This window comes from Oncorhynchus masou, chromosome 15, assembly GCF_036934945.1.
Source record: "Oncorhynchus masou masou isolate Uvic2021 chromosome 15, UVic_Omas_1.1, whole genome shotgun sequence".
In the NCBI taxonomy this organism is placed as follows: Eukaryota; Metazoa; Chordata; class Actinopteri; order Salmoniformes; family Salmonidae; genus Oncorhynchus; species Oncorhynchus masou.
Window position 1 is genome coordinate 39108034 of NC_088226.1, and position 144179 is coordinate 39252212.

At 44.1% G+C, this 144179-nt stretch overlaps 1 protein-coding gene across 1 annotated transcript; it reads right to left on the reverse strand.

Annotated features, from left to right (window-relative positions):
* Positions 1–12784: 12784 nt before the first annotated feature.
* LOC135556850 (rho GTPase-activating protein 39-like) lies at positions 12785–63180 on the reverse strand (the record flags this gene model as incomplete). The annotated part of the gene is made up of 15 exons (XM_064990280.1): positions 12785–14393; positions 15820–15989; positions 32554–32645; positions 32872–33071; positions 36403–36476; positions 40642–40743; positions 44818–44958; positions 45164–45236; positions 45509–45535; positions 45819–46004; positions 47066–47230; positions 50087–50845; positions 51028–51297; positions 51590–51965; positions 62741–63180. Coding segments are annotated over 15 exons (3270 nt in total), but the record flags the coding sequence as incomplete, so codon positions are not given.
* Between the last annotated feature and the right edge of the window lie 80999 nt (positions 63181–144179).

The window sequence follows — 144179 nt, forward strand, 5'->3', positions numbered from 1 at the left end:
TTGAGCTCACAGTACCCTGGGAAAACTCAGTAGATGAGGCTTATGAGCGAAAACATCTGCGCTATGCTGATCTAGCTGCCGAAGCACGGCATCATGGCTGGAACACAGAAGTCCGACCAGTGGAGGTGGGCTGCAGAGGTTTTGTGGCAACATCTACAACCAGACTGCTTAGAGACCTGGGAATTAAGGGCCAGAGCCAGCGTTCGGCAATCAAAGCTGTATCAGAGGCGGCAGAAGGCAGCAGTCAGTGGCTCTGGATGAAGAGGAAAGACCCCAGCTGGGCCCCGAAGTGAGAGGGCCAGGAGGTATGCGGTCAACAATGCTTGACTCAGGGAGGAGGACGCCCCTGCCATGCATAGTCCCATGGGATGTTGGCTATCAACAACAAGGCAACTCCTATGACTAATTGGGAATGGGACGCAAGCGTAGGATTGATCACCCTGTCGCTGGCCGCCTTTGGGGAGGGTGTATAGTGTGAAAGGCCGAAACACCCTAGGAACCAAAGGTACACTACTGACGATGCGCTCCCCAAATTTCACCACGTTCACTGTTTATTAACTCTTGGAAGTGCTTGCACAACGGATAGTAACATCTCATCCTGTGTTCTTGGAATCATATGTTACAACTCTTAGTTACGATTTGTTGTTTGTTTCGTTCTTTCTTTGTTGTTTTGTGCATTTCTAATAAATAATATGTGGAAACCGTATTGCGCTGCAGCTTGGAATTATTACGACGAATGTGACAGAATATCCCATCAAACCAGCACCGAGCAGTGTGCCCAAAGAGGAAAGGATTTCTGGACATGGGAAGAAGTGATGGGGAGATGCGAAACCCTTCCTTGGCGACAGACAGAAGGAGATAATGGAGGACATTGACGATGACAGGGTTCGCGGCTACAGAAAGCCCAAGGACAACCCCAAGTTTTTTGGTGGGGGCACATGGAGCTGGCGGCTGAGCAGAGGGAAGAGCCAGAGACTGTCAGGGGTGGCAATGGCGAAGTTGGGAGAGAGTGAGATGAGAGAGATGTTGTGCAAGTGTGTTCTGCTCAACATCCGACCAGAGAATCCGGTTAGCAGTCTGGTGCAACCTGTGCCGGTTCCACGCTTCTGGCCTCAAGTGCGCCTCTCCAGTCCGGTACGTCATGTGTCTCCTCCTCACACTCTCCCTGAAGTGCGTGTCCCCAGTCCCGTATGTCTTGTGCCTGTTGGGTTGACACACCTTTTGCCTAGGGACACTGGGAGAGATGAGCACAACACAGAAGAAAGTGCAGCAGGTTTAAACGATTCAGACTCCATCTGGACCCAGAGTGGTCTATGGCCAGTAGGATCAGTCTGCAGCCAGTATAGAAGGGCTCTGAAATATGCAGCCCAATAGTATGTCTGACATTTGGTAGAGCTAAACCCCCCAATGCTTTAGGCTTCTGTACATGTCTTCTACCAATCTGTGGTACCTTGCCATCCCAAATAAAATACATGAATGTTTGATCCAGTGAATTAAAAAAAGATTTTGGAATAAAAATGGGTCAACATTGAAATAAATATAAAAATATGGGCAACCCATTCATTTTAATGACCTTAATCCTTCCAATATGAGAAAGAGGTAGCGAATTCCAAAAAGTAAAAGATTGTTTCAAACTGTCTGCTAGAGCAACAATGTTTTCCTGAAACAAATTTGAATATTTCCTTGTCACTTTAACTCTAACCTCAGATTTACGGATCTGTCCTGCAAGGAGTTTACTGGCCTTGTCGCCTTGTTCATACACTCTGTATCGAGCTCGCAAGAGTAACTGTTCAGCTTGCCTGGTAGAAAGCTTGTCAAATTCAGATAGGAGTAGTTGGCGCTCTTTATGTCGATCAGAGGAAGGATCTGTAGCATACTTCTCATCCAATGTAGCTATGGCTTCGCTCAGGTCTCGAAGTCGCTGAGAGCGAGCTTTGTTTTGGTTGGCTGTATAAGAAATCATTTGGCCACGTATGTATGCTTTGAGAGACTCCCATATGGTAGAGCAGAACATACCTGGCGTTGAATTAATTTCTAGGAACAAGGTGATTTCAGAAGAAATTAAATTGACAAACTCCTTATCTGAGAGTAAAATGGGGTTAAGACGCCATTGATAACACATAGGAGGTCACTGGGGAAACTCTAGTTCAAGCACTAATGGTGATTGGTCCGAAATAACAATACTCTCGTAAGTACACCACTAAAGGTTAGGCAGATGTTTTTTGTCCAAAATTAAGTAGTCAATACTTGTTTGTTTGATGAACATGAGAATAAAAATAATACCGTCTATCTGTAGGGTGTAGGAAACGCCAAGCGTCACACATAGCATATTTTTTAAGAAAAGATTGAATAAGTAGGGCACATTTAGATGGGCCTGTAGTTCTTTGTGAGGAATTGTCAAGAACTAGGGACATTGTACAGTTGAACCCCCCCCCCCCCTCCTAAAATCAACAAATGGGAATCTAAATTGGGTATAGCAGATACAAAGGAAGAAATCAAACTTGTCATCCCAATTGGGAGCATGAACGCTAGCTGAAACAAGAGGGGTAGAAAACAGTTTACCGGTTACTATGACATATTGTCCCTTAGGATAAGCAATAATCTCAGAAGCTACAAAGGGAGTAGACTTATCAACCAAAATGGCAGGTGGTATGACATCTTGAACCAGATCCAACATGTGAGCAAGCTGATTCAGTCTCAGAGAGACAGAGCGAGGTCTCAGCGACTACAGGACAACAGCCAAGGATATTTGCGAGGGTATGGATGTAGAGGCCGTTCTACAACAAACAAAGTCTGAGGTCCACAAAACCGTCACTTTTCATACAAATCATGAGCCTTTGAGTGATGCCCTGAAGAAGCTTGAGGTGACTTTTTTCAATGCCGTTGTTGATGCTGCTGCAACAGATTTTCCACATTGGAAATTGCGGGAGAGAAGTTTGGAGTGCTGTCAACCTTCCAAAGTCTCTCAAATGAGGAGCTGACAGAACATTGTGAGGCCCTTAGTATGACACTGCACTCTAAAGAACACTCTGACTTGGATGGTAGAGAGCTGGCACAGGAACTGAAGAACCGTTGTTCCATTGAAGACCATGACCCTGCTTGAGCTGCTGATATTTATACACGAAAGGGAGCTCTCAGAAATGTGTCCAAATTTGTGGACTGCTCTCAGAATTTGTCTTACTCTTCCAGTGACCGTAGCTGGAGCAGTGATGATTTCATCAAATCCTAGCTAAGGTCCACCATGCCACAGGAACGCCTTAGTGGCCTTGCTGTCATCAGTATTAACCATGCAGTTGCTGGTCAGATTTCTCATGCTGATGTAATTGATGACTTTGCATCAAGGAAGGCAAGAAAGTTCAGGGTTTAGATGGCAGTTGTACAATTTAGTTTGTGTGTTTCTTGTTTGAAGTGCAACAGTGTAATAACACCATGGGACCTGCTTTGTCTTAATGTTCGTCTTTATCAAAAGCAAATGGTACCAGGGGAAGGAAAGCTGATCCTAGATCTGTAGCTACCTTTCCAAGGGGAAATGCACAGCTGCTAAATTATGTAAATTACAACTGCCTAAACAACAAGTGGAAAGAGAAAATTACCACCTGGACCACCAGTTTTATAATAATCTATGCTCGAGACCAGTCTGACAGTTTTATAATAATCTATGCTCGAGACCAGTCTGGCAATGGAGAGGTGGTGAAAGCAGACAACTCAAGATTAGGGTGGCAAATTTCAGTAAACTTTCCCCCGAAGTCCCAGGTTTTCCAGAAATACCAGTTGGAAGATTAATGGGATAAGCAGGAAATCTAGAATCCCCCCCAACCACAATTGTTTTTTAAATAATGAGAAAGTGAGCAGAATTGTGCATCTCTAGACAGAATCATACAGCTGATTGTGGTTGGGGGGGATTCTGAGTGGCTCCACCTGTCCACCGACAGGCCCATAGAACTCGAGAGAGCTCACCGAGCACTGAGGCCCCCACCAGCAGCCAGACAACCACCGCGCCCAATCACCATATATTTCCTGAGATTCACCGACAAGGAATGAGTCTTACAGGCGGCGAAAATCAACACCATCACAGCGGGAAACGCCAAATTGACTTTACACCAGGACCTGTCAGCTGGAATACGCCGAAAGCGCCGAGAGTTTGATGAGGTGAAGAAATACTCCAATAACCGAGGCATCTTCAGGGGATTCAAATACCCAAACAAGCTCAGGATTCTTCACCAAGGAGCCCTGCGACACGTCAAAACTCCCAAAGAGGCAAAACGTTTTTTTGATAGACAATCCTGGTCAATGAGAAACGAACCAATGACAATATATATAGCCGATATCCAAAGACCCAACCGCCCTGCTAAATGTCATTATAGCCGTCCAATCTCTATTTATGTTCCTTTAGCTGAGAAGGATAGGCTCTATAGCCTAACCGAGGCCTACTAATGTTTCAGCCTACTTTTATTTCCCTTTTTTGTTGTTGATATTATTACTTGTGGTTCCCTATGTCCATTGGGGGTGGTATATGTAGGCTGGGCTATTGATTTGATTTTCTCCCTCTTTTAATGTGGTCTGGATGAGGGCTACGTTGTCATTTACTCAATTTACTCAATACGGGGCGGAAAGGAGGCATTTCTTTGGTGGGGAGAGGGCGGGGAGACGTTGTGCGTTGCTAACTGTTCCCGTTTATTTTGGAACACAGAATTGAGACTGAGCAGGGGGTAGTAGATCCAACGGGATGTGTCAAGTTGTTTGGGAACTCTGCTGGGGTGTTCATAAAATAACAATCTCTGAACACCATTTATTTTCCTTTTATGTGAACGCAGTTGTAACTATTATCCACTTTTACCCAGAGATGACTTGCACTAAAGTTTGATGATGATGACTAGTACCTTAAATCTATTGACATGGAAGTGCCATGGTCTAGGGCATGCAATAAAACAGAAAAAGATACTATGTGCTCTAAAAAAGAGACACACCTCTGTGATGCCGAACATGCCAAACTCCGCAGAGCTTGGGTGGGACAGGTGTATTTCTCATCTTTCAAATCAAACAGTAGAGGCACAGCCATACTTATTCATTAGAATGTTCCATTCATAATTGACAAAAACATATCTGATCCGGAGGGGAGATTTATTTTGATAACTGGGTCACTGTATTGTCAACCAATTACTATCTTAAGCATATACGCCCCTAACACAGATACCCCTGCTTTCATGTCAAATATTATAACCTTGTTCAATGAGCATTGTGTTTCCTTTGGCGTGGTGGCCGGAGATTTTAATTGTACCCTTAACCCAACCCTAGACAAATCATCTCAAGTCCCCACCACAAATCCTAGATCTGCAAAGATGTTGAACTCTCTTACCAAAGAGATGGGACTGATAGATATCTGAAGAGAGACTAATAGCTCATCTATGGACTATACATACTACTCTAATGTCCGTAACACCTACTCCCGTATAGATTACATTTTTATCCCAAAGGGTTTCGTAAATTCAGCCACGTGTACAATCGGACCCATAGCACTTTCAGATCACTCCTTTGTCCACCTCTGCTTTGACCTCTGCAAAAACACCCCGAGGTCAAAGAGCTGGAAATTCAACACCTCCATGCTATCAAATGAAGCGTTCCATACATTGGTAACTACATGGATAGACAACTACACACAAGACAACAAAGATTCTCCTGTTTCTCCGGCCACAATGTGGGACGCTGCTAAAGCCACACTAAGAGGTCATCTAATTGCATACGCTTCCTCTAAGAAAAAAGCAATGGAAGCACACAGGCTCGATCTTGAGAGGGAGCTGGACTGCTGTGAAAGAATACATAAACAATCCCTAGACAGCACCTCCTGGAGTCATCTTAAAGCAGCCAAAGCCAAACTAAATTTGGACTACATGAGTATAGCAATAGGCCCAGTAGATTGATTGCTTACCAATTTAAAAAAGAGCAGTCAGAGCGTACAATCATGGCTATCCGAACATTAGAGGACAAGGTCACATATGACCCAAAAAGATCAATTTAACATTTCATGAATTTTACTGCAAACTATATACCTCTGAGAGAACACATGGAGGCAGAACTCCATTCTTTCCTAGAGGGAATCTCACTACCTAAACTATCAGAGACCGACCAAGAAGATCTCAACTCCCCCTTCACTCCTGAGGAGATCCTGGAGGCAATTACCTCCATGCCACCTATTAAGTCCCCAGGCCCAGATGGATTCCCAGGGAGTTCTACAAAGCTTTTTGGCCCCAGCTCAGCCCTATCTTCTTGGCAATATTGGAGGATTTGTACAAAAACGTAGTTCTCCCAGACTCAATGCACACAGCTCGCATTACAGTGTTGCTCAAAAAAGACAAGGACCCTCTATCCTGCTCGTCCTTCCAGCCCATAAGCTTGTTGGATTTTGACTACAAAATAATTACCAAATTGCTCGCCAAAAGACTAAACTCTTCTTCCCAAAATAATAAAAGAGGACCAAACTGGATTTATTAGAGACAGATACTCTTCTGATAACATTCCGGCGAATGTTATTGATCAAGTAAACGCACAGAAGACCCCAGTTCTGCTGGCTTCACTGGATGCTGAGAAGGCGTTTGACTGCAATGACATGGAGCTTTCTGTTTTCAGTCTTAGAAAAGTTCAATATGGGCCCAAATTTTATTAAATGGATCAAATCACTATACTCTCATCCCAAATCCCATGGTGACTACTAACGGACTGAACTCTGACAGATTCCCTCTGGAACTGGGCACAAGACAAGGGTGCTCGCTGTCCCCCCTGCTCTACCTGTTGGGGGCGGAGCCTCTGGCAGAGCTGATAAGGAGCAATCCAAGTATTATGGGTGTTTCTGCAGGCGGCCTGCAGCACAAGATTTCGCTTTACGCGGATGATGTCTTGCTCTACATATCCAACCCTGAGAAATCCCTCCCTCTCATTTTTGGACACACTTGCTCAGTATGGCAAGTTTTCAGGTTATACGATTAATTTTAACAAATCCACTGTCTGCCATCTCAATATTACACTCACCAGCTCTATGAAGACACTATGTCCTTTCCAATGGAAAACACAGGGGTTTCAATACCTCGGGATCTTCATAACACCAGATCTGAATAGCCTTTTTAAGGAAAATTATCTCCCACTCCTGGGTCGAATCAAGAACAATCTCCAAACCTGGATCTCCCTCCCAGTTAGCTTAGTAGGAATAATTAATGTCATCCGTATGAACATCCTCCCTAGACTGAACTATTTATTTCAGATGCTCCCATGCTATCTCCGTTTCCTTTTTCAAAACAACTAACCAAGGCATCACCAAATTTATATGGGGCAAAAAAAAAACCTAAGATCAAGTTCTCCACTCTATTGAGACCTGAATCTTAGGGTGGTCTTGCCCTTCCCTCCCTTCAATTGTTCTACTGGTCTGCCCAAATCCGCAACATGCTAACATGGATCACAAACAGACAAGAGTCAACATGGATTCAGATAGAAGCCCAATCCTGTGGTTCATTGTCCCTAAGCTCAATTATATTCATTAATAACTTTAGTGAAGTGGGCAACAGAGCCAAAACCTTTGTGATTTACAGCACCCTACTAGCATGGAGGGACTGTAAGAAATACCTTGGCATTTCCTCCCAAATATGTTCTCACTCGCCTATAGTAGGCAACCCAGACTTGCCAAAAGCCCTGAGGGATGCCAACTTTAATCTTCGCCATACTCTAGGAATCAGGACCTTTTAAAACCAATTTAATCAGAAAACCACTACACTGAAATCCTTTCAAGAGCTCTGCAGTGATTTCAATGTGCCAAGATCCCATTTCTTTAAAATATCTTCAAATTATACATGTAATTTCCTCATTTACTTCCAAGAGGAGGTTTAGAACTCAGTTGAATGAAGTTGAAACCTTCTTGTCACAGCACAATCCATTAAAGGCAAAATATCTTATCTATAGACTCCTTTCTGAGAAAGGAGGCTCCTCCTTTACTCATTTGAAAATAATCTGGGAAAAGGACCTTGGTCTGACTATAAGTGATGAGTTATGGGCGGAGGTTTGCGACAGGGTATACTGCTCCTCTACTAATGTAAAAATGAAAGAATCTAATTACAAATTTTTGTACACATTTTATTACACTCCTTTGAGACTCCATATAATGAAAACAGACATGTCTCCTAACTGTAAAAGATGTATCTCTGAAAGTGGAACCTATATGCATGTATTTGGAGCTGTAGAGAGGTTGCCAGATTTTGGCAATCTATACATACTGCTGCACAGAAAATAATAGATGTACAGTATCTACCTTCTTAATGCCCAGCAGGACTTTGTTCTTGATCCTGACAGAGAAAATATGCGTATGACTATTACATACTTTTCTAAGAAATGTATTATTCTATTGTGGGCCTCTAATACCCCTCCTACATTTAAAATGTGGATTGACCAAATTGTTGACTTTCTCCCTCTTGAAAAGCTCACGTATGACCTCCACAAGAGACAGCTCAAGTTTGATAGACTCTGGTCTCCACTACTCAACTATATGTCAAATCAGACAGAGTGAATGGGGAGATGAGGGAAATGAGCAGATACGTGTGGTGTAAGGTGCTGTAAAATCCAAAAATGAATTATTTGCTCGTCGTCTCAGCGAAGGCTAGAAACAGCTAATAAGAACCTTGATAGTGCTGCTGCAAGTTTGTTTATTTTTTAATTGTTCTTTGTGTGCATGTACATGTGTGTAGGATATGTGTATGTAGGATATGTGTGTATGTATGTGTGTGTGTATGTGGGGCAAAAAAGTATTTAGTCAGCCACCAATTGTTCAAGTTCTCCCACTTAAAAAGATGAGAGAGGCCTGTAATTTTTATCATAGGTACACTTCAACTATGACAGACAAAATGAGAAAAAAATCCAGAAAATCACATTGTAGGATTTTTAATGAATTTATTTGCAAATTATGGTGGAAAATAAGTATTTGGTCACCTACAAACAAGCAAGATTTCTGGCTTTCACAGACCTGTAACTTCTTCTTTAAGTATTAATGGCACCTGTTTGAACTTGTTATTGTTATTAACTTGTTATCAGTATAAAAAACACCTGTCCACAACCTCAAACAGTCACACTCCAAACTCCACTATGGCCAAGACCAAAGAGCTGTCAAAGGACACCAGAAACAAAATTGTAGACCTGCACCAGGCTGGGAAGACTGAATCTGCAATAGGTAAACAGCTTGGTTTGAAGAAATCAACTGTGGGAGCAATTATTAGGAAATGGAAGACATACAAGACCACTGATAATCTCCCTCAATCTGGGGCTCCATGCAAGATTTCACCCCAGGGGGGGGGGTCAAAAATTATCACAAGAACGGTGAGCAAAAATCCCAGAACCACACGGAGGGACCAAGTGAATGACCTGCAGAGAGCTGGGACCAAAGTAACAAAGCCTACCATCAGTAACACACTACGCCGCCAGGGACTCAAATCCTGCAGTGCCAGACGTGTCCAGGCCCGTCTGAAGTTTGCTCGAGAACATTTGGATGATCCAGAAGAAGATAATTTGCAAATAAATTCATTAAAAATCCTACAATGTGATTTTTCTGGATTTTTTTCTCATTTTGGTCTGTCATAGTTGAAGTGTACCTATGATAACAATTACAGGCCTCTCATCTTTTTAAGTGGGAGAACTTGCACAATTGGTGGCTGACTAAATACTTTTTTGCCCCACTGTGTGTGTGTGTGTGTGTGTGTATATATACAAACAACTATTATTATTTATTTTTTAAGCCTGTCACATCTGTGAATGTGGAGTGTGTTTTGTTGGTTTTGAAAAACAAGAACTTAATAAAACTTTAAATTGAAAAAAAAGTGAAATGACAGAATAATAGTAGAGAGAGATTTATTTCAGCTATTATTTATTTCATCACATTCCCAGTGGATCAGAAGTTTACATACTCTCAATTAGTATTTGGTGGCATTGCATTTAAATTGTTTAACTTGGGCCAAACGTTTTGGGTAGCCTTCCACAAGCTTCCCACAATAAGTTGTGAAATAATCTTTCTGTAAGCATTATTTGGAAAAATGACTTGTGTCATGCACAAAGGAGATGTCCTAACCGACTTGCCAAAACTATAGCTTGTAAACAAGAGTGGTTGAAAAACGACTCCAACCTAAGTGTATGTAAACTTGCGACTTCAACTGTACATGCTGCATTGTTACATTGACATGGGAGTCAACTATAATGGATTGCCACTGTGTTAGTTAATAAAAGTCTCACACAAACCATGAATATTTCACATTTTAATTGTTTATTAAACAATGTCGATTTTTGTTTGAGTGACAGACATTAAAAGAGAAAAGAAAAGGTTGAGGAGCAGGGAGTAGGGGACGTTAGAGGAAGAAAAGGAGGAGGTGAGGAGCACAGAGTACATAGCAGCTGATTCCCACCTTACTTGTGATCAATATCAGTCATTTTAATTACATTAATAATGATAACAGTATGGACACAAACTGTAAGAACAACATATGTAGCAACAAATCAAAAACGAGAACCAACCAGTAATCATTGAAAACAAAGAGATTAAAAATCATCTCTTAAAGTGGAAACATTTATTTTTAACACTTCATGTTTATAAATCCTTTCTGTAAGTATTTTATGTTTATTTTTTTCATGTATTTTTCTTTTATTTACTTTGTTTTTAAAAGTGGTGACCCGAAGTTCTGCATGCTGATTGGTCAATTTTCTACTGCCATCCCTTACACAAACACATACACACACACATTTTTGTTCCGTCTTTCTGTCTCTGAGTAGTATTTTAGTGCCCCTTGGTAGTCTGTTGTTAACATGTGAGTGTATGCCCTCCTTTCCACTGTAGAAAATAGTTTTAAACATGTCAGTAAAAAATGTAGTATTGGCCAAAGTACCGAGTGAACAGTTATACTACTTACAGATTGTAATTCAGTCATTGTTGAGATGTAAATGAAGAGTACATCCAATTGGCGACAGATTTTCATGTGAATATTCAAAAATATGCATTTTCCTACCCGAGATGTGTTTCCATCAAACTGACCTGTTGCGGAAAAAAGTCTTAAGACGTAGTGCACATAAAAAAACAACTTTTGCGGTTAAACGACAATGTACCGAATAAATAATACAAGTTAAATGTGGTTATGTAAAAAAATAAATGGCGTTATATTGCGACTGTGCCCACTCTGGTCTTGGTACGTGCTCTCTAGCCAACAGCTGGCAGATACAGTGCACGTAGGATAGCCTATATGATGACATTATAATGGACAAAAGAGCGAGATTATTTTTAATATGTCAAAAGGCAGCCAAGTATCGACCATAATTTCTCTGGATTAAGACCCTCAATATTTATTGGAAAGGAGCATCAATCACTGCAGTATTATAGTGGGAAGACGACCAAACATATCATCACGTGACTCGAAGTTTGCTTCGATATGATGGTTGTTTGCGGTTTCCATCACGACTGTCGTGAAATGTTTTATCTGACATATACTTTACTCACTTAAAAAGGTTGGATAGAAACCTGGTTACTGATCCAGAGGGTGAAGGTTATTGCTCTGTCGGTCTCTCCTGTTCAATGAGCTCTCTGATGCAGGGCGAGTCACAACGAGCAGCTAGCTATCTTATACTTTTGGACTAGATCATGTCTCTGTCATAATCATCAGAACTATTTGCTCATTCAAAAGTGGTCAAACAACATGTATCCTGTATGTATTCGTTATCAAAGAGCATGTATCCTGTTCCTGTGTCAGATGATGCCAAGCTTTGTTTGATTAGAAATGGTCTAGGTCCCACTACAGTTCCACCCTGATAGAATGCACCCAGTCCTTGTGCAACCGAGGTAGGCCTACTTGGTAACCAGGTGTTGTAATGCTTGATGTCATTGATTTAAAGGACACACACACACTTTGTGTACCTACCAAAGGGCACCCTATTCCCTATATAATGCACTACTTTTGACGAGGTCCCACCAGGGCTCTGTCAAAAGTAGTGCACTATATAAGAAATAGGGTATCTTTTGGGATGCACATACTCATTTAAGAAAAACACTTGAATGAGTAGGTCTGTCCAGACTTTTGACTGGTACTGTACATGTTTTATTATTACCTTTATTTAACTTGGCAAGTCAGTTAAGAACAGATTCATATTTTCAATGACTGCCTAGGAACAGTGGGTTAACTGCCTTGTTCAGGGGCAGAATGACAAATTTGTACCTTTGTCGGGGATTTGAACTGGCAACCTTTCGGTTACTAGTCCAACGCTCTAACCACTAGGCTACCCCGCCGCCCCACATAGTGACATACACCCCTTTCTCCCCTCCCGTTCTTCCTCACTCATCCACTTTATCTCTTCAACATGTTGCTTGACCGCTATTTAACGCAGAAAAGATCCATCCACAGATACGCAACATCTGAGTGCGTGAGGGCTTCTAGTGAATGTTAGAGTACGAGAGTCCTTCTGCGAGAATGTGGACTTAATTAGGTTAAGGGTGGTGTGTGCGCGTGTGTAAACACAGATTGAACAGAACAAAAAAAAAACAGCAGGACTTAACTCTCAGACACACAGAGAGACACACCAACTCTACCCTTCAGAGAGCACATGAACATGTGATGTATATGCCCTATTGTATTGAAAACACAGACACAAGCACATACATGCCTACATGTCCACACTCATTCTCTCAAACATAAAGACGATGTGCATCCCAAAGGGCACCCTATTCCCTATATAGTGCACTACTTTTGACAAAAACTAGTGCACTATAAAGGGAATAGGGTGCAATGTGGGACACACACACACAGACAACGTGAATCCTAAAGTATATTGTCTAATAAGAAGGCATTGGGAAATATTGCTGAAATAAATACAAATAAATTAAATGATATAAAATAGTGGGCAAAAAACTTAACTCTGTTAAATACGACAAATCAATTAATAAAATAACATATTTTTAATCCATACCCAGTCAAATCAGCAACTAAAGAAAACTTTACAGGTCCAAAAGACAGGTCCAGTTTTTCTGACCGAGAGACCGACAGACAGACAGACAGAGGTGGACGGATCTCAATTTAGACATTCGGAAATCATATCAGTATGAGAGTATAGAGGTGTGCACCATCTTGAGGATGTGTTGTGGGGGTAGATGGTGAGGGGCTCTAGGGGTAGAGGTTGTGTGGTTGTCTGGGTGGTCAGAGGGGTGAGTGGGGCAGAAGGGCCTATGTACCAGGTGGATGGGCGATAAGGGCTGTAGGGTTGTCTATCACTTCTGGTTGCAACAGTCACAGTTGATTGGCAGTGCTGCGATGATCCCATCTAGCACCTGACCTGGATTCACCCCCCCCCACCGTCCCAAAAAATCTAAAGAACTTTATTGACATCAGTTGGTTGGTGACAACAGTGCAGATGGACTGACAGGCTTCATGGCAGCAGAGACAGGAGAGGAAGCGAGACATCTCACGCCCTCCTCTTTTCTGGTTCATTTAGTCAATGAACTAAACAGACCAGACTCAGCTGCTAATACATTGGTACCTATGAAAGAGTCATCCCTTAAGCAGACCGGAACTGTGACCATTTTTATCAAAGGTAAACAGCCTGAGTGGGACATCTTCATTTATCCACCTTCTTTGATGGCAGTTTGACTGCAGCTCTGGGTTTGGAGCTGATTTGTGGTCCGACACCCTGATTTCAGAAATTGTGTGTATGGATGTGTACTATACAAGTGAGTGTGTGTACACGTCAGTAAATGTACATGTGACAGTATGTCTATGTGAGTATGTGTAACCCTGTACATCAGTGTGTGTGAGACGCAAGTCCCTGTGTGTAGGGTGGGGGTAGAGGTTAGAGGTCAGGGGTCCGGGTCAGGCTGGGTTGGGGCTCCTTCGGGGATCATCCCGTCCTGTGTGAATGGATGGTTTTGGGGTCAGTAGTTGTAGTTTGGGGGCTATAGCAGGGTATATGGTGGGGCAGTTGGAGTTGGGAGGTATCCCAACTGGTCATCCCAATTGATGTTGGGGGGCTAGAACAGGGTCTGTGGGGCAGGTGGTGCCTTGGTGGATTTATGGGCACATTTGAAATTGGTGGCAACCCGTGTGGGTTTTTTTCAGGGTAGAGTAGTTGAAAAGTGGGGGGCTATAGCAGGGAGAGAGGTGCTCCGTGTCGTATGGTCGTTTTGGGGCACAGTTGAAGTTGGGGGGCTATAGCAGGCCATCCATAAAGCTGGTGTCGAGGCGCTGGATGAGCACGCGGATGAAGGACATCTCTTTACGCGTGTTCTCAAAGATGATGCGTGGGTCGTCTGACTGGCAGCGCAGGCAGTTGGGAGCCATCACCATGGCCAGGTTGTTCACATCCATCTTAGTTATCACCACGTTGGTAGGCTGGCCAAACACCTGGAGGGTTAGAGAGACCGAGAGAAAGAGAGAGATGATGATGGGTGTGTTTGAGCAGGTGTGTGTGTGTTACCTGCAGGAAGAGGGTGTGTATGAGTGTGTGAGCATGAGTGTGTAGAGAGGATGATGTACTATATGTAATTTTAAGATATTCAAAATAGGACACTACCCCGTTAACTGCTTTTCCAAAGATATCTACAGTGCCTTTGGAAAGTATTCAGACCCCTTGACTTTTCCACATTTTGTTACAGCCTTATTCTAAAATGTATTGAATTGTTTTTTCCCCTCATCAATTTACACACCATACCCCATAATGACAAAGCAAAAATAGGTTTGTAGATTTGTCAATAAAATAAAAAATAACATTTTTATATCACATTTACACAAGTAATCAGACCCTTTACTCAGTACTTTATTGAAGCACCTTTGGCAGTGATTAAAGCATTGAGTCTTCTTGGGTATGACGCTACAAGCTTGGCACACCTGTATTTAGGGAGTTTTCCCATTGTTCACTGCAGATCCTCTCAAGCTCTGTCAGGTTGAATAGGGAGAGTCGCTAAACAGCTATTTTCAGGTCTTTCCAAAGATGTTAGTTCAGGTTCAAGTTTGGGCTCTTGCTGGGCCACTCAAGGACATTCAGAGACTTGTCCCGAAGCCACACCTGCATTGTCTTGGCTGTGTGCTTAGGGTAGTTATCCTGTTGATGGTTAACCTTCGCCCCAGTCTGAGGTCCTGAGCGCTCTGGAGCAAGTTTTCATCAAGGATCTCTCTGTACTTTGCTCCGTTCATCTTTCCCTCGATCCTGACTAGTCTCCCAGTCCCTGCCGCGTTGTAGATGCTGCCACCACCATGCTTCACCGTAGAGATGGTGCCAGGTTTCCTCCAGGCGTGACGATTGGCATTCAGGCCAAAGAGTTCAATCTTGGTTTCATCAGACCAGAGAATCTTGTTTCTCATGGTCTGAGAGTATTTGGGTGCTTTTTGGTAAACTCCAACCGGGCTGTCATGTGCCTTTTTTACTGAGGAGTGGCTTCCATCAGGCCACTACCATAAAGGCCTGATTGTAAATAATGTAAATAAGGTATTTCTGTTTTTTATTTTTTAATAAACTTGCTAAATATTCTAATAACATGTTTTAGAATAATAATCCATTTTAGAATAAGGCTGTAACGTAACAAAATGTGGAAAAAGTCAAGGGGTCTGAATACTTTCTGAAGGCACCGTGCAGCTACAGTAGGTAGCTTTCTTTTTGCAGACAATCAACAGTAGCCACTAGCCATCCTATTGCTACTATGTTCACTATTGAAGGTTTACTTTTGTAAATCACTGTCCCTAAAATAAATAAGCTCAGGGAGTGGATTGATGAGAGCTTCTTTTTACACTGGACTTTTGTATGTACAGTATAGTGTGTGTGTGTGTGTGTTACCTGTAGAAAACGTATGAGGTAGCAGAGCACCAGTTTGTTGATGTGAGGCAGCGCCATGACAACGTTGACTGCAGCCTCAGGGTCATCATAGTGAGTGATACACTCCTCATAGAACTCATGAGGAATCAACGGCTCCTCCAACTCCCTGTACCACAACTTCAACAGAGATGCTGGGGGGAGAGAGAGAGGAAGAGAGAGGGGGTAGAATTGGAAAGAGAGAGACAGGGAAATTGGAACGAGAGAGAGACTGAAAAATAAGAGTCATTTGTTCGCTCTAGCAATCTCTACAGTGTAAGTCAATTTATACAAAATTCAATGAGAGTCCAATCAAGAGGCAGAAACAGTTGACTGGTCAGACACACAAACCCCTCTCCCTGGCCAGCACACACTGACACACATTCCTCAATCACCCAGAGTACAGACCAGAACAAAAGAACCCCATTACAGTTTGTGTGTGTGTGTGTGTGTGTGTGTGTGTGTGTGTGTGTGTGTGTGTGTCCCTCGACTTCTTGGCACTGACGGAAACATGGATCACCACAGACAACACTGCTACTCCTACTGCTCTCTCTTCGTCCGCCCACGTGTTCTCGCACACCCCGAGAGCTTCTGGTCAGCGGGGTGGTGGCACCGGGATCCTCATCTCTCCCAAGTGGTCATTCTCTCTTTCTCCCCTTACCCATCTGTCTATCGCCTCCTTTGAATTCCATGCTGTCACAATTACCAGCCCTTTCAAGCTTAACATCCTTATCATTTATCGCCCTCCAGGTTCCCTCGGAGAGTTCATCAATGAGCTTGATGCCTTGATAAGCTCCTTTCCTGAGGACGGCTCACCTCTCACAGTCCTGGGCGACTTTAACCTCCCCACGTCTACCTTTGACTCATTCCTCTCTGCCTCCTTCTTTCCACTCCTCTCCTCTTTTGACCTCACCCTCTCACCTTCCCCCCTACTCACAAGGCAGGCAATACGCTCGACCTCATCTTTACTAGATGCTGTTCTTCCACTAACCTCATTGCAACTCCCCTCCAAGTCTCCGACCACTACCTTGTATCCTTTTCCCTCTCGCTTTCATCCAACACTTCCCACACTGCCCCTACTCGGATGGTATCGCGCCGTCCCAACCTTCGCTCTCTCTCCCCCGCTACTCTCTCCTCTTCCATCCTATCATCTCTTCCCTCTGCTCATACCTTCTCCAACCTATCTCCTGATTCTGCCTCCTCAACCCTCCTCTCTTCCCTTTCTGCATCCTTTGACTCTCTATGTCCCCTATCCTCCAGGCCGGCTCGGTCCTCCCCTCCCCGCTCCGTGGCTCGACGACTCACTGCGAGCTCACAGAACAGTGCTCCGGGCAGCCGAGCGGAAATGGAGGAAAACTCGCCTCCCTGCGGACCTGGCATCCTTTCACTCCCTCCTCTCTACATTTTCCTCCTCTGTCTCTGCTGCTAAAGCCACTTTCTTCCACTCTAAATTCCAAGCATCTGCCTCTAACCCTAGGAAGCTCTTTGCCACCTTCTCCTCCCTCCTGAATCCTCCTCCCCCTCCCCCCCTCCTCCCTCTCTGCAGATGACTTCGTCAACCATTTTGAAAAGAAGGTCGACGACATCCGATCCTCGTTTGCTAAGTCAAACGACACCGCTGGTTCTGCTCACACTGCCCTACCCTGTGCTCTGACCTCTTTCTCCCCTCTCTCTCCAGATGAAATCTCGCTTCTTGTGACGGCCGGCCGCCCAACAACCTGCCCGCTTGACCCTATCCCCTCCTCTCTTCTCCAGACCATTTCCGGAGACCTTCTCCCTTACCTCACCTCGCTCATCAACTCATCCCTGACCGCTGGTTACGTCCCTTCCGTCTTCAAGAGAGCGAGAGTCGCACCCCTTCTGAAAAAACCTACACTCGATCCCTCCGATGTCAACAACTACAGACCAGTATCCCTTCTTTCTTTTCTCTCCAAAACTCTTGAACGTGCCGTCCTTGGCCAGCTCTCCCGCTATCTCTCTCAGAATGACCTTCTTGATCCAAATCAGTCAGGTTTCAAGACTAGTCATTCAACTGAGACTGCTCTTCTCTGTATCACGGAGGCGCTCCGCACTGCTAAAGCTAACTCTCTCTCCTCTGCTCTCATCCTTCTAGACCTATCGGCTGCCTTCGACACTGTGAACCATCAGATCCTCCTCTCCACCCTCTCCGAGTTGGGCATCTCCGGCGCGGCCCACGCTTGGATTGCGTCCTACCTGACAGGTCGCTCCTACCAGGTGGCGTGGCGAGAATCTGTCTCCTCGCCACGCGCTCTCACCACTGGTGTCCCCCAGGGCTCTGTTCTAGGCCCTCTCCTATTCTCGCTATACACCAAGTCACTTGGCTCTGTCATAACCTCACATGGTCTCTCCTATCATTGCTATGCAGACGACACACAATTAATCTTCTCCTTTCCCCCTTCTGATGACCAGGTGGCGAATCGCATCTCTGCATGTCTGGCAGACATATCAGTGTGGATGACGGATCACCACCTCAAGCTGAACCTCGGCAAGACGGAGCTGCTCTTCCTCCCGGGGAAGGACTGCCCGTTCCATGATCTCGCCATCACGGTTGACAACTCCATTGTTTCCTCCTCCCAGAGCGCTAAGAACCTTGGCGTGATCCTGGACAACACCCTGTCGTTCTCAACTAACATCAAGGCGGTGGCCCGTTCCTGTAGGTTCATGCTCTACAACATCCGCAGAGTACGACCCTGCCTCACACAGGAAGCGGCGCAGGTCCTAATCCAGGCACTTGTCATCTCCCGTCTGGATTACTGCAACTCGCTGTTGGCTGGGCTCCCTGCCTGTGCCATCAAACCCCTACAACTCATCCAGAACGCCGCAGCCCGTCTGGTGTTCAACCTTCCCAAGTTCTCTCACGTCACCCCGCTCCTCCGCTCTCTCCACTGGCTTCCAGTTGAAGCTCGCATCCGCTACAAGACCATGCTGCTTGCCTACGGAGCTGTGAGGGGAACGGCACCGCAGTACCTCCAGGCTCTGATCAGGCCCTACACCCAAACAAGGGCACTGCGTTCATCCACCTCTGGCCTGCTCGCCTCCCTACCACTGAGGAAGTACAGTTCCCGCTCAGCCCAGTCAAAACTGTTCGCTGCTCTGGCCCCCAATGGTGGAACAAACTCCCTCACGACGCCAGGACAGCGGAGTCAATCACCACCTTCCGGAGACACCTGAAACCCCACCTCTTCAAGGAATACCTAGGATAGGATAAGTAATCCTTCTCACCCCCCCTCCCCCTTAATGATTTAGATGCACTATTGTAAAGTGGCTGTTCCACTGGATGTCAGAAGGTGAATTCACCAATTTGTAAGTCGCTCTGGATAAGAGCGTCTGCTAAATGACTTAAATGTAAATGTAAATGTGTGTGTGTGTGTGTGTGTGTGCTTGTGTGTGTGTGTGTGTGTGCTTGTGTGAGAAAGAGAGACCCAGCTAAAAAGTATAGGGAGAGACATTTTCTGGGGGAAAAACATACGACATTAGAAAGTCCATTGACACAAACAACAAGTGTGCAGATAAAATAGGCAAAAAAACACACACATTTCTTCCCACAGGGCCGTGGGGTGAGACAGGGATGCAGCTTAAGCCCCACCCTCTTCAACATATATATCAATGAATTGGCACTAGAAAAGACTGCACCACCCGGCCTCACCCTACTAGAATCTGAAGTCAAATGTCTACTGTTTGCTGATGATCTGGTGCTTCTGTCACCAACCAAGGAGGGTCTACAGCAGCACCTATATATTCTGCACAGATTCTGCTAGACCTGGGCTCTGACAATAAATCTCAGTAAGACCAAAATAATGGTGTTCCAAAAAAGGTCCAGTCACCAGGACCACACATATAAATTCCATTGAGACATCGTTGGCCTAGAGCACACAAAAAACTATACATGCCTTGGCCTAAACATCAGCGCAACAGTTAACTTCCACAAAGCTGTGAACGATCTGAGAGACAAGGCAAGAAGGGCATTCTATGCCATCAAAAGGAACATCAAATTCAACATACCAATTAGGATCTAGCTAAAAATACTTGAATCAGTTACAGAACCCATTGCCCTTTATGGTTGTGAGGTCTGGTCTGGGGTCTGCTCACCAACCAAGAATTCACAAAATGGGACAAACACCAAATTGAGACTGCATGCAGAATTCTGAAAAAAAAGATCCTCTGTGTACAACGTAGAACACCAAATAATGCATGCAGAGCAGAATTAGCCCGATACCCGCTAAAATCCAGAAAAGAGCCGTTAAATTCTACAACCACCTAAAAGGAAGCGATTCCCAAAACTTCCATAAAGCCATCGCCTACAGAGAGATGAACCTGGAGAAGAGTCCCCTAAGCAAGCTGGTCCTGGGGCTCTGTTCACAAACACAAACACACCTCACAGAGCCCCAAGACAGCAACACAATTAGACCCAACCAAATCACGAGAAAACAAAAAGATAATTACTTGACAGATGGGAAAGAATTCACAAAAAAAACTGAGCAAACTAGAATGCTATTTGGCCCTAAACAGAGAGTACACAGTGGCAGAATACCTAACCACTGTGACTGACCCAAACTTAAGGAAAGCTTTGACTATGTACAGACTCAGTGAGCATAGCTTTGCTATTGAGAAAGGCCGCCGTAGGCAGACCTGGCTCTCAGGAGAAGACAGGCTATGTGCACGCTGCCCACAAAATGAGGTGGAAACTGAGCTGCACTTTCTAACCTCCTGCCCAATGTATGACCATATTAGAGACACATATTTCCCTCAGATTACACAGATCCACAAAGAATTCAAAAACAAACCCGATTTGATAAACTGGGTGAAATACGACAGAGTGCCATCACTACAGCAAGATTTGTGACCTGTTGCCACAAGAAAAGGTCAACTAGTGAAGAACAAACATCATTGTAAATACAACCCATATTTAGGCTAATGTATTTCCCTTTTGTACTTTAACCATTTGTACATCATTACAACACTGTATATAAACATAATGACATTTGTAATGTCTTTATTCTTTTGAAACTTCTGTATGTGTAATGTTTACTGTTAATTTTAATTGTTTATTTCACTTTTGTATATTATCTACCCCACTTGCTTTGGCAATGTTAACATATGTTTCCCATGCCAATAAAGCCCCTTGAATTGAAAATGTACATTTTGTAATGTTACCCGTACAGTGTGTCATGACTGGCCAGTTCGGGTCAGGTTCTCTCACTCCCGCAGAGGCGGAGAGGGATTTATTGGGGGGTGGGGTTTATGATACCTCACACCCATTGTAAATCTTAAAGCAGCAGACGAATCCTTTGTCCTCTCAGTGTGGAGGATTGAAATGTATGGTGGGTCTATGGAGAATCTACCTCAGAACGGTAACATGTAATAAATGGACTTTGGGACAATATATTTCATCAGACAAAATGACGGTAACAACGATAGAGGGAATATGAAATAAAATGTTATTAAAAGTTAAATTATGACATTATAACATTGTAACTTTGAAGAGTTTTCATAATATGTACATTACTTTTACATACTGTGTGTTGTGTAGAAAATATCCCAATCAAAGATGTTTTAGTAAAGATGAACTGTGAATTTATTTGTCTAAACTCGATCAGAGTAAAATCCATACCTTGCCTCGTAACTAGATACCCCCCCAGAGAACTTGCTATAAAGATGGAAACGCCCCTTTGTGACCCAGGGGTATTAAACATGTGAGTTAAGAATTTACATATCAGACTAAGTTGACCCCGCACTGCAGCCGAGGTCCACGACTATTCGTGACCCCAAAACGCAACACGAGGTTGAAGAAGACAAAGGAACCTCTTAACAATCAATGCAACGGTTGAGTAGCTGTATCTGTATCTAAGAAGGTCAATTCAAGCAGGACCATCTGGTTATTGTCTTCAAGGTGTGTCTACATTCCTTTCATTCCCACGCTGGAATTATTTGCAACATTTTTAAAACATATTTTTTTAACTGAAATATCACATTTACATAAGTATTCAGACCCTTTACACAGTACTTTGTTGAATCACCTTTGCCAGCGATTACAGCCCTGAGTCTTCTTGGGTACGACGCTACAAGCTTGGCACACATGTATTTGGGGAGTTTCTCCTATTCTTCTCTGCAGGTCCTCTCAAGCTTTGTCAGGTTGGATGGGGAGCGTCGCTGAACAGTTATTTTCAGGTCTCCTCAAATATGTTTGTTCAGGTTCAAGTCTGGGCTCTGGCTGGGCCACTCACGGGCATTCAGAGACTTGTCCCGAAGCCACTCTTGCATTGTCTTGGCTGTGTGCTTAGGGTAGTTGTCCTGTTGGAAGGTGAACCTTCGCCCCAGTCTCAGGTCCTGAGTGCTCTAGAGCAGGTTTTCATCAAGGATCAATCTGTACTTTGCTCCGTTCATCTTTCCCTCAATACTGACTAGTCTACCAGTCCCTGCTGCTGAAAAACATCCCCACAGCATGATGCTGCCACCACCATGCTTCACTGTAGGGATGGTACCAGGTTTCTTCCGGACATGACGCTTGGCATTCAGGCCAAAGACTTCAATCTTGATTTCATCAAACCAGAGAATCTTGTTTCCATGGTCTGAGGCCTTTAGGTGCCTTTTGGCAAACTCCAAGCGGCTGTCATGTAGGGCTGGGCTGTATACCGTATTTTACTACGTACCAGTATTTATGCATGGACTGGTTTGGGTTTTTACTTTACCTTTTTAACGGTATGTGATACTCTGTGTGTAATGTCCATTTTTATAGTTTACTTCTACTTGAGTCATCCCTCGCCGCTCTCTCTCTCTCCATGCCGCTTTCGACACAGACCTAGTCCCATCCCCTGTCACTCAAAGAGCTCCTTTGTTGTTCCTTGACCACGAGACACTTTGGTTCAGTCTGCATGGTCAATGCAGCACATGTAACAATGTTGATGACAACAATGTTGCTTTCACTTTGATCTTAATATCAATCCACAAGCGTTCTAGAATTACAATATCAGTTTGTGTTTCTTACATCTGCAAACAGCTAGTTTGTATTTTCTTAGCAAGTTATGTTAAATCGTGTTAGCCACTAATGCTAAACGCTAGTTATCTGCCTAGTAAACTGAGCCAGGGCAAACATAGCTAGCTAATACATCCTGATACCAGTACTGGTGGAGGCTTAAATCAGCATGTTGCTTGTGTAAAAGTATCTTCACCCAAGTGTTTTGATCTGAATCGCAACATTTAGAAAAAAATAAGGCCTAGTATTTTTTCCCATATCGTGGCAGTGTGGAAAGGATCTAAAATGAGTGCAGGAAATGCAGAAATTGATGGAAATGCAGGAAGTTGAATTGAAGAGTACAAAACAATCTGAATGGAGAACAACCCATTGAAATCATTTAAAATATATGTTGCAACCCTAGGGTCATACACTACTCATAAAGCAAATGTAGAACTTCTATTAATCAAAAACATGAAATACCATCATATGTTACCATGATATGTTATTTTGGCCATATCGCCCATCCCTACAGTCATGTGCCTTTTACTGAGGAGTGGCTTCCATTTGGCCACTCTACCATAAAGGCCTGATTGGTGAAGTGCTGCAGAGATGGTTGTCCTTCTAGAAGGTTCTCCCATCTCCACAGAGGAACTCTGGAGCTCTGTCAGAGAGACCATCGGGTTAACGGTCACCTCCCTGACCAAGGTCCTTCTCACCCAAATTGCCGGATCGTCAGCTGTAGGAAGAGTCTTGGTAGTTCCAAACTTTTTCCATTTAAGAATGATGGAGGTCACTGTGCTCTTTTTGGACCTTCAATGCTGCAGACACTTTTTCGTATCCTTCCCCAGATCTGTGCTTCGACACAATCCTGTCTTGATGCTTCACGGACAATTCCATTGACCTCATGGCTTGGATCTTGCTCTGGCATGCACCGTCAACTGTGGGACCTTATATAGACAGGTGTGTGCCTTTCCAAATCATGTCCAGTCAATTGAATTTACCACAGGTGGAGTCCAATCAAGTTGTAAAAACATCTCAAGGATGATCAATGGAAACAATGCACAAGAGCTCAATTTCAAGTCTCATAGCCCGCTCCGTGGCTCGACGACTCACTGCGAGCTCACAGAACAGTGCTCCGGGCAGCCGAGCGGAAATGGAGGAAAACTCGCCTCCCTGCGGACCTGGCATCCTTTCACTCCCTCCTCTCTATATTTTCCTCCTCTGTCTCTGCTGCTAAAGCCACTTTCTTCCACTCTAAATTCCAAGCATCTGCCTCTAACCCTAGGCAGCTCTTTGCCACCTTCTCCTCCCTCCTGAATCCTCCTCCCCCTCCCCCCCCTCCTCCCTCTCTGCAGATGACTTCGTCAACCATTTTGAAAAGAAGGTCGACGACATCCGATCCTCGTTTGCTAAGTCAAACGACACCGCTGGTTCTGCTCACACTGCCCTACCCTGTGCTCTGACCTCTTTCTCCCCTCTCTCTCCAGATGAAATCTCGCTTCTTGTGACGGCCGGCCGCCCAACAACCTGCCCGCTTGACCCTATCCCCTCCTCTCTTCTCCAGACCATTTCCGGAGACCTTCTCCCTTACCTCACCTCGCTCATCAACTCATCCCTGACCGCTGGCTACGTCCCTTCCGTCTTCAAGAGAGCGAGAGTTGCACCCCTTCTGGAAAAAACCTACACTCGATCCCTCCGATGTCAACAACTACAGACCAGTATCCCTTCTTTCTTTTCTCTCCAAAACTCTTGAACGTGCCGTCCTTGGCCAGCTCTCCCACTATCTCTCTCAGAATGACCTTCTTGATCCAAATCAGTCAGGTTTCAAGACTAGTCATTCAACTGAGACTGCTCTTCTCTGTATCACGGAGGCGCTCCGCACTGCTAAAGCTAACTCTCTCTCCTCTGCTCTCATCCTTCTAGACCTATCGGCTGCCTTCGACACTGTGAACCATCAGATCCTCCTCTCCACCCTCTCCGAGTTGGGCATCTCCGGCGCGGCCCACGCTTGGTTTGCGTCCTACCTGACAGGTCGCTCCTACCAGGTGGCGTGGCGAGAATCTGTCTCCTCGCCACGCGCTCTCACCACTGGTGTCCCCCAGGGCTCTGTTCTAGGCCCTCTCCTATTCTCGCTATACACCAAGTCACTTGGCTCTGTCATAACCTCACATGGTCTCTCCTATCATTGCTATGCAGACGACACACAATTAATCTTCTCCTTTCCCCCTTCTGATGACCAGGTGGCGAATCGCATCTCTGCATGTCTGGCAGACATATCAGTGTGGATGACGGATCACCACCTCAAGCTGAACCTCGGCAAGACGGAGCTGCTCTTCCTCCCGGGGAAGGACTGCCCGTTCCATGATCTCGCCATCACGGTTGACAACTCCATTGTTTCCTCCTCCCAGAGCGCTAAGAACCTTGGCGTGATCCTGGACAACACCCTGTCGTTCTCAACTAACATCAAGGCGGTGGCCCGTTCCTGTAGGTTCATGCTCTACAACATCCGCAGAGTACGCCCCTGCCTCACACAGGAAGCGGCGCAGGTCCTAATCCAGGCACTTGTCATCTCCCGTCTGGATTACTGCAACTCGCTGTTGGCTGGGCTCCCTGCCTGTGCCATCAAACCCCTTCAACTCATCCAGAACGCCGCAGCCCGTCTGGTGTTCAACCTTCCCAAGTTCTCTCACGTCACCCCGCTCCTCCGCTCTCTCCACTGGCTTCCAGTTGAAGCTCGCATCCGCTACAAGACCATGGTGCTTGCCTACGGAGCTGTGAGGGGAACGGCACCGCAGTACCTCCAGGCTCTGATCAGGCCCTACACCCAAACAAGGGCACTGCGTTCATCCACCTCTGGCCTGCTCGCCTCCCTACCACTGAGGAAGTACAGTTCCCGCTCAGCCCAGTCAAAACTGTTCGCTGCTCTGGCCCCCCAATGGTGGAACAAACTCCCTCACGACGCCAGGACAGCGGAGTCAATCACCACCTTCCGGAGACACCTTCCTCTTCAAGGAATACCTAGGATAGGATAAGTAATCCTTCTCACCCCCCCCCCCCTCCCCCTTAATGATTTAGATGCACTATTGTAAAGTGGCTGTTCCACTGGATGTCAGAAGGTGAATTCACCAATTTGTAAGTCGCTCTGGATAAGAGCGTCTGCTAAATTACTTAAATGTAAAATGTAAATGTCATAGCAAAGGGTCTGAATACTTACAGTTTAAGCCGGAAGTTTACATACACCTTAGCCAAATACATTTAAACTCAGTTTTTCACAATTCCTGACATTTAATCCTAGTAAAAATGCCCTGTCCTAGGTCAGTTAAGATCAGATTTATTTTAAGAATGTGAAATGTCAGAATAATAGGAGAGTGATTTATTTGAGATTTTATTTCTTTCATCACATTCCCAGTGGGTCAGAAGTTTATATGCACTCCATTAGTGTTTGGTAGCATTACCTTAAATTGTTTAACTTGGGTCAAACATTTCAGAAAGCCTTCCACAAGCTTCCCACAATAAGTTGGGTGAATTTTGGCCCATTCCTCCTGACAGAGCTGGTGTAACTGAGTCAGGTTTGTAGGCCTCCTCGCTCGCACACACTTTTTCAGTTCTGCCCACACATTTTCTATAGGATTGAGGTCAGGGCTTTATGATGGCCACTCCAATACCTTGACTTTGTTGTCCTTAAGCCATTTTGCCACAACTTGGAAGTATGCTTGGGGTCATTGTCCATTTGGAAGACCCATTTGCGACCAACCTGACTGATGTCTTGAGCTTCAATATATCCACATAATTTTCCACCCTCATGTTGCCATCTATTTTGTGAAGTGCACCAGTCCCTTCTGCAGCAAAGCAGCCCCACAACATGATGCTGCCACCCCCGTGCTTCACTGTTGGGATGATGTTCTTCTGCTTGCAAGCCTCCCCCTTTTTCCTCCAAACATAACGATGGTCATTATGGTCAAACAGTTCTATTTTTGTTTCATCAGACCAGAGGACATTTCTCCAAAAAGTACGATCTTTGTCCCCATGTGCAGTTGCAAACCACATTCTGTCTTTTTTATGGCGGTTTTGGAGCAGTGGCTTCTCCCTTGCTGAGTGGTCTTTCAGGTTATGTCGATATAGGACTCGTTTTACTGTGGATATAGATACTTCTGTATCTGTTTCCTCCAGCATCTGAGACAGAACACGTCTTCGTTCTGAGCGGTATGACGGCTGCGTGGTCCCATGGTGTTTATACTTGCATACTATTGTTTGTACAGATGAACGTGGTACCTTCAGGCATTTGGAAATTGCTCCAAAGGATGAACCAGACTTGAAATAATCTGTCTGTAAACAATTGTTGGAAAAATGACTTGTGTCATGCACAAAGTAGATGTCCTAACCAACTTGCCAAAACTATACTTTGTTAACAAGAAATTTGTGAAGTGGTTGAAAAACGAGTTTTAATGACTCCAACCTAAGTGTATGTAAACCTCCGACTTCAACTGTATGTAAATAAGGTATTTCAGTATTTATTTTTCAATAAATGTGCTACAATTTCTAAAAACCTGTTTTTGCTTTGTCATTATGGGGTATTGTGTGTAGATTGATCAGGGTAAAAAAACACGATTTAATCAATTTTGCGAATAAGATTAACGTAAAAAAATGTGGAAAAAGTTAAGGGGTCTGAATACTTTCAGGACGCACTGTATAATAGAAAATCCCTTCTGAGAATCTTTTTTTAGCATGTTTTGGTGTTAAAATTAGGAGAACATTTCAAACAGAACTTATCCAGAATGTGGTTACAATGTTCTCAGAATATACAACATTCTATGTTCTAGACGCGTTTCATGGAACGTTGCAAGAACATTCATGTGTTCAGTTTTCTGAAGGTTGAGATAATATTTCGTCAACGTTACACCAAACATAACACAGGAAATGGTTTCCATGTTCGAGAAATATAAAATGCTAATGTTCCAGACACGTTTCATGGGAAAGTTGCATGAACACAACTGTGTGTCAGTTGTCAGGACGTGTCGCCTGATGGTCCCAAAGAAACCTTCTCCCCCCCAAAAAAGAGGTTTCATTACACATCGCACCATGTTACTGTTTCCAAGAACATGATTGGTCAACCACTGATCCATTCACAGTGCTTGTCTGTTGGTAAGATTTAGGGGTACTCACACACACACAGTGCTTTTAACACAGTGTTTTCAACTTACACATTTGACACAAGATTACATTGTGCATGCTCGTTTATACAGTAATTATTTTTCAACATGCCGTCATCTGGGATTTGAACTCACAAACTCTCGGTTCATAGTATTCAGATCTTACTGCTACACCACCATGTCCGTGTTAGTTATCATTTAATCTGTCTATTCTCTCATTGAGTTCGGCAATTGAAGGGCTTTCTGTATCGTTGTCTAATTTTGGTGAGGGCATGTTAACCTGTTTTAATGATGCTCCTGAATATTTTCTTGAGTGTAATTTTAACAGAGCTGAGATTTATTTCAAAGTGCATTCACCCTATTGCTTACACCAATCAAATTGTTTCTGCTCTACACAAGTGCCTAGGGAAAAGGGGTTAGGGTTTCTTCCAGACAGGACCTAACTATACTGGCCCAATAAGCACATGCCCTCAATAACCCTTATTGGGATAGTGGTTAGGGTGTAAGTCACTGATGGCTTGGGTTCAAGACCCGCTAGGAGAGGCATCCTACTTTCACATTTTCAGCAATATAGGTTAACGTCACTATTTGGAAACAGTTACAACAGACCTATCTGATCTGATTAAAATGAGTTTCTCATTGAAAGATGGGAATCGGTAGAATTCTAGATAGCTGAGCATCACGTAGAACGAACATTTTTCTGAGAAGGAACTGCATCAGCTCTCATCATTGCATTTCTATCTGTAACATTCCTAACTTCCTAAAACTTACCCCAGGTGGTGGTGTTGCTTCTGAAAGAAACATACCCAGAACATGGTTTTCAAATTCTCAGAATATCAGAAAAGTGTACATTTACAGTAGCATGCTTGTACTTTCTAACATTTGACATTTCAGCGATGATGATGCCAGTTATACCAGAACAATACACAACACAGAGCTCCATCTCCAAGTTTTAATGTGGATAAATAAACCAATTGCAACAGAATAACTTGGGACCAATGTTGGAGGGTAATATATTACTTACAGTTGTATTACTTTTATGAGTAACAGAGTAATATAACGAGTTACTGTCTTCAAATATTTTAATGATTACAGTTACTTTTTCAAGAAACCCATACATTACTTTCAGAAGTATATCTATACTGTCGTTATATTGGCCTATATTTTTAAAGCCTTGTCTCACTCTAACGGAATTCAAGCTGTAGGCTAACTCATTTCCAAAAGGGGGGTTCGGAAAGCTGAAAATCAAAGAAAGATAGCAGCTGTGTTACCACGCTTAACCTTTTCATTGTGGAAATGCTCACATTATTTTGAGTTAATCGAGGAGAAAGAGAACAGCATTTTAGTCAAATGCAAACTCTGCAAAGGCCGCATTGATCTCCTTATCCAGATGCACCATATCAAACCTGAAAAAGCGTATGGAGGTCATGGATAAAGGCACAAAGCTGGTAGCCAAAGTTCCAGAAATGCGTGAAAGAGGAACTCTATACACATTATGGTAATAAACAAAGATAGAACAAATAATTTTTTATATAACGAAATGTTCATATAAACAATCAAAATATCTGATAAATGCAATTCAAAACAGCAATAATGAGCATTAACATATAAGAATGTGAGAGTAGGGTCACTCTCCTAGTGGGCCTCTCAACCTCGGCCACCTGCACCAATGACAAACGCCCTAACCACCGCACCAATAAGGGACATCTCCAGGGCGTGTGCTTATTGGGCCAGTATAGTTAGGTCCTGTCTAGAAGGAACCCTAACCCATTTTCCCTAGGCACTTGTGTAGATCTGAAACAACTTGATAGGTATAAGCAATAAGGTGAATGCACTTCGAAGTAAATCTCAGCTCTGTTGAAATTACACTCAAGGAAACATTTTATTGATCATAGTGACCCAGGAGTAACATTAAAACAGGTTAATATGCCCCACTAACATGAGACAACTATACAGAAAGCCCTCAAATCGCTGAAAACAATCAAATCAACGATGGGCGAATAATCAGATTGACTGATACCAGACAGGGAGATTGGAGTACAGTGAACCGAGAGGTTGTGAGTTCAAATCCCAAGTGAAGACATATTGAATAATACGTACTGTATAAATGAACATACACAATATAATCAGGTGTGTCAAATGTGTAAGCTGAAAACACTGTATGCTTAAAGCACTGTGTGTGTGAGCATCCCTAACCTTGCCAACAGACAAAGAGCTATGACTGGATCAGTGGTTCACCAATCAGGGCCTTAATTGTCTGGGCAACGTTATATGTAATGCATAATTATAAAACTTTTTTTTTTTTTACACATAAACGTTCCTCTGAAACGTGTCTAGAAATGTTTTGGGGTGGGACGTTGATGGAATATTGTCCTAACCGACAGAAAACTGGACACAATGTTTTTGCAACGTTCCCACGAAACGCGTTTAGAACATTCACCTCTTATGTTCTGAGAATATGGCAACAATGTTCTGTGTATGTTTGGTGGGACACGGATGGAATATCCTCCCAACCCACAGAAAACTGGACACGTGAATGTTCATGTGACGTTCCCATGAAACGCGTCTATGACATTAACATCTGAGAACATGGTAACCACGTTCTGGGTAAGTTCTATTTGACATTAAGGGAATAGTCTCTTGGAAACACTACTGGTGCATCGTGGGAACATTCCTATGAAAATGTTAGTTAATGACCTAATGAGACTCTTAACCCTTAATCCCTGGGAATTGGCCTAAATTGAAATGTTTGCTACAGAAGAAATATGCAAAGCATATCCATGGTAGCAATTGAAAGAGGAAGAGTTTGGGGAGAAGGGGACAATTATTAGACCAAATGTGTGTATACAACAGTTCACCGGACACAAGACTGAATCCGAATATTACACTGTTGATTTTATGTTTGCCTGTACTTTTTGCCACATTTGTCGATAACGAACACTGAAAATACTCCAGATACATTCAGTAACATGATAAGTCTATTCCTGGAAAATGTGAGGAAGGTGCAACATCAGACAAAAAAAAATGACAAGGGTTTGAGTGAGACGACTAACTGGTGTCTCCAAGTGGCCACACACCTCTCCAATGGGTGCAAACATCCTAAGCAATTTCAATGCACTTTTGTGACTCAAAGAAGAGCCTTCAACTGTAAGGTAGTTTTTGGAGGTCCCCGAGCTGTGCCGTTGAGGGACTAGGGCAAGCACACTTGTCGTTGTTTCAACACAACCTTGCATCCCCGCCATCACACAATTACTGTTGTTGTTTACCCAATCCAAAAATGGCCCATTATAAATCGCAATCTGGGTCAGGTGGTCACGATTTGAAAGCTTGTTCTATTGCCAACATGCCATGTTATAAAATACAATCTTACAGCGCTAGGCTTTCACAAGGCAATTCAGAGAAACGGACCGCAATTGTGTTGAGAATAGGATTGTGTCCTTTCAGGTGCGTGTGCCGCGGCAAGTCTCCTTCACAACAAACAAACATAGGCTCATTCTGTTCAGAACAACCCAGGGTATGACACCATGGGGCTGCAGGTAACCTAGTAGTTAGAGCGTTGGGTAAGTAACTGAAAGGTTGCTCGATCGAATCCCCGAGCTGACATGGTAAAAATCTGTCGTTCTGCCCCTGAACAAGGCAGTTAACACACTGTTCCTAGGCCGTCATTGCAAATAAGAATTTGTTCTGAACTGACTTACCTGGTAAAAAATAAATAAAAAAAGTCATCTTCTAACTGTATATCAAACATAGTGATCATAAACGTTGACACGGTATATGACATGAGTTTTATGATATGTACAGTGCACTTTTGGACTTAAGTGTGCTTGTATGACATCAAAGAGATATTTATTATAATGCTCAACGTCTCGTCTTTCAAAATACATCGACGTCATCTTAATTTACAGCATTTCCCTTCAATCGGACAACAAAACATTTGCAAAAGTTGCCCAATTATAGGGAGGGATGGGAGGCAACTTCTTGTCGTGCGCGGTGCTCAAGTTTGGAATGGCTGTCAGTCAAAACCCATACAGCGCTGTGAAGAGCAGAGCCAGAGGTCTGACGTCATGTATAGCATGTTACTGTACAGCCACTATGTTCCAATTTAGGTGCTTATTAGTGCCCAAATCTGCCCATTTCAACCCGTTTACGGGTATGAGTGTAAAGGGCTACGGGAACGTTCCTTAAAGCTCTGGGAACATTTGTTTTTGGAGAGAGCAAGTTTGTGTGTGTTCTTGTGTGAGAAAGAGAGTGTGTGTGTGTGTGTGTGTGTGTGGTTCGTCCAAGTGTCTCTGTGCTGGTAATAGAGTTATGACTAATGACCTAGTAAAGCACGAACTGGCCCTCTCCAACCTACAGCCAGGACTGTTCTCTTCCTTCTAGAAGGAATCTTTTTTGAAATGACTGTAGTTTTGCAGCAGGCACATTGCTCCCAGCATGCTTTGGTGTTGGGTCTATTAATACTCAGAGAGAATTAGAGCACTGCAGAGGGCCTGGGGCTAGTGGAGGGTAGGAGGGAGGGAAGAGGGAGTGTATACAGTGGGTGGATGGATCAGGACCTAGGATGTGTGTGTGGTGTGTGTGTGTGTGTGTTACCTGGGATGTGAGGGTCCTCCAGATCCGTGGGGATCTTCCATTGGTCCACCTGCAGCTTGAGGGCGTTGACCTCATCTATGTCACCTGGAACCCTGTGAGGTCAGGGGTCAGAGACACATTAGACTCCTCCTCCTCCTCACATATAAAAATCATTCCTCACAGCATGTCCATCCTTACCAATCCCTTTATCTCTTCCATTTATCGCTCTCCCTCTGTCTGGTCTCTGATGACTACCAGGACATTCACTGACAGGCGTGTCTACTACAACTAACCCCTCTTTCCCTCCCTCGTACTAGTGACTGAGAGTTTGGTACGGACCTGAAGATGCCCTCTGTTTGGTCTCCGTTGAGCCCCAGAACCTCCTCTGAGAGGCGTGTCTGGACCCAGGGCAGCTGGCTGTCGGGGTAACGCTCCTTCTGCAGTGACATCACATCCTCCAGGGAGGAGCCAAACATGGAGGGGCTGAATATGGCGTTCCTGGCATGTTTGATCTCCTCTAGACACGGCTTCTGCAACCCCTGGATAACAACACACACACACACACACACACACACACACACACACACACACACACACACACACACACACACACACACACACACACACACACACACACACAGGAACACACGCACTTGGTTGTTAGATAAGACACAACTACTATGTGCTTCTGCAACCCACGGATTACAATACACACAGACACACATGTTTATATAACTATATCTATACGGACAGTCAAGATTGAGACCCGAGTCTCTTTTTAAAGTGAGCCCCACGAACAACACACAACATTGCGCATCTATTTAGAAAATGACAAAATACATACACCACTCCAACAAAACAAGTTGCATTGTGTCATACCGTGTGGTAGAGGGATAATCAACGAGGGGATGTGCAGTTTCATGATAACATAACACAACTCTACAGCTCTCGAGGTGTGGCTAAAGCAACACATTACATATTTAGCAACCGTGCATTTACTGAAAAATACTGGTATGACCTTCATAAATGTATCTAAATTAATTATTGAGAGACCGAAAATAAGTATATATGAGAGAGAGAGAGCGTGAGAGAGAGAGCGTGAGAGAGAGAGAGATTCCCCCAACAGTTCATTGGATTTGCGTTAGGGCAGAATCAGTCCTATTAATCGCCTGGAAAAGGCTCTGCTCTGGGGTTAATACCATTCAAACACTGGGCCTCAGGCTATGGGATATGGTCAGGGTGTATGTGTGTATGAGTCCACCAAGTGACAAACTGTCTCTATTACCACCCTGTAGAGATTCTGGCACACTCTACATGCCTCACATACACAATGCCAACCACCAGTGCCCGCTAGCACAGACTGGCATCACCACATGTGATGGGAGATGGGAGCATTACGTTACCCACCACTATCAATCCATCCCTCGCTCTCTCCTCTTTCATTCTCTGTCTATTCGTCTTCCTCCCAATCAATTCCTCTCCACTGCTCCTTTGCTCTGTTCATCCCTCTTTCCCTTGTTCTCTCTCTTCATCTGTCTCTCCCTCGCCTATCCTTTCCTTCTGTTCAGACCTCTGTTTCTGCCTCTCCAGATAGATCTTTATGTAATACATGTATCACTAGCCACTTTAACTATGCCACTTTGTTTACATACTCATCTCATATGTATATACTGTACTCGATACCATCTACTGTATCTTGCCTATGCTGCTCTGTTCCATCACTCATTCATATATCTTTATGTACATATTCTTTATCCCCTTACACTTGTGTGTATAAGACAGTAGTTTTGGAATTGTTAGTTAGATTACTTGTTGGTTATTACTGCATTGTCGGAACGAGAAGCACAAGCATTTCGCTACACTCACATTAACATCTGCTAACCATGTGTATGTGACAAATAACATTTGATTTGATTTGATTTAGAGTTGTAGACAGCAGATGAGAGACAGCCTCACTGGCCCCCTCCTGTGGCCGGAGTAGGAACAGCACCATTTAATGACAGGAAGTAGAATTATTCCTCCATGATCTCACTCCTCAGGAGGATTTGGTGTTGGAACTTATATGATCGTCTTTCAGATAGAATAGGGGATCATGTCAGCTCTATTCATTATATTTCTAGGTTCCTAATATTGCACATGAATACACCTCATGATTATATGATTCTCTTTCCATTCGGAAAAACGGAGCTAGATGCTGGCTAGTAGTCTGATTTACACACGGATAGCAGATACTCTGATTTATTTTCCTGCAACATTTGATGCAATGCTGCTGGCTCTGATACTATACACCCACGGTGAAGTCTTTGGTACACAGATAGGCAGAGAGAGGAGGAACTAGGACATAGAGTTACTAGGGGGAAAAACTAGGACAATCAAAAGGTCAGACGTCAGTAAGTCACAGAAGAGATCGTCACTGGACAACAGTAGAGAGAGGCTGTTCTATTACAAATCATTTAAATCAATGGACTTGCCTGATAATGATTGGCACTGGTCAAAACAGACAGCTAACTGGGCTAGTATCGACTAGAACCGGTTTAGTGAGACAGTCAGTCAGATAGTGTTTTATAGGTCAGGGGAAGGATAGATGAACAACGGAATGGAATGTCCCCCTGGAGGCTGTTTCCATAACACCCAGACCCCCCCCCCCCATCACTTTCCGTACGCATGCCAACACACATGCGCACATACATACTCACTCACGCATATATACCCAAGCACACACAGACACACACGCACGCAACCTGTGAAGTCATGTGATCTGGTTTAACACTCAGAAGATACATCTGCCTGAAGGGCCCCTTTAATTGGTGGACAGGTTAAGAAATCAATATGAGCGTGTGTGTGTGTGTGTGTGTGTGTGTGTGTGTGTGTGTGTGTGTAAGGAGGGGGGGTGATAAAGTGAGACTGTATGTGTTTATTTGTCTGTGTGTGTGTGTTGTCCTAGCGTTCTCAGCAGTAATTCTGCTCCAGACATTACATTAATAATAAACTACATTATGTGCACCGCTTGCTGAAACAATAACTCAATTAAGACACACACACACACACACACACACACACACACACACACACACACACACACACACACACACACACACACACACACACACACACACACAGCTATAAGGAGATGATTCAAATGAGAGGCTAATGAAATAGAAACACAGGAAGTCCTCTGTCGCACAAACGGAAACAAAACAAAGGGTCACTAACGAGGTGCGTGATACATAATGATTCTATCTGGAGTTCAGCTTATCCCCTCAAGCATCTACTTATTGATTTCCTACTTAGAAGACAGAAGCTTAAAGCAATACAAGTCAGTGGTGACATAGCACTGCATGTTTCTGTAGGGCATCGTGTCCCATATTCCCAACCCAATCCCATCCTGATATGGGATTCTTAATCAGAGGGCGGTGGGCTATGCCGTGCGAGGAGGGGTGTGTGTATAGTGTGCCTCTGTCTGTGTATGCGTGTGTGAGTGTGTGTGTGTGTGGCGTGAGGAGGGGTGTTCATTAATTGGTGTGTGGTTGCCGCGGGGATAGTTAGTAGTTAGCGCACAGACCTCGTTGCACTCGATCTCTGTGCGCTCAGCTAACTTACAACTAACTAACCCCGGACTACAGCTAAAGGCGCACCTAGATGGAGTCCCGCCAGGTACAGACACAGCAGACAGACAGACATACCGGGAGAGGAAATTAGAAAGAAGGAAATTATTCTTCTTCATGAAGGATGGTAAAGGATGGTGGGTTGTGGGTCAGGCTGTAGTGCACTCACAAACACACACACACACACACACACAGAGGTTAGTTGTTAGATCATACTGTACTGAGTTGCAATGTACGAAGAGTAGCGGAAATAGAGCACTTATACCTTCTTAGCTCCGGTCAGAGCAGCCTTCTGCAGTTTACGGTAACAGTATTTGGCATAGCCGCTTATCGCCACTCCTGGAGAAAAACACACACACACACACACACACACACACACACACACACACACACACACACACACACACACACACACACACACACACACACACACACACACACACACACACACACACACACACAGGTTAGTTGTTAGATCATACAGTAATGAGTTGAAATTAACGAAGATTAGCGGACTCAAAGCACAGGTATAGCGAGGGAACAGAGAATACACACAGACGCATGTACACTGCATGACAAAAAGTATGTGGACACCTGCTCGTCGAACATCTCATTCCAAAATCATGGGCATTAATATGGAGTTGGTCCCCCCTCTGCTGCTATACCAGCCTCCACTCTTATGGGAAGGCTTTCCTCTAGATGTTGGGACATTGCTGTGGGGACTTTCTTCCATTCAGCCACAAGAGCATTAGTGAAGTTGGGCACTGATGAGGGGGCGATTAGGCCTGGCTCGCAGTCGGCGTTCCAACAGCCCCAGACCATTATTCCTCCTCCACCAAACTTTACAGTTTGGTGGAGGAGGACTATGTATTGGCATCCGCCAAACCCAGATTCGTCCGTCGAACTTCCAGATGGTGAAGCGTGATTCATTCCACTGCTCCAGATTTCAATGGCGGCCAGCTTTACACCCCTCCAGCCGACGCTTGGCATTGTGACATGGAAACCCTATTTCATGAAGCTCCCGACAAACAGTTCTTGTGCTGACGTTGCTTTCAGAGGCAGTTTGGAACTCGGTAGTGAGTGTTGCAACGCTTAGACATTTCCACTTCACAATAACAGCACTTACAGTTGACCAGGGCAGCTTTAGCAGGGCAGAAACATGATGAACTGACTTGTCGGAAAGGTGACATCCTATGAAAGCACCACATTGAACGTCACTGAGCTCTTCAGTAAGGCCATTCTTTGTCTGGGTAGATTGCATGGCTGTGTGCTTGATTTTATACACCCGTTTGCCCACGGTCATGGCTGAAATAGCCAAATCCACTCATTTGTATATGGGTGGCACAGGGTAGTTCTGCTGCCACTCAAGTTAATTACTGGAGGGTAACAGCTCAGTGGTCTAAATCTGGAAACACACCGACCATACAGCCTGAGGCCTAACCAGCCAGCATACTGTCCTTCTGACCCTATGTGACACACACATTGACACACTGTCCTTCTGACCCTATGTGACACACACATTGACACACTGTCCTTCTGACCCTATGTGACACACACATGGACACACTGTCCATCTGACCCTATGTGACACACACATTGACACACTGTCCTTCTGACCCTATGTGACACCCACATTGACACACTGTCCTTGTGACCCTATGTGACACCCACATTGACACACTGTCCTTCGGACCCTATGTGACACCCACATTGACACACTGTCCTTGTGACCCTATGTGACACCCACATTGACACACTGTCCTTCGGACCCTATGTGACACCCACATTGACACACTGTCCTTCGGACCCTATGTGACACCCACATTGACACACTGTCCTTCTGACCCTATGTGACACCCACATTGACACACTGTCCTTCTGACCCTATGTGACACCCACATTGACACACTGTCCTTGTGTCCCTATGTGACACACACGTTGACACACTGTCCTTCTGACCCTATGTGACACCCACAATGACACACTGTCCTTCTGACCCTATGTGACACCCACATTGACACACTGTCCTTCTGACCCTATGTGACACCCACATTGACACACTGTCCTTCTGACCCTATGTGACACCCACATTGACACACTGTCCTTCGGACCCTATGTGACACCCACATTGACACACTGTCCTTCTGACCCTATGTGACACCCACATTGAAACACTGTCCTTCTGACCCTATGTGACACCCACATTGACACACTGTCCTTCTGACCCTATGTGACACCCACATTGACACACTGTCCTTCTGACCCTATGTGACACCCACATTGAAACACTGTCCTTCTGACCCTATGTGACACCCACATTGACACACTGTCCTTGTGACCCTATGTGACACCCACATTGACACACTGTCCTTCGGACCCTATGTGACACCCACATTGACACACTGTCCTTCGGACCCTATGTGACACCCACATTGACACACTGTCCTTCTGACCCTATGTGACACCCACATTGACACACTGTCCTTCTGACCCTATGTGACACCCACATTGACACACTGTCCTTGTGTCCCTATGTGACACACACGTTGACACACTGTCCTTCTGACCCTATGTGACACCCACAATGACACACTGTCCTTCTGACCCTATGTGACACCCACATTGACACACTGTCCTTCTGACCCTATGTGACACCCACATTGACACACTGTCCTTCTGACCCTATGTGACACCCACATTGACACACTGTCCTTCGGACCCTATGTGACACCCACATTGACACACTGTCCTTCTGACCCTATGTGACACCCACATTGACACACTGTCCTTCTGACCCTATGTGACACCCACATTGACACACTGTCCTTCTGACCCTATGTGACACACACATTGACACACTGTCCTTCTGACCCTATGTGACACCCACATTGACACACTGTCCTTGTGACCCTATGTGACACACACGTTGACACACTGTCCTTGTGACCCTATGTGACACCCACATTGACACACTGTCCTTCGGTCCCTATGTGACACCCACATTGACACACTGTCCTTGTGACCCTATGTGACACCCACATTGACACACTGTCCTTCTGACCCTATGTGACACCCACATTGACACACTGTCCTTGTGACCCTATGTGACACCCACGTTGACACACTGTCCTTCTGACCCTATGTGACACCCACATTGACAAACTGTCCTTCTGACCCTATGTGACACCCACATTGACACACTGTCCTTCTGACCCTATGTGACACCCACGTTGACACACTGTCCTTCTGACCCTATGTGACACCCACGTTGACACACTGTCCTTCTGACCCTATGTGACACCCACATTGACACACTGTCCTTCTGACCCTATGTGACACCCACATTGACACACTGTCCTTCTGACCCTATGTGACACCCACATTGACACACTGTCTAACCATCATGTTCATACGTTCTACAAGCACATAAAAGCACCCTTTGACTCAGGTAACAGTCCTTAGTAGTTACCAGAGTTACCCGTCACTAAAAGACTGAACTGATGCTCAGGACTCTCCCCTCGTGGAATGAATGAGTAGACAGACACCCACAAGACAGTAGAATGATGTAAGACAGAGAAATGGTTTAGCAGACCACATGGACACGTAGAGGAAATACACAGTCACGAATGTGTGTGTGTGTTACCTGACACACACACACACACACACACACACACACACACACACACACACACACACACACACACACACACACACACACACACACACACACACACACACACACACACACACACACACACACATCAGATAGAGTTAGACAGTTGTCACAGTGGTACGGGAAAAATGCCCCAAATTGAAAAAGACATTGTGCAGACAACCACAGACAGAGTAGGTAGGTATACAGACAGAGAGAGAGACAGACAAAGAGAGAGAAAGACAGACAGACAGAGATTGACAGACAGACAGAGTAGGTAGATAGGTAGGTATACAGACAAAGAGAGAGACAGACAGACAGAAAAAGAGACAGACAGAGAGAGAGAGACGGACAGACAGAGAAACACAGACAGACAGGGGGTCGACAGCTATGAAATAGACACACAAAACGCTGAGGACCTAAGAAGATGGAGAGATACAGAGCTAGATCCTGAAGGTGAAGGATGGAGAGGAAGAGGAGGATTAAAGAGATGACATCAATGGAGATGAAGAGAGAGGAGAAGAGGACGATGAAGAGGATGGAGATGGGAAGGAGGAGGCGGTGGTAGCAGAAGTAGTAATCTGATGCAGACACAGGAAGAGTAGCCAGGGCCTGTGTGTGTGTGTGTGTGTGTGTGTGTGTGTGTGTGTGTGTGTGTGTGTGTGTGTGTGTGTGTGTGTGTGTGTGTGTGTGTGTGTGTGTGTGTGTGTGTGTGTGTGTGGGTGTCCGACTGTGTTGATGAATGAGATGTGATTAATGAGATGTGTGTGAGAGAGCGAGAAAGAGAGAGAGAGAGCAGCAGGCACAGGGAGAGCAGCTAACCAGTTGTAGGCAGTTTGACTCCTCCCCTACCCTCCGCTGGCCTCGCCTTCTCCCTCCCAGGGCGACGCCCACGCATCAGTCTGGCTCGCCTTTCCACCCGGCTCGCCAGCAGACCGCTGATGTGCCGAGCCACTGCAACAACACACACACATACACACTCACACACACCATAACCACAGCAACCGTCACTCACAACACACCCCCCAACACCTGGACCACAAACACTACCCTCACACATACAGCAAAACACATAGATTTACCATGGTAACGACCACACAGACTCCACTAACAAATACCATAGTCGAACTGCAAAACTACACACACACACACACACACACACACAATAGGCCACAAACCATTAAGACATGTCACATCAAGAAGACAACAACGAACATGCAAAAAGGCACATGACAAAACATGCAGACTCATGTGTACAATGTGTACATCATGAAGAACCACACAAATTCAGTAAGAACACAGACAGACAGACAGACAGACAGTGGGAGGAGAGGGAGCCTGACAGACAGACAGACAGACAGACAGACAGACAGACAGAGGGAGGAGAGGGAGCCTGAGAGACAGACAGACAGACAGACAGACAGACAGACAGACAGACAGACAGACAGACAGACAGACAGACAGTGGGAGGAGAGGGAGCCTGAGAGACAGACAGACAGAGGGAGGGAGGGAGGAGAGGGAGCCTGAGAGACAGACAGACAGACAGACAGACAGACAGACAGACAGACAGACAGACAGAGGGAGGGAGGGAGGGAGGAGAGGGAGCCTGAGAGACAGACAGACAGACAGACAGAGAGACAGAGGGAGGGAGGAGAGGGAGCCTGAGAGACAGACAGACAGACAGACAGACAGTGGGAGGAGAGGGAGCCTGAGAGTCAGACAGACAAACAGAGGGAGGGAGGGAGGAGAGGAAGCCTGAGAGACAGACAGACAGACAGACAGACAGACAGACAGACAGACAGACAGACAGACAGTGGGAGGAGAGGGAGCCTGAGAGACAGACAGACAGACAGACAGACAGACAGACAGAGGGAGGGAGCCTGAGAGACAGACAGACAGACAGACAGACAGACAGTGGGAGGAGAGGGAGCCTGAGAGACAGACAGGCAGACAGACAGACAGAGGGAGGGAGGAGAGGGAGCCTGAGAGAGAGACAGACAGACAGACAGACAGACAGACAGACAGACAGACAGAGGGAGGAGAGACAAACAGACAGACAGACAGAGGGAGCCTGAGAGACAGACAGACAGACAGACAGACAGTGGGAGGAGAGGGAGCCTGAGAGACAGACAGGCAGACAGGCAGACAGACAGACAGAGGGAGGGAGGAGAGGGAGCCTGAGAGACAGACAGACAGACAGACAGACAGAGGGAGGGAGGAGAGACAGACAGACAGACAGTGGGAGGAGAGGGAGCCTGAGAGACAGACAGACAGACAGACAGACAGACAGACAGACAGACAGACAGACAGAGGGAGGGAGGAGAGACAGACAGACAGACAGACAGACAGTGGGAGGAGAGGGAGCCTGAGAGACAGACAGACAGACAGACAGACAGACAGACAGACAGAGGGAGGGAGGAGAGACAGACAGACAGACAGTGGGAGGAGAGGGAGCCTGAGAGACAGACAGACAGACAGACAGACAGACAGAGGGAGGGAGGAGAGACAGACAGACAGACAGTGGGAGGAGAGGGAGCCTGAGAGACAGACAGACAGACAGACAGACAGAGGGAGGGAGGAGAGACAGACAGACAGACAGTGGGAGGAGAGGGAGCCTGAGAGACAAAGAAAAGAAAAGGAGAATAAAAAGGTGAATGCGGAATAGAGAAGGAATGGAGGTGAGGACTTTGAAAAGCTTTCAGAGAAGGATGAGAGGAAGAGGGATGAAAGGCAGAATTCATATCTGAAGGGCTTCAACGGAAGCCACAGAGCGAGGAGGGAGAGAAAGGGGGAAAAGTTGAGTAAGAGAAGAGCGAGAATAAACTGCAAATAGTTCAGTAACTGGCTAGTCTAGTGGAGGGAATTCAACTGTGGTATGCTGAGGCGAAAGGCTCCAATAACAACCAAATCAGTGGCCAGTCACCCAAGCCACACATACATCCCACACATGTACATTACAAACACAGAGCCTGGCATGATAGGGAGACTAGAGAGAGACACGGTCTCCAGATAACAGCACAGAGGATGCAGATACCTTGGTTGTGACCCCACTGTCCGAGGGTGTCTCAGGGGGAGATGGGATATTCAAATAACATATTTCCAATTCACACATGCGTATAATACACACTTGTAAATGAAATAGGACAATATACCCTGCCGGTCAAAAGTTTTATGACACCTACTCATTCAAGGGTTTTTCGTAATTTTACTATTTTCTACATGTAGAATAATAGTGAAGACATCAAAGCCATTAAACAACACACATGGAATTATGTAGTAACCAAAAAAGTGTTAAACAAATATATTTGAGATTCTTCAAAGTAGCCACCCTTTGCCTTGATGACAACTTTGCACACCCTTGGCATTCTCTCAACCAGCTTCACATGGAATGCTTTTCCAACATCTTGAAGGAGTTCCCACATATGCTGAGCACTTGTTGGCTGCTTTTCCTTCACTCTGTGGTCAAACTCATCCTAAACAATCTCAATTGGGTTGAGGTCAGGTGATTGTGGAGGCCAGGTCATCTCTTAGCACTTCATCACTCTCCTTCTAGGTCAAATAGCCCATACACAGCCTGGATGTGTGTTTTGGGGTCATTGTCCTGTTGAAAAACAAATGATAGCACAAACCAGATGGGATGGCGTATATCTGCAGAATGCTGTGATAGCCATGCTGGTTAAGTGTGCCTTGAATTCTAAATAAATCACAGATAGTGTCACCAGCAAAGCACCATCACACCTCCTTCTCCATGCTTCACGGTGGGAAATACACATGCGGAGATCATTCGTTCACCCACACCGCGTCTCACAAAGACACAGCGGTTGGAACCAAAAATCTCCAATTTGGACTCCAGACCAAAGGACATATTTCCACTGGTCTAATGTCCATTGCTCGTGTTTTTTGGCCCAAGCAAGTCTCTTCTTATTATTGGTGTCCTTTAGTCGTGGTTTCTTTACAGCAATTCGACCTTGAAGGACTGATTCATACAGTCTCCTCTGAACTCCGTGAAGCATTTATTTGGGCTGCAATTTCTGAGGCTGGTAGCTCTAATGAACTTATCCTATGCAGCAGATGTAACTATGGGTCTTCCTTTCCTGTGGCAGTCCTCATGAAAACCAGTTTCATAATAGCGCTCAATGGTTCTTGCGACTTCACTTGAAGAAACTTTCAAAGTCCTTGAAATGTTCCGGATTGACTGACCTTCATTTCTTAAAGCAATGATGGACTGTCGTTTCTCTTTGCTTATTTGAGCTGTTCTCGCCATAATATGGACTTTTACCAAATAGGTCTATCTTCTGTATACCACCCCTACCTTGTTACAACACAACTGATTGGCTCAAACGCATTAAGCAAAGAAATTCCACAAATTCACTTTTAAGAAAGCATACCTGTTAATTGAAATGCATTACAGGTGACTACCTCATGAAGCTGGTTAAGAGAATGCCAAGAGTGTGCAAAGCTGTCATCAAGGCAAAGGGTTGCTATTTGAAGAATAAATTATATTTTGATTTGTTTGACACTCTTTTGGTTACTACATGATTCCATATGCGTTGTTTCATAGACGTTTCATTGATGTCTTCACTATTACTCTACAATGTAGAAAATAGTCCAAATAAAGAAAAACTCTTGAATGAGTAGTTGTTCTAAAACCTTTGACCGGTAGTTTAAGTACCAAACAAATTATTATTATTATTATTAAAGATAACGGACAGCTTGGGAAGTCTAGTTGTGGAAACAGACCTCGCCCACAAAAGATAATTCGCATCCAATATTGCCCCTGACCACCGAAAAATAGTCTGTCATTTTCTATTCATTTCCCAACGATTGTACATGGTAAATTGCCACCTTCATGGATGCCCAGCAGGTGTTCCACAACGCACGGCCAAATGTCAGGTTGTCTGTCTGTGCCATTACAAGGTGATAGCCACAGTCAGCCAGCTACCGCGCACACGCATGTACGCAACCACAGGCATCTCCCACTCTCTCTCTCTCTCTCTCTCTCTCTCTCTCTCTCTCTCTCTCTCTCACCTTTAGTATCGTTGAGGGGGTCCATGTGTCTGTAGATGTATCCCTCCAAGTAGGAGTGGAAGCGTGGAGTTGGGGGGAAGAAGGCCAGACACACAGCCATGAGCTCCCAGCCCCTCTCCAGACTATCGTAGCGGAAGTTCTCTGTGAGAAGTAGTGGATGGGGTTACAGTTCATTTGATTAAAGGTTGACTTCAGGTAGACCGCATCAAGCCAGTGTCTAACAAATTCATCGCTTTGTTAATTATGTGTACAATAGTTCACACACTGTTAGTGTTATGCAGTGTGTGCACGTAGCTGTGTGTGTTTAGGTGTATAGCTGACTGTGTGTGTGAGTGAGTGTGTGTACCTGTGGTCTGACGACAGAGCTGGATGTAGAGCTCATCACGAAGACCCTGACTGCTCCAACCACGCACTGCCACCTGGGGAGAGAGGAGAGGGAGGGAGGGAGGGGGGGGGGGGCAAGTACGGAGAGGAGGGGGAAACTATTAGAGTCACATTTTGTTTCCTTGACGTGCAGAATTACAAAACCGAAGGTAAACTGCTAGCTTGATAGACATAAATGCATAAAATAACAGAGTGAAAAAGGAGAGGAGTGAGAAGCAACACAGTGAAGGTAGACACAAAGAGAGACATGAAAAAGCAGATACAAGGAGAGAACGAAGAGAGGGATAATAAAAGGGTCTGTGCAGACCTCCAGGGCGATGTTCAGTGGGCCAGTCTTGGCGTGAAAAAGAGAAAGACAGAGAGGGCGAGAGGGGGAAAAAGAGGGAAGATGAGGGGGGATGAAATTATTATTATTTTGATGCACAAATCAGAAACTGAAGACAAATTGAAGCTTAACAGCACATAAAATGACACATGGTTGCAGAAAGGAGAGACAGGGGCAGTGTCCAAAACGGCACCCTATTCCTTTTTAGCATTTTCCTTTTGACAAAGTAGTGCACTATATAGATAATAGGGTGCTATTTGGGATGTAGACATGACAGAGGGAGTCCGCAGACCTCCAGGGCGACAGTGAGTGGGTCAGTCTTGGCTCGGCGGTCTCCCATGTAGGTCTGGATTAGTTTAAAGATCTCCACCGCCTCCCGCTTCACCGCACGGTCTGACGTCACGATCATGGGCTTCCTGATTGGCTCACTGCTCCATGCCAGCATGTTGGCTATGGACACCTTGCGCCGGAACAGACCCTGGGAAAGGAGGGCGAGAGGAGGAGAGGAAGAGGAGGGGGAGAGGTAAGGGGAGGGGGAAGAGGGAGGAGGAGAACGAGGGAGGAGGAGTGATAGGTGAATATTTTTCTGTAGTTATACTAGAGCTTCTATAAATGTAGGGCTGGGCGATATGGACAAAATATTACATCACAATATTTGTATGACGGTATTTGATGTTTTTGAATAATAAATGTTCTAAATATGCTTTCTGAGTGGTTCATGACCCTAGGGTGGCAACACATCAATTATATGTGATTTCAATGGGGCTTTCTCCATTAATACTGTTCAATCCAACTCCAAATCAAAATCAGTTTCATCATTTTCATATATTTCTGCATTTCCTACACTTTAAATATGATTTCCACACTGTGCCACGCAGCATGATATTTTCATATACAGTATTTCTGCATTTCCTACAGTTTAATTATGATTTCCACACTGTGCCACGCAGCATGATACGGCCAAAACAATCTAGGCCTAGTTAATTGGTGAACTGTTGGAATTCTATAGTCTAATTCTATAGTTGGAATACAGTGAGCAGCACCTATAATGCATTGCTGTTTGACATGACGCATGAATTAGCCAGTGAGGAATTATTGACAGGGTAGAAACCAAAGTGTTGGTCAGTGTTTCCAGGTGACCCTAATTAGATGTTACATTACATGTTTTCTTACTTCATGTAGCTAGCCTCGTCCTACATCAGCACTGGTACCAGGCAGTATTAGCTAACTAGCGATTAGCATAGTTGCATATCACATATCACATTTAATAAACCAAACATTCAAATATCATTATAGAAGGGAAAGTAAAAACATAAACCGGTCCAGACATCAATATCGGTATATAGTAAAATATGGTATACCGACCAGCCCTACATAAATATGTTTGTGTGAGACAGTGAGTACTGGGTTTTACATGAGTGTTTGTCTGTTCCTGTAATGTAGAATGATTGTGTGTGTATGTCATGTATCAGTGTGTGTTTAGCTGTAAAGTTAAGAGTGTGTGTGTGTGTGTTTGGGTTTGTGTGTGTGTGCGTGTACCTGTGTGTGTTTGTTGAAGTGTTTGGAGGCCCAGTTCTCGATGTCGGTCTCCGAGGACGGCTTCCGCAGGGTGAATTCTGGGAAAACTCCACAGCTTGCGCTGGGCATCATGTTCCGAGCATTACGACTTGCCTCGAACTGAGCACAGGCTCCAAGATCCTCTGACTGAGAGAGAGCGAAAGAAAGAGAAATACTCCTTATTCAAACGCCTTCTTACCCGAGTACAAACATAATTAATTGAGAAAATTGACTACAAAGTATAAAGTTTTCTCCTATCACAAAGGATAATATTGGTCATAAAGGCAGTGTCGTCCAAAACAGAGATTTGTGAGACTTTTGTGTGACTGCATCCCAATGACAACGAAGGTTGGGTTTGTTTAAATCCTGCCCACATCTGGCACCACACAAATAATCATAAATTAGAATCATATCAAATGAAATGGAATTTTATTTGTCACATGCTTCGTAAACAACAGGTAAGACTAACAGTGAAATGCTTACTGACGGGGTCCTTTTCCAACATTGCAGAGTTAAAAAAAAATGATATATAAAAAAGTAGAGAAATAGTGACACGAGGAATAAATACACAGTGAATAACAATAACGAGTCAAATGAACGTAGCTGTATACAGGGACGACCAGTACCAAGTCGATGTGCAGGAGTACGAGGTCATTGAAGTAGCGACAGTGCCTTCAGTAAGTATTCATACCCCGTGACTCATTCCATATTTGTTGTGTTACAACCTGAATTGAAAATGGATTAAATAGATGTTTTTTCTTCACCCACCTACACACAATACCCAATAATGACCAATGAAAACATGGTTTTAGACATTTTACAAATGGATTGAAAATTAAACACATAAATATCTAATTTAACATAGGTATTCACACTCCACACTCCTCTTGGCAGCTATTACAGTCTTTCTGAGTAAGTCTGTAAGAGCTTTCCACACCTGGATTGTGCAACATTTGCATATTATTATTGTCAATATTCCTCAAGCTCGGTCAAATTGGTTGTTGATCATTGCTTGACAACCATTTTCAGGTCTTGTGATAAATTTCCAAGTAGATTTAAGTCAGAACTGTAACTTGGTCACTCAGGAACATTCACTGTCTTCCTGGTCAGCATCTCCAGTGTAGATTTGGCCTTGTGTTTTAGGTTGTTGACCTGCTGAAAAGTGAATTCATCTCCCAGTGTCTAGTGAAAAGCAGACTGAACCAGGGTTTCCTCTAGGATTTTGCCTGTCCTTAACTCCATTCTGTTTATTTTTTATCCTGAAAAACTACACAGTCCTTAAAGATTACAAGCATACCCATAACATGATGCTGCCACCACTATTGTGAAAATATGGAGAGTGGTACTCAGTAATGTGTTGTATTGGATTTGCCCCAAACATAACACTTTGTATTCAGGACAAAAAGTTAATTGCTTTGCAATTTTTTTTGTATTATTACTTTAGTGCCTTGTTTAAAAAGATGCATGTTTTGGAATATTTTCATTCCGTACAGGCTTCCTTCTTTTCACTCTATCAATTAGGTTAGTATTGTGGAGTAACTACTATGTTGCTGATCCATCCTCAGTTTTCTCCTATCACAGCCATTAAACTCTGTTTGAAACTGTTTGAAAGATACCATTCATGGTGATGGTGAAATGTTGAAATCCCTGAGCGGTTTCTTTCCTCCTCTGCAACTGAGTTAGGAAGGACACATGTATCTTTGTAATGACTGGGTGTATTGATATATCCATCCAAAGTGTAATGAATAACTTCACCATGCTCAAAGGGATATTCAATGTCTGTTTTGTTGTTATACCCATCTACCAATAGATGCCCTTTTTTTGCAAGGAATTGGGAAAATCTCCCTGGTCTTTGTGGTTGAATCTGTGCATGTGTGGGGTACAGAGAGGAGGTAGTCATTAAAAAAATCTGGTTAAACACTATATATATATATATTCATCTCTCTCTCTCTCTATATATATATATATTAATATCTCTCTCTCTATAAATATATATTAATCTCTCTCTATATATATATATATATTTTTTTCCATCTCACTCTCTCTCTCTCTTCAGTCATCGCTCTCGCCCTTTTAACGTTTTTCTTTCTTTCCCCCTGTTCTGAGTTTGAGTGCTGCTATCCTGTGTTCAGCGCAATTTCTTTCTTTGTAAGCACTTTCAGGCCTGCTATCTTCCACTACCCCCTGCGTCTCTCCCTCTCTCCAACTGCCTATTCCCCTCTCTCACTCTCACCCCTCTCTACTCTCCCTCTCCCTCTCTCCGATGGTTATGAGAGTGGCAGATTTCTCTTATGTGAGGGCAGTTTGCACCAAAAAAAGTGAGTGTGTGTGTTTGTGTGTGTTACAACAAGGGTGTGTGATGATAGATATAAGAGTGAGTGAGTGAGTGAGTGAGTGAGTGAGTGAGTGAGTGAGTGAGTGAGTGAGTGAGTGAGAGAGAGAGAGAGAGAGAGAGAGAAAGGATAATTGGAGGGAGGGAGGGCTGCATATGTGAAGCAGAATAAATCCTGGCTTGTAGTTTCCCACAGCCTCCCATCCCTCTCTAGCATGGCTCCGATCTCTCTTGACACCTTGATGCAGACCTGCTGTCGCTCGATCTCAGCAGCACAACGAAAAGGTGTTGGAGAATGTGGCATGGGTCTGTGTGTCTTTGTTTATGGCCTGGTGTGTCAATGTATTTATGTGCATGTGTTGGGCTGTGTGTGTGTGTCTGTGTGTGTGTGTTTGCCTGGTAGGTATGTGGTAGTAGCAGCAGTATTGCTATTACATAAATCCATCTGAGCTCTGGCTCTTCAAATAATTGTCTGATTCTGCACATTATCAAACATTCATGGACCTACGGCAGCCAGGGCATGTCTCTGTTACAGAGAAGATGAGCGAGAGCATGCAGTGAGGCCCCACACAGTCAAGTGTGCGCACACACACAAACCTACGGCGACATAGAATATAAATGCTAGAGTCGGCAGTGCAGTGATAGACTGTGTGTGTGTGTACTGCGTATACCTGTGAGGGGTGTAAGAAGGGCTCAGGCGAGGCCAGGTTGGTCTGTACAGACAGGCTCTTCTCCAGTAGTGCCCGAGGGAAGCCCAGTCTGTCGAAGGTGCTGCGTTTCCAGTGGTAATGCCCGTGGTGCCCGTCGCTCTGTGCCAACGCCTCGTCCTCACTAAACGCCCTCACCACCGGGCCTGGCAGGGGGAGGGGCACCGCACCGTCGCTCTCGTACCCGTCTTTAGACACACCTCCCTGGGCACAGCCACCAGCCGATCCCCCTCCTCCCGGGGCTGAGTCCCAACTGCTCCTCTGCTTCATCACCTGCTGGGCCTCCCACGCCAACCTGGCCTGGTTCATCACCGCCTCCGACAGCGTCCCCGACATTGGCCCTTCCTCCCGCTCCACCCCACCACCCCCTCCACAACTCCCCAGCTCCTGAGGCAGGGAGGGCTTCCGGGTCTTGCGTTTGCGGTTGCCACCGGGCGAGAAGCCCCCTCCTCCTGTAGACCCGGAGAGGGAGAGGGAGTGGTGCTGACTGGAGCTCCAGGACATGGAGTCCTCGTAGAGCAGCCTCTGGCCCCCGCCTTCGCCCCCCTCCCCACCCCCGTAGTCCAGCAGCAGCCGGGGGTCCCGGATCAGACTCTGGCTGTGTTGGAGGGTGTAGGATCCCCCGTAGGAGCCCCCATAACCCCCCGTGGAGGAAGGGGTGGCCGTGGAGGTCCCGTAGCGAAGGAGGCGGTCGGACGTCTTAAAACGCGGGCTGGAGGAGGACTGTAGGCGGAGGAAGAAGAAGAAGATGACTTTATTGTCCAATGTACACAAACATCCGACTGATGCCAGCAACTCTCCACTTACCATCACACTCCCAACCACACTTTTCCCTGTCAGACATGGGATTTGAACCAGCAACACTCCAGTTGCTGGTCCATCTCTCTAACCTTCGGACTACCTACCTGTTCCACATAGACCAGCTGTTTGACGTACTCCTTCCCTGCAGGGCTGTACTCCAGACTCTGTGTCTTCTCTGGGCACTTCTGTCTGGTCAGCACCAGCTGACCGTAGGGGGAGTGGCTCTGTTTGGGCGAGAGGTAGAGGGGCGTCCCCGAGGAGGGATTTCCCCGGGTGGGGGACTTCCCTGTGCCGTACAGCAAGGAGGAGGAGTCAGAGCCCAGGTGGCGCATCACATCTGTGGGAGGTTCCTCGTAGATGGGCGGGGGCTGGTACTATAATAATAATAATAATAATAACAATACATTTGTGTCCTACAGTCAAGGACAAGTTCAACTTATGTTAAAAAGTTCATTAACATAAAAGTGCACGTGAAGTCAAATCTTATTGTATTTAAATCGTTGGGCAAATGAATCAAAAGACCGGACGAAACAGGACAGACACATACTGATACAGGGAAAAGGCAGGTAGAACACAGTCAAATCACAAGACATAAACTAGCTGAAAGGTGCATTTGAAGGTGTTTTACGAATGTGTTTGCGTAACTGTGTTGCTGGAGCGTCCTACCTCCGAGGGGGGCTCCTCGTAGAGGGGGGGTTCATAGGCATAGCGGGGGGAAGAGGGTTGCGAGTCACCCGACGAGCGCCGGTGGGTCCCTGTTCCTCCGCCCCCTAGCTCCGCCCGTTTTAGGAAAGGCGACTGGTGGCGGTCAACATAGAGGATGGGAGAGCCGTCAGGGGCACCATCAGGGGGGGCAGAGCCTCCAGAGGATCGGCGGGTACGGGAGGCTGTGCCAGTGCCGGGTGCAGGGACTGGGGGGAGGGTGGGGGGGTCGCAGGGGGAGTAACCATTCCCCTGGTGAGAGAGGAAGCTGGGTTCTCTGTCTGTCACCTTGATCAGCATCCTCTCCTTAGTACCTGTGTTCCACCTGAATGGAGAGGTCCTGAGAGAGGGAAGGGAGGGGAGAGAGAGAGCGAGGGAGAGAGTAAGTTCATTATTCCATCTGGCAGCAGGGACAGAGCGACAAGGAGCTGGCAGGTGTGTTTCTGAAGTGACTGATGAGAAAGAGTGTTGTGTCAAAACGAAATCCTGACAAAGTTGTGACGCAGACACCCCACACAGTGAGGCAGCATTTCAGCATAGACGAGTTAGTGATTGGAACAGAACAGAACAGTCGGAGACAGGAGTGAAACCCCCTAGCCTGGTCGCAGATCTGCTTGTGCTCTCTTCCCCAACTCCTGTGGCGTGACAATGACCATGGGAGTTTGCAGGCCAGCAGAAAAAGATCCGGGAACCAGGGTGTGACACTGCTGCTCTGTACAGGTGAACTGGTGTTGTAGCCAGTCACACAGGAGACATGACTGCAACATCTGGACCTGCTGCTCAGGGGACTGGCGAGAAAGCTAATCGTGGTATTCTAATAGTATTGTTGAAGTGTATTGTTACGGGTTGTTGTAATGCGATATATGATAATAATACAATGTTTTACTGTCACATTCACCAGATAGGTGCAGTGAAATGTGTTGTTTTACAGGGTCAGCTATGGTAGTACGGCACCCCTGGAGCAATTTAGGTTTAAGTGCTGAAGAATGTTTTTGACCCAGCACTGAACCTTTTGATGGTCTAATATGAGTTACCATAATCACACAGTATATAACAAAACATACAATATATTGCACTAGGCAGTAGCAGCCACTGCAAGAAGCCCCTGGAGTGGCGCGGTGCCTGCTAGGATTGGTTGAGATTTCACAATGCAGTGGACCACTCATGTCCCTTGACCTCTCCCCCCAAACCTACAGCACCAGCGGTTATATGCCAACGTCATCACTCAGCAAAACGTCCGTCACTCAGTAAAGAGTCTGCAGCATAGTAGAAAATATGGACATTCGGAACTTCTTCCGAAAGAGTGGCAAAACAAGCGAACGGGTTGAGTTGGTTGAGGCAACAGTGAATGAGGTGGAGAGGGCAGAACAGCCATTAAGTCAAAGTGCAGCAGCGGCAGAGTTGGCTAATTAGCGAGTCTCCCTCAGCATAAGGGTTGGCTAATGCTAATAAACTAGCATTAGCGTTCAGTACCCTTAAACTAGTGGGTGTCCGTCAGAGTTAGTTAACAGTATATTTAGTGAATGGGCAAGCTAAGGATGTTGATATAGGTCATGATTTTAGGAAAAGTGTTTATTTCCCGCAAGTGTATTTGATGGGTTTTGATTCTGTAGCTGGCTAGCCACTTCGGTAGCTACTGGCTGGCTCGACCGAAGAGATGAGAGAACATTTTTCAGACTGAAGTACATATCTTCTCACAGTTACACATTGAAGCTGGACTGAAGCTGAACTTTACTACAACATTACATTTAACCCTGTTTAAAATTAGCAATGTTGAGGTGGTAGAACTGACAAAATCTTATAAACTATTCCATTCTACAGGTTAACATGCTTGGCTCGTGTCTGCCATTTGCATATAGGATATGTAACTATTTGAAAAAAATTGTCCGTTGTTAAATTTGTGAAATTATTTCATTGAGCTTTTACTTTTATTGCTCTTTTTATTCACTTTTTTTTTAACATACTTTTTCTATTGTTGTTGCATTGTCTGCAAAGTTAACCTGCAAGTAAGCATTTCATTACACTTGTGTACTCCATGTACTGTATATAATGTGTATATATACACACATCACAAAATTAAATTAATCATAGAGGTCTTATAACTTAGTACATTCTACGGATAATTTTTGGGGGCTCATGTCTCTTTATATTAATATAGCCTAGGGGTTATGCAGCTACTTATCTGTCATGTTATGCAGACAATTAATTGAATGTTTCTTTAGTTGAATTGCCCTCGTCGTGTCAGTAACTTTAAAGAGCGACTTCTCCTAAAAAACAACTTCTCGTTTAGAAAACAGCCTATTTGGCATCGACGTGAGTCAGAAACATTTATTCTACTGTCAAAATTGAGTACAAAGTGTAAACAGAATATTTTTGGTCATAAAGTCAGTCTCATCCAAAACTGAGTTTTGTGAGGCTTGTGGTCGTGACTGCATCACAACGTAAATGAAGATAGGGTTTATGTCATTCCTGCCCACATGTCCACAGCTGGCATTACACAAGTAATCATCAATTCGGAGTGCAGCTGCATGCGACCTGATCCTATTGCATGTGATACATTTGTGGTTGACTTTGGAAATCAATATGGGGCTATTTAGGGACCATCTGTAAATTACACAATGTACATGGGACTATATGTTCAAATTCAAATATCTCAAAATTTCAAAGACTTAAAAACCTCAAACCAAATATAAATTGCAGAAATGCATAGACAAATATTGAAAGCATTTAATGAGAAAACAAAAAGGTGTGCAAATATTGTCTCATTTACATTGTGTAATTTATTGAAGGTTCCTAACTTGCCCCGTAGATAGACTATCTAAAATCAGGTCGCACACCAGCTGACTGAAGCTAATTGGCTAAATAATTTGACTAACTCTTCCCACCTGCGAACACACAAGACACCCACATCAAACCAAACCCCGAAAACAACTACACATTTGAATTCAGGCAGGCCGCTAGCATTTATTAATGAACCATCCCTAAAACGAGGCCAAATCAGGAAGTGCCCTTTACAACTTACTAATGGCGTGTTGCACCTCTACCTTGCTACCATTCAGATGAGCCAGGGAGGAGGACAGATGAGAACAGCAGGCCAGTGGAGCACTTAGAACAGCAGCAGCCAGGGGCAAATGGTAGGGAAGAGGATGATTTAAGTGACCCAGACACAGGCTCAAAACAAATTCCGCTACCCCAGTATCCCCTTGACTGTTTTGGATTGCAAAACTAAAGACACACAAGAGAAGACACAGATACAGAAACAGAAGAGTAGATGATGGAGAGAAACACCAGACTAGACACAGAGACAGCAACAGAAGAATAGGATATGATGGAGAGAGACACCAGACTAGACACAGAGACAGAAACAGCAGAATAGGATATGATGGAGAGAGACACCAGAAGAATAGAACAGGCCATAACAGAAAAGGATAGATAAGGAGACATTAACAAACAAGAACCTGAGACAGCAACAGACAAGACACAGACGGCAACAGACAAGACCCAGTGAAAGTGACAGAAGAGGGTAGATGGAGGAGAACAGAGGTGGAATGAGCACACAGTAGACTGTATTACTTTAAGATGCTCTATAGATTCTAATTCATTTTATTTATTTGCACAAATTATAAGAGGTGAAATACAGACAGTGAAAAAGTTAAAACATGGTTTACGAAGAATTTCCAGGTGAAGAGGAAAAAGCCTGTGAAATTACTAGTAAAACAAGGGCAGGACGAGAGAGGAGGGTAGACAAGAGACAGCAACACAGCGTACTAAAATACAGCAACAGAAGAGGGCAGACAAGAAAGACAGCAACAAATGACACAGACAAAAGCGATGGAGAGAGGCACAGGAGGGGTGAGCATGCAATAGACCAACACTTAAATCTGCTCTATGGATTCTAATTACTGCCCAGTGTGTGGGTGTGTGGGTGTTAAGAGGGGTGTTTGGGTACTGTGGGATTTTTTAAAATCAGTTTGGCTCATTGGACAGGTCAGAGTCTATATGTTTGAAGTTGTTGAGTGTTTTTTTGGCAATACACTGTAGATGTATGTGTTCCAGAGTACAGAGTGTTCCAGAGTAAAGAGAACAACAGTAGCAACTAGAATTGAGTACAGGCAGTGTCTGCAGTGGCAGGTGGGAAGGTGCAAGTTTTCTGAAAAAGATCTAATGTCTCAATGTCCTAATCTCTCAATGTATATCTAAAAGTGCATCAAATTCATGAATTTAGCTGTTGAAATTCCTTCTTTTTTTGGCAGGGGGAGAATGTCCCCAAGACCCCCCTACTGGCTTTGAACGAAGCCCCCAATGTTTTCAAATCTTAGACGCCTCTCAAGGACACATCGATACATTTTTCACCTTGAGTGTTTTTCAGTAAACAGTCAACAGCAGAGAGAAACTGTGAGAGAAATATAAATGATGAGGAGAAAGGAGGAGAGAGATGGAGGAAGTGGAGGAGAAAAGCCAGAGACAGAGAGATGGAGGCGAGGATAAAGACAGAGAGAGAGAGAGTAGGGTGTGAAATTGATTGCAGCATTGGCCACCCTTGCCTTCAATAGTTCCATGCTCTGATGCCCAAGGCCACAGCTGAATGCTGGAGTGGCCAATGAGTGTGTGTGCGTGTGTGCGTGCGTGCGTGCGTGTGTGTGTGTGTGTGTGTGCGTGTGTGTGTGTGTGTGTGTGTGTGTGTGTGTGCGTGCGTTAAAGGGGGTAGGATTAAAGATGACAGTGTTGTGTGTGTTGGGCCGGACCATACTTTGCTCGGAAGCCATGTGAAACAACCACCTCTCTTCTCTCTCTGTCTTTTCCTCGCTCACACTCTCCACCTCTCCTCTATCATCTCCTGATCTCCCTCCTGGACACTCTGTCACTCCCAGTCACCTTGTCTGTCTTCTCTTTCCATGTCTCCTCCTCTTCAGCTCTTTAAATCTCCCCCCCCCCTCTCTCTCTAGAAAGCCACTACAAAGTGAACATTGTTCTCCTCTCCCCAGTCATAAATAATTCATAGACAATCGACCTTCAAAATCAATTTACACATTCTCTCCCCTCTCCCTTATCTTCCTGCTGAGGGACCAGGAGGCCTTTAGCAAGCACAAAAATGACAGGTTGCCCATTGCGTTTTCTATCGACACTGTGTGTGTGAGTGACTTCCACTCCTATCTGGAGGGTTACCTGGCTGGGTTTGTTGTTTTCATGTGTATTGACCGAGCATGGCTTTAGCCACTGTAATGATTTAATTAACACAATCACTCAATGTGTTCAACCAACCCATCACCAACCAACTATTATAATGAAGTCAAATCAAAGGGGAATTGAAGGCCAGCATCGTTTGATGGACATCTGGGAGGTAAGGGAGCCTGGCGGTTAAGAGCGTTGGGCCAGTAATCGAAAGGTCGCTGGTTTGAATACCTGAGCTGGCGAGGTGGGGAAAACATCTGCCGTTCTGCCCTTGAGCAAGGCAGTCGAACCTGAATAACATCTGCTCCCCGGGCACCGGTGACGTGGATGTCGATTAAGGTAGCCCCCCGCAGCTCTCTGATTCAGAGGGGTTGGGTTTAATGTGGAAGACACATTTTGGTTGAATGCATTCAGTTGTGCAATGGAGTAGGTATCCCCTTTCCTTTCCCATACTGTATGTACACACACAAAATCAAATCAAACCGAATACAACAGGTGTTACCGTGAAATGCTTACTTAAAAGCCCTTAAACAACAATGCAGTTTCAAGAAAATAGATTTAAAGAAAATATTTACTAAATAAAGTTTAAAAAAAGAAAAAGCAACACAATAAAATCAAATAACAATAATGATGCTATATATAGCAGCAGGTGTGTGTGCTTGTTTTTTCAAGTGAGGCCGGGGCAGGTTGATGTGACAGCTGCAGTCTGTCACTCCTCACTCCAGATGGCCTCCCATGCAAGCACACACATTCCCAGACACACATATACACACGCTTAGTATATACCATGCATTACGGATGTGTTCATCAATATGCATGACCTTCAGGAAGTTCGGGTTCTAATCGACTCAACTCCACTGAACTTCAACTCAAACTCCGCCGCAGCGAAACACCTCTCTGTCAGGCTGTCCCCATCTAATGGTAGTGAATGATACTCAAACAGTTTTTGCATATACAATCTGACAGACAAATGCACTAACATCCATGTGGCATTGGGTGATTTCTGAGAGGGGAGGGAGGAGGATAGTGCCAATACCCTTCAAAGTGTGGTTGAATAAAGAGAGTGCTTTATATTTAGGGTGCTGGCAACACACTGGAACATATACACACACACACACAGACACACACACACACTGACACAGCCAACCACCAACACACAATCACACACAAGTATGAATACGCACGCACGCACGCACGCACGCACGCACACACACACACACACACACACACACACACACACACACACACACACACACACACACACACACACACACACACACACACACACACACACACACACACTAGTCAACAGACAGTGACATAGTAGGGAATAGGATGGCTCAAGGATTTCAGTAAATTCAGACTCATCTTATTCTCCCTCAATCTTTTCCTCACCTCTCTCTCTCCACGGTTCTTAAATGGAATCATTGTATTTTTCTGTGGACCTCAAGGTCAATACCCACAATCCATCTGGAGGATGGCCGGTGTGACCGTGACAAACCAGTCTCGCTATTTAATGACCTGAAATCACAAAAACCCTCTAGAGGACAACTTGTACTGGACCACAGAGGCCAACATAGAGGGGATATACCGACATCAAATATGTTTGGTAATGGTGTGTGTGTGTGTGTGTGTGTGTGTGTGTGTGTGTGTGTGTGTGTGTGTGTGTGTGTGTGTGTGTGTGTGTGTGTGTGGAGAAGTGTCTTTTTCCAGCTCTGGCAGGGACAGGAGCATTGAACACATTTACAGGACACTGCGACCCCGGCCAAGCGTTTCCACCAATCACAGAAGACTGCAGCAGATTGCAGCTAATAAGCAAAAGACAGACTCGTTAGAGAGAGAACAATATGAATTGAATGAGAGGGGGAAGAGGAGGAGAGAGGAAAATTGAAGGTGAGTGAGAGAATGAGGAAATCTGAATGAGGAGGAGAAATGGGTCAATCAATAGAGAGGGAGGAGAGAGAGAGAGAAAGAGCAAGATAGAGAGATAAAAAAACGAGAGAGAGATGGGAAAAGAGAGAGCGACAGAGAACCTACAGGATTTGTCTTGGTGGTCAGGGCATAACATTTACTTCTTGGTCCACCAGCCACTGTGGCACGTAGATAAAAAAAAACTACCACCAACTCAAACTAAAAAAAATGGATGAGCATGTTTTGTAATGTTTTTAAAACATTAAATGTATTACTAGTAAGAAGTAACTAATGTGGTATATTGATAATACATTTTTTGGTGTCCCGATTCTTTTAACCAAAATATCACAGGTGTTCACCTGCACCTTTAAGGGCAGGAGGTTAAGGTGGAAGCATGACTCAAGTCATGTTTGTGAGATTGAGTTTGACTAGTAAAAGCGTTGTCTTCGCTTCCCTAGCAGTTGAAACTCAAACATAGAAAAACAACCTAGTTTGTGAACAAAACATTGTAAATAGCCCCAAAAAAACAGCACACAGACTCACCTCAGTAGACTTTTGTTTCAAGTAAATCAGATCATGCAACAAAACGGCCGAAATACTACTGCAGCATTTATATTACTAGAAATGTCATCATACTTGACTATTTTATTCACAAATGCAAGTGAAATGCTCGCATTGTGGAGCCCTGACCACCCGCCAACGTGGATGGTGAAAAAGACATCGTATACATGCCAATGCCGAAATCTACCCGCATTTGGCCGGTGGCGGGTGTTCATTTTAGGCCCCGGTTATGGTCATAGTTCTGTATACAACCTGTCTGCTCCTCCCTGTGGTCGAGTTCGAGTTAGGATTAGGATTGGGGTCAGGTACATTGTTCGTGTTTAGGGTTAGTGTTGTGGTTGTGTTAAGGGTTAGTGTTGTGGTTGTGTTTAGGGTTAGTGTTGTGGTTGTGTTTAGGGTTAGTGTTGTGTTTAGGGTTAGTGTTGTGGTTGTGTTAAGGGTTAGTGTTGTGGTTGTGTTAAGGGTTAGTGTTGTGGTTGTGTTTAGGGTTAGTGTTGTGGTTGTGTTAAGGGTTAGTGTTGTGGTTGTGTTAAGGGTTAGTGTTGTGGTTGTGTTAAGGGTTAGTGTTGTGGTTGTGTTAAGGGTTAGTGTTGTGGTTGTGTTAAGGGTGAGTGTTGTGGTTGTGTTTAGGGTTAGTGTTGTGGTTGTGTTTAGGGTTAGTGTTGTGGTTGTGTTTAGGGTTAGTGTTGTGGTTGTGTTTAGGGTTAGTGTTGTGGTGGTGTTTAGGGTTAGTGTTGTGGTTGTGTTTAGGGTTAGTGTTGTGGTTGTGGTTAGTGTTGTGGTTGTGTTTAGGGTTAGTGTTGTGGTTGTGTTTAGGGTTAGTGTTGTGGTTGTGTTTAGGGTTAGTGTTGTGGTTGTGTTTAGGGTTAATGTTGTGGTTGTGTTTAGGGTTAGTGTTGTGGTTGTGTTTAGGGTTAGTGTTGTGGTTGTGTTTAGGGTTAGTGTTGTGGTTGTGTTTAGGGTTAGTGTTGTGGTTGTGTTTAGGGTTAGTGTTGTGGTTGTGTTAAGGGTTAGTGTTGTGGTTGTGTTTAGGGTTAGTGTTGTGGTTGTGTTTAGGGTTAATGTTGTGGTTGTGTTTAGGGTTAGTGTTGTGGTTGTGTTAAGGGTTAGTGTTGTGGTTGTGTTTAGGGTTAGTGTTGTGGTTGTGTTTAGGGTTAGTGTTGTGGTTGTGTTTAGGGTTAGTGTTGTGGTTGTGTTTAGGGTTAGTGTTGTGGTTGTGTTTAGGGTTAGTGTTGTGGTTGTTGTGTTTAGGGTTAGTGTTGTGGTTGTGTTTAGGGTTAGTGTTGTGGTTGTGTTTAGGGTTAGTGTTGTGGTTGTGTTTAGGGTTAGTGTTGTGGTTGTGTTTAGGGTAAGTGTTGTGGTTGTGTTTAGGGTTAGTGTTGTGGTTGTGTTTAGGGTTAGTGTTGTGGTTGTGTTTAGGGTTAGTGTTGTGGTTGTGTTTAGGGTTAGTGTTGTCGTTGTGTTTAGGGTTAGTGTTGTGGTTGTGTTTAGGGTTAGTGTTGTGGTTGTGTTTAGGGTAAGTGTTGTGGTTGTGTTTAGGGTTAGTGTTGTGGTTGTGTTTAGGGTTAGTGTTGTGGTTGTGTTTAGGGTTAGTGTTGTGGTTGTGTTTAGGGTAAGTGTTGTGGTTGTGTTTAGGGTTAGTGTTGTGGTTGTGTTTAGGGTTAGTGTTGTGGTTGTGTTTAGGGTTAGTGTTGTGGTTGTGTTTAGGGTTAGTGTTGTGGTTGTGTTTAGGGTAAGTGTTGTGGTTGTGTTTAGGGTTAGTGTTGTGGTTGTGTTTAGGGTTAGTGTTGTGGTTGTGTTAAGGGTTAGTGTTGTGGTTGTGTTTAGGGTTAGTGTTGTGGTTGTGTTTAGGGTTAGTGTTGTGGTTGTGTTTAGGGTAAGTGTTGTGGTTGTGTTTAGGGTTAGTGTTGTGGTTGTGTTTAGGGTTAGTGTTGTGGTTGTGTTTAGGGTTAGTGTTGTGGTTGTGTTTAGGGTTAGTGTTGTGGTTGTGTTTAGGGTTAGTGTTGTGGTTGTGTTAAGGGTTAGTGTTGTGGTTGTGTTAAGGGTTAGTGTTGTGGTTGTGTTTAGGGTTAATGTTGTGGTTGTGTTTAGGGTTAGTGTTGTGGTTGTGTTTAGGGTTAATGTTGTGGTTGTGTTTAGGGTTAGTGTTGTGGTTGTGTTTAGGGTTAATGTTGTGGTTGTGTTAAGGGTTAGTGTTGTGGTTGTGTTTAGGGTTAATGTTGTGGTTGTGTTTAGGGTTAGTGTTGTGGTTGTGTTTAGGGTTAGTGTTGTGGTTGTGTTTAGGGTTAGTGTTGTGGTTGTGTTTAGGGTTAGTGTTGTGGTTGTGTTTAGGGTTAGTGTTGTGGTTGTGTTTAGGGTAAGTGTTGTGGTTGTGTTTAGGGTTAGTGTTGTGGTTGTGTTAAGGGTTAGTGTTGTGGTTGTGTTAAGGGTTAGTGTTGTGGTTGTGTTTAGGGTTAGTGTTGTGGTTGTGTTTAGGGTTAGTGTTGTGGTTGTGTTTAGGGTTAGTGTTGTGGTTGTGTTTAGGGTTAGTGTTGTGGTTGTGTTTAGGGTTAGTGTTGTGGTTGTGTTTAGGGTAAGTGTTGTGGTTGTGTTTAGGGTTAGTGTTGTGGTTGTGTTAAGGGTTAGTGTTGTGGTTGTGTTAAGGGTTAGTGTTGTGGTTGTGTTTAGGGTTAGTGTTGTGGTTGTGTTTAGGGTTAGTGTTGTGGTTGTGTTTAGGGTTAGTGTTGTGGTTGTGTTTAGGGTTAGTGTTGTGGTTGTGTTTAGGGTTAGTGTTGTGGTTGTGTTTAGGGTTAGTGTTGTGGTTGTGTTTAGGGTTAGTGTTGTGGTTGTGTTTAGGGTTAGTGTTGTGGTTGTGTTAAGGGTTAGTGTTGTGGTTGTGTTTAGGGTTAGTGTTGTGGTTGTGTTAAGGGTTAGTGTTGTGGTTGTGTTTAGGGTTAGTGTTGTGGTTGTGTTTAGGGTTAGTGTTGTGGTTGTGTTTAGGGTTAGTGTTGTGGTTGTGTTTAGGGTTAGTGTTGTGGTTGTGTTTAGGGTTAGTGTTGTGGTTGTGTTTAGGGTTAGTGTTGTGGTTGTGTTTAGGGTTAGTGTTGTGGTTGTGTTTAGGGTAAGTGTTGTGGTTGTGTTTAGAGTTAGTGTTGTGGTTGTGTTTAGGGTTAGTGTTGTGGTTGTGTTAAGGGTTAGTGTTGTGGTTGTGTTAAGGGTTAGTGTTGTGGTTGTGTTTAGGGTTAGTGTTGTGGTTGTGTTTAGGGTTAGTATTGTGGTTGTGTTTAGGGTTAGTGTTGTGGTTGTGTTTAGGGTTAGTGTTGTGGTTGTGTTTAGGGTTAGTGTTGATGTCAGTGTAGTGTGTATTTACCCGTCTGCCTCCTCGCCTGTTTTCTCCGATGCGTTCAGTTCCTGGTCTGGTGTGTGGTCAAATTAGGGTTGTGGTCATGTTCGTGTAGTTTATATTGTGTGGTGTGTGTGCTGTGTTTATACCTCTCTGCCTCCTCTCTGTTCCCCTGTTTCTCCAATGTGGTCAGGTCCTGGTCCAGTGAAGACGAGGTGCTCCCCTCTCTACTGACGGCACTGCTCCTCCCTGGACTGTTATCCGCTGACGTCCTCCCTCCTTTGTCACCCCCCATCCCGCCCGGGCAGGGCACGTCCGTGTGCTGCTTCAGTGTCTGTAGCTTGGCGAGGGGGATGATGTCACAGGCCTGTGGGCGGTGCCAGACGGTGCGTTGCGTGGAAGCGTTGTAGTAGTAGAAGCGGGAGGTGTTGGGGTCGAACAGCTCCCACCACTGGTTGTCCCCTGTCCTCTTGATACGCACCCCCTGAGGGGGGTCCCACACACACTCTCCGGTGAGGAGGTTGGCGTACATGCGCTCCCGCGTGCGCGGCTCGATGATCTCAACCCACTCCAACCTGCAGAGGGGGACAGAGGAGGGGGGTTACAATATAACTTTATTGTCCAATGTCTAATTGGAAAAGGACCCATTTCTGATGCTAGAGGCCATGAGACATTGTAGAATTAAAACAGGGCCTGGACTGAATCCTGTACGGTGGTAAAAATTGAACCGCTATGTAATATGGCATTAGGACATCATTGACCTGCTATATGCCTATACCAACCCCGTGTAAAGCTTATATGAGCCTCTTTGCAGAAATGACTTTTGGCTTCAGCGTATGAGCCTCTCTGCAGACATGACTTTTGGCTTCAGCGTATGAGCCTCTCTGCAGACATGACTTTTGGCTTCAGCGTATGAGCCTCTCTGCAGACATGACTTTTGGCTTCAGCGTATGAGCCTCTCTGCAGACATGACTTTTGGCTTCAGCGTATGAGCCTCTCTGCAGACATTACTTTTGGCTTCAGCATATGAGCCTCTCTGCAGACATGACTTTTGGCTTCAGCGTATGAGCCTCTCTGCAGACATGACTTTTGGCTTCAGCGTATGAGCCTCTCTGCAGACATGACTTTTGGCTTCAGCGTATGAGCCTCTCTGCAGGCATGACTTTTGGCTTCAGCGTATGAGCCTCTCTGCAGACATGACTTTTGGCTTCAGCGTATGAGCCTCTCTGCAGACATGACTTTTGGCTTCAGCGTATGAGCCTCTCTGCAGACATGACTTTTGGCTTCAGCGTATGAGCCTCTCTGCAGACATGACTTTTGGCTTCAGCGTATGAGCCTCTCTGCAGACATGACTTTTGGCTTCAGCGTATGAGCCTCTCTGCAGACATGACTTTTGGCTTCAGCGTATGAGCCTCTCTGCAGACGAGAGTCTGCCTGTTAGCGCTTCTCTCCTCTCCTGTGTATGCCAGCTGGGTCATGATGTGACAACAACCTGCACCACCCAGACCACACCGCGTAGCACACAGACAACGTGCTAATGGGCCCGGGCTGGGCACGGCCAACTGCTGCTGAGGGTGTCTGGGTGTGTGTGTGTGTGTGTGTGTGGGGGTTTGTATTTCTCAACTACAAAAGACACACGACCTCTCTTTCACACACCCTCTCTCTCACCTCTTATCTCTCTTGCTCTGTCAAACAGAGCATAATGTTTTGAATGTATGAAGCTAAAAGACAGGGCTGACCCCCCCCCCCCTCAGTATACTGCCTACCCAGGGTCTCATGCTGCTGTAGCTGTAGGAGTATGATGGATGAGACAGTCAATAAAAATATCACTCTGGGGGCCTCTACAGCCCTCGTCATCATTAAAATACACACAAACACACACACACACACACACACACGCGTACGCACTCCCTATCCCTACCATAGAGCCTGTGAGTACAGGAGAATGTGTGGGTGCTAGACTGCTCTAGTATCTCCAGCTCTCATCATCACATCACAGCATAAGTACCACTCCTCTCTGTGTTGTGAACCCAAACATCATAGCCTGTTGGGCGAGCACACTCAGCACACTACAACCCTGGTTAGGATCTGGACTTGGAGTAAAACATGTAATACTTGTATGGAACTAGTGTTATAGACAAAAAAGTCTATAACACTAGTAAACAAAAAAGTGTAGTAACAAATCAAAATCTATTTTAGATTTTAGATTCTTCAAAATAGCCACCTTTTGCCTTGATGACAGCTTTGCACACTCTTGGCATTCTCTCAACCAGCTTCATGAGGTAGTCACCTGGAATGTATTTTAATTAACAGATGTGTCTTGTTAAAAGTTTGATGTTTGATGATTCCAGAGAATTGAATGTTCATTTATCTACCATAAGCCACCTCCAATGTCATTTTAGAGAATTTGGTAATACTTCGAACCAGCCTCACAGCCACAGACCACGTGTAACCACGCCAGTCAAAGACTTCCGCATCCAGCTTCTTCACCTGCAGGATTGTCTGAGACCAGCCACCCGGACATCTGATTAAACTTTGGGTTTGCACAACTGAACAATTTCTGGACAAACTTTCAGAAACCGTCTCAGGGAAGCACATCTACGTGCTTGTCGTCCTCACCAGGGTCTTGACCTGACTGCAGTTTAGCATCGTAACCGACTTCAGTGGGCAAATGCTCACCTTTGATTGTCATTGGCATGCTGGAGAAGTGTACACTTCATGGATGAATCTTGGTTTCAATGGCAGACAGCATGTATGGCATCATATGAGTGAAGCAGTTTGCTGATGTCAACTTTGTGAACAGCGTGCCCCATGGTGGCGGTGGGGTTATGGTATGGGCAGACATAAGCTCCGGACAACAAACACAATTGTATTTAATGGATGGCAATTTGAATGCACAGCGATACCGTGACGAGATCCTGAGGCCCATTGTCTTTCCATTCATCCTCCTCTGTCACCCCATGTTTCAGCATGATAATTCCCGGCCCCATGTCTCAAGGATCTGTACACAATTCCTGGATGCTGAAAAAGTCCCAGTTCTTCCATGGCCTGCATGCTCACCAGACATGTCATCCATTGAGCATGTTTGGGATGCTCTGGATTGACGTGTACGACAGCGTGTTACAGTTCCCGCCAATATTCAGCAACTTCACACAGCCATTGAAGAGGAGTGGGACAACATCTCACAGGCCACAATCAACAGCCTGATCAACTCATGCAAAGGAGATGTGTCACACTGCATGAGGCAAATGGTGGTCACACCAGATACAGACTGGTTTTTCTGATCCACGCCCCTACCTTATTTTTTCCCAGTCATCTTGCATGTTGCCTTTTGTTCAGTGTTTTACATTTGAGTAATTTAGCAGACACTCTTATCCAGAGCGACTTACAGTTAGTGCATTCACCTTAAGGTAGCTATGTGAGACTATTTATGGTCAATATTATACTGCTGGCAGGTTAGCATGGTTTGGTAGAATTATCCTACCATTCCCAGCTGGAGGCTAAGTCCATTACAGCTTTCTGAGCCATGTCTGCACAGGGCAGCAGGTTAGACTCATAGCCATTCCCAGCAGTAGACTAGTCTATTTACCACCCTGCCCAGTCTGCAGCCTTGGAGTGTCAGAGAGTCAAGCTATCACAACACACACACACACACGCACGCACGCACGCACGCACGCACGCACGCACGCACACACACACACACACACACACACACACACACACACACACACACACACACACACACGCTGAGTAAATAAGCAACACACTCAAACATCTGTTGTATGTACGTGTTCGAGCATTAATTGGTACATACACGGATATCTGCACACATACACATGCTAGGCAGGAATGTCAGTCTGCAGCTGTCATACTCCCACAGGGAAGCCATTACTGGGAGAGCTCCCGAGATGAGTCCCACACATTCACACCTACACACACACCTCTGATAGCCAGGCTGATCCCTGACAGCTGTAGATCGTCAGTGGCATGCAGTAGGAATACAGTAGGAACATGACAGAGAGAGAGAGAGAGAGAGAGAGAGAGAGAGAGAGAGAAAGAGTGTGATATGGAAGAGGAGGAGAGGGAAAGATAGTGTGTGAGACGGGGAGAGAAAGAGGGTGGGGGTGGGAGAGATAGAGGGAGAGGAGGAGGTGAGACAGAGGAAGGAGGAGAAGATGGAAACAAAGAGAGAGAGAGAGAGAGAGAAGTGGTAAAGTATGCAATCTCATACCAATTTGTGCATAGTTAAACAATTCCATAGGCAGCTCGCACAGATAGTGTAGGTGAAACAGTGGGTGGGGAGGTTTTCCCCAAACCCAGCTAAAAGATGAAAGGGGATCACTGCTGTATCCCCTAACTATCTGTTAATCCATGTCGAATCTAATGCAATCAATGTGATTACAAAGGGAGGGTCATCCGTGACCACGGCCACGCTCTCATCCACTTTATAACATGGTGGGCCACGCCTAGCCAATCACAACCTGGATAAGCCCCCAGCATATTACATCCTGGACAAGACAGCCCCAGCCAATCACAGCCTGTATAGGACACGCCCAGAGTCACCCCTCAGCCAATCACAGGCTAAGTCAGTCTAGTCACTCCTCTCCTCTGTCTTTAAAGGCCAAATAGGATTCTGATCTCATACTGTAAATCATAAAACACATCTGTTCTCACATCTGCAAGACAGACACACAGGGAATGCCTGGCTGTGTGTGTGTGTGTGTGTGTGTGTGTGTGTGTATTTGTATTTGTATTTATTATGGATCCCCATTAGCTGCTGCCTTGGCTACTTTTCTTGGGGTCCAGCAAAATTAAGGCAGTTTATACAATTTTAAAAACATTACAATACATTCACAGATTTCACAACACACTGTGTGCCCTCAGGCCCCTACTCCACCACTACCACATATCTACAGTACAAAAATCCATGTGTGTGTGTGTGTGTGTGTGTGTGTGTGTGTGTATAGTGCATATGTTACTGTGTATGTGTATGCATGTGTCTGTGCCTATGTTTGTGTTGCTTCACAGTCTCTGCTGTTCCATAAGGTGTATTTTTATCTGTTTTCTTTAATCAAATTTTACTGCTTGCATCAGTTACTTGAAGTGGAATACAGTCCATGTAGTCATGGTTGTATGTAGTACTGTGCACCTTCCATAGTCTGTTCTGGACTTGGGGACTGTGAAGAGACCTCTTGTGTCATGTCTTGTGGGGTATGCATGGTTGTCCGAGCTGTGCGCCAGTAGTTCAAACAGACAGCTTGGTGCATTCAACATGCCAATACCTCTCATAAATACAAGCAGTGATGAAGTCAATCTCTCCTCCACTTTGAGCCAGGAAAGATTGACATGCATATGATTAATATTAGCTCTCTGTTTACATCCAAGGTCAGGTGCCCTTTTTGTGGCACCTGACCACACGACTGAACAGTAGTCCAGGTGCGACACAACTAGGGCTTTGTAGTTTGGTTTGTAGTTTTGCAACTCTTTCCCTATCCAAGATACAGTGTAAATTTGGTCCGATTACACTTGCTAAGGCTTCCACTAGATGTCAATAGCCTTGAGAACCTTGTTTGAGGCTTCTACTGTGAAGGAGGGGGGAATGAGAGCTGATTGAGTCAGGTGTCTGGCAGAGTGCCATGAGCTCATTCAGGCGTGCTCCCGTGAGAGGTAGCTGCATTCCATCGCATTTCTAAAGACAAATAAATTCTCCGGTTGAAACATTATTGAAGATTTATGTTAAAAACACCCTAAAGATTGATTCTATACATCGTTTGACATGTTTTTACAAACTGTAATGGAATTTTTTTTCTTTTCGGCTGGCCTGCGCATCGTGAATTTGGATTTGTGAACTCAAGGTGCGAACAAAAAGGAGGTATTTGGACATAAATTATGGACTTTATCGAACAAAACAAACATTTATTGTGGAACTGGGATTCCTGGGAGTGCATTCTGATGAAGATCATCAAAGGTAAGTGAATATTTATAATGCTATTTCTGACTTCTGTTGACTCCACAACATGGCGGATATCTGTATGGCTTGTTTTTGTGTCTGAGTGCCGTACTCGGATTATTGCACGGTGTGCTTTTTCGGTAAAGCTTTTTTTGAAATCTGACACAGAGGTTGGATTCAGGAAAAAGTTGTTTAGACAAAGTCGTTTAGAGTTTGGGATGCCTTCAGTGTAAAATGGCTTTAACAGTTAAGATATTTACAGCCGACAATTTTTTCTATAAAAAGCAAACAGATGATAAACTGTGAGCTGAGGACTGGAAAGTCAAACTGTTGACAAATATGTAAATGTTTCGCTGTGTGTGTGGGGGTGTGTCAATGTGTTAGTGTGTGTGTGTGTGTGTGTGTGTGTGTGTGTGTGTGTGTGTTGATGCCTGGATGCATTTCTCTGCCAGTCAGACTGACTCATCAGGTTAAGAGCTTTCTGCTGGCAAGAAAATAAACAGGTTTTCAAAGCTTCTACCACTCAAATCTAGACCCCTCTCTTATACAGGTAGACACAGCAAATAGGCCTGTTTGTACACTTTTCAAATGTGTGTGTGTGGTGTATGTGTGCTACCGGCATAGTTTTTCCCCTCAATTTCGAGTTTGGTTCTCTTTGGGTGTGGGGTACTGATTGGAAACATCCTCGTTGCAGGATGTGTTGCACCTGTTGTCCTCGTTAGTCTGAAGGCGTTTCACCTGTGCTAGCACAGCTGATATTTAAGAGCTGCTGGCCCATTGCTTCAGCTTGGAAAAAAGATGTTGGAAGAGCTATACCTCTGTTCAGAGCTTTTGCTTCAGGTTGTTGAACAACCTTTACCTTGGTGTTGTCCCCTGTTTCGGTTTGCTTCACTTTTATTTTTACTCCCTACTGTACCCACAAAATAAAATACTACAGTTGACTATAGAACGCTACAGTACGTACTATATTATTGTATAGTCAAATGTATACTGTAGAATACTGTAGAATACTATACTACACACTGTAGTATCCCCTGATCATGTGTAGTACTTACTATAGAATGTTGTAGTATCCTGTAGAATACTATAGTAAATACAACAGTAATATTTGCAAAGAAAACACTAGTAAATACTACAGTAATGTTAGGAAAAACACTACAGTCCACAAAATCACTACATCTTTTCACTTTAGTAAATAATACAGTATTTAATTTGCATATACCCTGCCCATTCCCATTCCCCATAAGTGAGAAACCTAAATGCCAAGTATAGGCCATATGTTGTGTTCCCTACAGGTTATAGAAAAGAACAGAAGATCCTGCCTGCCTACAGGTTAAGGAAATATGCTCTTTATGTACAAGATAATAAAACAGAAACACTACAGTAAATACTACAGTATACTACAATCTGCAACAACACTACATAAATTACTATAGTATATACTAGTTATTTTACTACTATAGTTAACTGTAAATAAATCAGTATACTACAGTAATAAATACTACTAAAGTACACAAATACACCACAGTGAGTACTACAGAAAAGTCTGCAAACACACAAAATTGAATACTATAGTATTTATAACATAGTAGATTTTTTCATGCGGGTATCCTAAATTGGTGTGTTTTTATTTTCATCCAGTGGGTGTCCATCTTTTAAGACCCAACTGAAGTTAATTGGCCAGCGCTCAGTAGGAGCCCATGGATGTGTTTCAGAACCCATTTTAAAACCCCACCTGTTTCGTTTTGGTTCATCAGTGACTCATTACTTCCCTTTTTCTGGTGAGCGACGATTTTTTGGTTTCTTATTGGGGAACGTAACAGTGTGCTCGTGTACTCTTCCATGCGAGGCTTCAAAGACTGAGGATCTTTGTGATGTGTGCTCTGTGTTGTGTTAGATCTCTGTCAGGCGCTCCAGATGCAGTGTGTGATATGAAACACGGTGCAGTCCTATTATTATTTCTTACTGGTGTGTGTGTGTGTGTGTGTGTGTGTGTGTGTGTGTGTGTGTGTGTGTGTGTGTGTGTGTGTGTGTGTGTGTGTGTGTGTGTGTGTGTGTGTGTGTGTGTGTGTGTGTGTGTGTGTGAATATGTGGGTTAAATCAAATAAAATGTTATTGGTCGCATACACATATTTAGCAAATGTTATTGCGGGTGTAGCGAAATGCTGGTGTCCCGAGCACCAATAGTGCATTCAAATCAAATAACACAACAATACACACAAATCTAAAAGTCAAAGAATGCAATTAGGAAAAATACAAATATTAGGACGAGCAATGTCGGAGTCTGATGTGTATATACACTGCTCAAAAAACTAAAGGGAACACTTAAACACCACAATGTAACTCCAAGTCAATCACACTTCTGTGAAATTAAACGGTCCACTTAGGAAGCAACACTGATTGACAATATATTTCACATGCTGTTGTGCAAATGGAATAGACAACAGGTGGAAATTATAGGCAATTAGCAAGACACCCCCAATAAAGGAGTGGTTCTGCAGGTGGTGACCACAGACCACTTCTCAGTTCCTATGCTTCCTGGCTGATGTTTAGGTCACTTTTGAATGCTGGCGGTGCTTTCACTCTAGTGGTAGCATGAGACGGAGTATACAACCCACACAAGTGGCTCAGGTAGTGCAGCTCATCCAGGATGACACATCAATGCGAGCTGTGGCAAGGTTTGAGGGGTCTGTCAGCTTTGTGTCCAGAGCATGGAGGCGCTACCAGGAGACAGGCCAGTACATCAGGAGACGTGGAGTAGGCCGTAGGAGGGCAACAACCCAGCAGCAGGACTGCTACCTCCGCCTTTGTGCAAGGAGGAGCAGGAGGAGCACTGCCAGACCTCCAGCAGGCCACAAATGTGCATGTGTCTGCTCAAATGGTCAGAAACAGGGACGCTGTTGATCTGTGGGGGTCGCTGTAGCAGCGGTGAGAGAGAGACAGCGGGTGCAAGTCGCACAGTCACTTGCTGAGTTTTTTTTTGTTAACACAGCGCAGCAAGTCTGAGCCCGGCCCAGCACAATCAAATCAATTGCAGTCGGACTCCCTTTAGTCATTTGTGTGTGTTAAATGTTTCATCAAAGGATCAAAGTATCAGACAAGCTCAGTGCATATAGTTGATTTGATTGAAACACATGTGTGTCTATATATGGAGACACACTGTGTCTATATATGGAAAAATACACATTTTAACATTTAGACCAATCGATTTGTCGAAAGAACAGATGACTCTTGGTCGACCAAGATTTCTTTTAGTCGGGGACAGCCCTAACTTCCAACTTACCTGACACCCTAGACCCAGTACAATTTGCATACTGCCCCAACAGATCCATGGACGACACAATGCTATTACACTGCACACTGCCCTATTCCACCTGGACAAGAGGTACACCAGCATAAGAATGCTGTTCATCGACTACAGCTCAGCCTTCAACACTATAGTGTCCTCCAAGCTTATCACTAAGCTCAGGGCCCTGGGCCTGAAACCCTCTCTGTGGAACTGGGTCTTACACTTCCTGACGGGCCGAACCCAGGGGGTGAAACTAGGCAACAACACCTATGGCACTCTGATCCTCAACACAGGGGCCCTACGAGGGTGTGTTCTCAGCTCCATCCTGTACTCCCTGTTCATCCAATACTGTGTGACCACGCACGTCTCCAACTCAAACATCAAGTTTGCTGACAACACAACAGTGGTAAGCCTGATTACAAACAATGATGAGACAGACTACAGAGAAGAGGTGAGGGCCCTGGCAGAGTGGTGACAGGAAAATAACCTCTCCCTCAATGTCAACAAAACGAAGGAGCTGATCGTGGACTACAGGAGACAGCAGAGAGAGCCCCCCATCCACATCGCCGGGCCGTAGTGGAGAGGGTGAGACGCTTCAATTTCATCACTGAGGACATGAAATAGTCCCTTCACACCGACAGCGTGGCGAAGAAGGCACAACAGTGCATCTTTAACCTCAGGAGGGTGAAGAAATTTGTCTTGGCAGCTAAAACCCTCACACATTTCTAGAGAAGCACCATCGAAAGCAACTGAAGGACTCTCCAGAGGGTAGTACGGTCAGCTCAACGCATCATCGGGGCCAAACTCCTTTCCCTCCAGGACATCTACAGCACCCAGTGTCACAGTAAAATCATCAAGGACCGTAGCCACCTAAGGACTTGCTTCGATTCAGACATAAGAGCATTAGTGAGGTCGGACACTGATGTTGGGCGATTAGGCCTGGCTCGCAAAACTGAACTTGGATCCACGATAACACTAAAACTGCCTGACCTTTCAGCCTATAAGTACTAGCTAGAACATTGCCGGGCGTCCCCTTCAGCATATGCATATCAACCCGCAAAGTGCACAAACATAAGCACCAACACCTAAATAATAGTGCCTAAACTATTGTAAAGAATGAATTGCATGAAGAAATATTTGTGGAAATATATAAATAAATAAAAAATCACAACAATAGTTATTTGTTTAGATAGAGATAAGGATAAGTTTTGTATAATTCTACAAAGACCTAGAAAAAAATCTTAGGCCAATAGCATATTTTTCTTTCACTTATAATAAAAACATTATAGATGTAGTCCATTTGATCAACTGTATTTGTAGCGTTGATTAGTAAGAGTTATAGTCATTAATAAAGTCAAGTTACAGATTCTTTCGACAAAATAGAAACAAAAAATATAATAACAATATAACCAGTCAGGTGCACAGGTGAAAAGATTTGCTGTATTCTTAAACAAAAGCAACAGTGCAACAATTGTAAAAGTTTCTAACAATTGTAGAATTTTCTAAATAAATTTTTGTGGAAATATATTCATGGCAAGATATAAAACAGTCATTTGTTGACTGTATCGGACACTGTATTGTGCCCCTATACACGTGTTTTTACACATGAATCAATCCCATCTTCTTTTTATGCTTCAGGTCCACAGTCAGCACACAGCGTTGGGGTTTTGTGCAGGCAAGCCCACAAACAAAATTGCTTGCACTGCACACAGTTTTCATGGGCCTTGTTTTGTGAGCACCTGCCGCAGGTGTCGCATAATCTCTGGGAAGAGGTTGCGTGGCATGGTCTCTCTGAAAAGGTCCACACCTATCAGACCAAAATAACTCCACATCCATGCTCTTACCGCCGTATGCCCCACAGACATACACGAGTGCAATAAATGCTTTGAGTTCATCCATAGACATGTCCCACATACTGTTTATTGTGCTGTGCGCATGAGCAACAGTACATTACTCTGATGTGCTACTACATCTGCATGCCACATAAACTCGTCACTCTTTTCTACCCAAACCGCGCCGTCCCTCCCAGACTCCTGTCTCATGGTGGCAGTTGGGCCTCACCGCCTCAGTTGGCTCTGTTCTGGGTTTTCTGCGGTGAGGCTCAGGCAGCGGAGACGGAGGCTCGAAGTCAACATTAGAATCAGATGAAGACTCTTCATCAGCAACGTCGATTTCAAGCTCAATATCCAATCCTCCACCCGACTCCAACTCGATCTAATTTCTTCAGCATTCGTTTGGTTCGGCTTGCTATTGTGAACACGTTCTATGTTACACCTCAGTGTCTGATTTGAGTCTCCGAGGGGAAATTATATACCCTGTTCAGCCTTTCATAATACAATAACTAGACCGCCCACAACACCCAAAATTCTTCATCATCGTTAAACTTTTGTTCTAAATTCAATCATTCAGATCAATCAAATTAAATCTCCTTCCTCATCATTCGGTTCATTGAAGTCACATGCACCATAATCAGTTTCTATTTGGTTTCTATCGCCAATTCATCCATTGATAACAGAATAGTACATTTTAAATTGTAATGTTATGATGTTACTAGTATTTGCGTAGTAGCCACAGCAATAGACGCGTGAGTGGTCATGTGCTGAATACGAGGACAGCACGGATATTCTTGGAAAATGCTACATTTGGAAATAGAGCTGCACCTCTTGAAGTCTGAGAGTTATTTGACAAAGTATCATAGAAACTGTAGAATATGCTCTTTCTGATACTACATAGGAATCAAAATGTTTTGCCGACATGACTCTGAAGGAGGATTTGATAAAGTGATGCTCCTTTCCCTGCAGCTGTCAAACACAAGATGCGCCCATCTCTTCATGTACAAACTGATAGGCCTAACATTGTCACATATTATTGTCAGGTTAATATTGTCTGTTATTATGTGTGAAATTAGTTTTGGTATAGTTTAGGTGTAGATTCGATGGGCCAGCTGTGAAAGCTGGCTGGCATCGTTTGTTTCCAGCTCATCAACTTGGATAGAGTCAAGGATATGTTTTGCATTATTCTAAAGGCCTACTGCAACACATAGTATGTTTCCCTTACAATACATTTGATTAGTAATAGAGTTACAGTAAATAAGATTCTTTTTACAAAGTCAAACGTAAAAGAGAACGTTGTCAAATTATAAACATGAGCGAAAACTAGCATAGTTCAGCTAACCAGTTAGTTTAGCCAGGGAAAACAGGGGAAAACGAGCTCGGCCTAGTGCGCATGTGCACACTAGGCTAATTCAGGAAACAGATTGGAGCTTTCATGCCTTGATATATATCAGGAGCTGGTGGCAAAAAGTTAGATTAAACAATTCAGAGACTGAAACGAATAAATCAGATTACTTATATTTAAAGAGAGCGAATCGCTGTACAATCCAAAAATCTGCTGTGACTGTCAGCGAAACAAAGCTTTAAACAAAGTTTGAGTTAACCCTGAATACAGAAAATGAAAATGAACTCATCCTCACCACTTTATTGGGATATGCATCGGCACGTAAGGAACTCATACTCTTGTATAAGCCTTATTCAGTGCTCAACCTTAACATATGTTGATAAAACAACAGCACAGATTAACCAGAATTACATTTACTCTCAGGGGTGGCCAAAAATAACTATTTGAAAGCTACGCCCCTAGTAAGCCACGACTCCAGTCTTCTGATCTTACCCAGGGGATAATAGTTCAATAACCCAGCATCAACAACCCAACTTAAAGAAAACAATGGGTTATTTGTGACTCAACTGGCTGGGTTAAAATAACCCATTGTGTGTTCTGTCCAATATTTACCCAAATTGGATTTTTAACCCAGCATTTTTTGGAGTGTACCGTCAAACTTAAATTATAGCCCAGGCATTTATTTGCATAAATCACTGAATACAACAAGCGCTTATTAAAGACATGCTTCTATTTGAACCAGGTGTTTATTTCCTTAATGGAAACAGCTTTTGCTCAGTTGCATAGTTCATGTTTTAATTCCAGCATTCACTTCCAGCATTTGAACCATTTTTTTTCATTTCCTGCATTAATGTGTTATTATTTACACCCTGTCACATTGTGTTTGTCTTAGTTTGCCTCATTAATAAAACATTTTAAAAAATCCTTGACAGAATAATTCTTCTCCTCTTTGACTGTGCATTTTTGGCAGTTCTTACTTCTGCCACTAGAGAGCGATCAGACGATTTCAAGGAGTCTGTCCTCACAAAGTTGTTGACGGTTTCTGTGCTTGCCAGTTAGCTAGCAATTCTCATCTGTTAGCAGCTAATGGTTAGCAGTATCTTACTGCTGATAAAATTGGATGATTGGCAAAATGATTTAGTCATTATTGAAAGAAATAATGACATTGTTTGACATTATACTGCATTGTTAGGAGCTAGTAACATAAGCATTTTGCTGCACGCGCTATAACACCTGCTTAGTGTATGCAACCAATAAACCTTTATTTGATTTGACACACACACTCTTAAAGGGGAGAACAATACGGGACTCAGAGATGAGTTCCACTTTCATACCAGGCTCTCTAGGATTACACACTGTAGGAACACACGTGTGTGTGTGTGTGTGTGTGTGTGTGTGTGTGTGTGTGATGTGTACTGCATGTGCGCATGGTCCCTTGCTGTAGTCTACGTTCAGAGACGGAGACTTATCACCCAGGAATCTATTGACCTCAGCCAAAACCCCAGTGGATTACTGTTACTGTACCACAGAGCTTGCACGCACTCTCACAATGGACATAGGGTGTGTGTGTGTGTGTGTGTTAGAGTCCTGCACAGGTCAGTTTTTGGGATGATGATAGGATCCCAAATTCACACAACCAGTAGGCCTAGGCTATAATAATTTTAAAAAATGTCACTTAAAACGCTGATAAACATTTATTTCTTCACATTATAAGGGCAGCAATGTGCACAAGGCAGTAGGCTACTTGCACATTTTTGTTCCATAATGCAATTAGGTTGTCAATAACGCTCTGCACATGCGAGCGGTTTCATGTGACAGAGATGAAAGTATCCATTCAACATTTTAAAGAGGGGAAATAGAAAGATAAAACAACTAGCATGGGTTGCTAATATGACTAGGATTTTGTCTTTGGCTACCCGATTAATGAAAAAAAGTTGATTTGAAAACCAATAGAACATGAGAGAAAGAGGCAACTGGATGCAATGTGGAAATCTTTATAAAACAATTGGCTCAATGATATGGTTGGATTTTGGTTATAGGCTACTAAGACGTGCATCATAATATGAAGTAAAACGTTCAGGTTTCAAACAATTAAGTATATGTTTTCAAAATGCATACTGCCTCCAGCTCATTTTAAAGTGGTGTGTGACATGATGAAACCTGCCTTCTGTTGCCTATAAACAGGGTTGCCAGGTTCACCGTTTTCCTGCTGAAAATGTATTGGTCGCGGGTGGCGGGTTATTGGGATACTTCTAAATTGCACCACGGCCGCCATGGCATTAATCTTTAAAAATATAAATACAGTACCAGTCAAAAGATTGGACACACCAACTCATTACAGGAGTTTTTATTTTGACTATTTTCTACATTGTAGAAGAATAGTGAAGACATCACGACGATGAAATAACACATATGGAATCATGCAGTAACCAAAAAAGTGCTAAACAAATCAAAATATATTTTATATTTGAGATTCTTCAAAGTAGCCACCCTTTGCCTTGATGAAATGTTTGTACACACTTGGCATTCTCAACCAGCTTCATGAGGTAGTCAAATGGAATGCATTTAAATTAACAGGTGTGCCTTGTTAAAAGTTCATTTGTGGAGTTCCTTTCCTTCTTAATGCATTTCAGTCAATCAGTTGTGTTGTGATAAGGTTGGGTGGTTTACAGAAGATAGCCCTATTTGGTAAAAGACAAAGTCCATATTATGGCAAAAACAGCTCAAATAAGCAAAGAGAAACGACAGTCCATCATTACTTTAAGACATAAAGGTCAGTCAATCCAGAAAATGTCAAGAACTTTGAAAGTTCAGTCGCAAAAACGATCAAGCGCTATGATGAAACTGGCTCTCGTGAGGACCGCCACAGTAAAAGAAGACCCAGAGTTACCTCTGCTGCAGAGGATAAGTTCAGTAGAGTTACCAGGCTCAGAAATGTCAGCTCAAATACATGCTTCACCGAGTTCAAGTAACAGATGCATCTCAACATCAACTGTTCAGGGGAGACAGGGTGAATCAGGGCTTCATGGTAGAATTGTTGCCAAGAAACCACTACTAAAGGACACCAATAAGAAGAAGAGACTTGCTTGGTCCAAGAAACACAAGCAATGGACATTAGACTGGTGGAAATCTGTCCTTTAGTCTGAATTTTTCCCAAGTCCAAATTTTTGACTTTTGGTTCCAACGGCTATGTCTTTGTGAACAGATGATCTACGCATGTGTGGAGAGTTCAATAAGGGCGATTTAACTTTTATCTTGTGACACATCCTTAAACTTGCAAGAATTATTATTTTGATGGAAAACAGTGTTGTTTTTTAGCCTACGTCGTTAAAAAGTATGTAAATATGCCTTCTTAATTCGCACGATAACATTATGGAAAAAGGGTTTTATGGATAAATGTGGCAACATTTTTTGGCTAGTATTCAGGCCTTGTGGGGGGAGGGGTTCCGAGGTCATTGAGCTGAACATTTTAGGTAGACCTGGCAACACTGCCTATAGATGGAATTGAATGGCGAATGGAAAGCGCACTTCAATTAGGCTACCAGTTGAGAAATACAAATATTAGCTCTTTTTAAATGCTAGCTATCAAAACTGTTTTTGTTTTTTTCCCCGTTTTCTCCCCAATTTCATGGTAGCCAATTCGGAGTTACAATCTTGTCTCATCGCTGAAACTCCGTACGGACTCTGGAGAGGCGAAGATCGGGAGTCGTGCGTCCTCCAAAACACGACCCCACCAAGCCACACTACTTGTTGACACAATGCCCACTTAACCCGGAAGCCAGCCGCACCAATGTGTCAGAGGAAACACTGTACACCTGGCGACCGTGTCAGTGTGCACTGCGCCCGGCCCGCCACAAGAGTCGCTAGTGCGGGATGGGACAAGGACATCCCTGCCGGCCAAACCCTCCCCTAACCCGGACAACGCTGGGCTAATTGTCCCACGGGTCTTCCGGTTGCGGCTGGCTGCGACAGAGCCTGGACTCAAACCCAGAACCTCTAGTGGTTGCAGTGCCTTAGACCACTGCGCCACTCGGGAGTTCCTCATCAAAACTGTTTTTAACAGACGATTGCATTTAGAATCGTGGCACAATGATTGGGCTCATTAAAGCACGTTTCACTAAAGCAGCAACACACAATCTGTTTGTGGAGCTGTAGTAACAGCTCTCACGCTGTCTGACAGACTTTCAGCTGAAACTAGACTCTGTGTCTGTATGCTGTGTGCGTGTGATGAACAAGATACATAACGACTAACGAAAATACAGACGCGGCAATTTAATTCCAATAAATTAGGCCTATGCAATTTAATCCACAGACCGATAAGCATCATCAGTCAAATGTATTTACACCGACTGGTATCTCCATCAATGACTAGGCCAAAAAGCCTTAGATCCCGTCACTATTGAAGGGTCTATAGCAGGGCTGTTCAATTCCAGTCCTGGAGAGCAGAAACTACCTGGTAGTTAATTGCACTCACCCCAAATAAAATGTTACGTGTCACGTGCTTCGTAAACCAACAGGTGTAGACTAAGAGGGAAATGCTTATGGGCTTGTCCCAACAATGTGAGTAAAATAGAGAGTAAAAAAGTTTACAAAAAATAAAATGATAGAAAAAGAATAACATGAGGAATGTACAACGAGTAACAATAACTTGGCTATATACACGGGGTACCAGTACCAAGTCAATGTGCAGGCGTATGAGCAATGTTCCCTGAGGCTGTACCCACTTTAAGTTCAACAGTGGCCAAGTAGGCTACTGTGGCTATTTGATCATATTGTAGGCATACCAGAGTATACACACACACACACACACACACAGACTGAAAATGTTGTTGTGTTGTTGATGCAAGAAACAACTTTACAAAATAAAATGCATTTGGATTCTCATACCATTATTACAGAGAAAGAATCAGACAAATTATGCTACCCTCCGCCTATTGGCTACTTAGCTTATTCGAGCTTGTCTCAAAATACAACACTGCCCCTTTAAGACAAAAATAAAGTTATTTACCTGACTTGCTTTTCAAAGGTGTCTAAGGATTTACATATTTTGTGCTCTTGTAGGAGGCAATCCCTCCCCCATTGCTGAGTACAAATGATCTATAACCGGGCTAATAACTCACAAACTAGCAAAGGAGATGAACAAAATGTGCCCACGTGGCTACATGCAGCTCTGGCTTTGATCTCAAAACAAGCGAATCTACTCACGACCGCAGCTGTAAACACAGTCCAGTTCAAAGTAAATGGCACAGATCCATATATGGCAATAGTCTATTTGCATATAGGCTTACTGCAGCACTGATTGCTGCACCAGTCGTGCACAATATAATGCTACTCCGATGCTGCCTACAACAACATCTCTTGCATAGTTTGTTTTGTTTCAGTATGTTGAATTGAAAGTGGGTAATCAAAATTTGATCACAATTGCCACGTTAAATGGAAATGTTGATAGTGTTAACAAACAGGGGAAACTCTAGAGAGTTGAGTGAAGGTCAATCTCGTGCTTCTCTCCATGGGCTGATATTTCACCTGCACTCTGCACAGCAGTCCTGGGGAGCTGGAAGGCAGTCTCTGGCTATTGCGCTCAACTTTGAACAACATTGGGTATGAGGTAATGGAGGTAGAAATGTATAGGTAAGGATAAAGTGACCTGACATGTTTCGGCCCTCCGGGAACGACATTAACCAGTTCTACTTTATAGGGTGGTGATGTGTTAGATTGTGCTCCCCTGGCTATGTGGTGAACTATAATGGGCCTGGCTGCTGTTCTCATTCGCACTGAATACAACAGGTGTAGACATTACCATGAAATGCTTACTTACAAGCCCTTAACCAACGATGCAGTTCAAGAAATAGAGTTAAGAAAATATTTACGAAATAAACTTAAGTATAAAATACAATAAAAAGTAACACAATAAAATAACAATAACAAGGCTATATACAGGAGGTACCGGTACCAAGTCAATGTGCGGGGATACAGGTTAGTCCAGGTCATTCGTACCCGTGTGTTAAATGGAGATGTGTGTGTGTGTCTGTGTGTGTGTGTCTGTAGCATCGCTCCCGGACAAGCTAAACACCTTCTTCGTCTGCTTCGAGGAAATCAAAGTCATGCCGCTGATGCTCACGAGGACTGTGTGCTCTCGTTCTCTGTTGCCAATGTAAGTCATTTAAGCGTGCTACCCCTCGCAAGGCTGCTGGCCCAGGCGGTATCCCAAGAAGCGTCCTCAGAGTATGTGCAGACCAGCTGGCTGGAATTTTTACGGACATATTTAATCTCTCCCTATCCCTGTCTGTTGTCCCCACTTGCTTCAAGATGTTCGCTATTGTTCCTGTACCCAGGAAAACAAAAGTAACTTCACTAAATGTCTGCCGCCCTGTAGCACTCACTTCTGTCATCGTGAAGTGCTTTGAGAGGCCAGTTAAGGACCATAACGCCTCCATCTTACCCAACAACCTAGACCCACTACAATTGGCATATCGCCCAAACAGATCCACGGATGACGCAATCGCCGCTGCTCTGCACACTGCCCTATCCCACCTGAACAAGATGAATACCGATGTAAGAATGCTGTTCGTTGACTACATCTCAGCCTTCAATTCCATAGTGTCCTCTGAGCTCATCACTAAGCTTAGGGCCTTGGGTCTGATGCCCCTTCCTGTGCAACTGGGTCTTACACTTCGTGACAGGCTGATCCCAGGTGGTGAAGGTAGGCAACAGCCCCATACGCCACGCTGAACCTCAACACGGGGGTGAGAGCCCTGTCAGAGTGGTGCCAGGAAAATAATAAAGCAAAGGAGCTACACCGTGGACTACAGGAGACAGCAGAGAGAGCACACCCCCATCCACATTGACAGGGCCAAAGTGGAGAGGGTGAAAAGTTTCAAGTTCCTTAGTGTGCATGTCACTGACAACCTGAAATGATCCCTTCACACAGACAGTGTGGTAAAGAAGGAGCAACAGTGCCTTTTCAACCGCAGGAGGATGAAGAAATATGTCTTGGCCCCTCACAAACTTCTACAGATGCACCACCGAGAGCATCCTGTCGGGGCTGTATCACCGTCTGGTACGGCAAATGCAACTTCCGGGAACCGCAAGGCTCTCCAGAGGGTGGTGCGGTCTGCCCACTTGGGGCACACTGCCTGCCCTCCAGGTCATCTACAGCACCCAATGGCACAGGGAGGCCAAGAAGATGACCAAGGACCTCAGCCACCTAAGCCACGGTCTGTTCACCCTGCTACCATCTAGATGACAGTACAGGAGCATTGAAGCTGGGACGAAGAGACTGATAAACAGCTTCTATCTCCAGGCCATCAGATCAAATCAAATCAAATGTATTTATATAGCCCTTCGTACATCAGCTGATATCTCAAAGTACTGTACAGAAACCCAGCCTAAAACCCCAAACAGCAAGCAATGCAGGTGTAGAAGCACGGTGGCTAGGAAAAACTCCCTAGAAAGGCCAAAACCTAGGAAGAAACCTAGAGAGGAACCAGGCTATGAGGGGTGGCCAGTCCTCTTCTGGCTGTGTCGGGTGGAGATTATAACAGAACATGGCCAAGATGTTCAAATGTTCATAAATGACCAGCATGGTCAAATAATAATAAGGCAGACTGTTAAACAGTCCCGACTATCCGGGCCTCCACCCAGTACACTACCCTGAACCTTACTAACTGTCCTACCACCTGCTACTCTACCCTGCACCATAGAGACTGCTGCACTATGTACATTGAGTCATTGAACACTGGTCACTTCAATAAATGTTTACATACTGCTTTACCCACTTTATATACTGTGTTCTAGTCATGGCTCATCCTATATAAAACATTTTTGGGGGGGGGAGGTTGTGTGTGTGTGTATCGTTTTTTTCCTTCTTCTTGCTAGGTATTAACGCACTGTTATGAGCTAGAAAAACAAGATTTTGCTACACCTGCGATAACATCAGCAGATCTGTGTACGCGACCAACAAACTTGAGAAGATTTAACCCCCCTAGAGTCAATATCCGCGCCCCCGTGAAAATCGAATTGGCAAAAGATATATTTTTTTTTTCATGGGCTGCATCTTAATCTACCGCATTCGATAATGGCGGCCTTCCGTATGTGTTGGAAGGTAGCTGAGCTACAGCTGTGTTTGTCAGACCATGACACATCCCGAAAACCGGTTGTCACACGAAAACGTCTGTAGTGTTCGAACGGTTGGGCCTAGAAGCTAACATGATCCCTCTAAGGAAAGATGATACTCTAACGAACACAATCCCCACGAGCGTCACAGGAAGTCTGAAGTCGGGGAGGAGGGGAGTTGGGGAGGAGATCGAGGTCGTGAGGAACCAAGGAAATACTGTTGAGATTCAACTTTACGCTCTTAGAACTCTGCCAGTGGCCATAAAGAGAACAACAAGACACATCAGGGGGAAAAAAATCAGTCTGTCCTGATTCCTGAACATTCAGCCTAAAATATGTAATACACTTGGAGATCACGCCAGGCTAGTATGGTTGCCTCTTAAATTCTCTCTATTCAGAGTGTCGGAGAAGGATTTGGAGAGTAGCTGGATGGGGAAAATATACTAGCTACCAGTAGTACAACATAAGTCATGACTTGCATGATCATGTTATATAATGCTGGAGGACCCATGACTTAATACATCTATCCACAATAAATACCACTGACAGAGACAGTGTCCAATCAATGCCCATGGAGGCATTTGACTCAACAGACAGAAACGTCACTCGGACATTCTCCAAACACGGTTGTAAATAGACATATTTCCATGTGAATAAGTGATTTGAATAACCATATTCTGATTGGATGTCGTGACCATCTGCCTACCTGTCCTCTTCTCTCTCCGAATCATTTCCATTTAAATGCTGTTGATAGATCTGCTCTTTCCAGACATGGTCTGCATGCAAAATGGCCCCCTATTTCCTACATAGTGCACTACTGTTGACCAGAAACCTATGAGCCCTGGTCAAGTAGTGCACTATATAGGGAATACGGTGTGATTTGTGATTAAACCATTATTCTTGCCTGGCGGTTGGCCTTGAAAAGACAACTAGTTCTGCTTGACGTTAGCACATTTTCAAGGTAACAAGAAATAGCCTATATGTCACTGTGAATAATAAATAAGGAACCTAGTGTACATGGGGAAACTGTAGTGTCTACTGTAATCTAAATTACTTTCCTTCTCACAGACACACAGGCACACAGCCATACAGGCACACAGACACACAGGCACAGACACACAGCCACACAGACACACAGACACACAGCCACACAGGCACACAGCCATACAGGCACACAGACACACAGGCACAGACACACAGGCACAGACACACAGCCACACAGACACACAGGCACACAGACACACAGGCACACAGACTAGTATGACCACCGTCCACTAACATGTAACTTCCCAGTCCAATGTAATCCTGCTTCACATGTATCCTGCTGGTGGAACATCTGGACTGGTGAGTAATCTTGGCCAGTGGTGCTGTTATCAGCGGACCAGTGGGCTGTTGTAGTAATGTAGTAATCTTTCAATCCCCTATCTACTACTCTGCTCCGAAATAAATGAGTTCTCTCCCATGGATTGGCCAAAACACACCAACTAATGACAAAAGTTAAATTTGGCCTGTAACCAAAATGCAAAGTGGAAGACACAGCTGTCTGCAGCAGCAGCCTGGGGTGCGATGTTTCTGTGGTAAAGATCCACAGAGCAGACCGGACCATCCCACTTAAACCTTAGAGAATCAGTGCCTCAGCATTCAGCAACTTCCCCTTTAACAGGGAAGTGATAATATCCTCCCTCCTAGAGAATGTGATAGAACCAAACACATAGCGCTTTGCCTCCACAGCTCTTGCCAAATCAATCATCTTTCCGGCGACCCTTTCACACTTGTATTCTCACTGACACAGAGCGAGACCTCTTAGCATATCCTCCTCCACAAAATCCGTTTCCCTCTGTCTTCTCCTCCCACCTCTGCCCTCTTTCCTACCATCTCACTCCTCTTTCTTCCCTCTGCCAGATGCTCACCCCCCCCCCTCCCCCTTTCCATCACCATTCCCTTATTTCCTCCATCCTCCTCCCATCTTAATGGCTGCTGCATGCTGCAGGAATCCCATCTCTTATCCCCTCTCTGATCTGTCTCAATCACCCAGCTGGTGTCATAGGGTCAGCCTCATTACGTCCACAGTCCACCCCCAGGATCAAGCTGCCTGCTACAGCCACAGCCAGTCACTGCTACACACAGAGGATCAGTGGTTTGCTTGGTGCTTAGTTAGCCACATTAGCTGAAGAAGGAGCTGTCAGCTAAGCCACATTCATTGGTTTAGCTTGCAGAAATAACGGGCTACTAGACAGTATCCATTTCAGAGTGGCTACAGTACAGCACATTTAAAGCGAACCCCACCCATGCCTTTATTTAACTAGGCAAGTCAGTTAAGAACTCATTCTTATTTACAATGACAGACTATGTGGCATGAATGAATGATGGGCAGAATCCAGCATCTCGTTCTCTATCTCTCATCCCCCTCTCTTTCTCCCTCTGCTAGTCCATTATTAACACAGCATGCGGAGCTACGGTGGTAGAGCAGAGACAAGAGGCAGAGAGAGAAAAAGAGAGTCAGTATGCAGATGTACACTGACTGAGCTAAGCCTTGTGAGAATGATATGGAAAACACTGCAGCTACTCCAAGCCTGTAGGGAAAACTGATAAACCTACTAAGATAGAGAAGGAGGAGGGAGAGAGAGGGGGAGAGAAAGGGAGTAAAGTGAAAGAGAGAGAGGGGGAGGACAGAGAGACAGATAGAATGTGGGAGAGAAAGAAAGATATGACCTGTTGCCACAAGAAAAGGTCAACCAGTGAAGAACAAACACCATTGTAAATACAACCCATATTGATGCATATTTATTTTCCCTTTTGTACTTTAACCATTTGTACATCGTTACAACACTGTATATATACATAATATGACATTTGTAATGTCTTTATTCTTTTGGAACTTCTGTGAGTGTAATGTTTACTGTTAATTTGTATTTTTTTTATTTCACTTTTGTATATTATCTACTTCACTTGCTTTGGCAATGTTGACATATGCTTCCCATGCCAATAAAGCCACTTGAATTGAATTGATAAACATCGTAAAAAATTACTTGGGATCAACCCCCAAAAAACGGTGTCAAATGGTTCCAATTTGTTTTTCTCAATGGAAAAAAACAACATTTATTGACACCAAATATATGATTCAATGCCAACTGTTATTTGATAATTAACAATATATACAGTGCCTTGCAAAAGTATTCGGCCCCCTTGAACTTTGCCACCTTTCAGGCTTCAAACATAAAGATATAAAACTGTATTTTTTTGTGAAGAATCAACAACAAGTGGGACACAATCATGAAGTGGAATGACATTTATTGGATATTTCAAACTTTTTTAACAAATCAAAAACTGAAAAATTTGGCGTGCAAAATTATTCAGCCCCTTTACTGTCAGTGCAGCAAACTCTCTCCAGAAGTTCAGTGAGGATCTCTGAATGATCCAATGTTGACCGAAATGACTAATGATGATAAATACAATCCACCTGTGTGTAATCAAGTCTCCGTATAAATGCACCTGCAATGTGATAGTCTCAGAGATCCATTAAAAGGGCAGAGAGCATCATGAAGAACAAGGAACACACCAGGCAGGTCCGAGATACTGTTGTGAAGAAGTTTAAAGCCGGATTTGGATACAAACAGATTTCCCAAGCTTTAAACATCCCAAGGAGCACTGTGCAAGCGATAATATTGAAATGGAAGGAGTATCAGACCACTGCAAATCTACCAAGACCTGGCCATCCCTGTAAACTTTCAGCTCATACAAGGAGAAGACTGATCAGAGATGCAGCCAAGAGGCCCATGATCACTCTGGATGAACTGCAGAGATCTACAGCTGAGGTGGGAGACTCTGTCCATAGGACAACAATCAGTCGTATGTTGCACAAATCTGGCCTTTATGGAAGAGTGGCAAGAAGAAAGCCATTTCTTAAAGATATCCATAAAAAGTGTTGTTTAAAGTTTGCCACAAGCCTCCTGGGAGACACACCAAACATGTGGAAGAAGGTGCTCTGGTCAGATGAAACCAAAATTGAACTTTTTGGCAACAATGCAAAACGTTATGTTTGGCGTAAAAGCAACACAGCTCATCACCCTGAACACACCATCTCCACTGTCAAACATGGTGGTGGCAGCATCATGGTTTGGGCCTGCTTTTCTTCAGCAGGGACAGGGAAGATGGATGGAGCCAAATACAGGACCATTCTGGCAGAAAACCTGATGGAGTCTGCAAAAGACCTGAGACTGGTACGGAGATTTGTCTTCCAACAAGACAATGATCCAAAACATAAAGCAAAATTTACAATGGAATGGTTTAAAAATAAAAATATCCAGGTGTTAGAATGGCCAAGTCAAAGTCCAGACCTGAATCCAATCGAGAATCTGTGGAAAGAACTGAAAACTGCTGTTCACAAATGCTCTCCATCCAACCTCACTGAGCTCGAGCTGTTTTGCAAGGAGGAATGGGAAAACATTTCAGTCTCTCGATGTGCAAAACTGATAGAGATATACCCCAAGCGACTTACAGCTGTAATCGCAGCAAAAGGTGGCGCTACAAAGTATTAACTTAAGGGGGCTGAATAATTTTGCACGCCCAATTTTTCAGTTTTTGATTTGTTAAAAAAGTTAGAAATATCCAATAAATGTCGTACCACTTCATGATTGTGTCCCACTTGTTGTTGATTCTTCACAAAAAAATACAGTTTTATATCTTTATGTTTGAAGCCTGAAATGTGGCAAAAGGTCGCAAAGTTCAAGGGGGCCGAATACTTTCGCAAGGCACTGTATATGTATACATATATCTATATTGAACACGCTTCTCAGAAATCCCTGCTCTCCTGCGCCTGACTCCTACACCTCTCACGAGACGCACCTTATCACACCTGATGTTCCTAAAACAAGGTTGGGTGATTGTGTACAAGCCTATATCGCCCGATTGCGCCCCAAAGCGATCCTCGATAGTCGATCACTATTGGGGGGGGGGTCTTTCTCATGGCTACCCATGTATTTCCATGGAAATATAACGTTTATTTGGAAAGTAATAAATATATAGATATTTTTAAAAGCATTCATGATTTGCGTAAATGTAATATACTAACTATTACTCTTGTTAAAAATATGAAATGGTATTACATTTGGTGAAGGGGACATTAGGACTTGTTTAGGACTCGAAACTCAAAGTTAAAGACTTGACTTGATGGTCTTGACTTGAGACTTGACACGGACTTGCCTGTCTTGACTTGGGACTTGAGACCTACTTGTGACTTGTAAAACAATGACTTGGTCCCACCTCTGAAAACGAATATGTACTGTATACAAACCATTTTCTCATGTTGTACCAAGCTAATTTTTCACTTTGGAATTACCTGTCCAAATGTCTTCAGTTGGGTTAAAAGCAATTAAATCAATTTCCTAAGCTCCAAAAGTATTGGGACAGTGACATTTTTGTTGTTATTTTGGCTCTGTACTCCAGCACTTTGGATTTTAAATTATACCATGATTACAGATAATCTATAATGAATAATGATGCTAACCTCCCCTGAAATACACAATAAATGATTTACCAATCATTTCAAAATAATCTGAAACAACCAAAACAAACAGCAAATCATCCAACATGTTTACAGTCACAAGTTTGATGTAGGCTAATCATTGCGTGCATGGTATATCGGACCAAATACTTTGACTACTTTCATAGACATATAGTACCAGTCAAAAGTTTAGACACACTTACTCATTCAAGGGTTTTTCTTCATTTTTACTATTTTCCACATTGTAGAATAATAGTAAAGTCATCAAAACTATGAAATAGCACATGAAATCATGTAGTCACAAAAAAAGTGTTAAACACATCAAAATATATTTTATATTTGAGATTCTTCAAAGTAGCCACCCTTTGCCTTGATGACAGCTTTGCTGTACGGGGAGTTTCCAATCTCCTCTTACTCAAACCCCTCTTCAAATCAAATCAAATTGAATTTGTCACCTGTGCTACCACTCATCTCCTTGGCTTTCGAGCCTCTCCAGGGGGCTGCCATCTTCTCGAAGTTGGACCTTCGGAACGCCTACCATCTGGTTCGGATACAGGAAGGAGACGAATGAAAGACGGCCTTTAACACGGCTAGCGGGCACTAAAACTACCTGGTGATGCAATTCGGACTGACCAACGATCCCACAGTGTTCAAGGCCCTGGTCAATAATGTGCTCCGTGACATGTCGAACCGATTCGTGTTTGTCTACCTAGACGACATCCTCGTTGTTTCCCGGTCAGCTCAAGAGCACGTCCTCCACGTCCGACAGGTCCTCCACCATCCTGTCCCAGCCTTCTGCCCAGGACCAAAAGCTTCATACCGGCGCCTTCCTTTCCCATCGTCTGTAAGTTGCTCTGGATAAGAGCGTCTGCTAAATGACTTAAATGTAAATGTAAATGTAAATGTCTTAACTCCGCTGAGAGGAACTATGAAGTTGGAAATCAAGAGCTACTCGCGGTTATGATGTCGTTGGGAGAGTGGAGGCACTGGTTAGAGGGGGCGGAACATCCATTTTTGTGGACTGACCATAAGACTGACCATAAGAACCTGGAATATCTCCGCACCGCCAAGCACCTCAACTCAAAGCAGGCTCGGTGGGCCCTGTTATTCACTCGTTTTAATTTCACTATCTCCTACTGCCCTGGGTCCAAGAATGTCAAACCTGATGAGCTCTCACACCTGTATAGCCCGGCTGCTACAACGTCTGACCTCAAAACCATCCTCCCTACCTTCTGTCTGGCGGCTGCACTCATCTGGGTTATATCGAGCAGGTTCCTGTATATTCATTAAAAAAACAAACACATTAACTGGAATGACATTCACTGTCACAGGTGGCCAAAAATAAACTGAAATCCAAGCCCCCAAAAGGGATTTGTCAAATTCATTATTTGATTCCAGACAAATAAAATAGAATAATTTTGGATCATACCAAACAGAAAAAGCACTTCAGATGAACAACAGTTCCTTCCCAATTTTAACAGTGTAGAAGTCAAGAAGAGAGGATGGTAAGAGAGCATCTGGTGCTGCACCAGAGCATCAGTGAGAGACATACCCTTTAGTTATGGGTGGAAGCAACCTTTCGTAGAATGTACTACAGAGTGTAGCCTAAAGGAGATTGAAGTACTCAAGATACAAATGACATCCTCTCTCCTCTCATCCTCTCACTATGCCGACTCTCCCATCCTGCAGCATGAGTCTCCCTCTCTCACCAATAGCCATCTCAGACATCAAAGCAGTAGCACTAGTCTGGGGCATGACCCAAAAAGCATCTTGGAGTAGGATTGCTGATCCAGGGCACTAGTCTAAGGCAGAGAGTAAAACTGTAGTTTAAATACAATATATATTAAGATATAGGCTTATATTATGGTGCTAGTCTGATGGTTTTGACCCACAGGGTACACAATTATCACTAACTAACCTTCCACCCAGATGAAATGTGTCTAACTATATCCCAAATGGCATCCTATTCTCTACCTAGTGCACTATATAGGGAATAGGGTGTCATTTGGGACTCAGCCTCTGACTCTGATAGGCTACAGAACATACAGTAAATGCTCTCTGACATAATGGAATTTATTCACGGCAAAAAAAAAACACACGGCTTAGATTTCATGAATCTATTATGAACACATAAAACCAATGGCCTGCATATACACTCACCGGTTTATTAAGTACACCCATCTAGACCTGGATTGGACGCCGCATTGCCTCCAGAACAGCCTGAATTCTTCAGGCATTCTACAAGGTGTCGGAAACATTCCACAGGGATGTTGGTCCAAGCTGACGCAATGGCTTCACACAGTTGCTGCAGATTGGACGTCGGTGCATTCATCCCGCGAACAGCCCGTGCCATCTCATCCCGCGAACAGCCCGTGCCATCTCATCCCGCGAACAGCCCGTGCCATCTCATCCCGCGAACAGCCCGTGCCATCTCATCCCGCGAACAGCCCGTGCCATCTCATCCCGCGAACAGCCCGTGCCATCTCATCCCGCGAACAGCCCGTGCCATCTCATCCCGCGAACAGCCCGTGCCATCTCATCCCGCGAACAGCCCGTGCCATCTCATCCCGCGAACAGCCCGTGCCATCTCATCCCACGAACAGCCCGTGCCATCTCATCCCGCGAACAGCCCGTGCCATCTCATCCCGGGGACAGCCCGTGCCATCTCATCCCGCGAACAGCCCGTGCCATCTCATCCCGCGAACAGCCCGTGCCATCTCATCCCAAAGATGCTCCATTGGATTGAGGTCTAGGGACTGCACCGGCCACTCAAGTAAACTGAACTCGCTGTCATGTTCCAGGCAATGTTTTTCCACTCAATTGTCCAGTGTTGGTGGTCGAGTGCCCACAAGAGCCACTACATCTTGTTTATACCTGATAGGAGTGGAATCCGTTGTGGTCATCTGCTGCAATAGCTCATCCGTGACAAGGATCGAGGAGTTGTGCGTTCTGAGATGCCGTTTTCTTAATTTGTTACTATTTTCTACATTGTAGAATAATATTGAAGACATTAAAACTATGAAAAAACACATATGGAATTATGTAGCAACCAAAAAGGTGTTAAACAAATCAAAATTCATCTTATTTGTCACATGCGCCGAATACAACAGGTGTAGACCTTACCGTGAAATGCTTACTTTCAACCCCTTAACCAACAATGCAGTTTTAAGAAAAATACAAAAAAAATGAAATAATGTAATAAATAATTAAAGAGCAGCAGTAAAATAACAATAGCGAGGCTATTTACAGGGGGTACCGGTACAGAGTCAATGTGCAGAGCCACCAGTTAGTCAACGTAATTGAGGTAATGTATATATGAGGGCACAGTTATTAAAGTGACTTATGCTTAGATATTAACAGAGAGTAGCAGCAGCGTAAAAGAGGGGTGGGAGAGCAATGCAAGTAGTCTGGGTAGCCATTTCATTAGATGTTCAGTAGTCTTATGGCTTGGGGGTGAAGCTGTTTAGAAGCCTCTTGGACCTTGACTTGGCGCTCCGGTACCGTGTGCCATGCGGTAGTAGAGAGAACATTCTATGACTAGGGTGGCTGGAGCCTTTGACAATTTTTTGGGTCTTCCTCTGACACTGCCTGGTATAGAGGTCCTGGATGGCATGAACATTGGCCCCAGTGATGTACTAAGCCGTACGCACTACCCTCTGTAGTGCCTTGCGTGGGAGGCTGAGCAGTTGCCATTCCAAGCAGTGATGCAACCAGTCAGGATGCTCTCGTGGTGCAGCTGTAGAACCTTTTGAGGATCTGAGGACCCATGCCAAATCTTTAGTCTCCTGAGGCGGAATAGGTTTTGTCTTACCCTCTTCACAACTGTCTTGGTGTGTTTGGATCATGTTAGTTTGTTGGTCATTTAAACACCAAGGAACTTGAAGCTCTCAACCTGCTCAACTACAGCCCCATTGATGGGAATGGGGTTGTGCTCTGTTCTCCTTTTCCTGTAGTCCACAATCATCTCCTTAGTCTTGATCACGTTGAGGGAGAGATTGCTGTCCTGGCACCACACGACCAGGTCTCTGACCTCCTCACTATATGCTGTCTCGTCATTGTTGGTGATCGGCCTACCACCGTTGTGTCATCGGCAAACTTGATGATGGTGTTGGATTCATGCCTGGTCGTGCAGTCATGAGTGAACAGGGAGTAAAGGAGAGGACTGAGCACGCAAACCTGAGGGGCCCCCGTGTTAAGGATGTTTTGATACGTACCCTTACCACCTGGGGGCAGCCCGTCAGGAAGCCCAGGATCCAGTTGCAGAGGGAGGTGTTTTGACCCAGGGTCCTTAGCTTAGTGATGAGCTTTGAGGGCACTTTGGTGTTCCTTTTGTCCAGGTGGGAAAGGGCAGTGTGGAGTGTAATAGAGATTGCATCATCTGTGGATCTGTTGTGGCGGTATGCAAATTGGAGTGGGTCTAGAGTTTCTGGGATAATGGTGTTGATGTGAGCCATGACCAGCCTTTCAAAGCACTTCATGGCGACAGACATGACTACCGATCCGTAGCACTCACTTGTAGACTTTGGTGGTCTGCTTGAAACATGTTGGTATTACAGACTCATACAGGGAGAGGTTGAAAATGTCAGTGAAGACACTTGCCAGTTGGTCAGCACATGCTCAGAGTACACGTCCCGGTAATCTGCCTGTCCCTGCGGCCTTGTGAATGTTGACCTGTTTAAAGGTCTTACTCACATCTCTCACAGTCTACTCTGAACAGTTGAAGTTGAGATGTGTCTGTTACTTGAACTCTGTGAAGCATTCATTTTATAATACATTTGTTTTCAATGTATTTAACTAGGCAAGCCATTTAAGAACACATTCTTATTTACAATGACGGCCTATCCCGGTTAACCTAGACGACGCTGGGCCAATTGTTCGCCACCCTATGGGACATCCAATCACGACCAGATGTGATACAGCCTGGATTTGAATCAGGGACTGTAGTAACACCTAGTGCACTGAGATACAGTGCTTAGACTGCTGCACCACAGAGCCTTAGACTGCTGATGCAATTTCTGAGGCTGGTAACTCTAAGGAACTTATCCTCTGCAGCAGAGGTAACTCTGGGTCTTCCTTTCCTATGGCGGTCCTCATGAGAGCCAGTTTCATCATAGCGCTTGATAGTGCAACTGCATTTGAAGAAACTTTCAAAGTTCTTGAAATGTTCCGGACTGACTGACCTTCATGTCTTAAAGTTATGATGGTGTCACGGTCGTCCTCCTCTTCATCTGAAGGAGAGAGGCGAAAAGGATCGGAGGACCAAAATGCGGCGTGGTATGTGTTCATCATGAATTTTAATAAAGAAAACACTGAACACTGAAACACTATACAAAAAACAATAAACAAAATAACAACCGCGACGCTAATGCGAACTGTGCTGAAACAAGCAATCAACATAGACAATCGCCCACAAACAAATAGTGCAACCCAGGCTACCTAAGTATGATTCTCAATCAGAGACAACTAATGACACCTGCTTCTGATTGAGAACCATACTAGGCAGAAACATAGAAATCCCCAAATCATAGAAAATCAAACATAGACTGCCCACCCCAACTCACACCCTGACCATACTAAATAATAAATACAAAACAAAGGAAATAAAGGTCAGAACGTGACAGATGGACTGTTGTTTCTCTTTGCTTATTTGAGCTCTTGCCATAATATGGACTTGGTCTTTTACCAAATAGGACTATACGCTGTATACCACCCCTACCTTGTCACAACACAATTGATTGACTCAAATGCATTAAGAAGGAAAGAAAGTCCACAAATTAACTTTTAACAAGGCACACCTGTTAATTGAAACTACTACTACCTTATGAAGCTGGTTGAGACAATGCCAAGAGCATGCAAAGCTGTCATCAAGGCAAAGGATGGCTACTTTGAAGAATCTCAAATATAAAATATTTGTTTAACACTTTTTGGGGTTACTACATGATTCCATATGTGTTATTTCATAGTTTTGATGACTTCACTAGTATTCTACAATGTAGAAAATAGTAAGAATTTAAGAAAAACCCTGGAATGAGTAGGTGTGTCCAAACTTTTGACTGGTACTGTAGAGCATGTAAGAATCAACTCCATAGCCATTGAATATTGAAACAATGCCATGGTATAAATAAATATAACATACACATACTCACAATACTAGTGAGTGCATATTCACATGAGGAGTGCGCATGCATTGAGTTATGAGCTAGTTTTGGTGAGGGCTATATATCGTGAATACCGGTGTAACAATATTTTTAAACAGATCTAAATTAAATGAAACGTTCTCTAAATTGGACTATTTACTGTCAGTTTGGTTGAGTATAAAACGACCAGAATGGAGAAATACCATTAAAATCACTTGGAATTAAATTATTGCAATTCAAGGGTCACGCACTAGGCCTACTCATAAAATATATTTAGGATCGTTATTAATCAGAAACATAAAAGACATGTCAAATACCGCCATGTAGTCAACATTTAAAAATATATTTTGAAATGATATGTTGGCCATATCACCCAGTCCTAGTTTTGGCTGATTTCAGAGTCTATGGAATTACAAAAGGCAAACAATATTTTTCATTTCCATTTGGAAGTGAATTTAGCCTACTGATCAACAACATTTGCATAGAAGTAGCCTAATCTCTCTTTGAAAATATATAGATATATTTCAAATTGATAAGACTTTGCACCAGTCAGTCACTTGGAAGCAAGGTACTGACATGCACAGATTGTTCGATGAGGAAGTGACAAAGATTAAACCTAAAAAAAAGTTTTGGGTTATAGTCAGCTTTGAAATCATCAGATTATTCATCTAGGGTGTTATTTATCTAATTAATGTTAGCTTCAGCAGTAAAATAGCTTGCAAAGTGGTTAGCTTTCCGTGAATATTGTTTATTAGCAGCTAGCTAGCAGCTACCGTTATGTGCTGTAAACTGTATGGACAATATTTTGCCGAACAGTAAATCAATTAACAGTTTCAAAATGTCTACTTGCTGTTTTGCATTATTCAATTGTGTTATCTAACTTATCATTACGGGTGGGATGGTAGAAGTAAGACGTTGCCCAGAGGTCGTTCAGGACAGGATAGCAATAGATGAGTGCCGGGTGTTGCTTGCTGCAGAGTTTGACACAAGAGGCATAATGCGATAGCGCTATAAAGGGCTCATCAGCTCGTCAAGGGCAGATAGCCAATAGACCATAGAAAGGGCTAAAACGGCAACAAGTATCTGCCAGACCGATTATCAGTCGTTCTCTAATAGTAATGACAGAGAAGGGGGGAATATACTGTCGTAGAGGTGATGATCAGAGGTCAGTGTTTTCCTTAGTTGTTCTTTTATAGCAGTGGTAGCAACGGTCGCAGGGGGTGGGGGATTTCCTGCAATTCTACGAATTTTGTCATGGCTAATTCTGTGATTTTATGTTCAAACATTGTAACAAAACCAATAGGAACTCCAATTTAGAGCCCCTGTACATGTACCCTGCCCGCCCCATCAGTAACCCAGCCATGCCCAAAATATTCTGAAATTCATTGTTTTTTAAATTGTTGATTATCCCAGAATGTTATTTTGTTGATTTCTATTTCTCAAAGTTTATATTATTTGAAAATATATAGGTAAATTATGTTTTCTACATACTTTGTCTGGTTTTAGTCATTTAAGTTTACATTGAAAGTGTTTTTCCATCCTGAAAATGTATTTCTATTTGTTTTTTAAATATTCTTTGGTGTGGAGGCAACAATTTCACATTGGGAGTTCGGCGCTGCTAAATGAATACAGGGGAAACACTGGAGGTGATAGTAGCATAGAGTAATAAGATACGATAGAAAAATTAAAACACTAGAGTAGCCTAAATGTTGTGATGAAAGGCGAGTTGATGTTCCACCATTTAGATTCCTGATAAACAACAGAGAATACATGAATAAATAAATAAATAATTAGCCATGAAAGACTCTCCATGCTTAATTGGGATGAGATAAGAATGCTTAATCCTCATAAGAGAGATGAAGAAAGAGAGAGTTCAACTTGTGTGTGTGTGTGTGTCCAACTGTGCATGCATGTGTATGACACATTATTATTCTTCCCTATGGCCCTTGCCTGGTATAGGTAAGGGGGCTACATTATAGGCAGTTTACGAATGCATTTCCCTCTGCTCAGAATATAGAGACAGATAGAAAGAGAGAGAGAACGAGAACTAGAGAGATAGCGAGAGGAATGAGAGAGAGAGAAATAGAGAATGAGAGAGAGAGAAATAGAGAACGAGAGAGAGAAATATAGAGAATGAGAGAGAGAGAAAGATAGAGAGCATACAGAGGAGGAGCAGACAAAATATTACGTTAAGACAGAAAATATGATGATATGTGCGTTTATTGTTTACGTGTGTGTATGCTTAGCGTGTGTGTGTTCCATTGTGTGTGTGACGTGTATGTCTTCCCCTGTGTGTGTGTATGTGTGCTTAGCGTGTGTGTGACTGTGTGTCTGGCCCGGTCTCTACCCCCCAGACTAAGGCGTGGTCCCTCTTCTCCTCTGTCTGCACTGCAGTAAGCTTTATGTACTGTGTAGCAGCCTGAAATGCCTAGGTCATGTTCATCAGAACAGGGGTTTTCAGACTTTTCTCTCCCAAGGACCCCAGCCCAGGCAAACAGGCGACCCCCATAATATGTTAGCAAAAACTTTAAAAAGTAAAGTGAACGATGATAATGGCAAGTAGAATAATCCATTTTAAAATGAATAGATTTGGTAGACGCTGCATTGTTTTGAACTCCTCACAGTTCATTGGAAGAGGTATCTTGGCGGCAGAGAGAAAATGTTGCTGTTGTAAAGCAAATGTTATGCGATTCTACAAAAATTTCCATTGAGCTGAGAACATTTTGCAGATTTTAAGCTAATTTCCAGCAATTCTCCATCTTGGTACGGAGCTGATATATTTAGTTTTTTTTGCAGTTTTAAAGCTTATTTCATTCAATTTTATGCATTTTTCTATGACTAACGCTGTGTGTGCTCAAACATAACAAAATCAATGGGCATGCACCGTGAATGACATTTTTTGTCTGTCTCGCTTTTATTTGGTTGTTAGTTCTCAAATATGGTATTATTTAAAACTATATATAGTTCCATATCTTTTCTGCATGCTTTCTATCTGGTGTTGGTTGTTTAAGTTGACACTAAAACAGTTTTTCCATCCCGAAAATGACCGCCTAAGCATTCCCTATACAGAAAACCCCCTGTAATTTAGCTGCAATGACTGTAATTTCCTACATATTAAAGGGACAGTTTGATATTTTGGCAATGAAGCCATTTATCTACTTCCCCAGAGTCAGATGAAGAGGAACAGCTAGCATGCTAACTGTTCCTGTCGACTTCCAGTACCGCCGTTACACAGCATGTAATAACGCACAAAGAACATGAATGTAATGAATATAAGAACATTTTTCTATTTTAATTTTATTTTTTATTGTAAAGTATTTATTACTTTTATAAAAGTTTATTTGAGTAAATGCTTTCTTAACACTTATTTCTCTTAAAACGACATTGTTGTTTAGGGCTTGTAATTAAGCATTTCACTGTGAGGTCAACTACACCTGTTGTATTCGGCGCATGTGACATATACAATTTGATACGATTTGATTTATAATGGAGTTCTACAGGTCTGTCCCAATGACTATTCAACACAGGATCAATACTGTAGTCAACACTGTAAAGTTGATCTAACAGCTCACTCAAACGCACATATAGACAATGTTATGAACCTTATGGTACCGAGATGTGATCTACAGTACAGTTACACAGACATATGGTACATGGGACAAACACACATCACTGGTTAAACAACCGTACTGGGTGTAGCCTACAGTCCTGGCTACCATCACGGCCCACCACATGTAGCATTTTAACCAACTGTGCTGCAGAAGTAATCCAGATATAGGACTATTTGACACACATGTTTCCACACACTATGTGTTACTCTCTCTCTCACACACACACACACAAACACACACACACACACACACACACACACACACACACACACACACACACACACACACACACACAGACAGACAGACAGACAGACAGACAGACAGACAGACAGACAGAGACACACACACACACACACACACACACACACACACACACACACACACACACACACACACACACACACACACACACACACACACACACACACACCCAGCCAGCCAGCTCCCCGTCTCTCTCTGCTGTTACCACTCCTTGACTTCTCTCTCGCTCTCTCTTCTACAGTGTGTCTTCTTATCTCCCTCCCTGTCTCTCCCCATCACTCTCTCTCCCTCTCTACCATGTTTTTCTTATCCTTTACCCTCCCCATTCTCCCTATATCTCATACACACACGCGCACACACACACACACACACTGTAAAGCTTCTAGAATCTGGAGCTGCTATTTAATCTCATGACTCATGTTTGCACAACGTTTCAGCCACATTCAGGCATGTTAACTATGTTTACTGTGGAAGGACTACATGCTAATGATGATTTAGAAAGTGTTTGTGTGTGTCCCTGTTTGTGGTGTGTGTGTGTGTGTATGTTTGTGTGAGTCCCTGTTTGTGGTGTGTGTGTGTGTATGTTTGTGTGTGAATACGTATGTACGCGCATGTGTGAGTGTATAAATAGCTGTGCGTGTTAATCCTATGCAGACAGGTACAGCTGGAATAGACTGGGAGTTTTGAGATCCACGCACACAGACACACAGACAGAGCTCTGAAGATGGAACCTCCCTCTCTGGCTCCCATCGGTCCGGATAAGCAGCTTCCTCTGGGATCAGATGCTGCTAGCTAGAGGGTGAGCACAAAGTCCACTCAGACTGATACAAACAAACACACTACACTCAACAAACACTACAAACAAACACTACATTACGCTACAGCAAACACACAACATTGCCAGACCAAGCAAACAATATCATTAGTCCCTGAACAGAATTAATTATTTTCAGATGAACATACCAGGAGTTTTCCTGATCAGAAATAACTCCTGGTCCTGTACTAGTCTCCCTACTGTCACCATGGCGATTAAACTGCCCACAGTGCCCGGTAATAAGAAAGCTTCACCAGGGCTGCCCTCTCCTTGCCATCCCCTGTCTGATAAAATGATTAATAGTTCCACCTTGTTTCCTGGCAACAGGCCACATGGTTCCAGGCTCTGGGCAGACAGACAAGACAGACAGGATGGGTCTATAATGAACTAACAACAGCACATTAACAACACGGCCAGTCATCCTCACTTACTGGAAAGTCGAGAGCAAAAGAGGGAGGTAGGAGAGGGAATGTTTTCAGGGCTTTCTCTCCTCTTTGCCCTTTCCCTGTCTCTCTCCCCTGGAAACAATAATGAGTCGTTAGGATGTCCCCGGGACGTCACAAAACGGCCACCTGAAGTCGTCAGGATGATGTGTCATGGTCCTCTGGAGGTTTTGTCTAGTTCCTGGTTGATCCCAAGGATGTCCCCGAGGACATTTTTAAGACGTTCTTGGGATGTTATGTCATGGTCCCCTGGAGATTATGTCACGTGATGGTCCCAGGGGATGGTCCTAAAAACGTCATCGGGACAAACCGGAAACTCCAGGGGACCATGACACCATGACACGACCATGACACGTTCAGGTGTCCTTCAGTGGACCATGACACAATGCCTCAGGAACGTCTTAAAATTGTCCCAGGTTAAAACCGGGAAATATAAAAAGGACCCCCAGAGAACATTCCATTGGGACCATCACGCAACATCATAAGGACTAGTAAAATGAAAGTCCTGAGAACGTCCTAAAAAGGTTGTCCTCGGTGACGGATGTCCTGGGAACGAAAGTACAGGGGACCCGACAAAGGTCCCTCAGAGAATGTTGCCTTGGGTCCATCACGTAACGTTCTTAGAACATTCTCAGAACGTCCGTGGGATAACGTTGTGTCAAAACCTTTAAGGCAGCCTTTGTCAAACCCTGATCCGTGAACCGGAGCTTGTCCGTGGAGGAAGGCTTGCCGGTTCGTAGAATATTTGTCCTGAATATTTTTTTATTTTTTTTTGGGGGGGGGGGGGGGTCTGTGGCAAATAAATACTTGCCATAGGCATACTTGCGCAATGCGCTGAACTATGCATGCCATGACGAAGTAAACACACATGCACACACAAGGTAGCCCGGCTGCGCAGCCTGCCAGCTACAGCCTGCTCATAACAAAACTACTAGATTTGTATTTTAATGCGAAATAAGTGGACCTAACAAATTAACCTGAGGCAAAAAAGTTTTGCCCATTCACTCGTAAGAACGATCCATGATACATCAAGTTTGGATTTGCTTCAAAACCGGTCTGTGTGATACAATTGGTCAAACTTGCCTCAGCAACAATGAAATGAAGCCATCGAAAATGTGTAGACATTTCGAAGCAAAGCATCCACAACTCAAGGATAAACCAGACAATTAAAAAAACATTTAAAAAAAAAAATATGAGATGACCAACGAAACAAAAATGCTGCACAATAACTTCACAGACAACGAGAGTTTTCTGAATGCTTCATACTTACTCTCTCATTTACATATGCCGGGCTCCTTTCACAACGCATGAAAAGCTGGTCATGCCCTCAGTGGTGGATGCTTGCCGAGAGGTTTCAGGCCCAACTGCTGCTACAAAGATCTATGAAATCCCACTTTCCAATGACACTGGCACGCGCAGAATCCAGGATCTGGCAGATTATATTGATTCACAGGTTTTAGACAAATCCCGCACATCAAATTGGTTTTAAATCCAATTAGACAAGACAACTGACATATCAAATGCAGCCCAGCTTCTTATATATTTCCGCTACATATATGAAGGAAACTTCCATGAAGAATTTCTTTCTTGCAAAGAACTGCCTCAGAATATAACTGCAGGTGAAATATGATGTGTTCTGAACAAGTACATGACGGGGCGGCACTCTGGTGTCGTGGCAAGAGTCCGAGTGGTGTCTCCCTCTGTAAATCACTTATCTCCTGAACTCAAAGAGATCCTTAATGTTGTGAAGATGGTCAACTTCATAAAGGCACACGCTACCAAATCTCGCATTTTTACTGCATTATGCAAGGAAATGGGGGCTGATCACTGTCACCTGCTTTTACATACAGATGTGCGCTGGCTATCCAGGGTGAAAGTGATCCTCAGGGTTTACTGAGGGCATGAAATCCAGGTATTTTTAACCCAAAGGAAATCAGATCTAGCTCTGCACCTGCAATATGATGAATGGATTGCTAAACTGGCATACCTCTCTGATATACTTGTCCAGTTCAACCATCTCAACCTATCCATGCAGGGTCGTGCAAGTTACATTTTCCAAGCAAACGATACAATTGCCGCTTTCAAGAAAAAGCTGGGCATCTGGAGAGTCAGAGTGGTTGACCTATTCTCAACTCTGGCTGATGAGGGTGATGTGGACATGGTTCACAATGCGTAACTTGATGGGGTCACATCGGAGCCAAACTCTGCTCAAATTACTTCCCCTCACAATCTGACCAACGCCTGGGAAAGCAGTGGATGCATAATCCATTAACCAGCACTGGAGAGACACAGCTTGTCACCTGTTCTTGAGGATAAACTTTTGGAGTTGTCCTGTGACGAAGGTCTGCAGGCTTGTTTTAATGAGATGCACCTTTCCACATTCTGGCTGTTCAGCAGCGGAGAATTTACGCAACTCAACGAGATGGCAGTGAAGATGTTAATCCCTTCTCCTTCTACCTATTAGGTGAGACCAGCATCTCCTTTATTTCTGCAACCTTTGGCACCAGAGACAGATGCTTAAGTCCTTGCAAAACCAAAACCTACTTGAAGGGAACGGCGCTCACTGTTGCAATTAGTGGTCGGATTCCACGTCATCTCCCCCATGTCCTCAGACATGGGTGGACGTTGAATAATTACTTGTTTCACGGGTGACCTGGCTGTAAGGTTAGGGTAAGGGTAGGGGGTAGGGTAGGAGCGTCCCAGGAAATACTGACCTTTTCAGTATTACTGACCTTTTCCTCTCCCCTAGACATACTTGTGCAGTGATTGAGTGTGTGTTGTGTGTGTGTGTGACCATCGGTAGGGTTGTGCAGTCAGTGTGATACTATCTGATTTTAATCAAGATTAAACTGCTGCAGATTCATCAGGAGAAATCAGTCGGTCTGGTTGGCAGCAGGCAGGGTAGAGGACACTACACAAGATCACAGGAGAGGAGAGTGTGTGTGTGTGTGTGTGTGCGTGCGTGCGTGTGTGTTCGCATCAATTATTAACCCTCCCACTCCCCTTCTCTCCTCTCCCTTCCCACTCTTGCCTCTCCTTCTCTGAATCCCTTTCTCTGTCTTTCTTCAACAAATCAAATTCAAGTGGAAAATGTAGTCTGCCCATTCACACAGTCGACTATTAACCCTCTCTCTGCCTCATCCCTACATCCTCCACTCCTCCCTTCCTCTCTCCATCGTAAATCTCTCTGATTTTTACTAACAGCAAAGGGATAGGCAGGTGAGAGACAAAAAGAGAGAGATTTAGGATGGAGTGAGGGTGTAGTGTTAGAGGTAGAGAAAGACAAAATGGCGAGTTGGAGGGAAAGAGAGAGAGGCCTGCTCTGTTCTTCCATTAAGAAGCAGTGATGTGTGACAGCTCCTTGTAGCCCCCTCGCATCTCCTCTCCCCTCTACATTCGTCCCTTTCTCTTTTCCATCCCCTATCCTCTTATTTCCTCTTCTCCTTGTCTCTCGCTATTGCCCACACCCTTCCTCCGTCTCTTCATTTAATACTCATCTGTGTGTGCAGCCAGTGGCAGCCAAAGACACATTAGTCAGTTAAACGACCACATAGTGCTGCTGCTCTGTCGATACTGAGGTTATTACACACACACACGCATTGCTGTGTATGTACTGAGGTTATAACACACCAGTGTTTCCGCTGGAAAAATATGTAGAAGAGCATTTGGAAAAGTATTCAGACCCCTTGACTTTTTATGTTATGTTACAGCCTTATTCTAAAATTGATTAAATTGTTTTTTTCCCTAATCAAGCTACATGTATTACAAATAAAAAACTGAAATATCACATTTATATAAGTATTCAGAGCCTTTACTCAGTACTTTGTTGAAGCACCTTTAGCAGTGATTACAGCCTTGAGTCTTCTTGGGTACGACACTATAAGCTTGGCACACCTGTATTTGGGGAGTTTCTCCCATTCTTCTCTGCAGATCCTCTCAAGCTCTGACATGATGGATAGCCATTTCAAGTCTCTCCAGGGATGTTCGATTGGGTTCAAGTCTGGGCTCTGGCTGGGCCACTCGAACATTCAGAGACTTGTCCCGAAGCCACTTCTGTGTTGTCTTGGCTGTGTGCTTAGGGTAGTTGTACTGTTGGAAGGTGAACCTTCACCCCAGTCTGAGGTCCTGAGTGCTTTGGAGAGGGTTTCCATCTAGGATCTCTCTGTACTTTGCTCCATTCATCTTTCCATCGACCCTGACTAGTCTCCCAGTTCCTGCCACTGAAAAAACATCCCCACAACATCCCCATGATACTACCACCACCACTGGCTCTAACCAGAAAATAAAGAGGAGTGGGAGGCCCCGGTGCACAACTGAGCAAGAAGACAAGTATATTGAAGTGTCTAGTTTGAGAAACAGACGCCTCACAAGTCCTCAACTGGCAGCTTCATTAAATAGTACCCGCAAAACACCAGTCTCAACGTCAACAGTGAAGAGGCGACTCCGGGATGCTGGCCTTCTAGGCAGAGTTCCTCTGTCCAGTGTCTGTTGGCCAGTCTGAGATATGGCTTTTTTTTTCTTTGCAACTCTGCCTAGAAGGCCAGCATCCCGGAGTCGCCTCTTCACTGTTGACGTTGAGACTGGTGAAAGTGTCATCTTCCCATAGAGAGGTCGTCATAGTTTGTAGGCCAAACCATTCGGACACTACAGAGGATTTTGTGAGAAGACCGATTTTCGGGATGTCTCATGGCCTGGCAAACACTACTCACTACTCTAGCTCTGTCACCTTTCACTGTGGAAGTGTTACTGAGCAGATGCGGTGGATTGAGATGCACACAATAAAAACATATGTTTTATGGAGAATGTTTTATTATGCTAATTAGATGTCTGCCTATGCATAGTCCATATTATATATATTAGCAATAAGCATTATCACGTGTAGCCCAACTGATGTAGCATAGTGGCTATACATAAATAGGCTGAAGCATGGGGTTGCCTAGCTGCATTTACCCTATTGGGCTAATCATTAGCTAGATCCCAAATATAATATTTTATACAAGGGGTGGGTCTAAGCATGGGAAACAGTGTTAAAACCCTTTACAATTGTGTTACATTTAGTCCCACTCACTACAAATTGTGGAGAGGTAACATGCTTGACCATGCTAAAAACTCTGGCTTTAAATGGTGCTGTTCGCACACAACTGTGTTTATTTTCGGCAAACTTAACATGTGTAATTATTTGTATGAACATAACAAGGTTCAACAACTGAGACATAAATTGAATAAGTTCGACAGACATGTGACTAACAGAAATTGAATAATGTGTCCCTGAACAAAGGGGGGACAACCAGCTGTCTGTCCTGTCTCTGGGCGTCTCACAGTACAGACATTGCAATTTATCGCCCTGGCCACATCTGCAGTCCTCATGCCTCCTTGCAGCATGCCCACGCAGATGAGCAGGGACCCTGGGCATCTTTCCTTTGGTGTTTTTCAGAGTCAGTCCAAAGGCCTCTTTCGTGTCCTAAGTTTTCATAAGTTTTCACTGTGACCTTAATTTATTTTTTGTACCTTTATTTAACTAGGCAAGTCAGTTAAGAACAACATCTTATTTTGAATGACAGCCTAGGAACAGTGGGTTAACTGCCTGTTCAGGGGTAGAACGACAGATTTGTACCTTGTCAGCTAGGGAGTTTGAACTTGCAACCTTCCGGTGACTAGTCCAACACTCTAACCACTAGACTACCCTGCCGTCCCTGTCTGACAAATGTTAGTGTCTTAACGACGTTCCACAGGTGCATGTTCATTAATTGTTTATGGTTCATTGAACAAGCATGGAAAACCGTGTTTAAACCCTTTAGCATGAAGATCTGTGAAGTTATTTGGATTTGTACGAATTATCTTTGAAAGACAGGGTCCTGAAAAGGGGACGTTTCTTTTTTTGCTGAGTTTATTTAGGATGAGAAAACAATCCAGTATGAATGGAATGCTGGGATCGCTTGCAAATCATTTTGGTGCATTTCCCTCCCTGTGGCACTCGTGATTTTAATGCGCCTTCAGAGGAATAAATCGACTAGGTAAATAGATCAACTATTCTACTACGGGGTTGTCTACAACTCTACTGATGGTTTTCTCACCAACATTTTTTCATTATATAGCGAGTATGCCCAGTCTGATATTGGCACGTGCGCTCTAGCGAACAGGGCGCAGATACAGATACGGTACTGTATCTGCGAGCTGTTGGCTAGAGCACAGGTATAGTTTACATGATCAGACTATTATTACTAAGAGCAGGATTTTTTTATTTATTTGACAAACGACATCTAAGCATCAATGATCATGTCACCAGAATAAGATCGTCAATATTTGTGGGAAAGGGGCATCAAACTCATCACCTTGCGCTTTCACCACCCTGTGAAGTTCATCATAATTAATTTAATCTGTAGCCTAATAGAATGCATGTTTTCCGGAGTCGCAGTGGGAGGACCGCATAACATGTCATCGCGTGACTCCAAGTTTACTTCGATATGATGGTAATTATATTAATATTTGTGCATAAAAGCGTGTCCACTGACATTTCTTGCATACATGTTTTCTGAAACAAAAAGATACAACCTTGTCTATGGTATTTTGTTTTTACTGAAAAAATGTCTGTTTCCATTTGGCCTGTCATGACATTTTTTTATCTCGTAAAAAGATTGGATGGTAACCTAGTGTATCTCTCAAGTCTCATAGCCTTTCTCTCTATTATATTTATCTCTCTCTAATGGGGTCATTGCAGCCAGAGATCACCTTTGGAACAAACAGAGGGCCCTGGGCCAGAGAGGAGGAGAGGAACAAAACAATGATCGGTATGGATAGAGGGGCTGAGAGAGAGATTGATGGATATATGGATGGATGGATAGATAGAGAAAGAGTGTGTAAGGGTGAGCTCGTATGTGTAAGGGGGTTACAGCAAGGACAGTTGCACACGCACACACACACAAAAACACAGACCAGCTGCTAACATACAGATACTGTACAAGACATATCACATGCAATTCAGGCCACCAGCCTGTTAAATATATATATTTTTTAATTAACCTTTTTTAAACTAGGTACATCAGTTAAGAACAAATTCTTATTTACAATGACGGCCTACCGGGGAACAGTGGGTTAACTGCCTTGTTCAGGGACAGAACAACATATTTTTACCTTGTCAGCCCTTTCCGTTACTGTCCCAACGCTCTAACCACTAGGCTAACTGCCGTCCCGGTGACAACTTAACACAGACATTTCACATCATCCCTCCTCATATATGATGTCAAATGCATTATGTAAAATCATGCCTCATCATCGTGTCTGTCTGGGGTTCCGGACAATGTCTAACGTCATGGTGATTTGGCAATGATGATGTGAGTAACATGGTTGTAATGCTGTGTTCGTGTAAGAGGCGTGTGTGTGTGTGTGTTACAGGGAGGTTGACCATGTAATAAAGTTGAGTGCATTCTGCTGTTCTGTTCCACCGGATGATAATAATGCTCATAACAACCGGCCCAGTGTGTGTGTGTGTGTGTGTAGCATGTGAGTGCTTGTGTGCTTGTGTGTGGGTGCCAGCAGCTAGGCCAGATGATGCATGCTCCCGGATCATATTTCCCTTCCTCAATTTCCCTCTCTAGCTCTCCTTCCCCTCTCTCTCTTTCTCTCTATCCTGTTTCTCTCTATGTTTTCGGTTTCTCTCATCCCGTTCTCTAGTCTCCATGTCTGCAGCACTTACCTCCCCTATATATCCATTCACATCTCTCTCACTCGCTCTCTCTCAAACCCACATTTCTCCATTTATGGCAGCAGTAATCCCTGACCTCTCACCCATGGCTTCTTCTTGGATGGGGGAGAGGTATGAGGGGTGTGATTAGAGAAGTGTCCCATTAATCTCCTCAATAATAGAGAGCATGGGGGGGGGGTATTGGGGTGACGGGAGCCCAAGGTCCCAGCCTCCCTTACTCCGGAGGTAGACCCTGGTTGGTCCCTCCCTGGTTGGGCTGGTTGGGCTGATCAGGGTGTGAGGCCGGGAGGGGTAAGGGGGAGGGGTGAGGAGGGTTGCTAGATAGGGAGGGAGGTGGAGGTAAAGCAAGGAGGGGCATTACCTTAGCCAGGATCAGTCTCCCAATCCTCTGTTCCCTCCATTCTTAATCTATCCCTCAAACCTAACAGATGACACTATGTACAATACTAAGTGTGTTCTCTTCTCTTCTCTCACTCACCACACCAGATCTAGGACTTGAAGCATGTTGAGGCAGCAGCGTAGCAAAACAGCAGCTGATTTAAGATCAGCATGTGGGGAGAGAAGGCAGTGAGTGAGTAAAAGCTGGTGTTGGATCAGTGCGGTTAGAGAGACAGCAGTGAGGGACTGAGTAGGGATAGGCTGCTGTGCTGGGAGGATCAGTGTTGTGAGTAGAGCATCACAGTGTGACTGATCTGATGCTCTAGTGATCTGATAGCTTGTGATGGCTGGGATAGGTGATTAATTGTGATGAGGTTTGTGTGTGTGTGTGTGTGTGTGTGTGTGTGTGTGTGTGTGTGTGTGTGTGTGTGCGCGCGTGTGGCTAGCCAAGATGATAATGGCTAATATCACACAGCATGGAGAGAGAGAGAGAGACCAATAGATAGGGACAGAGAGCAGATAAAGAGAGACAGAGACGAGAGAGATGTGTTTATTTAAAAAAAAAATCTTTACACTTTATTGGCCCAATAGTTACATCATTACAGGCAGAATCTGTACTCCATTGTAATGGACCTGGCTGCCAGGAAGCAGTTTAGATGATACCTGTCAGTGGCTCTATCTGTGATAATATTGTTGTGTGTGTGTGTGTGTGTGTGTGTGTGTGTGTGTGTGTGTGTGTGTGTGTGTGTGTGTGTGTTTCAGTGTGTGTGTGTGTGTGTGTGTGTGTGTGTGTGTGTGTGTGTGTGTGTGTGTGTGTGTGTGTGTGTGTGTGTGTGTGTGTGTGTGTGTGTGTGTGTGTGTGTGTGTGTGTGTGTGTGCAAGTAATCTGTGATAATATTGTTTTACTTTAGGTTATTTTTTAAAAGAGACGCTGCCTGCCAGGCTGGAGGTAAAGTGATCCACCTCGCCCGCCCACGGATGTTAAAGGCCCTCTACTTAGATGTTGGAGAGGAGGGAGAGAAACGGAAAGAAACTATTGCATCCCTCGGCTCTGCTCATCTATCTCCTCATCTCTCGATTGCTCTACGCTGTGCCTCTCTTCTATCCCCCCACGCATCACCCCTCTCTCTCCTCCCGCTCTCCCTCTCCATGATTCCAGAATGTTGTTATCTGTAGCTTCACCGTGGGAGGCCTTTCCCCCATGGTGGCATCGTGAGCTGATACGGGTGTTGTTGTTACCCAAGACATCTCTCATCATCTGTCATCGAGATGGTATAACATTAGTCAGTCACTCATCATCCTTCAACAGTCATCCTCAAATCAGATATGTTGAATTGAAGGAGAAATTCAGAGGGTTCTGTATTTTAGGGTGCTCTAAGGTTCCGTGTTCTAAGGTTCCATGAGGTTCTGTTCTATATTTGAGCTAAACTGGTAAGCCTATGAATGAGAATTGCCAGGGACCTTACAACAAGATATTACCACGATACTCAGGTGCTGATAAGATATGTGCTGCGATTCTCACAATTCTCTTTATTTGGATTTAATACTGTGATTGTATTGCGATCCGGTGTCCCAAACATATTGCTCACCCTATGTCTGCTACAGAGGGACCACAGAGAGCACGAGAAAACCATTCTTGATCAGTTGTGGAAATAAGTGCTGAAAACAAATTGACTCCCTATTCAAAACGAAGATGGAGAAGAGGCTATGAAGGAAAAACACTGGAGTTCTGGTGCAGGTACAGACAAACTAGTGCAAAAAGAATATTGTCAAAACGATACGATATATTGTCAAAATAATACCCCGATATGTAACTATATTGACCCCCCACCCCCATCGCTACAGACAATGCAAAGCAAGTTAACCTCTAAAATGGTGTGCCAAAGTCAACATGGCTCTCGGTCTACTGCACCAAATCACTGGCTATTCATCATGAGAACAGGCCTCATCTCATCTGACAGTTATTTAACATGTGGCTGCAGCTTAGATAAGACCTGCTAACACCATCCCAGAGGAGGAAGAGAGGAGAGGAGGAGAAAGAGAGGAGTGGAGAGGAGGAGACGAAGAGGGAGGGAGAGGAAGAGGAGACAGGCTTTAAACCCTTAATTGGCATGCGTCAGACAAGCTGAGAAAGAGAGAGGGAGGTGGAAGAAGATTGAGGGAGAGAAAGAGAGAGAGAGGTAGTGATGGGGAACGATTGAACAAGGGAGAGACTACATGCTGTTCGGATGAGAAAGGGGAGAGAGGTAGAGAGGGAGAGAAGGAGGGGTAAATGGGAAGGGAACAGGTGTTTTTTGCGGATGAATACAATTACCACCTTGACAACGTGGAAAATAAGGAGGCGAGGAAATGAAAGACGAAAGAGAGGAGAAGAAAGGGAGAGGAGTCCCCTCTGGGAATTTGGCCCGATGTGTGCGGAGTGTTTTGTGTGAATGTGTGTGCGTAACAGCTGTGGGTCCCTGAGGAGAGAATTGAGAACCACTGACTGATTCAAGACACTATCCCTGGCCTTTGTCATATATAACATGTACTGGAATGACACTCACTCATGGTTGCACAAAAAGAGCTGGGCACAAGCAAAGAACCCTTTTGAGAACAGTAAAAGAACCGTTGAAGAGCTCAAAGGGTTCTTTGAGTCATTATGGTTCCAGATAGAACCATCACCCTTCCCAAAGAACCGTTGAGGAACCCTGATTTTTTTTGTGTGTAGTGTGGCTGAGCTGTCCCATCACTGGTTCAAACCTCGTTTAAACACACACTCTCAGTCTAACGTCTTGGTCATGCCTCCCAGTCAAAGAGCTCTCCCGAATCACGGCAACTGTGTGTGTGTGTGTGTGTGTGTGTGTGTGTGTGTGTGTGTGTGTGTGTGTGTGTGTGTGTGTGTGTGTGTGTGTGTGCGTGTGCGTGTGCGTGTGTGTGTAAGGGCTCTTCCCGCTTCCCTCTGGCTCTGAAGGGTCTTTCCCAGAATGCAGTGCTCTCTGACAGACCTTTAAAACCCAGAGAGGAGGAGGAGAGAGAGACTTATGTATGTAAACATATGTTTCCCATGCCAATAAAGCCTGTTGAATTGAATTAAGAGAGCGAGCTAGGAGAGCAAGGGGAAGAGGGAGAGAGAAAGAGAGGGGAGGTGAAGAGAAGGGGTGAGAGAGGAAGATAGAGGGGGGAGTATATGATCTCAGGATAAGACCCAGATGCAAACAGTTTGAAGTAACACAAGTTTATTACAAAAACAGGGGGCAGGCAAATGACAGTTCAAGGGCAGACAGAGGTCAGTAATCCAGAGCAGTGTCACAAGGTACAGAACGGCAGGCAGGCTCAGGGCAGACAGAGGTCAGTAATCCAGAGCAGTGCCCGAAAGATACAGAACGGCAGGCAGGCTCAGGGTAGACAGAGGTCAGTAAATCCAGAGCAGTGTCCGAAAGATACAGAACGGCAGGCTCGGGGTCAGGGCAGGCAGAATGGTCAAAACCGGGAAAACTAGAAAATAGCGACTAGATAGAAAAAACAGGAGTACGGGAAAAACACTGGTAACAGACAAGACGGACTGGCAACAGACAAACACAGGTACAAATGCACAGGGGATAATGGGGAAATGGGCGACACCTGCAGGGGGGTGAAGACAAGCACAAGACAGGTGAAACAGATCAGTGTGTGTGTGAGTGTGTGAGTGTGTGTGAGTGAGTGAGTGAGTGAGTGAGTGAGTGAGTGAGTGAGTGAGTGAGTGAGTGAGTGAGTGAGTGAGTGAGAGAGGAGGGGGAGCGCACAGCTGGAGCCCTCGGCATGTTATTGGTCCCCTGCCCACACTGTTGCCATGAAGCTCATGGCAAACACAGGGATGAGTGACAACACACAGGGAGCAGAAGTGACATCCCAGTTCCACACACAAATGAGCACACAATCCTTACAGAGGGAGCAAAATGCAGGATGCATGTTTTGAGTTTGTACTTTTGCTCCTGTTCCTTTCTGACCTAGCCTACATATTTCCTGTATATTGCAGTCTCCAAAGTAGATTATAGTGCTGTGTGCATTTAGTCAGTGTGCATGTACAGTATTTTATGTTGAGCTGTTGTGCTGGGTAAGGCCATTAAATAGTGGTATTTTATAAGATTACTAGAAAGAGTAGCAGTTGGTTAATCACTGGGGAATAGAGCTGCAGAGCACCCAGCCTGCCTCAGCATCTAGTCCCTAATTACTCTCTACTTTAAAATGGCCCTCCTCTCCTCTGACATTTAGATTGGAGTCTACTACTGGCTCCCCACCCAGGATAATAGGACTACAAAACAGATGAAGACACAAATTGTGCCCCAAAGGATTAACAGATACTCGCTAATTTTGATTTCTTCACAAAATATTCAAATGAACATTATTTAAGAACATTTGATTTGTGGTTTACAGGATATCCACCAAAAAGCAACTATATCCTCTATAAATTAAGACAGTAAATAGAAAACTTGTTTAGTTTACCTTCTTAGATACTCATCTTTTAAGTTGTACCTATGGCAGTGGATAAGAGGTATGCAAAAGTGTTTGTGCTAAACCACCACAAGGGTTGGCTGGCGGAATGTATTAAACATGGTCTCAAAGTAAATCTGAAACGGCACTGTTCACAAATTAGCATTGAAATGCATTAACATGATGCGAGCCTACCAGATGAGCTAAATTACTTTTATGCTCACTTCGAGGCAAGCAACACAGAAGCATGCATGAGAGCACCAGGTGTTCATGACGATTATGTGATCACTTTTTCTGTAGCCGACGTGATAAAGACCTTTAAACAGGTCAACATTCTCAAGGCCACGGGGCCAGACAGATTACCAAGACGTGTACTCAGAGCATGCGCGGACCAACTAGCAAGTGTCTTCACTGACATTTTCAACCCATCCCTGACCGAGTCTGTAATACCCACTTGTTTCAAGCAGACCACCATAGTCCCTGTGCCCAAGGAAGTGAAGGAAACCTGTCTAAATAACTACCGCCCCGTAGCACACACGTCGTTAGCTATGAAGTACTTTGAAAGGCTGGTCATGGCTCACATCAACACCATCATCCCAAAAACCCTAGACTCACTCCAATTCGCATACCGCCCCAGCAGATCCACAGATGACGCAATCTCAATCGCACTCCACACTGCCCTTTCCCACCTGTTTCCCACCAACTGCTTGCCCCACTGGTTTTAGTCACACGTTCTGAATTAGCTACCTAGCCAACGTTAGCTACTTATGTCATCATGAACGCAAGCACATGGCCTGAATTACATATCTGCGCCAACTGTTGCTTTTTGCAGATTGCAGATTTCGGAAAATAAACTAAATAAGCCCACTAGCTAAGCCCACTCGTCGTATCATGGACGAGTGTTCACATTGGTGCCAGTCCAGTGCTAGCTAAGCTAACCTTGCTGGCTGCTTAGCTAAACTAACTACCTACATTGCTGGCTAGCTAATGTTAACAAAGTGAGAATGTGATGAGGACAGGGCTGCTTGCTTGCTGAAGTGTACTTTTGATGATTTAATTATTCAAATATGCTGGCTGTGGCAAGCTACTCACCGTCAAACCACCATGTGCTACTCTCACGTTGTGACCTAGGGATGAAACGATGTTCAATGAGCAGCTCATAGAGCCCCCTCTTCAGGCAATCATTGACTTTTTTTTTAATGAACGCAAATGGAGCAGATGTAATTGTTTATTCTATGTATAAAATATTGGCGCTTTATCTGTCGAATAAAGACCGATACAAATATTTCTGTGACTGGCTTATATCGTCTGATAATACTGGTCAACAGATGTATCATTAGGGCTCTAGTAGAGTGTTTGAAGGAGAGACAGGGAGAAAAATGAGACAGAGGAGTGTGTGTTTTCTAATAAAAACTAAACGCTTGGCTGTATAGACACACAATCTCACAGCACTATTTATGGGGCTTTTAATTGACCACAGTTAGCAAGGGAGACCGGGACTGGTGACACCGACACACATTCTTTAGTAAGGCTGCGGTGTGAGCTATGTGAGTGTGTGTACCTTCATCTGAGGAACACAGGCCTGAGGAACTGGGATGGCAGTGTGTGTGTGTCTGTATCCAATATCCGCTCTGCTGTGCCCTATCCATATAATGGCATCAGGCCACATTTTTGGACCTGGTAGGCCTATAGCTTGTTATGTCATCTACCATGATGTAACTAGATTGCTGTAAAAGGGACTCCCAGTATAACTGTTAATACTCTGTCTTTATTCCCCCCCCAACCCCACTTCACCGAAACCTAAAAAGGATTACTCTCCCTTGGCTGAGCAAAATGAGGCGCGGCACCACAGCATTACTAGAATGAATGAATCAGTCCATTCTATACCGTGTTGTTTTGTTGTTATGTGGGTTAATTGGCTTAATCTGTGCCCCTTTGAGACTAGGAGGGATGAAGGGGGCTCTTTGGTGGTGTTTTGTAGCTGGCGTACCGGGGGGGGTTGGCTGAGCAAGGAAAATACAGACTCAGAATTTACTGGGAAATGCGAGAATATTGACAGTCCTCCCCTGGTGACAGTGGGGCTGTGGGAGACTGGGAGGTTACGGAATTAGAACCGTGTGGTTCTGGAATAGGATGCTTCTAGTTCTATTCATTCACACCCTCAAATTGGAGAGAGGCTAGACAATAGAGGAAGTTCATCTCCATACATAATGATACGTTTTAAGTGAGAAGAAGGCATTGGTCTTAAGCCCCCAAAAATAAAGGACATTCACATGAGCACCACAATGCCTACTTCACCGATGCTCTACCAAGGTATTCCAGCACACAGCTTTGACCTACTACAGTGGATATGTTGGTTTACAATGTCAAACAACGTGTAGGCAGGCTGCTTAGGATTTAAACCTTCTCAAAGGTGCTCCCACAATAATGTGATTTGTACTGCATACAAGGTAAAGTATTGGATTCGTCACACACCATATTAAGACATTATCCTATTCCACTACCTTTTAAAGGTTGTTTGTAAAAACCTGTTTTTTGTTTGTCATTATGGGGTATTGTGTGTAGATTGAGGAGGGGGGGAAATTATTTCATCCAGTTTAGAAAAGGGCTGTAAACGTAACAAAATGTGGGAAAGGTCAAGGGGTCTGAATACTTTCCCGGATGCACTATAACTGGCGTGTAGCCTATATTTATGTAATTTAGAAGTTGAATGAACACTTTCTGGTGCCTCCCTCATGTCAGCATCGGTTTAGACATGAGAGGCTTTAGCCATATAACCCACCCTATAATTTTACATGTAGGCTAATTATTTATGTACAGTGCATTCAGATAATATTCACACACCCTTTTTCACTAGGCTACACGCAAAACCCCATACAGTGGGGCAAAAAAGTATTTAGTCAGCCACCAATTGTGCAAGTTCTCCCACTTAAAATGATGAGAGAGGCCTGTAATTTTCATCATATGTACACTTCAACTATGACAGATAAAATGAGAAGAAAAAAATCAGAAAATCACATTGTAGGATTTTAATGAATTTATTTGCAAATAATGACGGAAAATAAGTATTTGGTCAATAACAAAAGTTTCTCAATACTTTGTTGTATACCCTTTGTTGGCAGTGAAGGTTTTCACACACTGTTGCTGGTATTTTGGCCCATTCCTCCATGCAGATCTCCTCTAGAGCAGTGATGTTTTGGGGCTGTTGCTGGGAAACACGGACTTTCAACTCCCTCCAAAGATTTTCTATGGGGTTGAGGTCTGGAAACTGGCTAGGCCACTCCAGGACCTTGAAATGCTTCTTACGAAGCCACTCCTTCGTTGTCCGGGCGGTGTGTTTGGGATCATTGTCATGCTGAAAGACCCAGCCACGTTTCATCTTCAATGCTCTTGCTGATGGAAGGAGGATTTCACTCAAAATCTCACGATACATGGCCCCATTCATTCTTTCCTTTACACGGATTAGTCGTCCTGGTCCCTTTGCAGAAAAACAACCTCAAAGCATGATGTTTCCACCCCCATGCTTCACAGTAGGTATGGTGTTCTTTGCAACTCAGCATTCTTTGTGCTCCAAACACAACGAGTTGAGGTTTTACCAAAACGTTCTATTTTGGTTTCATCTGACCACATGACATTCTCCCAATCTTCTTCTGGATCATCCAAATGCTCTCTAGCAAACTTCAGACGGACCTGGACATGTACTGGCTTAACCTCTTACACTTATGGTGGCGCTATTTCATTTTTGGAAGAAAAACGTTCCCGTTTTAAACAAGATATTTTGTCACAAAAAGATGCTCGACTATGCATATAATTGCTACTGTTCGAAAGAAAACACTCTGACGTGTCCAGAAATACAAATATCTTCTCTGTGCGTGCCCTTTAACGTGAGCTTCAGGCAAAACCAAGATGACATGGCATCCAGGAAATGACAAGGATTTTTGAGGCTCTGTCTTTCATGATCTCCTTATATGGCTGTGAACGCAAGAGGAATGAGTCTGCCCTTTCTGTCGTTTCCCCAAGGTGTCTGCAGCATTGTGACGTATTTGTAGGCAGATCGTTGGAAGATTGACCATAAGAGACCACATTTACCACGTGTCCGCCCGGTGTCCTGCGCCGAAATTGGTGCGCAAAAGTCACCTGCCAGTATTTTTCCATGGGGCACAGAGAGAGAAGCAAGCTTCCACGAACTGCATGTCAATGAAGAGATATGTGAAAAAACACCTTGAGGATTGATTCCAAACAACGTTTGCCATGTTTCGGTCGATATTATGTAGTTAATCCGGAAAAAGTTTCACGTTGTAGGTGACTGCATTTTCGGTTCGTTTCGGTAGCCAGGCGCAATGTAGAAAACGGAACGATTTCTCCTACACACAGACGCTTTCAGGAAACACTGTGCATTTGGTATGTGGCTGGGAGTCTCCTCATTGAAAACATCAGAAGCTCTTCAAAGGTAAATGATTTTATTTATTTGGTTATCTGGCTTTTGTGAAAATGTTGCGTGCTACATGCTACACAAAATGCTATGCTAGCTTTGCATACTCTTACACAAATTAGTCAATTTCTATGGTTCAAAAGCATATTTTGAAAATATGAGATGACAGTGTTGTTAAGAAAAGGCTAAGCTTGAGAGCAAACGCATTATTTTAATTTTATTTGTGATTTTCAGAAATCGTTAACGTTGCGTTATGCTAATGAGCCTGAGGCTTAGTCACAATCCCGGATCCGGGATGGGGAGTTTCAAGAGGTTAAGCAGGGGGACACGTCTGGCACTGCAGGATTTGAGTCCCTGGCGGCGTAGTGTGTTACTGATGGTAGGCTTTGTTACTTTGGTCCCAGCTCTCTGCAGGTCATTCACTAGGTCCCCCTGTGCGGTTCTGGGATTTTTGCTCACCGATCTTGTGATCATTTTGACCCCACGGGGTGAGATCTTGCGTGGAGCCCCAGATCGAGGGAGATTATCAGTGGTCTTGTATGTCTTCCATTTCCTAATAATTGCTCCCACAGTTGATTTCTTCAAACCAACCCGCTTACCTATTGCAGATTCAGTCTTCCCAGCCTGGTGCAGGTTTACAATTTTGTTTCTGGTGTCCTTTGACAGCTCTTTGGTCTTGGCCATAGTGGAGTTTGGGGTGTGACTGTTTGAGGTTGTGGACAGGTGTCTTTTATACTGATAACAAGTTCAAACAGGTGCCATTAATACAGGTAAGGAGTGGAGGACAGAGGAGCCTCTTAAATAAGAAGTTACAGGTCTGTGAGAGCCAGAACTCTTGCTTGTTTGTAGGTGACCAAATACTTATTTTCCACCATAATTTGCAAATAAATTAATACAAAAATCCTACAATGTGTTTTTCTGGATTTGTCTTCCCCTCATTTTGCCTGTCATAGTAGAAGTGTACCTATGATGAAAATTACAGGCCTCTCTCATCTTTTTAAGTGGGAGAACTTGCACAATTGGTGACTGACTAAATATTTTTTTGCCCGATAAGTGCCATGGGATCTTTAATGACCTCAGAGAGTCAGGACACCCGTTCAATGTCCCATCCGAAAGACGGCACCCTACACAGGGCACTGTACACAACCTCCAGGCTGTGTAAAGGCTAGTTGACCAAGGAGAGTGATGGAGTGCTACGTCACATGACCTGGCCTACACAATTACCCGAGCTCAATCCAATTGAGATGGTTTTAGATGAGTTGGTCCACAGAGTGAACGTAAAGCAGCCAACAAGTGCTCAGCATATGTGGGAACTCCTTCACAACTTGGAAAAGCAGTCCTCATGAAGCTGGTTGAGAGAATGCCAAAAGTTTACAAAGCTGTCATCAAGGTAAAGGGTGGCTCCTTTGAATAATCTCAAACACAAAACATATTTTGATTGGTTGGTTTTACATGATTCCATACATGTGTTATTTCATAGTTTTGACGTCTTCGCTATTATTCGCTATTATTCTACAATGTACAAAATAGCAAAAACTTTTAACTGGTACTGTATATATTTACATTTTTGGGATGGTTTCAATTGCACTTCTGGACGATTTAGGGAAGGTGATGAAAAAAGTATTGAGCCCTGGATGTTGCAAGCTAGCTAGCTAACATTGAGCAGAGTGTCGCAGAGGTGAGGACTCACTAGTTTCTCTCTCATTTTACCCTGATCTTTTTCTCTTTCTTCTTCTCTCTCTCTACATCTCCCTCTTTCTGCTCCCTCTGACCAATGAAAGCCCTTTATCTGCCTTCACAGTATTGTTTTCTATGACTCAGAAAGAGTGTGTGTCTATGTAGGCCTACATCTTTTTACATGGTTGGGTAAATGTGCTAATTTCCCTATGCAGCCCAAACTGTGTGCAAATCAGGGCTAATGTTAACCTATTCCTCCCTCTCTCCTCCCTCCCTCTACTCTTCTCCTGGATGGCCTCTGATGCTACACCTGCATGTTATCCCTCCCCATCCATCCCTCCATCCCTGCCCCATCCCTCCCTCTATCCCTCCCTATCCTCCTCTGAATGGCCTGTCTAAACTCCATCCGAACAGTGATCGCCGAGCGCTGCATTGGAGCTTTTCCCATTGTCTTAATACCAGCTGTAATTGCTTGATTGAATGACAATCAGCTGTCTGTCCTGTCCTGCAAACCCTGATGAGAGACCACTTAATTAGCGCTCCAGGGCATATTCTAGTCTGCACTAGCGAAACAGTCCCATAACCTAGCATCAGACCACTTCTGTACTGAGCGCGCGTCACCGGTACTTCCTGTTTGAGCTTTTATTTGTAGCAGGAGGATAGAGTCATGGTCTATTTTGCTGAAGGGAGGGCGAAGGAGGGCATTGTTTGCGTTTCTGTGGGTAGAATAAAAGTGGTCCAGAGTTTTAGGACCTCTTGTGGCGCAGGAGACGTATTAAACCACCTTCTTTTTTTGCTATTTTATCGTTTTGGTGTCACTTTGATATCGAGTATCATGAAAATATTTTTTTATATATCAACATAAAACAATTTAAAAGGCGGCCAGCAGCCCATGGCGCAATTTCTCTGTTATACTAATCTATAATGAACCTTTGGCTGATCAGTGGACAATGGCCGGCCCCCAGTTTTCTGATAGGCTGAGCTGAGGTCACGCAAAGTCACATTCAAATTCATACGCGGCATCATCAAAGAGACCTGCTCCGACTCTGTCATCAGTTAACAGAGTCGGAGAAAAGGGTGCCTATAAAAAAAGCAAAGGGTGCCTATAAACAGAAAGAGAACATTCTACATTTTCACATCACCCAGAACTAGAGCTGTGGTGGTCATTACATTTTGTGAGCCGGTGATTGCCATTCAAATAACTGCCGGTCTCACAGTAATTGGCTGTTAATTAACATAACACAATTGAACATAGCTGAATAAAATAGAAAATATATTTTTCCACCAATTATTTTTGAGGGAGTGCATATCTCTAGCTGTGTATAGTCACCAAAAAACGATATGAGGGGGAAAAGTCAGTCACTCACCCACTCCTCCAACGGCATGGCATGAAACAGTGAATCCCGAATGGAGGCAGCAAACAATGAACCGGGCCAGCTGTAATTTACAACCTGATGGCAATATTGTTTGGACTACCAAGAAATGTATTGGTGAATTATATTAATCATGCATTGAACTGCATCCATCTATTCTGCCAACAATACCTTTGTGTATGTCATGGAATGTTGAGTCAAATATAACCTATTTTTAAAACCTGGGAATAGCATAAACAGGGAATTTGATATTTTTGACTGATATTATGATTGTCTTGTTTGTTTCATATCTGCAAAGTAGTTCAAATGCTGTCAGTTCCACTTTAAACTTTAGATTACCGGTTACTTTGTATGCTAAACGTGAAATGTTTTTTTTTGCAATGGGAAGTTATAGTTCATTTGGGAAATGCTTAATGGTTGTGTTTTTGGACTGCTTATCCTTTAACATCATGCTGTGTGTGACTGCTGTCTTTCCATTGGACCTATACAGTGGTGTAGTGGTGCTTTAACATCATGCTGTGTGTGACTGCTGTCTTTCCATTGGCCCTATACAGTGGTGTAGTGGTGCTTTAACATCATGCTGTGTGTGACTGCTGTCTTTCCATTGGCCCTATACAGTGGTGTAGTGGTGCATAAACATCATGCTGTGTGTGACTGCTGTCTTTCCATTGGCCCTATACAGTGGTGTAGTGGTGCATTAACATCATGCTGTGTGTGACTGCTGTCTTTCCATTGGACCTATACAGTGGTGTAGTGGTGCATTAACATCAAGCTGTGTGTGACTGCTGTCTTTCCATTGGACCTATACAGTGGTGTAGCGGTGCCTGGAGAACTGGGTATACTCTAATTTAGCCAAAAAGTTCCTAAATGGCCCGCCCAGAGGAGGAAAGGCACCACTATGTTTTTTTATGAGTTTTCCTATAGATTTTTCTGATTTTCACTCTCAAAGTTACACTTTTTTAAATAGAAAAAATACAAAAGTCTACAACAATGCTTAAACAACATCAATCTGATTCGGTGGGCCTGTCAGGGCCTGGCTCCCCAGTGGGTGGGCCTCTGTCCACCCAGGCCCATCCATGTCTACGCCCCTGATGCAAACAGGCATGATGACAATTGAGCATCACAAATATCCTACTAACCAACACTTCGGACTAAACCTTTTCAATACTTGGTTTGCATATCCATTGTTGCCTTAGTTTTGTACACCGCTGGTCTCGGGAAGAAATGACGAGTCCTCACTGTCCCGAGACCGAGTCAAGACCGAGTACAAATGTATCGACACCAAGATGAGAGCGAAGCACTCAATATGTGGTCTTGAGACCCGGACTCATACTACAACACTGCTTAAAGTATACTCTTTTTTAGATTACAAATGTTATTGTCGCCACTACAACAAATACATGTAATTTGTCCTTGAAACATTTAAATGAAATACTGTAGAATTCCATTCATTCCTATGGAGAACTGTTCTTACTGGGGAGTGCCAATATGGCCGACCCGGTGGTTTCGTATCTCGCTGATTCAGAAGAGGTGGGTTAAATGAGGAAGACTCATTTCGGCTTAATACTTTCAGTTGTGCAACTGATTAGGTATCCTCCTTTTCTTTCCTTTTCAAAGCATCTCAATGGCCAATACATAGCATCAGCAATACAGAGTTTAAATACATAAAACCATTTTTTAGGACATTACATTTACAGTTTGATGAATACAAAAAAAAAAGAGGCCTGTGTCTCGCCAGTCACTGGTACAGAAATGGTTAAGAAACGCTGTACTGTACTGCCCAATGTTATGTTTCAGCACTAGGGGAGAACCGGGACGGAAGTAGCACTTTTTGTATCTTTCCTATTTACTCAGAGATTGCTAGAATTAGAGACCATATTTTATAACAGACAAAATATAAAATACAACATGCAACAATTTCTAAGTTTTTACTAAGTTACAGTTGATATAAGGAAATCAGTCAATTGAAATAAATTCAATAGCTGTGCATTACCATGCTGAAACATGAGGTGATAGCAGCGGATGAATCGCACGACAATGGGCCTCAGGATCTCAACACAGTATATCTGTGCATTCTGTGCAATTGTGTTCATTGTCCGTAGCTTATGCCTGCCCGTACCATAACCCCACCATGGGCACTCTGTTCACAACATTGACATTAGAAAACCGCTCACCCCATCTGCCCAGCACAGTTGAAAACAAGATTAATCCGTGAAGAGCACACTTCTCCAGCATGCCAGTGGTCAGCGAAGGAGAGCATTTGCCCACTGAAGTTGGCTTCGACGCCGAACTGCAGTCAGGTCAAGACCCCGGTTGAGGACGACGAGCAAGCAGATGAGCTTCCCAGAGATGGTTTGTGCAGAAATTCTTTGGCTCATCTCAGATCATCCTGCAGGTGAAGAAGCTGGATATGAAGGTTCTGAGCTGGCGTGGTTAAACGCGGTCTGCGGTTGCGAGGATGGTCGGACTTACTGACAAATTCTCTAAAACTAAGTTGGATGCAGCTTATAGAAGAGAAAGTAACATTCAATTCTCTGGCAACAGCTCTGATGGACATTCCTGCAATCAGAATGCCAATTGCACGCTCCCTCAAAACTTGAAACATCTGTGACATTGTGTTGTGTGACAAAACTGCACATTTTAGAGTGGCCTTTTATTGTCCCCAGCAAGAGGTGCAGTTGTGTAATGATCATGCTGTTTAATCAGATTCTTGATATGCCACACCTGTCAGGTGGATGGATTATCTTGGCAAATGAGAAATGTTCACTAACAGGGATATAAACAAATGTATGCACAACATTTGGGAGAAATACGCGTCTTGTGCATATGGAAAACATCCGGGTTCTTACATTTCAGCTTATGAAACATGGAATTATATTATATTTTTGTTCAGTATATGTTCTATACCATTAGCAACTGTAATTTCATTTCTTGGTTAAAAGATTTGAAATGAAATAGCCCGAGAAGGGAACTACCACAACGTTACTTTTCTGCCTGCTGGTGGGGCCAAATTAACACAGGCTTGGGACAGAAGTAACGGCAGGCGAGACAATATCAATCTTATTTCCATGTTCATGGTATTTAATGCTCGTTACTTTCAACAAATGTACTATCGGCCATCATTTTAAGTTTGTGTCGATTCAATAAATAAGGCTTTGGTTCAATATTTAGGAAAATGAACCATGCTTCAACATCACAATGTTGCAACCACAATATTTTGCCTGGTAATATTAATCAGACTAAAGTGGATCATATAATAGCTATATTAACCATCATTTCCTCATGTCACTTTCATGGGAATGTAGTAGGATAGTTTTTCACCATTTGTAATGACTATTCATGCTGAGCCCTTACTTCCGCCCCACCCCTCTCTCCTGTAACTTCTTCCTGGCTGGCATCCAAGACTAGCGAGCAAGATTTTTCAAACCTATACTGTCATTTAATCACTAGATGGGTTAAGACAATAACAAATGTTTGTTATCTTAAAAAATACTTTCCCTCGCTCAAACCAATTGGCGGCATGTGCAATGTAGGTGTGCATAAAATTCCAGAGCCGAATTCTTGTCCCTGTCCGCCCCTGTGTGTGTGTGTGCAATAGAGTTTCAGCAGTTGTTTGTATGTGATAAACGCCAATTTCCCCTGATACCACAACACAACTAGATGTCTATAACACTTTTCACAACAATCCATCACTTTTCCCATTTATGTTGCCATCAGGTGTGTGTGTCTGTGCTTGTGAAAGAGAGACAGCGAGAGAGAGAGGGGGAGAGAGGAGATAAAGACAGCCGAGGCAGAAAAAAATCGATCAGATCACTGACTAATTTACAGCTAGTGAAAATCTGGCCCGAGGGCTGTGGTGTGTGTGTGTGTGTGTGTGTGTGTGTGTGTGTGTGTTTATTGGAGAGGGGGCTGGAGGCTGCTCACACAAAAAGGGCACCAGAAATGGTGTCCTAGCAACTGCAGCCTCTGCAATACCTTGACCCTTGTGTGTGTGTGGTCACATCTGTGATGAGTTTGAGATTGATGAGCTGCCGCATTACACGAACACACAGACACACACACACCCACACACAGATACACAGACACACACACACACACACAGACACACAGATGCACATACCCACCCACAGATACACAGACACACAGATACACAGACACACAGACACACACACACACACACAGATACACAGACCCACCCACAGATACACAGACCCACCCACAGATACACAGACCCACCCACAGACACAGACCCACAGATACAGACCCACCCACAGATACACAGACCCACCCACAGATACACAGACCCACCCACAGACACACAGACCCACAGATACACAGACCCACCCACAGATACACAGACCCACCCACAGACACACAGACCCACAGATACACAGACCCACCCACAGACACACAGACCCACAGACCCACCCACAGACACACAGACCCACCCACAGACACACAGACCCACCCACAGATACACAGACCCACCCACAGACACACAGACCCACCCACATATACACAGACCCACCCACAGACACACAGACCCACCCACAGACACAAAGACCCACCCAGACACACAGACCCACCCACAGATACACAGACCCACACACAGACACACAGACCCAAGATACACAGACCCACAGATACACAGACCCACCCACAGACACACAGACCCACAGATACACAGACCCACCCACAGATACACAGACCCACCCACAGACACACAGACCCACAGATACAGACCCACCCACAGGCACACAGACCCACCCACATATACACAGACCCACCCACCCACATATTCACCGACCCACCCACAGATACACAGACCCACCCACCGACACACAGACCCACCCACATATACACAGACCCACCCACCCACAGATACACAGATACACCCACAGACACATAGACCCACCCACAGACACACAGACCCACCCACAGACACACAGACCCACCCACAGACACACAGACCCACCCACATATTCACCGACCCACCCACAGATACACAGACCCACCCACAGACACACAGACCCACAGATACACAGACCCACCCACAGATACACAGACCCACCCACAGACACACAGACCCACATATACACAGACCCACCCACAGACACACAGACCCACAGATACACAGACCCACCCACAGACACACAGACCCACCCACAGACACACAGACCCACCCACAGATACACAGACCCACCCACAGACACACAGACCCACCCACATATACACAGACCCACCCACAGACACACAGACCCACCCACAGACACAAAGACCCACCCAGACACACAGACCCACCCACAGATACACAGACCCACACACAGACACACAGACCCACAGATACACAGACCCACAGATACACAGACCCACCCACAGACACACAGACCCACAGATACACAGACCCACCCACAGATACACAGACCCACCCACAGACACACAGACCCACAGATACAGACCCACCCACAGACACACAGACCCACCCACATATACACAGACCCACCCACCCACATATTCACCGACCCACCCACAGATACACAGACCCACCCACCCACACACACACAGAACCACCCACAGACACACAGACCCACCCACAGATACACAGATCCACCCACCGACACACAGACCCACCCACATATACACAGACCCACCCACCCACAGATACACAGATCCACCCACAGACACACAGACCCACCCACAGACACACAGACCCACCCACAGACACACAGACCCACCCACAGACACACAGACCCACCCACATATTCACCGACCCACCCACAGATACACAGACCCACCCACACACACACAGACCCACCCACAGACACACAGACCCACCCACAGACACACAGACCCACCCACAGATACACAGACCCACCCACAGACACACAGACCCACCCACAGATACACAGACCCACCCACAGATACACAGACCCACCCACACACACTCAGACCCACCCACAGATACACAGACCCACCCACAGACACACAGACCCACCCACAGATACACAGACCCACCCACAGACACACAGACCCACCCACAGATACACAGACCCACCCACAGACACACAGACCCACCCACAGATACACAGACCCACCCACAGACACACAGACCCACAGATACACAGACCCACCCACAGATACACAGACCCACCCACAGACACACAGACCCACAGACCCACCCACAGACACACAGACCCACAGATACACAGACCCACCCACACACACTCAGACCCACCCACAGATACACAGACCCACCCACAGACACACAGACCCACCCACAGATACACAGACCCACCCACAGACACACAGACCCACCCAGACACACAGACCCACCCACAGATACACAGACCCACCCACAGACACACAGACCCACCCACAGATACACAGACCCACCCACAGACACACAGACCCACCCACAGATACACAGACCCACCCACAGACACACAGACCCACCCGCAGATACACAGACCCACCCACAGACACACAGACCCACCCACAGACACACAGACCCACCCACAGACACACAGACCCACCCACAGACACACAGACCCACCCACAGACACAGACCCACCCACATATTCACCGACCCACCCACAGATACACAGACCCACCCACACACAGACCCACCCACAGACACACAGACCCACCCACAGACACACAGACCCACCCACAGACACACAGACGCGCCCACAGACACACAGACCCACCCACAGATACACAGACCCACCCACAGACACACAGACCCACCCACAGATACACAGACCCACCCACAGATACACAGACCCACCCACACACACTCAGACCCACCCACAGATACACAGACCCACCCACAGACACACAGACCCACCCACAGATACACAGACCCACCCACAGATACACAGACCCACCCACAGATACACAGACCCACCCACAGATACACAGACCCACCCACAGACACACAGACCCACCCACAGACACACAGACCCACCCACAGATACACAGACCCACCCACAGACACACAGACCCACCCACAGACACACAGACCCACCCACAGATACAGACCCACCCACAGACACACAGGCCCACCCACAGATACCCAGGCCCACCCACAGACACACAGACCCACCCACAGATACACAGACACACAGACCCACCCACAGATACACAGACCCACCCACAGACACACACACACAGACAAGCATCAGACATGTAAACACACCCACACAAGTGGTAAAGGAATTAGACAAATAAACACACAGACAAAAAGTACAAAGACCATGATGTCATCAAACTGAGCTAGCAACAGAATGACAACCCTACCTTGCTATTTGAATATCTAGCCTAAACATGTGTTGGCAGTGCCACCATTTAATCAACATACCCTTTATGAATCCTGACCCTAATCCTAAAGGTCGACCTACCCCAGAAGTCATCGTCTGACACCACCAGCCTAAAATGATGCAGGCAAGAATACAAACGATGCACCACTCACTGCCAAATTGATGAGTGATTGACAAGTCAGCTCTCACATGATGATAGGTTGATTGACCTGTCCCCATGGGGCAAATCCCGTTCCCCATAAGGATGAGAGTGAGGGATAGAAAAAGAAAGAGAGTGAGGGATAGAGAAGGAGACACAGACAGACAGGCAAGCATCCTGAGCTCTGTGACTCTGCCTTCACCTCAGGCTATTTGTGCTCCAGGACTCTGGTTAACTGCAGTCAATTACTGTGCGTGTGTGTGTCCAGATGGGTTGTTGACTCAATATCAGATGATGTTATGACCCTACCTTTCCCCACCCCCACCCTAGACCAATCTCAGTGATTACTGGATGTAAACAGGGGCGTGCCCTCCAATCAGCAGCTAGATTAGGAGCAGAGCTCTGGTTGGAAGAAAGAGAGACCTAGTGGATACATCAGTCAGTCACATAGACCGATAGATAGATCAATGTGTCTTGAGTAAGAGAGAGAGAGAGAGAGAGAGAGAGAGAGAGAGAGAGAGAGAGAGAGAGAATCTGACATAAAATAGAAAGACTGTTCTATCAGTTCTCTCCCCAGTTATCTGATTCTAGAGTTGATAATATGCATATTCTCTTAGGGTCATATTTTATGCATAGATAGTGAGATGCCTGTGTTTGAGTAACAGGAAACTGGTAGGCAGTGCATACAAATGAGATACAGTATAATAAAAAAAACAGCTGTGATGTGATTTAAGCATACTGGTTCATATGGAGTCTATACTACAGCCCTAGCCCGTCAAAGAGGTTCAGAGAGAGAGTTAGACACTGTCCTTAGAGATACAGTGAGAACCATAATTCATTGGACAGTGACCATGTTTTTGTTATTTTGGTTCTGTACTCTAGCACTTTGAGTTTGAAAGGATACAATGGCAATGAGGGTGAAGTGCAGACTGTCAGCTTTAATTTGAGGGTATTTTCATACATATCGGATGAACCGATTAGAAATTATAGAAGCTTTTGTACATAGTTGACCCCATTTTCGGGCATCAAAAAACATTGGACAGTTTAACATAATGTAGAATAAAGTAATCATTGTTAATATTTGGTCGCATATCCTTCACATGCAATGACTGCTTGAAGTCTGCGATGCATCGACATCACCAGATGCTGGGTATCTTCCCTGGTGATGCTTTGCCAGGCCTGAACTGCAGCCATCTTCAGTTCTTCTTGTTTTCGGGGACTTATTGCCTTCAGTCTCCTCTTCAGCATGTAAAATGCATGTTCAATTGGATTCAGATCCGGTGATTGACTCGGCCAGTCAAGGATTTTCCACTTTTTGGCCATCAAAAACCCCTTCGTTGCTCTAGCAGTACGTTTAGGGTCATTATCTTGTTGCATGATGAAGTGCCGTCCAATGAGTTTGGAGGCATTTTGGTTTTATCTGAGCAGATAAAATATTTCTAGACTTCAGAATTCTTTGTTCTACTTCCGTCTGCAGTCACATCATCAATGAAGACAAGTGAGCCTGTTCCACTGGCAGCCATACAGGCCCAATCCATAACACCTCCTCTTCCATGTTTCACGGATGAGGTGGTATGCTTTGGATCATGGGCATGTCTTTTTTTTCTCCACACTTTTCTCTTTCCATCACTCTGGTACATGTTAATCTTGGTCTCATCTGTCCACAATACTTTTTTTCCAGAACTCTTGGGGCTCTTTTTAGCAAACTGTAATCTCACCTTTCTGTTCGTCAGGCTTATCAGTGGTTTGTATCTTGTAGTGTACCTTCTGTAGTCCTGCTGGTGTAGTCTTCTACGTATGGTAGACTTTGACACATCTACACCTGCATCCAGGAGAGTGTTTTTGATCTGTTGGGCTGTTGTCAGGGGGGTGTTCTTCACCATAGAGAGTATTCTCCGGTCATCCAATCCAGTGGTCTTCCTCAGTCTACTAGAGGTCGACCGATTATAATTTTTCAACGCCGATACCGATTATTGGAGGACCAAAAGAAGCCGGGTACCGATTAATCGGCCCAATTTTATATATATATATTTGTAATAATGACAATTACAACAATGCTGAATGAACACTTATTTTAACATCAATAAAATCAATTTTGTGTCAAATAAATAATGAAACATGTTCAATTTGATTTAAATAGTGCAAAAACAAAGTGTTGGAGAAGAAAGTAAAAGTGCAATATGTGCCATGTAAAAAAGCTAACGTTTAAGTTCCATACTCAGAACATGAGAACATATGAAAGCTGGTGGTTCCTTTTAACATGAGTCTTCAATATTCCCAGGTAAGAAGTTTTAGGTTGTAGTTATAATATGACTATTTCTCTCTATACCATTTGTATTTCATATACCTTTGACTATTGGATGTTCTAATAGATACTTTAGTATTACAAGCCTAATCTCGGAAGTTGATAGGCTTGAAGTCATAAACAATGTAATGCTTGAAGCATTGCGAAGAGCTGCTGGCAAACGCATTAAAGTGCTGTTTGAATGAATGCTTACGAGCCTGTTGCTGCCTACCACCGCTCAGTCAGACTGCTCTATCAAATCATAGACTTAATTATAATATAATAACACACAGAAATAGGAGCCTTAGGTCATTAATATGGTCAAATCCGGAAACTATCATTTCAAAAACAAAACATTTATTCTTTCAGTGAAATACTGAACTGTTACGTATTTTATCTAACGGGTGGCACCCATAAGTCTAAATATTGCTGTTACATTGCACAACCTTCAATATTATGTCATAATTACGTAACATTCTGGCAAATTAGTTTGCAACGAGCCAAGCGGCCCAAACTGTTGCATATACCCTGACTCTGCGTGCAATGAACGCAAGAGAAATGACACAATTTTCCTAGTTTAATATTGCCTGCTAACATGAATATCTTTTAACTAAATATGCATATTCAAAAAAATATATACTTCTGTGTATAGATTTTAAGAAAGGCATTGATGTTTATGGTTCGGTACATTTGTGCAACGATTGAACTTTTTTCGCAAATGGGTTTTGTTAAATCATCCCCCGTTTGGTAAAGTTGGCTGTCGTTGTTAGAAAGAAATGGTCTTCACACAGTTCACAACGAGCCAGGCGGCCCAAACTGCTGCATATACCCTGACTCTGTTGCACAGAACGCAAGAGAAGTGACACAATTTCCCTAGTTAAAAGAAATTAATGTATTTCAATATTAACCAAATATGCGGATTTAAAAATATATACTTGTGTATTGATTTTAAGAAAGGCATTGATGTTTATGGTTAGGTACACATTGGTGCAACGACAGTGCTTTTTTCGCAAATGCGCTTGTTAAATCACCCATTTGGCGAAGTAAGCTGTGATTCAATGATAAATTAACAGTCACTGCATCGATTATATGCAACGGAGGACAAGCTAGATAAACTAGTAATATCATCAACCATGTGTAGTTAAGTAGTGATTATGTTAAGATTGATTAAAAAAAAAGATACGTTTAATGCTAGCTAGCAACTTACCTTAGCTCCTTGCTGCACTCGCAGAACAGGTAGTCAGCCTACCACGCAGTCTCCTCGTGGAGTGCAATGTAATCGGCCATGATTGGTGTCCAAAAATTACGATTACCGATTGTTATGAAACCTTGAAATTGTCCCTAATTAATCGGCTATTCCGATTAATTGGTCGACCTCTACAGTCTACCGGGTCTTTTGACATAATTGAGTTCACCGGTTGTTGTTTTCTTGTTAATGATGAACCAAACTGTTGACTTGGGCATGCCCAGGGTTTTTGCAATGTTCCTGACCCTAGCCCTCTCCTCTCCATAAACACATCATCAAACGAAGCAGGTAGCCTGGCGCGTAGGAGTGTTCAACCAGTAATCAAAAGGTTGCTGGATCGAATCACCGAGCTGACAAGGTAAAACAAATTGTTCTGCCTCTGAGCAAGGCAGTTAACCCACTGTTCCCCGGGCACCGATGATGTGGATGTCTGATTCAGAGGGGATTGGGTTAAATGTGAAAGACACATTTCAGTTGAATGCATTCAGTTGTACAACTGATTAGGTATACCCCTTTTCCTGTGAAAGGGAGGTTATGACTGATGTGCAGACAGGAAGCAGGTTACCCCCCCCAAAAAAAACACACAGTAAATCCACCCACCCCTACTCCCTCTCAAGATGACATTCCTCTCTCCACGCCTCCCTCTGTCTCAGCATCGCTCTTTTCCCAATGTGCACCCTATTCGTGTTACTCTGTCCCCGTCACTTTCTATGTTCCACTCTGTCCCTCTCAATCCCTCTGTTTTCTCTCTTTGTCTACCCTCATCAGACCGTTTTTCTCCCTCCCTCCCTCCCTCCCTCCCTCACTTTCTGCATTGTGTAAAGGTTGATTGGCAGGTGAGAGTGCGAGGGGAGATGAGGCTGTCAAGCCCTGGCCATAGAGAGGCTTTTATTCTCTATTTTGGTTAGGCCAGGGTGTGACTAGGGTGGGCATTCTAGTTTCTTTATTTCTATGTTGTGGCCGGGTATGGTTCTCAATCAGGGACAGCTGTCTATCGTTGTCTCTGATTGGGAATCATACTTAGGCAGCCTGTTTTGCCACCTTAGCTGTGGTTAGTTGACTTTCTAAGTGGCCTGTATAGCCCTAGTAAGCGTGGTGGTGGTGGTGGTGGTGGTGGTGGTGGTGGTGGTGGTGGTGGTGGTGGTGGTGGTGGTGGTGGTGGTGGTTCTTGTTTTTATTGGCGACATTCTTAAATAAAGAGAAATGTACGCTCATCACGCTGCAACTTGGTCCGGGTCATTTCCCTGACGACGTTCGTGGCAGAGGCAGGAGGAACAGGGAACGATAGGGTGGGGTGATGGGAAAGGAGGGGTGAAAAGGGGTAACTTGTTAATTCTCTACAAAAGAAAGTGCGCCCCCCTCTGTCTCCCCTCCGTTCTGCTCCACTGTCCATGAACGGGGAATGTCTTATTAACAGACTGACAGTGTCTATGTATGCGTTTGTGTCTGTGTGTGTCACCTTACACTGATTGGTTCTTCAACGGCAGCATGGCTAATTAAAGAAACCTCCTAGACTCGACCTCCCATTGTCCACACCTTCCCCTCATCCTCCCCTTTATCCCATCCCTCTCACTTCCTGCACTAAATGCTATCTGTCAAACTCACCTCCAGCTCTTGCTGCTGGGTAATTTACAGCAAATCATTCCCTAGCATGCAATGCACCCTCTCAAACACACAGACAGGCACACTGAAAATGCTCTCCTTCTGCAGAACGCGCACTAAATAAGATGAGACACAGACAGAGTCACTTTACGAGCCACACACAGACTAAATTCATTAGATGTCTTACTTTCCCGGATGATGATGTGTCGGGCCACTGTGACCGGTCGGCCAGTAACTTCAAAGCGCATTATGGCATTCCAGTTCAACATTTAATTGCTCTGTCGCAGTCTGTCATTGAAAACCATTAAAGATGACACACGTAAAAGTCATGCTATTTGTATTTGAACAATATGACTGGCTGGTCATTCAATCATGCTTCCCGCAATAGAGGGCTGAGACAGAGATCATTGCGGTGCGGTCTGCATTTTGTCATGCTGCAGGCGGTCATAAGGCAATTTTGGGATACATTTATTTTTCTTCCCGCAGATTATTTGGAAACTTTCTGCTTTGTATGCGTTAGCCCACAAAAAAAGCACATCATTGTCGCATTATTCACACAGCTTCAACTTCACTAGCCTACCTCTCCTCTCCTAATTGGGCATGCGCCTAGTATATGTTTGTTCTCATTGAAATAGAGTTGGCTGCATGGTGCCTATGCATGGCAGAATAATCACGTGGCAGTTATCTTTCCAGTGAAATTCATTAAATATGATTAGACTATAGTTTACTACAGTGTCTGTAAATAAATATTGGCAATGGAAAGAAGTGGAGGGTGTTCAACCAACATGAGTCGAGGTGCAATCAAAAAAATGTGATCATTATTGAAAAGGAAAAGGTGCAACACGTGAACAGGCTACCAAGGTGAGTGAGTGTTGCGCCTTTTCATTTTCAATATTGATTACCCATTTATGTGTCTCTTCCTGCATATTGTCCTCCTAAAAGGTTAGCTATATTCTATATGCAAAACCTAGCCCGAGAGAAAGTGCAAGTGTCCGCTGTCATCATTCTTGCTCCTTCTTTAAGTTCAGTAGCCATCAGTGTGAGATCAGGTGCGTGTGTACTTAAATAGAGTAGGCTACAGCCTATGGGCGGAGAAGCATGGGTCTGTTATCTTTCCAATGAAATGTACTAACGTAATATGATTAGGCTATAGTTTACTACATTGCCTAGAAATAAATATTGATCTGAAAATCGTCCCACTCCAAAAAGGTAGGGCGATAGAACGTAGTTCAAGAGAAATTGCAAGTCTCTCCAACTCTGCTCTCTTCAAACTACTGTAATACCGCACAGTAATACCGACAGCCTAATATAATGGTGATAATCTCTTCTAATTTAACCTATTTCTTTGGTTATTTTTGTGCATTTTGATATATTGCCTATAGGGCTCAAAATTGCTGGGTCCATGGCTGGCAAGTGAGCTGCATCACATAAACCTCAAATCAGGGGCGCAACTTTGGGTTTAGAAGTGAGGGAGGAATAACATGGCAAGGATTCTGGGGCTCCACCCATTTTTGGGGGCATCTAAAGCTAATTTCCTGCATTTTTACACAATCTAAATGGCCCATGGCCCTTCTAGCCGTCTCTATTTTGAACAACAAAACGTAAGCAAAAATGCCCACAGCCATCAAGCTAGGTAAGAGATCATCATTAAATATGTTTCAGTGATTTATAAGACCGAACTATATTTTTGTTCAGTGTAATTCATATCATAGACCTAATATTACTGTAGAGCTCTTTTATTTGCACACAATATAGCTGGGTCACCCCGTCCTGCCCTTAGGGGTCCACCACACTGCAGCGCCCCAACCCAACCCAACACACCCCACCCAGCTTTAGGATCTTAGTGAAACATTCATTATCGTTTTCAGGTGTGTTAGGCCAAGGCCAGAGTGACAACCGACAGTACGACAGACCCCCAGGGCCAGAACTGATTAGCCCAGCAGCTAGGGATTGCCTAAATACGTATCTCCCCTGACGGGGGCATGTTTTCAATACAGATTATTTTTGTCTTACAGTATTCCATATAAGGCATCCAGACCTTGTGAAAGTTGCACAGTATACCCTTAATTTTGTACTAAATCAAATCTAGTGATACATAACTTCACATTTCTTCCATCCATTGTGGGAGGATAACCAACCTTCCAATTAATGGCACTCAATTTCTTAGCCGCTATAAATGCTAGGTTACACAGTATCTTCAGATAACAGTCTCCAGTATCAACATTCTCAAGCAAACAAAAATAGGGAGAAGGGAGAATCATTAGACGAATCATTAGGCATGCTGAGATAAAATAACAGATTTCAAGCCTGCCATTACAAGACCATAACATATGCACATATGTCCCCTTTTGCGTTTAACACCTCGAGCAGAAGAATACAATTTCTGAGTACAAGATATTACATTTCAATGGCATACAGTATGTTCCATGGATTTTCTTATTGATTGGACAAGATTTGGAAAGGCACTCACCTGTCTATATAAGGTCCTACAGTTGATAGTGCATGTCAGAGCAATGGTAGAGTGGCCAGACGGAAGCCACTGTTTAGTAAAAGATACATGACGCCCCGCTTGGAGTTTCCTAAAAGGCACCTAACAAGATTCTCTGGTCTGATGAAACCAAGATTGAACTCTTTGGCCATGAATGCCAAGCGTCACGTCTGGAGGAAACCTGGCACCATCCCTACAGTGAAGTATGGTGGTGGCAGCATCATGCTGTGGTAATGTTTTTCAACGGCAGGGACTGGGTGACTAGTCAGGTTTGAGGGAAAGATGAACAGAGGAAAGTACAGAGATCCTTGATGAAAACCTATTCCAGAGTGCTCAGGACCTCAGACTGGGGCGCAGGTTCAGCTTCCAACAGGACAACAACCCTAAGCACACAGGCAAGACAACGTAGGAGTTGCTTCGGGACAAGTCTCTGAATGTCCTTCAGTGGCCCATCAAGAGCACGGACATGAATCCGATCGAACATCTCTGGAGAACCCTGAAAACAGCTGTGCAGCAACACTCCCCATCCAACCTGACAGAGGTTGAGAGGATCTACAGAGAAGAATGGGAGAAACTCCCCAAATACAGGTGTGCCAAGCTTCATACCCAAGAAGACTCGAGGCTGTAATCGCTGCCAAAAGTGCTTCAACAAAGTACTGAGTAAAGGGTCTGAGTGTATATGTAAATTTGATATTTCAGGGGTTTTATTTGTAACGCATTTGCAAAAATTTCAAAAAACTTGTTTTTGGATTGTCATTATGGGGTATTGTGTGTAGATTGACGAGCATTTGTTTTTTTTAATCCGTTTTAGAATCAGGCTGTAACTTAACAAAATGTGGAAAAAGTCAATGAGTCTGAGTAAGTCTGAGATTATATGAACATGGGCATTCTATTCATCTGTATCCATTCATCATAATCAATAGCATCTCCCAGGTCTTTCTCATATTTTTGTTTTATATGTTTTGTGTCATCGGGAAAAACCTTGATCAACCCTTGATACAGTTTGGAAATCAACTTTCGAGGTGTGTTAGACTGCCTGAAAATAGTTTAAATCTTTTAAGCTTCTGGCTTGTCCAGTGTTTGCTGCCCAGAGAGAATAAAGTGTTGTATCTGCAAAAGTTCACCTCTGCGCAGTCACAGACTGGTCACCCCCGGGTTGTCTGATCCTGCTGAGACCCCTGTCACCATCTGATCCTGCTCAGATGAGGCATGCCAAAGAATTACCTTGGTGTACATTTATACATTATATTATCCATGGATAGAATCAAATGTTCAATAATTGAAACAACCATTATTGTCACGCTCTGACATTAGAGATACTTTTTATGTCTCTATTTTGGTTTGGTCAGGGCGTGAGTTGGGGTGGGCATTCTATGTTTTCTATTTCTGTGTGTTTGGCCGGGTGTGGTTCTCAATCAGAGGCAGCTGTCTATCGTTGTCTTTGATTGAGAACCATACTTAGGTAGCCTTTTCCCACCTGTGTTTTGTGGGTAGTTGTTTTCTGTTTTTGTGTCTGCTCCAGACAGAACTGGTTCGGTTTTGTTTGTTCTCTTTGTTAGTCAGTGTTCAGTTCTATTAATAAATCATGAATACTTACCACACTGCGCTTTGGTCCACTTCTTCATGCAACGATGACCGTAACAATTATTCCCAGATCTCAGACTGTAGCCTACCCATCAACTCAAGATGGAACTTTGTATCAGTTCACTGATTGTTATAATATACTGCAAAAATCACTTGAGCTCCGTGGACTGATCTTCCCTGGCTATCTGAACCTGCAGGCACATATGTCACCATCTGATCCTGCTTGGACATTAGCATAGTGTTGTGTACTGACTGTACACCATGACAGTGAAGCCTGTAGAGCTGTTTATACCGTGTCAGTGTGAAAGGTAGGGAATTTGCTTGGGAAACTGACAGATCGATAACGTTACATTGCTATACTGAATAATAACTCACACTGCGTTGAAAACCTGTCAATCTTTTGGAGGCTGGTTTCATCGTTTGATTCAGGGCTAGTGTGGTTGAGGCAAAAAATAATAGCTAAAGTTAGTGATCTAGCTAGCTAACGTTAACCAACTTTTGGCTAGCTTTAGCTAATGGTACATCATCAAATGTACTGTTGAAATGGTACAAAATAAAGGCTACAAAACATTTCCATACACACAGCAGCTGTTAGATACTGCTACCTGACAGATACAGTGCCTTGCGAAAGTATATGGCCCCCTTAAACTTTGCGACCTTTTGCCACATTTCAGGCTTCAAACATAAAGATATAAAACTGTATTTTTTTGTGAAGAATCAACAACAAGTGGGACACAATCATGAAGTGGAACGACATTTATTGGATATTTCAAACTTTTTTAACAAATCAAAAGCTGAAAAATTGGCCGTGCAATATTATTCAGCCCCCTTAAGTTAATACTTTGTAGCGCCACCTTTTGCTGCGATTACAGCTGTAAGTCGCTTGGGGTATGTCTCTATCAGTTTTGCACATCGAGAGACTGAATTTTTTTCCCATTCCTACTTGCAAAACAGCTCGAGCTCAGTGAGGTTGGATGGAGAGCATTTGTGAACAGCAGTTTTCAGGTCTGGACTTTGACTTGGCCATTCTAACACCTGGATATGTTTATTTTTGAACCATTCCATTGTAGATTTTGCTTTATGTTTTGGATCATTGTCTTGTTGGAAGACAAATCTCCGTCCCAGTCTCAGGTCTTTTGCAGACTCCATCAGGTTTTCTTCCAGAATGGTTCTGTATTTGGCTCCATCCATCTTCCCATCAATTTTAACCATCTTCCCTGTCCCTGCTGAAGAAAAGCAGGCCCAAACCATGATGCTGCCACCACTATGTTTGACAGTGGGGTTGGTGTGTTCAGGGTGATGAGCTGTGTTGCTTTTACGCCAAACATAACGTTTTGCATTGTTGCCAAAAAGTTCAATTTTGGTTTCATCTGACCAGAGCACCTTCTTCCAAATGTTTGGTGTGTCTCCCAGGTGGCTTGTGGCAAACTTTAAACAACACTTTTTATGGATATCTTTAAGAAATGGCTTTCTTCTTGCCACTCTTCCATAAAGGCCAGATTTGTGCAATATACGACTGATTGTTGTCCTATGGACAGAGTCTCCCACCACCTCAGCTGTAGATCTCTGCAGTTCATCCAGAGTGATCATGGGCCTCTTGGCTGCATCTCTGATCAGTCTTCTCCTTGTATGAGCTGAAAGTTTACAGGGACGGCAAGGTCTTGGTAGATTTGCAGTGGTCTGATACTCCTTCCATTTCAATATTATCGCTTGCACAGTGCTCCTTGGGATGTTTAAAGCTTGGGAAATCTTTTTGTATCCAAATCCGGCTTTAAACTTCTTCACAACAGTATCTCGGACCTGCCTGGTGTGTTCTTTGTTCTTCATGATGCTCTCTGCGCTTTTAATGGACCTCTGAGACTATCACAGTGCAGGTGCATTTATACAGAGACTTGATTACACACAGGTGGATTGTATTTATCATCATTAGTCATTTAGGTCAACATTGGATCATTCGGAGATCCTCACTGAACTTCTGGAGAGAGTTTGCTGCACTGAAAGTAAAGGGGCTGAATAATTTTGCACGCCCATTTTTTCAGTTTTTGATTTGTTAAAAAAGTTTGAAATATCCAATAAATGTCGTTCCACTTCATGATTGTGTCCCACTTGTTGTTGATTCTTCACAAAAAAATACCGTTTTATATCTTTATGTTTGAAGCCTGAAATGTGGCAAAAGGTCGCAAAGTTCAAGGGGGCCGAATACTTTCGCAAGGCACTGTAGCTAGAGGCTAGCTAGATCTGAACTGGCTGTGGTAGCTACTAGCTACCTAACTAGCTGCTAGTAGCTAGTTTATTTACTTCAGTCGAGAGGGGATGTAACATTAGCTAAAGTAACATGTCAGTTACACTACTAAGCTCAGCACTGAGAATAAATACTTATTTTCTGTCAAACCGCAGTTACCTTGCTAACTAGATTAGTCAACTAAAGAGTAGCCAGTTTCTGCTCTGCTTGCTTTAGCAACTCAGAGAAAAGAGAAAAAGCGCAACACAGACAGCAGCTGCCTCGGTTCATCTCTCGTGTGCGGATCCTATATGCCAGCCTTTCAGAACTGTGCCTTCACAGAGCCTGTCCACACGCTCTCTGGTGTCCATGCAGGCCTAAATTCTGCCAGCTGAAACCGGAAAACAGCCTACCCGACCGCTCTGAGGTCTCCGCATGGTTGTCTATTACAGTGCAAATATGCAATTTCAGAATGTGGGGAGGTCATATCCTCCCCGTCTCCAGTGAAAGTTGTGCCCCTGCCTAAAATACCATTGCGGGACCGCAGTTGGGTTCGGACCAGTTCTTGCAGTAGTGGGTGGGAGTTAGACAGAAAGCCAGCGGGTGCGGTATTAAAAGCTGCGGGCGGGAGCGGGATGAATACATCAGGAAATGTAAACTTGTAGTGTATTTGAGTTTTAAAAAAGGCTTCCTAAGTTTATAATTTCCACTTTTACATTTCAGACTTGATTTGCCCAAGTCTGTATCAACCACTACAAAAGTGTCCATTAATTATAATCTATATAATAATTCACATTTCCTGTTGCTGCAGAATTATTTTCCTGCTGTGGCAAACTGGCTCAAATGAATATCCTACATCTATACATGAGCTGATGCGTTCTCGCCACATGCGAGCTGTCCAGTGTAAAAAGAAGCACTTATCAATCGACTCACTGGAGTGGATAGTGAACATAGTAGCAATAGGATGGCTAGAGGCTACTGTTGATTGTCTGCTAAAAGAAAGCTACAACAATTCACCTAACATTCATCTTGGCTAGCCTACTGTAGCCATATATATATATATACATATATATATATATATTTTTTTTTAATGGGCAATGTCCTATTTTGATATCTTAAAATTACATACTTTAGAAACAAAAGTACATTCAATTAATGAAATGAAATGTGAAAGAATAGAGTAATGTCTTACATTATATTATATATTAACATATACCATAATAACCAAATGTAGTCTATTACTAGCTGAACATATATTGAGGAAACATGCCAACTTAGGCCCTGCGTGACCCGAATGCTTTTATAAACTACCTCATGTCCGAAAGTTAACATTGGACCCTGGTGTGTGTCTGTGTGTGTGGCACGGCTGTTATGCCTTTAATCGAGTTGTCATTCACAGCAGGCAGGTTGGGCCCATTGCATATTGGGAGAAGGTTGTGACAGCGGAGGCTAAGTGGACATGGGGGGCCATCAAACAATGGCTCCAGAGACACACCTAAAGAGCCGGTTTCCCTGAAACAGATCAAGCCTAATCCTGGACTACAAAGCTATTTCAAAGGAGATTCACCATTGAGTATGCTTTCTAGGATTTGGCTTAATCTGTGGCCGGGAAACTGTCCCAGAGGTTACTAGTTAGCTAATTTAGCTCAATTTAGCAAATAAATATTAGCTAATGAATTTTCCAACTATTCACAGAATAATGTACAGTATAGTATATAAGTGGAACAACGGTATCAATCTTCAGAGAGGAAGAGAGATGTAGGGAGAGAGAGAGAGAGAATTTATTAAGAGACAGCTTTTCTGTAGAGCTTTTTTCTCTCTCTCTCTCTCTCTCTCTCTCATACACAGTGGAGAGAGAGCAGTACATGGGACATGACAGGATGACAAGAGCAAGCTCAGGGGGAGCAGGGGGAGGGACGTAGAGCCAGCAGAAGAGAGGGAATGAGAAAAAGAGAGAAACAGCATGAGAAAGAAAATGGAGGAAAAGAAAGGGACAGAAAGGTGAAAAATAACTAAAAGAGACAAACAGAGAAAGATGAAAATAAGACCAAAGCAAGGAGCACGGTGGGGGAATCAGAGGGTATAATATTGATTCTATACTGAAAAAATATATAAATGCAACATGTAAAGTGAAATAAAAGATAACAGAAATGTTCCAAATGCACAAAAAGCGTATTCCCTGTTAGTGAGCATTTGTCCTTGCCAAGATGATGGATCCACCAGACAGATGTGGCATATCAATAAGCTGATTAAACAGCATGATCATTACGCAGTTGCACGTTGTGCTGGGGACAATAAAAGGCCACTCTAAAATGTGCAGTTTTGTCACACAACACAATGCCACAGATGGGAGGGAATTTAATGTTAATTTCTCTACCTTAAGCCACCTCCAACGTCGTTTTTGAGAATTTGTTAATACATCCAACCGGCCTCACAACCACTGACCATGTGTAACCATGGCAGCTCATCACCTTCACATCCAGCTTTTTCACCTGCAGGATGGTCTGAGACCAGCCACCCGGACAGCTGATGAAACTGTGGGTTTGCACAACCGAATAATTTCTTTACAAACTGTCAGAAAACATTTCAGGGAAGCTCATCTGCGCGCTCGTTGTTCTCACCAGGGTCTTGACCTGACTTCAGTGGGAAAATACTCACCTTCGATGGCCACTTGCACACTGGAGAAGTGTGCTCTTCACGGATGAATCGGTTTAAATTGTACCGAGCAGATGGCAGACAGTTTGTATAGCGTTGTGTGGGCGAGCGGTTTGCTGATGTCAACGTTGTTAACAGAGTGCCCCATGGTGGTGGTGGGGTTATGGTATGGGCAGGCATAAACTACGGACAATGAACACAATTGCATTTTATCGATGGCCATTTGAATGCACAGAGATACCGTGACGAGATGAGGCCCATTCCATGCCATTCAACTGCCACCGCCATCACCTCATGTTTCAGCATGATAATATACAGCCCCATGTCACAAGGATCTGTACACAATTCCTGGAAGCTGAAAATGGCCCAGTTCTTCCACGGCCTGCTCACTCACCAGACATGTCACCCATTGAGCATGTTTGGGATGCTCTGGATTAGAGGTCAACCGATGATGATTTTTCAATACAGATACCAATTATTGGAGGACCAAATATATTTATTTATTTATGTGTAATAATGACAATAATGACAATTATCAATTTAGCCTCAAATAAATTATGAAACATGTTCAAATTGGTTTAAATAATGCAAAAACAAAGTGTTGGAGAAGAAAGTAAAAGTGCAATGTGTGCCATGTAAAAAAGATAACGTTTAAGTTCCTTGCTCAGAACATGAGAACATATGAAAGCTGGTTGTTCTTTTTAACATGAATCTTCAATATTCCCAGGTAAGAAGTTTTAGGTTGAGGTTATTATAGGAATTATAGGACTATTTCTCTCTATACCATTTGTATTTCATATACCTTTGACTAATGGATGTTCTTATAGGCACTATAGTATTGCCAGTGTAACAGTATAACTTCCGTCCCTCTCCTCGCTCCTACCTGGGCTCGAACCAGGAACACATCGACAACAGCCACCCTCGAAGCATCGTTACCCATCGCTCCACAAAAGCCGAGGCCCTTGCAGAGCAAGGGGAACAACTACTCTAAGTCTCAGAGCGAGTGACATTTGAGACGCGCACCCCGCTAACTAGCTAGCCATTTCACATCGGTTACACCAGCCTAATATTGGGAGTTGATAGGCTTGAAGTCATAAACAGCACAATGCTTGAAGCACATCGAAGAGCTGCTGGCAAACACACGAAAGTGCTGTTTGAATGAATGCTTACGAGCCTGCTGCTGCCTACCATCGCTCAGTCAGACTGCTCTATCAGATATCAAATCATAGACTTAATTATAACATAAAAACACACAGAAATATGAGCCTTTGGTCATTAATATGGTAGAATCCGGAAACTATAATTTTGAAAACAAAACGTTTATTTCAGTGAATTTATTTTATCTAACGGATGGCATCCCTAAGTCTAAAACAAAACCAAATCAAATCAAATGTATTTGTCACATACACATGGTTAGCAGATGTTAATGCGAGTGTAGCGAAATGCTTGTGCTTCTAGTTCCGACAATGCAGTAATAACCAACAAGTAATCTAACCTAACAATTCCAAAAACGACTACCTTATACAAACAAGTGTAAAGGGGTAAAGAATATGTACGTAAATATATATGAATGAGTGATGGTACAGAACGGCATAGGCAAGATGGAGTAGATGGTATAAAGATGGGAGTACAGTATATACATATGAGATGAGTAATGTAGGGTATGTAAACAAAGTGGCATAGTTTAAAGTGGCTAGTGATACATGTATTACATAAAGATGCAGTAGATGATATAGAGTACAGTATATACATATACATATGAGATGAGTAATGTAGGGTATGTAAACATTATATTAAGTAGCATTGTTTAAAGTGGCTAGTGATATATTTTTACATCAATTTCCATCCATTTCCATTATTAAAGTGGCTGGAGTTGAGTCAGTGTGTTGGCAGCAGTCACTCAATGTTAGTGGTGGCTGTTTAACAGTCTGATGGCCTTGAGATAGAATCTGTTTTTAAGTCTCTAGGTCCCTGCTTTGATGCACCTGTACTGACCTCGCCTTCTGGATGATAGCGGGGTGAACAGGCAGTGGCTCAGGTGGTTGTTGTCCTTGATGATCTTTATGGCCTTCCTGTGACATCGGGTGGTGTAGGTGTCCTGGAGGGCAGGTAGTTTGCCCCCGGTGATGCATTGTGCAGACCTCACTACCCTCTGGAGAGCCTTACGGTTGTGGGCGGAGCAGTTGCCGTACCAAGCGGTGATACAGCCCGACAGGATGCTCTCGATTGTGCATCTGTAGAAGTTTGTGAGTGCTTTTGGTGACAAGCCAAATTTCTTCAGCCTCCTGAGGTTGAAGAGGCGCTGCTGCGCCTTCTTCATGACGCTGTCTGTGTGGGTGGGCCAATTCAGTTTGTCCGTGATGTGTACGCCGAGGAACTTAAAACTTACTACCCTCTCCACTACAGTCCCGTCGATGTGGATAGGGGAGTGCTCCCTCTGCTGTTTCCTGAAGTCCACAATCATCTCCTTTGTTTTGTTGACATTGAGTGTGAGGTTATTTTCCTGACACCACACTCCGAGGGCCCTCACCTCCTCCCTGTAGGCCGTCTCGTCTTTGTTGGTAATCAAGCCTACCACTGTAGTGTCGTCCGCAAACTTGATGGTTGAGTTGGAGGCGTGCATGGCCACGCAGTTGTGGGTGAACAGGGAGTACAGGAGAGGGCTCAGAACGCAGCCTTGTGGGGCCACAGTATTGAGGATCAGCGAGGTGGAGATGTTGTTACCTACCCTCACCA